The sequence below is a fragment of the Talpa occidentalis genome, unplaced genomic scaffold (assembly GCF_014898055.3).
Source record: "Talpa occidentalis isolate TD23 unplaced genomic scaffold, MPIMG_talOcc4v2.1, whole genome shotgun sequence".
In the NCBI taxonomy this organism is placed as follows: Eukaryota; Metazoa; Chordata; class Mammalia; order Eulipotyphla; family Talpidae; genus Talpa; species Talpa occidentalis.
The window spans coordinates 100,816,765-100,938,660 of NW_026555331.1; the positions used below are offsets into that span (position 1 = coordinate 100,816,765).

A 121,896-nucleotide genomic window follows, 5' to 3' on the forward strand; every position below is an offset into this window, starting at 1 on the left:
TTAGGTAGTGTATGGCAATATTCACTCATTATTTTTACTAAATCAATTACTAATAAATAGCTTTGAACATCAAAGTTAATAGAAGTGAAGTAGTTCACTAATTTATATAACAAGAAAAATTGTATTTGCAATCAGTTACAGCACCTAGCTTAGCTTAGTGCTTTGCATAAATATTTATACTTTCGAATCAAGGTGATTGTAAGATACACTAGGCCTATTTTAACTACTCACTAGGTCCACAGTCAACACTTACATTCATCCAGCAATCTGAGGCAGAACTAAATGCCTTGGACTGAAATCCTTTCATAGAAGGATTCATTGTCATGGTGTCTTTTTTTTTTCTTTAAAAGATCTTGTAATGTGAGCTTTTAAGATGTATTCTCTAAACAACTTCCTATTATGCAATACTGTATTATTAACTATAGCCACCATGCTGTATCTTATATTCCTATAACTTATTTTAAAACTGGAAGTTGGTATCTCTTGACCACCTTCATCTATTTCCCCCATTCCCTATCCCTTACTCCTACTTCTGGCAACCTCCTATCTGTTCTCTCTATGTATGAGCATAGTTCTTTCTGGTGTTTTTCTATTCCACATACAAGTGAGACCATGCAGTATTTGCCTTTCTCTGTTTAATTTATTTAGCTTAATGCCCTAAGAGTCTATCAATGTTGTCTCAAATGGCAGAATTTCCTTGTTTCTTATGACTGAATATGTATACTATATACCACATTTTCTTCATCCATTCATTCATCAGTGGACACTTAGGTTGCTTCCATAGCTTGCTATAAATAATGCTGCAGTGAACATGGGTGTGCATATATCTTTTTGAGTTAGTGTTTTTGTTTTCTTTGGGTAAATTCCCATAAGTGAAATTGCTGAATCAATGAAAGTTCTACTTTTAATTTTATGATAAACCTCTGTACTATCTGAGTATATACTGTCAGAATTGAGTTTAATTCTTTCTGGTACCTGATAATTGTTGGTGTGGTGAGGCCTCTACATTCCCATTGGAAATTGGTCCCAGGGACACCCAAAATGTGATAAACAGGTGACCAGATTGTACTTTTTTCCACTTAAGATTCAGATGAGTTTGGAGCATTAAATGTGTTTGGCACTTTAATTGGAAAAAAATGAACTACTATATTCCAGGGCATGGCCACTTGAATTGTAATATTGTCATCAGGCTGAAGACTGTCACCTTGTGCCTTTCCAATCACATTTAAAAGACTGTTGACCCTTTATGATACACTTTCTAGATCAGATTTTCAACTGAGGTTTAGAGAAAAGGTGAATGGTTGTAGTGTTAGGAGGTGAAGTCCACCCCTGCCCTCCAGCAGTAGAAGTCATTTTCTAGCCTTTTTGTTTAGATAGGAATTTTTTTTTAATATAACATTGAGAAAATCAATGCAATCTACTTACCCAGGAAACCTCACATTTGAAATATTAAAGAAAAGTTAGAAGTTCAAAGGAGAGCACCATTCTTCCAGCTTCTTTCACTTTCATGTTTCAGGTTCTTTTGATAGGGTTTAGGTAATGTGTGAGGATAAATAGATATGTAGAAAATATGGGAATTCCCCACTCCTCTAAGAAAGATCTTTTTGCAGTAAACAGCATTATAATAATAACACAATAGCATGCAATGCTTTTGGGATTTCCTTTTATGTGGGGCAAACAACATTCTAGGAGCTCTAATTCACAAAACAATCCTGTCAGACAGGCATTATTATCTCCATTTTCTAGCTGAGGTATCTCAGGTTCAGAGAGGTTAGTAACACACCTAATACACAGCTAATGAGAAGTGGAAGAGGGAAGAGAATCAAGTCATCTTAATTTTATTATGTTGCTTTGCCTCTTAAAAACAACAAAAAACTTCACAAAGTTTTGCCTTAGCTCAGGATAGATCCAAGTTTTGTGGATCCTAAAGTTTATATAACTCGGGGGCGGTGGGGGTGGGGGTGTGGCGGGAGAAAACTGTAAGAAAAAGAATACAAAATATTTACATTTGTAAATTTTACAAACACAAACACATGTGCACATAGGAACACATGTTGAGGATCCTCCCTGTCATTTGGAAGGGCCCTGGGTCACTGGCACTTAAACTTCACTAAGGTCATAGAAAGTCCATTTCCCCTGGAATTCAACATTTCAGGTTAACTTTACCTGGTAGGAGAGTGAGAAAGGGTGCTTTGTGATGCAAAGGACATTTTGATAGAACCAGATGCCCCATTCCATCCCCAAACATATCATTTCCTGTAGGAATTACAGATGCTACTGAGAATAGGATATGTTAGAGTCCTCAATACATGATGATATTTTTGAAGGGAATGGAAGCAAGAACTTGTCTGTTTTCCTATGAAGCTTAAACAAAACAAAATTGTTCGATGATCTTGGGTCACCTAATTCAAACTAGGTGACAGGAAAGACAGGAAAGAGCAAAAAGATCCCTAAGAGGCAATTTGCCATGAGGACAGGCAAAGCGATCAGTTGGAAAAAGTGAACTTTGAGTCTTTAATGAATCTTGGGATTCATTAATGAGTATGTTGCTGTGTTTTGTGGCTCCTAGAAGTTTATGAGCTTGAGGTTTCCTCAGTCCTTGACTATGACCATGAAAGAACTCAAAGTCACATCTAGGCAAAACAAAACAAAATTTATTTAGAGATAGTACTCCCAGGAAGAGATTGGGTGGACAGAATCTATGGAAGAAGAACCTTGAGGAGTGATGGTGGACTCCTGGTTTAAATGGGATGCAGGGGACTGCTCATTCCAGTCTTTCTGGGATTTACTGCATAGGCACTCCTTGGGTGTTGGTTTATCAATCCAGGCAGGAGTTTCTAAGTCACTCCCCCTTGTCTGCGTTCCAGGGGTATAGTTTTGTTGACCCCAGCAGCATGTTGGGGTAGCGGGGCATTCTGCCTTTCCCACTTTGGTTCTTCTTGCTCTCCTTCAAATTTATCAGCTCTGGCAAGTATTTCCTGGAGTCCTGGATATAGTTGACCCTTTTATTTTCATTAGACATCACCCCCCCTGTTCCAAACTACCTAACAGATATGCCCCTAGCACAGCCATCGAGAAGGCAGTGTCTGTGCTTGAAAGTGGTTAGGTCCCATTTTGTGAGATCCCATTTGAGAACAAATTACACATTTCTCTTCTGTACAATGAGGAACAACCATAACATAGCTAGGATCTGCAATATCCCTGGTGGTCACGGCTTTTCAGTTCACCTTGGGTGAGCATAAAGCAACCCTAAGGTTCAGCTTTAGCAATTGTAGCAATGGTGCAGATGGTCACTGGGCAACGGGAGCATGGCCTGGTCAGGGCATGTCTTCAGACTACTCGAATTTCAGACGGCAGTGCACCAAGTGTCTTAGTCAACACCACATCAGCTGCACATTCTGGAGTTACAATATCAAAATGGCTCTGTGTAATCCTCTGGCCTTGAGAGGATACACTGAGTTTTGTGTTCCCTAAGAAAAAATAATATCTAGGACAAACATCTGGGCATGGATCAACTCTTTTGGTGTTTGCTGGATGTACTTGGGGCGGAAAACTCAAAAAAAGACTCGACTTCCTGCAGTCATGCAAGCCATGCTAAATTGTATAGTAAAAAAGAGTATGACTGGTAAGGGTCATATGAGGACATGTTTTTCCAGGTCACTCTGAGTATTTCTTTGCCTCTGCTGGATCCTTTTCCTCCTTAAGCTAAGAATCAGTAATCTGCCTTTGCTCATTTGTATTCTTTTCTTGGAGACCTCATCCTGCATCATCTATGATTTACTGACATTTTTACATATATATTATCTCAAACTCAATTTGCCTAAAGCCCATCTCAACAAAGAATGCTTGCAAATCAGTGAGAAAAAATTTCAAAAGAAAATGAACAAAGGATATAAATGGGTAATTTACAAAAGGAAAAAAACCATGAATGGCAAATAAACATATGGAAAGATATTTAATATCATTAAGAATATTTAAAATAACACTGAGAAATCCATATTGATAAAGATTTCTAAAACCTAGGATTCCATTTTCATTGTCCAGATGAAAAATTCTTTTTAAAAAAGTGGTCCCTGGGGGCCTGCTGGTGGTGCAAAGGGTTAAGCAGCACACTATGAAGCAATCCGCAGCCTCTACAGCACGAGTTCGATGCCCAGCCAGCCAGGGAGCAACACACATGGCAAAGCAGACCTCTCCTGCCTCGCCTGCTGCTCCCCTCAACAGTGTATTTCAGTCAGTCTGCCTGTTCTTTTCCCACTCTGTCTCTGGTGAATTCTCTCACCCCCCCACCCCTGCTTAATTTCCACATATTTGTGAATGGTCCAATTTTCCTCCTGTTATTGATTTCCCAGCTCTTGTATGCATAAATAAATCTTTTTTAAAAACAATAAAAATTTTAAAAAAATAAGTGGTCCCAATATCTTCAACTTGTTGCCAACTTCCTTTGTCCACCTGGGACTCTTTCTTCAAGGTGAACGATCCCTCCATTTATCAGTCACAAAGAGAATAGAGGAAATATTCTGACATTTAGAAAAGCTAGGAAAACAATATGGATCTAACAAAATCAACAAATTTTATCTAAGTGTTAATTCATTTACTCACTCCTGAGAGTGGCAGGTCTTTCATTCTACTAATATGGTATATCACATTTATTGATTTGCTTATGTCAAACCATCCTGCATCCTGACCGTAAATATCCTTTGACCATGGGTATTGTTCTTTTATTGAATTTAGTTTGATAATATTTTATCGAGAATGTTTTCATTTGTGTTCAGTAGCAAGACTGGCCTCCTGTTTTCTTTTGCAGTGTCCTTATTTGCTTTTGGTTTTAGGATAATGCCAGCTTTATAAAATTAATTGGGGAGTGTATATAACTCTTTTTTTTTTTTTGAAGAGTTTGAGAAGGTCTGGCATTAATTCTTCTTTAATTCTTTGTCAGAATTAACCAGGGAAACCATCTAGTCCTGGACTTTTCTTTGTTAGGAGGTTTTTAATAACTGACACAATCTTCTTACTCAATGGTTTGTTCAGATTTTCTATTTCTTTGTGATTTTGTCTTTATAGATTGCATGTTTCTAGGAATTGATCCATTTCTTCTGTTATTAAATTTGATGGCATAGTAGTCTCTTTGATCCTTTGTATATTTATGGAATTTATTATATCTCCTTTTATTACTGATTTTTTTTTGAGTATTTACTCTTTTTCCTTGAATAGTCTGCTAAAGATCAGGCAATCTTGTTTATTTTTCAAAGAACCACTTTTAGTTTTATTGGTGTTTCCTGATAAGTTTTTCTTGTCTATATTTCATTTATTTGTGCTCTGATCTTTTGTTATTTCCTTCCTTAAACTAATTTAGGTTTATTTTTGGGTTTTTTTCCCCTAGATCCTTGAGAGACGGTGTTTCAAGATATTTCCCTCGTGGTTTCTCTTTTTGACTCAATGGTTGTTCAGGTTTAATTTCCACATATTTGTGAATGGTCCGATTTTCCTTCTGTTATTGATTTCTAGTTTCATACCATTGTGGTTAGAAAAGATACTTGGTATTGATGCTGGTGTGCACTGCTACTGTGATCACAGCTGCTGCTGCTTTTCACCCTGGTAATCACCACGAGTTCTTGTCTCATGAAGCCATAAAAAGGAATTCACAGAGTTGTCAGATAAGTAAGCAGAGAGAAGTAAACTGTGTTTGAGAGAGTAAAGAAAAGTTTATTTAGGAAAAAGGACAAAGAGCAAAGACTCCCAGGGATGAAGTACCCGGGAGTGGCAAGGAAGCCCTGATGGAGTCTTGCTTCGGGAATGTATACTTTCTTTCCCACATTATTCTAACACTCCATCAGTCTCTCTGTGATTGGTTAGTTCTAGATGGTCTCACTTAATCTGCTACTGTACTTGGGATCTTCCTGCATCACATCCCTTATCTTTTAGCATACTTTTATTATCCTTGATCTGGAATGTCTTGTTGCCCCTAGTCCTGGGGTGTTTGACTAGCTCCCTTTGGAATTTGTTGCCCTGATCTCTGGATCTTCCCTATTCCTCTTGTTGCCCTGATCTCTGAAGCTTCTTTAACTCTCCTGAGGTTCCTGCCTGCACTGTCCCTGAAGCTAACTGATTACCCTAACTTGCCCTATGACTCAATTCCCCTCTTCTGCAAATGGAGCCCCTAACTGCTGTTAGAACAAAGGGTGTCAGTCTGATCAGTAACAGCTTCCTGCTGAAAGCAGGCATAGTGGGGAAGCAATCAGGACTCCACTGCAGGGCAATGATTTAAGGGACCTCAGAAAAAGGACAATGGAAGTATCATTCTGGGCTCCATCTGAAGGACCATCTGGAGTTCGTTGGCATCCAGGTGAGAGGAGATGACTCTGGTGAGAGCACTGAGGATGCAGGGCCCAAACAAGAGAACAAGAAAAAAAATTAGTAAGGGAACAAGTAAAGGAGTAACCAGGACAAAAGTTGGTTTTCTACAGAGGCAAAGATTGTTGGTGGCCAGCGAGGCCCTTGTCCTTCCTGTCTTTTGAGGTCATCTATAATACATATGTTTTCCTTTAATACCTCCAAGGTTTTCTTCTACCTCACTACAAGTATTAATACAAAAACAACATATTTCATTTAAGAGGGCACAAATTCCTCTGACTTCAGCTGTCAGCAGGTAAGGGCTCTGCGGGTCTGTATAACTACTGAGGCGAGGGAATTCAGAAAGCTCTGTTCAACCTGTGTAGCATGTTGTACCATAATGGTCAGATTTAACACTGATATTTCCAGAAGTGGAATTGCTGCAAACTAAAAGAAATCACAACCATTAGTCTATCCAAGGCCAGGATATTCTAAATTAGGGTTGTTGTGCCCATGCCCTCCCCAGTTTAAATAGTTAGATATCCAAAGGAAGGCATAATGTTTTCTTAGATCTGAAAGACAAGGATTGTTCAAGAAAAGAGCCTAGATTGGAAATTTTTCCCAAAAAGGACATTTAGGATGGGTTGAGAAAAGTGACATCAGGTACAATAGCTACAATGGTGCAGCGGCCCATCCAGTGTTGAGGGAGGATGATATACAAGTTTCGGCCACAAAGAAAGAAATATCCTGTGTTTTCTAATGAGACAGCAATAGTGGGTCCCTCCGGCCATACCTTTTGAAATGAAGTTTGTATTCCTAGAGAACTGGGGGACACATAAGTATTTGAAATAGTCTCTCCCTCTCTGAGACAGTCTGGGTAAAAATCATCTGCACATGTGGGAGAGGAATGTAATCTATTTAAGTTATGAACCTGCCAGGGGCTATTGCAGAGATAATTACGGGCAACGAGCTGGAGAACACTGAGTTTGGGAAAGGGAAAATAAGTGGGGTCAGACTCCTTGATATAGTCCTCTGCATCCCCCATACCGCCAGTAAGATTCAGCAAGAGTCCCGTATCTGCACCCCATCCAACATACCCCTGGCCAGTACTGGAACTATTGATAGCCAGAAACTGTTCTTCTTGAATGAGCTGGGTGGCACTGAGGCGAGTGAATGAGAAGAATGATATGTTATAAGGATAGTATTCATATGCTGTATCTCCATGTGTACCCTAGTCACGCTGTGTGTTTACAATACCGAGGTTGTGACTGGAATAATTAAATGTAAAAGTATAGTTGCATAGGGTGAGATTTAGCCACCCCAAGTCTTGAGAAGTTGGTCTAGTCAAAGAATTTTGAAAACAAACATGAGTGTAACCGATTAGGTCCATTAAACCCATAGAAGGGGAAACGCTTGAGGCCAGCTATCATTAAGTGTTGAAGGAACTGATTGTGTCTGTTTATGTTGGGAAGTAGTAGTCCCATTGGTGAGATGTATTTTCATCCCATAATTGGAGGCTGATAAATGACTTAGTTCTTCAATAGAAGCTGGTAGGGCCCAGAGGAGACTTCTTTGTACAGCAGGTTCCCCTCCAGCACATACCCAACAGTCACTATAGTTTCCTTCTTTGCTGTAAGGTTTAAGGCTGGAGTTAATGGTTGGCGATCAGACAGGGAAGGAGAGTCAGTCAGTAGAGTCGTCCACAAAGGAGTTAACATTAACAAGCATAGCCTAATCGCCATGACAGGCAGAGAAACCCCACTGAATGAAAGGAGGCAAGATAAAATAAAAGAACTTTTTGGCAAATAGTCCACTCTTGGGAGAGTAACTGAGTATAATCCCAAGGGTGAATAGGAAAATTACAAGATAGATTACAACTGTATATCTCATGCACAGAAACAACATATCTAAGTGAGCACTTTCCTTTGTAGCCGGCTGTCTGAACAGGAGACAAAGGTCCTCTAGCAGCTCACAGGTCCAAGTAGTGGCAAGTAGAGATTTTTCAGCATCCAGAGGCTCCGAGGAGGTGGAATCCCAAGCTTTCACTGCAGTGTGATTTATCCAGGCATCCACTCCTGCCACTTTGACCGACTGAGACCAAGCATTTTCGGAGTGTTTATTATCCTTGAGACAAGCGCAAAAGAACAGTCCAAGGCTGCTGTGTCTCTTATGAGAGTTTTCTTAGATGTGTCTTAAGTACTTCATTAGCTTTTTCCACCTTTCCAGAGGACTGGGGCCTCCAAGCACCATGTAAGTGATAATCTATGCCTAAGGCCTTAGATACCTTTTGAGTGACTACAGCTTTAAAAGCAGGACCTTTGTCACTCTGAAGCCCATGCGGCAGGCCAAATCTAGAACAATTTTGTGTATTAAGTGCAAACCACTTCCTCAACTTGTTCTGTTCGACAAGGAAAAGCTTCTACCCAGCCTGTGAAAGTGTCTACCCAGACAAGGAGATATTGAGTCCTTGATACTTATGCATATGAATGAAATCTAATTGCCAGTCTTCACTTGGGTAACTGCCTGATCTCTGGAGGCCTGGAAGTGTCATCTTCCTATTAAGAGGATTATTTTTGTTGCATGCTTCACATGGCTTAACAACTTCGGTGAGTGTCTTTAGGATATCTCTAACAGTAAATAAAGGTTTAGCCATATAATAAGAGTTTTCAATTCCCACGTGGAAAGTTTGATGCAAGGGTTTAAGGACCTTCCACTGGGCACTGGATGGAAGATGTAATTTATCATCTTTTGTTTGTATCCATGCAGAGGGCAGCATAGTTCCTCCCTGAGACATAGTCTCCTGTAATTCTTCCTGAGTATATTGAGGCACTATATCTTTTGGTGTTCCTGTCCACACTAGGGGAGCCTGGACCTGTATGAAGTCCTTACAGGTGGCTTTCTTTGCCTGGAAATCAGCCTTTTGTTTCCTTCTATAATTTCATCAGATCCTTTTTGATGTCCCCTGCAGTGCATTACCACCACCTCAAGTGGTTTTGCTATTGCCTGCAATAGTTTATTAGTTTCAGTATCATATTTAATTGGGGTTCCCTTTTCTTTCCAGGAATCCCTTTTCTTTCCAGATAGCAGCATGTGCATGGAGAATTAATTTGGAATCCATATAGATATTGATTCTCTGCCCTTGTCCTAGCTTTAGGGCTCTGGTCAAGACTATCAGCTCTACCAATTGGGTCCTGGCATCTAGAAACAATGGCTGGCTTTCAAGAACATCTAGGAGAGTAACAACAGCATACCCAGCGTGGTGCATCCCCTTTTCTACAAATGAATTCCCACCTGCAAACATAGTTAGGTTGGGGATAATAAGGAGTGTCCTTTAAGTCCTCTTGGGCTGAGCAGCTAAAGGTCAGAACCTGCTGACAGTCATGTCCAGGAGCGTCATCAGTGGATTCCAGGAGGAAGACGGCTGGAATTAAGGTTGAGCAGACCCACAACCGGTTTACAGATCCCTCCAAAAGGAGAGATGGATATTTTAATAACTGGCTGTCAGAAAGCCACAGATTTCCTTTAGAGTTTAACAAACCTGATATGTCACGTGGGGTCTGTGTTATCAAATCCCTTCCTGTGGTTAATTTATTGGCCTCAGGTACCAGCAATGCTGCTGCATCAACACCTCTTAGGCAGTATGTCCACCCACAGGCCACTGAATCCAGGTTCTTCACTTAAGCTACAGGCTACTGAGCCCCTCCTTTTGGCTGAATAACTGCTCCGAGTGCCATTCCTGCTTGTACTGTAATAAATAGGTTGAACTGATCTCCAGTAGGCACACTACGAGCTGGTGCCTGTAATGGTGTGGCTTTTAGAATTTTAAAGGCATTAATGGCTTCAGGCTTTTCCGCGGTAGACTCTAGCCACAGTCAGTCAGAAAGTTTAACAATGCCTGAGTAGCTTCAGCACACTGATCCTTGTCTTTGCACACAGAAAGAGGTCATCTACATACTGAAGGACTAAGTCTCCACTTGGAGGAGTAAATCTGTTCAAATCAGAAGCTAACGCTCACCCAAAGAGATGTGGGCTGTCCTGGAACCCCTGAGGTAAGACTGTCCAAGTCAGCTGAGTGCTAGGGTGTGAGGGGTCCTCAAAAGCAAAAAGGAATTGGGAACCTGTAGCTACAGGAACACAGAAAAATGCATCTTTAAGATTTAAGATTTAAGACTGTAGGGCCTCCCTGGTGTCACAAGGGTTTAAGACACAGCACTATGAAGCTATCTGCAGCCACTGCAGCACAAGTTTGATCCCCGGCCTAACAGGGAGCTACCCACATGGTGCAGCAGACCTCTCCTGTCTCACCCACTGCTCCCCTCAGCAGTGTATTTCAGTCAATCTGCCTGTTCTGCTCCCCACTCTGTCTCTGGTGAATCCTCTAACCCCCACATCTCTGGTCTGCACCCCAGCTCTTGTATGCATAAATCAATCTTTAAAAAAAAAAAAAGATTAAAGACTGTAAACCATCCAGCCCCCTCTGGAATTTGGGATAAAAAGGTATATGGATTTGTCCAGATTGACATCTACCTCCACTAGTGGCAGGCACAGCTTAGTTTTCTGATCAACATCCATGTGGATGGAAGCTTGCATTTTTGCTTATGAATCTGGTCTTAGAAGTGGAGTCGGGCTTTCAGGGACCACCAGAAAGCCATGGGAAAATAACACTGAGTCCCAGTCACAACTCAAAGGTTGAGTAAATTATTAGTCATTTGGCTTGCCAGATACGCCACAGGAGGAAAGGGGTCCAGGATTATGCAAGACAGAGTAAGTGGCCACTGGATCTAAAAGGAAGTCAACATTCTGGCCCCCAACATTAAGGACCACCCGGGGCTCCTGTGAGGGTTATAATGGTGACAGGAGCCAGCATCTGCCCCAGGCCCCTTCATGCCTGGTTCAGTTCCTGACCTTGGGGTTCTGGCCCTGGGAGCCTTTGGTCCCGAGGACAGTATTTCCGCCAGTGGTCTCCTTGGCAGATCTGGCAGGGCCCAAGCAGATTTTGTGTCACTTAGCACAGTTCTGCTTGAGGTAACCTTTGTTGCCACAGAAGTAGCAGGTGTTTGAGATCCTTCCCTGTTCCTGACCCCTTCCATGGCCCCTGAGTATCCTCATAAGGCCGTTACAAGGCCTCTGCCTTACATCTGTCTCACTGTTTCTGTTCCTTTTCCCCTCCTGATCTCTGTCATGAAAGACCGAAGCAGCAACACCTAGGAGGTTTTCCAGATTCCATTCAGGGCTAAAGGCCAATTTTTGTAACTTTCTCTGGATATCTGGCGCTGATTGAGTAAAGAATTTAACTTTTAACACTATTTGCCCCTCAGGCGAATCTGGTGTCATATTAGTGTGTTTAACCAATGTCTCCTTCAGTGGTCCATGAAAGCAGAGAGGCTTTCTCTTTCTCTCCATACTCCTTCTGCCAGTTTTGGGTAGTTTAGAGGCTTGGAGTGTGACTTTCTTAACCCAAACAATAAAATGATTTCTTCTCCAAGGGTCCTCTGGGTCCCAACCTGGATCAGAGGGGAACTGCCTGACTTCCAGTAGGGCACTTCCTAAGCTCCTCCCTCACGTTGTCGGGGCATTGCTAGCATACCAGTCATCCCCATATTGTAGGGCCTCCGTAAGAAATTTTTCCTTCTCTCCTCAGGAGAGATTCTGGTTGAGAAGCATTATATCTTTCCATTCCAGATCAAATGACAAGGTTAGGCCCTGAAACACCTCTATATATTTATCTGGATCATCAGAGAACTTCCCAATGTCTGTTTTAATTTGTCTTAAATCCTGTAAAGAAAAGGGAACGTGCACTCTAATGAGTCCCGTCATTCTACCCACCACTGCTTGGAATGGCAAGAAGGAGGCGTAAGATAATGGTTCTCCTTTAATCATTTCTGGGAGATCAAGGGATAATTTGGGCTGAGGAACTGACTTCTGCACCATTAAAGATGGAGGTAAGGCAGAAGACAGGTCCTTGATTTTGTTTTTGTTTTTTTTTTTTAATTTAAAATCCCTGAGTATCGGGCCTCCCCGGTGGCGCAGCGGTTGAGCGCTGGGTTGCGAAGCTGCCCGCAGCCTCTGCAGCGCCGGTTCGATCCCCGGCTGCTCCCCGGCTACCAGAGGAGGGTCCCACATGGCGCGCAGACCTCTCCTGCCGCCCGCTGCTCCCCTCAGCAGTGTACTTCGGTCCTTCTGCCTGCTCTGCTCCCCGCTCTGGCTCTGGTGAATTCTCTCACCCTCCCACGCTTCTGACTGTACCCAGTGTTTGTGTGCATGTATGTATAAATCAATCAATCAATTAAAAAATAAATAAATAAATCTTAAAATAAATAAATAAATAAATAAAATCCCTGAGTATCAAGAAGATGTGGTACATATACACAATGGAATATTACTCAGCAATCAAAAAAGATAAACACATGCAGTTTGCAGCAACATGGATGGAACTGGAAGGGATCATGCTCAGCGAAACAAGCCAGAAAGAAAAAGAAAAATACTGGATGGTCTCACTCATAGCAGGAATCTGGAAAAACCTAAATAAGGCACCAGGAAAAAGAATAACTATAAAAAAAAAAAATCAAAATCAACAAACAACTATGAACCAGAGACACACTATGGGGGGGTGGGCAGCAGGGAATGGAGGAATTGGGGTCAAAATAAGGGAGTTGCAATTATATGGGGAATATAAAAATAAAATTTAAAAAAATACTAAAAATGAAAAAATAATAAAATAAAATAAAATCCCTGAGTATGGAGGACAAGAAGAAACTGTTAACTGGGGTGATGGATGAGGATCCCCAGTAGGTATTAAGCCATATTTACTACACAACTTTTTATTGTGCCAGAGGGCAAAGAAAATCTGTAATTAGGTCAATTCAGACCATTTCCCTTCCTTCTACAAAACAATTCCAACTGATAGATGGTATTATACTTTTTACTTCCCTCAGGTGGCCAGGAATCCCCATCCTTGAAATAATATTGTGGCAAGGATTGCATACAAAAAAAGATAAATCATTTCTTCTTCAAGGATTCAGAATCAAACCGACTCCAATTCTTCAGAATAGAGGAGTGAGGCGTGCCCTTTTATAAGGCTGACGAGGAAGTTCCCATCTGCAAGAACAAATGAAGGCAGGTGTCCAGCACCATCTTCTTTCTACTGGAGGTGTCCCTCCTTCTAACCTTGGAGCTCTAACTGTGGGTGATAGTCTCCTCACATAGAGTCCATTGGAATTAATCACTCCCTTACCAGCATGACCCGAACACAATGAACCTATCTGTCTCCCTCCGAAAAGAAGGTGAGGGGTACCGGAATTTATGGGACCATACCGATGACCCAGACCCAGTCTCTTTACAAAGGGTACCCATTCCAAGCGTCTAACGAGCTTATGGTAAGCCACTCTCTTCATCTGATTAAAGAATCCCTGAACACACCTAAAGGGTAGAGACTGAACACAAGCCACAGACAGAATCCTGGGACCTAATTTCCGATGGTGCCCCTCCATTAGGCCATGAAAATGGTCCTCACGACCAGTGTCTTTGAACATGTAATAACCTAAGGCCTGATTTTTACTCTCCCTCAAATCTCCCATTTGAACAATTCCCGTAAGATAAACAACCATCAGATCACTAAACCATAGGTGTATCTACCTATCTGGACTCAGAGCTTGGGGTAAACCTGTGCAAATCAGAAAGTGTCACAACCCTGTCAAAAATGTAAAATTCAACCTGTTCTGCCCGTGCCCTCTGGTGAGGCTGAAGCAGATACCTGGGGCAAAGTTTTAGGGGATGACCCAAGATCTTTATAAGAACTTCCTGCATCTCCCAACTCATAAACTGACTTGATAAAACCTGAAATAAGTCTGCCCTATAGGTGGAGGGACCAAGAAGGTAAAAGTCCTTTTCTAGATAGTCAGGCCTCCATGACTCTCACCTAGGTGCTGGCCTAGCAGAACTCCTTGTCTGCACCATTAGAACCTCCTGGGTACCCAGGGTTCCAAGGGCCACAGCTTGGTCGTTCTGAGCACCCTTGGAGTCCATATAGAGAAAAGCAGGGAATCAGTGAAAGGAGAATCCTGATATTCCCACTCAGCAAGTGGGGCATCAGGAAGCCTTGTCAACTGAGAAACCTGTCACCCAAGACTTTAAGAATGGTGGTCTCACACTAGCCACTTTTACTGTGCCGATGGGTGCCCATTCATTTTTCAGTCAAATAAAGGACAGAGAGAAAGTTTGTGAAATGTCTACAGCCTGTCTGAAGCCGCACAGGTAACAGAGAAGGAAATTAGTAGCACTGGGAGAGAGAGTGAGGGAAGATGGGGAGGAGAGAAAGAAAAAGAGGAGCTATTTAAATAATCTTAATACGGATCTGAGGCCAAGGTGGGGTTCTGGGTCGGCTCCCGTGTAGTGCTTAGTGAGGAATGACTTTCGCAACTGTCACACTGGGACCATTCATCCTCTACTGGGTCTCGGCTACTCGCCCTCTGCTGAGTGCAGGGGAGGATGGCCGGAGCTGCTGAGAGATCAGCCCCTTATGTGCAGCTCCCGGATGGCCTCTAGGTGATGTGTGTACCTAGCTCTTCAGAGACCGATGTCCTTCATACGACAACCAGACTTTATTTTTTTCACTGGTAGATGGGCTAGTCCCCTTATCTGGTCTAGTTAGCAGTTTATCCTTCCACAGGAGCCTTTAAGGTGGTCCCCCTTTGGTATTTACTGACCATCCTGTGCCCTTTTTGTGGCCTCTGATGGCTCCAAGAAAAAATGTTTAGCAAGAGGAACTTAGGACAAGATTAGAGAAAATTTGTGCCTCTCGGCTCACTTACCTTAAATCTTGCAAGATCTCAGACAATGAGCCCCCAATATGATGGTGGTGTGCACTGTTACTGTGATCACAGCTGCTGCTGCTGCTTTTCACTCCGGAAATCACGAGTTCTTGTCTCATGAAGCCATAAAAAGGAATTCACAGACGTGTCAGGTAAGTAAGCAGAGAGAAGTAAACTGTGTTTGAGAGAGTAAAGAAAAGTTTATTTAGGAAAAAGGACAAAGAGCAAAGATTCCCAGGTATAAATACCTGGGAGGGGCAAAGAAACCCTGATGGAGTCCTGCTTCGGGAATGTATACTTTCTTTCCCTCATTATAACATTCCGTCAATCTCTCTGTGATTGGTTAGTTCTAGGTAGTCTCACTTAATCTGCTACTGTACTTGGGATCTTCCTGCATCACATCCCTTATCTTTTAGCATACTTTTATCATCCTTGATCTGAAATGTCCTGTTGCTCCTAGTCCTGGGGTGTTTGACTAGCTCCCTTCGGAATTTGTTGTCCTGATCTCTGGATCTTCCCTTATTCCTCTTGTTGTCCTTATCTCTGAAGCTTCCTTTACTCTCCTGAGGTTCCTGCCTGCACTGTCCCTGAAACTACCTGATTACCTTAACTTGCCCTATAACTCAGTATGATTTCAATCATTTTAAATTTTCTAAGACTTGTTTTGTCAAGTGTAGCAGCAGGAAAGCCCAGAGCAAGTTTCTACAATCTGAGCAGATGGGTGAAGGAGCATCCTGGAGCCATCAGTGGCTTTTCCAGGCTTTTATTGAGCTTACCAGGTACACGGCAGGCAAGGGTGCCTATGCGCCGGGAGGCTGGCAGACCTCCCAATCCCCCGCAAGTCTTCACTCTTTCTGGGCTCTCTGGCGTTCTCTTGTGGCCTCTGCTTCTCTGCTGGTTCTCTTCCTGACTCTCGCTTGTTCTCCTTCTGGTGGTTCCATTTCTCTGGCATCCCTGTGATGCCGCCCTTATAGGCCCAGTCTCAGTCTAGGTGCACCCACCTACACATGCCCAGACCCCACTCCAGGTACCCCCCATCAGGCATGCATTCAGGACCACAGGGATCCATCATCAATCATACTAGCAGGAGGGAAGAAACGGTGACAATCATTTACCCTACATCAAGTAACATATTTTCCATCCTGCGCTGCAGACCTCTCCTGACTCACCCGCTGCTCCCCTCAGCAGTGTATTTCAGTTAATCCACCTAGTCTGTTCCCCACTCTATCTCTGGTGAATCCTCTCACCCCCCACACCTCTGGCCTGTACCCCAGTTCTTGTATACATAAATAAATAAATATTAAAAAAGATTCTATTTAAAAAAAAAGAAAATGGAATATTAAAGTTTCCTACTGTTATTTTGGTGTTATTTTATTATTATTAATTTTTTTCTTCAGATCTGTTAGATTTGTTTAACATGTTAGATTTTCTAATGTCAGGTACATATGTATTTATGATTGTTATATTCCATGATGACTTGATCTCTTCATCATCATATAATGGCCTTGTTTATCTCTTACAATTTTTGAGTTTACGTCTATTTTGTCTGATGTAAGTATAGCTATCCCTGATTTCTTTTGCATGGAATATTTTTTTCACTTGTATGTAATATCTTTTTCCATCTCTTCATTTTGAATCTATGTCTGTCCTTAAAGCAAAAGCGAGTCTCCTATTGACAGGGTATTATTGGGTCTTGCCTTTAAAAAAAAAAAAACCATATAGCCACTCTGTCTCTTGGATGGAGAATTTAATCTATTTACATTTAGAATAATTATTGACAGATAAGAATAACACACCATCTTATTCATTGTTTTCTGTTTGTTTTCTACTCCTTTATTCCTTTCTTCCTCTCTTGCTATCTTCTTTTGTGAAATGATGGTTTTCCACAGTAGTATGCTTTGATTCCCCCTCTCTGTCTTTTGTGGATCTACTATAGATTGTGTGTGTGTGTATGGTTGCCATGAGACTACATAAAATATCTCTTAGATACAACAGTATATTTTACACTAGCAACCTAATTCAATTGCATATCCCAACTCTACCCCTTTAGTCACCCCTTTTATGTTTTTTTTAAGATTTATTTATGTATTTACACAAGCAGTAGGTACAGTTAGAAGCACAGGAGGGTGAGAGAACTCACCAGAGCAGAGCGGGGAGAAGAACAGGCAGACCGACGAGATACACTGCTGAAGGGAGAGCGGGCGGCAGGAGAGGTCTGCGCGCCATGTGGGTCCCTGGCCCAGCGGCCAGGGATTGAACCAGCGCTGCAGAGGCTGCGGGCAGCTTTGCAACCCAGCGCTCAACAGCTGCGACACCGGGGAGGCCCACCCCTTTTTTGTTTTTAATGTCACAAATTTCTGTCGTACAGTGTCTATTCATTAACAAATTATTTCAGCTATTGTTACTTTTATTACTTTTTACTTTTAACCTTTTTACTAAAGTTAAATGGTAAATGCACCACTATGTTACAGTATTAGAATATTCTGAGCCTGGATATGTACTTACTTTTATGAGTTCATTTTATATTTTCATACCTTTTCATGCTGTTAATTAGCATCTTCAACTTGTAGAATTCCTTTCAGCATTTTTTTTTTTTTGTAAGGCAAGTTTAATGATGATGAATTCTTTTGGTTTTTATCTGGGATGTCTTTTTTTTTTCTTTCTCTCTTTTTTTTCAAGATTTATTTATTTTATGCATACAAGAGCTGGGGCACAGGCCAGAGGTGCGGAGGGTGTGTGTGTGTGTATATGTGTGTGTGTGTGTGTGTGTGTGTGTGTGTGTGTGTGTGTGTGTGTGAGAGAGAGGATTCACCAGAGACAGAGTGGGGAACAGGCAGATTGACTGAAGCACACTGCTGAGGGGAGCAGCGGGCGAAACAGGAGAGGTCTGCTGCACCAAGTGGTTTTCTCCCTGGCCGCAGGGGATTGAACTCATGCTGCAGAGGCTGCGGACTGCCTCAAAGTACGGTGCTCAACCCCTTGTGCCACCAGGGAGGCCCCTGGGAAGTCTTTTTATCTCCTTCATTTTTTGTAAGACTTTGCCAGAAAAAAGGACTCTTGGTTGGATAGCAATTTTTTTCTTTAAGGTCTTTAAATATCATCCCACTGTCTCCTGATCTATAACATTTCTGCTAAGAAGTCATACCTTTAGGGTTGGTAGTTGGAAAATTACTGTGGCCCTTTAGTGATGTCACATTTCCTGACTTTTCATGTTTCTTGATGTGTTGTTTTGCTTTTTTCATATTTGAAGTTGTAATCACCTCCTCCATTCTTGCTGACTTTGGGAAAGGGTTATCTTCTATCAATACTGCTAGGGATTCAAAGGCTTTTTCAGATCTTCTATGACTATGCCTGATTCAAACTTTTTGCTCCCTCTTGTGGCAGAATTCTTAAGCTTGTGCCTTCTCTGTTCTACAAAGAGCCAGAGCTTGTGCTGACAATATCCCTTTTGTTTTCCCAGAGGCAATGCTAAATGCTCAAGTCTGTGGTATCTTCCAGGCTAGCAGATTCAGGTTGACTTTCTGCACATGCTCACATGTCGCCTGCAAAATCTCCATTTTTGAGGCCATCAGGAGTGCACACAGGGAGCTGGTCATGGCCTGGGGGTGTAGATGGGTGAGGCACTGCAGAGCACTGGTGGTACTGTTACAGGGCAAAATCTGTTACAGGGCAGGGAGAAAGGCACCCCAGACCCCGCAAACCTGCCTACCCTAAATGGGTTCTGCCATCCGCTGCATCAACACAAACATATGAGACTTTAATGGGAAGGAACTTTGATACAATTAGGAAACAATACAGGAAAGGCAAAGAATCTAGTTTCTAAATCAAGCACCCAAAGGTTAACTGTCCCCTCGAGGATAAAAGTCCACCCAAGCAGGATTGACCCAGAGCAAGACCCCAAAGCCTGTCACAAGTCTAAAGCATCTTCCAGTGGGGACCCACAGAAAAGGATCAGAAACAACCAGACAAGTCTGGAAGGAAAAGAGCAAAATCAAAATCAAGATAAAAACCACCATTGTCAACTCCGCATGGGTCTCTCACCCACATCTGTGTCACCCAGTCCATGACCAAAAGGCAAGCGCTTTTCTTCACATGTCTCTCAGCCCCATGTGCCTCCCCCACGTCTCCTTCTGGATCTCCCTCCTGTTTCCTTCCTTCCTCAGTCTCCTCTGCAGCCTCTTCTCTCCCTGCTCAGCTCCACCCTCCCTTGGGTGGATCAGGAAACCTGGAAACTCCCCCTTTCCTGGGGACCACCCTATTACAGTACCTGTGCATCAATTGAGAGGATGGAGGACAAAGTATCCCCAGCAACTCATGCGCAGATCTCACAATGGTGTCCATCACACAGTTATTAGGAATCCCATCTTTTTGATACAGTCTCTCTGAGTCTTACCTGTTGTTCTCCCTGTGACTCATCACCCTCCAATCAATGCAGCTAACAATTCAGTACTCTGGGTGGAGCATGAGTGAAATAGGCCTCTTTTGTAGTGTCCACATGACTTGTGCTCATTTACACGCTTTCACTTTCTCCCACAGAAAAATCATGGACCAATGAGGGCTCTTGGTATCTCTATGGATACCAACCATGCTCCTTGATGTAAGTAAAGTCAAATTGTATTTCTTACTCTCTCTAATGCCCTCAATCTTGGATTTATTTTCCTCCAATAGTACTGAAACTTCTCTGTTAGACTCTTAGAGTTCCTCTCATTTGAGTGTAAGTGTCTACATCAGTGTTTTCCGGGAGCTCATGGACCATAGCTGAGAGGCTGGAGCCAGTTAATAGGCCACTTCAGGATCTACAACCACAATGGAGGTCATTTGCCTATTACTCAACCCATAACCCTTCCCAGATGCCTTTGTCTATGGTACTGGTGACAGAACCAAAGCCAAATCAGTATGTAGCTGAGTCCTCATATGTATTGAGATGTTTGGGGTTGATAACTGGAAAAATGATTAGGAGAGTCAATTACCTGAGCACAGGTCTAACTTCTCAGAATGGTTCTACTTGTTTCTAGACTACACAGGGGTTTCATAATCTCCATCTGACAGCTCCCACAAAGGTACTTTTTATCCATGAATGGATGCCAAGTTGCTGGCATTGAGGAGAGGATAAAAGCAAAAGAAGTTTTAATCAACTATCTTGTTGACATAATCCCTAGAACTAACCCCCAGGTTTTTCTTCATGACCATTTATAATCCTTCCTTTTTATCCCTTCCTCTCCCCAACCTCTGACCCAGACAACTATTGATCAGCTTTCTGTCACTACAAATATAATATGCATTCTTTTTTGGTCTCAGCAAAATTATTTTGATATTCGGGGGCCTTCCTGGTGGTGCAAAGGGTTAAGACGCAGCACTATGAAGCTATCTGAAACTATAGCAGCACGAGTTCAATCCCCAGCCAGGCAGGTGACCCACATGGCACAGACCTCTCTTGTCTTGCCCACTGTTCCCCTCAGCAGTGTATTTCAGTGAATCTGCCTCTTCTGCTTCCCACTCTGTCTCTGGCAAATTCTCTCACCACCTCACACCTCTAGCCTGTACTCCAGTTCTTGTATGCATAAATACATAAATCTTTAAAAAATTATTTTGAGGGCCTCCCTGGTGGCGTAGCGATTGAGCGCTGGGTTGCGAGGCTGCCCGCAGCCTCTGCAGTGCCGGTTCGATCCTCAGCTGCCAGGTGAGGGTCCCACATGGTGCGCAGACCTCCCCTGCCACCCGCTGCTTCGTCAGTCTGCCTGACCTGCTCCCTGCTCTGGCTCTGGTGAATTCTCTCACCTTCCCGCGCTCTGACTGTACCCTGTGCTTGTATAAATGGATAAATAAATCTTTAAAAAAATTATTTTGATATTCATCTATGTTTTGCATGTATCAATGCAAAGTATTCCTTTTATGGCCCCATAATATTCCATCATTTGGATATATCAATTTTTTAATCATTTCACCTGTTAACCAGAGGATTGTTTTCAGTTTTTTGTTACAAATAAATCTTCTATAAACATATTTTATAAGTGTCTGTAAGGATATATCCTTTTATTTCTTTTGTGTAGATACCTAAAGAGTAAATGGTTAATTCATCTAGTGAGCATGTTTAACTTTAGGAAAGTGCCAGTTTTCCAAAGTAATAATATATTTTATAATTCCACTGGCAGCATACGAAAGTGCCAGTTCTTCCACATCCTTGCTAGTAGTTTCCATGATCAGCCTTTTTAAGTTTAGACATTCTTTTAGGTATGAAGCAGTATCTTACTGCGACTTTGTGTTTGCCTGATGGCTATTAATTTGGTGATATTTTTCATGTGCTTGTTTCCTATCTATATATATTCTTTGATGAAGTGTCTTCTCAATATTCTGCAAGTTTCCCCCCACCCCGAAACATTTTGTTTCCTTTCTATTGTGTTTCAGGAGTTTTTCAAAATATATTCTGAGATTATATGGAATATAATTTGGTATTATTTTGTTTGCATCTGGATGTCTGTTTCCTTTCCCAAGTTAGGGAGATTCTTGGCTATTTCTTCAAAAAAGGTTTCTATCTCTTTATTTTGCTTTCTTTTCCTCTGGGAACCCTATCATGTATGTGTTATTCCTCTTGAAGTTGTCCCATAAAACACACATTATTTTTAATTTTTAATTTTTTTCCTTTTTGTTGGTTTATTAGGGTGTTTTCTACTACCCTGTGCTCCAGCTCATTGATCCCATCTGCTTCTTCTTCTTATCTGCTGTCGAGCCCCTCTATTGTATCTTTTAGTCCAGCTTCTATTCATAGTTGTTGTTTTTTTAAAAAAAATTTATTTATTTATACAAGCACTGGGTACAGTCAGAAGCACAGAAGGGTGAGAGGATTCACCAGAGCCAGAGAGGGGAACAGAACAGGCAGACTGACAAAATACACTGCTGAGGGGAGCAGCGGGCGCAGCAGGAGAGGTCTGTCATGCCATGTGGGACCCTCGCCGGGGGCCGGGGATTATACCTGCACTGCAGACGCTGCAGGCAGCTTCGTAGTCCAGCGCTCAACTGCTGCACCACCCAGGGGAGGCCCTGGTTCTTTTTTTTAATCATGAAAATGTGTTGGATTTTTTTCAGACATCTTTTCTGCATCTATGACAGTGATGTCATTTTTGTTCTTTATTCTACTACTGTGGCATACTACATTGATTTTTATGTTAAACTTTTGTGGGGGATAGGATATCCTGAACAAACTCAGGTTTTATGGACTCCACCCCCATCCTAGGCCAAAGAGATCCAAGGCACCAAGGACTGCAAATCCCATACTGTCATCACCACCGCAGGGAGGATTACTGGGAACTAAGGGTGGAGTTAAGCAGCCAGGCTTGGTATATAACCAGACATGTGGGCCTTGGGGGTGGTTGGTTTTTTGTCAGCCTTCAGTGTTCTATGGGGTCTCAGTTCAGCGGAACTGGTATGTTGCATTCACCAATCTATATCTCTCTATTTCTCCCCGGGTTATTCCTCTTTTCATTTCCCCTTTTTGTAAATAAACCATCTGTGTGCGCCTTCAGTTGAGTCTTTAAAGTCCTTTTTAAGCACATGGGTAAGGACCCACACTAAGTTAAACCCATTTCACATTTTCACATTGGGGTTGCCCTATAACAAAAGCAACATTGCTTTCCTGGGATAAAACTCACTTGGTCATGGTCTATCACCAGCTAATGATTGAATGGAGATTTCCTCAAATATCTTAGATCACTCATTCTCCCACTCTCTGCTAAGAACATTTATGAATATGTTGGGTATACCTTAATATTCCAGCAAACAACTTACAACTCTGACACACATTCCACCTGCACAGAGCCTCAAAAAGTCAGAAATGAGAGTTTAAGGACTTCTCAGGTTTTTCCTGGCTATGCACATAGCCTAGGGTATACACATAGCCTTCTAGATTACAGAGAATGTGGTGCCATTTCAAAGCTTCCTTTGGCCATCTCATTACCGAATTTTTCCATCTAAGTATTTGGGTTAGCCTTATGCTAGTCCAAACTTGCAGTGCTGCTTCAGACAGCTGCAATATTTAAAAATTGTGACTTACTGGGTTTTGTCAAATGCCCAGTTGTCAGGTCTGTTTGCCCAGAGCAAGCTCTGAGTCAGGTCAAATAACATGTCCTGAGAATGGAGCTTTTCCATAAGCTGCCAGACAGGTCAAATGGTGAATATTCTCTGGGGATGGGGCTTTTAGGAAATTCTTAACCTGTTCTGCCTCCTTCAGGAGCTGCTAGGGTGGTGATTTTCCCAGCTACAATAGTTGTGACAATGTTGATTTTAAAGCTGCACAGAGTTGGGTGGAGAGAGACGGTGTTACAGAGTAGGGAGAGGGGCACCCCAGAACCTCCAAACCTGCCTGCTCTAAATAGGTTCTGCTATCCACTGCATTAAGACAAAACATACAAGACTTTTAATAGAAAGGAACTTTAATACAATTAGTGTGCAAAACAGACAAGACAAAGAATATAGTTTCCAAATCTAGAACCCAAAGTTACCCATCCCTCATAGGTAAAAGTCCAGCCAAACAGGATTAGCCCAAAGCAAGGCCCAAAAGCCTGCCACAAATCTAAAGCATCTTCTGACGGGGACCCATAGACAAGTCTGGAAGGAAAAAACAAAATCAAAATCAAGATAAAAGCTGCCATTGGTAAAAGCTGCTAGTGTGACAATTAAACCTCGCTCTCTACCTCTCTGAGTGCCATCTGATTTCTCTGGGAAATTGGCGTAACACTATTTGTTGGGTTTGGTTTTCACTTTTGTTTTTGTGTTTTATTGCATGCTCTTATACCACAGTGTTTTGGGCCACTTAATAAAAGAAAATTGTCCTCATTTCTAATTTCATTAGGAATAAATTGTTCAATTATCAGAAACCACCTCTAAAATCTCAAATTGTTAACTATCTAAAATAGAAACACATCTGAGAAACCCTGGATTAAAAGTAAAAATATTAAGTGCACAAAAGTATGTGAGTCTTATCCTTTTGTAAAAATGGAGGCTCTGTGCCACTTGCTCTTTCATCTGTGTTATATAGTTTGTCCTCATGAAGAGAAAGCATAATGTTTCAATTATGTAACTAATTTTACCTAAAACATGTTGCTGCATATTCCTATCTAGACCTAGGTGGGAAATTAAGGGAATACATGGAAAGTTTTCAGAATGTAAAATAATGAACAATTTCAAATAATTCTGTAATTAGAAGTGTTACAGGGTAGGGAGAGAGGCACCCAAAACCCCCAAACCTGCCCATCCTAAATAGGTTTTGCCACCCACCACATTATGACAAAACATACTCCAGTATGCAAGATCATTAATGGAAAAGAATTTGAATACAATTAGTGTGCAACAAAGAAAAGAGGAAGAATAAAGTTTCCTATTTAAGCACCCAAAGTTACCCAGCCCCTCATGGGTTAATGTCCAGCCAAACAGGTGAGACAGGGCAAGCTAGGGTTATTAGGCAGTTTTAGGGACAGTGCAGGAGGGGACCTCTGAAGAATTTAGGGAGGCTTCAGAGATAAGGACAACCAAAGAAATATAACCAATTCCATTAGGAAAAACAAACATGCCAGGACCAAGGACAACATTGTTAATGCTGGTCCTGGTTTCCTTCAGGTGATAAAGGGAGGCGGAGATTGGAGAAATGGAGAGTGGTTTAATTTATGGTCACATTAGAAGGGCAGCTGTTTAACTTCAATGCAGGGATGCCCATCCAGAAGACTGGGCCATAAATTTAAAGATACAACAAATGGGGAAAGAGAAAGCTGTTAGATAAGGAATGTGAAGATCCGGCACTCAGTAGCAAATTAAGTGAGACAGACGAGAACTGACCAATCACAAAGAGACTGGTGAAGTTTTAGAATAATGAGGGAAAAAAAGGTATATATTCCCTGAAACACAACTCCACTTTGGCTTCCTTGCTCCTCCCAGGCCTGGTTCCCTGGCCTGGGAGTCCCACTTTATTTCTGTTCTTTTTCTCCTCAATAAACTTTTTCTTTTTCTAAACAAACTGCCTCTTCTCGCTTGCTTGCCTGAGCGTCTGCGAAGTTCCTGCTGAGGCTTCGTGAGACACCAACCCGTGGGGGTCTAGTGGCTGGGGCTCAGCGCTGCCCTGCAGCCTGGAATCCGTTCCTGGCTGGGAGACTAGGCCTGACAATTCCGGTATCACAGGGTTGGCCCAAAGCAGGGCCAGTGAGGCCCAAAAGCCTGCCGCAAGTCTAAGGCAACTCCTGGTGGAGAAAGGGCAAATGGGGCCCAGCATGTCTGGGACAGATGGAGCAAAATCAAGATAAAAGCTGCCATTGTTAACCTCTCCATGGTTCTCTCACCCACATCTGTTTCAACCAGTCCAGGATCAAGAAGCAAGTGCAGCTTCTTCACGTGTCTCTCTGCTACGTGTGCTTTGTCAGGTCTCCTATCTCTCTCCATCCTTCTGTAATAGGGTGGTCCCAGGAAAGGGGGAGGTTCCCTGCCCCACCCAAGGGAGGGTGGAGCTGAGCAGGAGGAGGAGAAGGAGAAGAAGAGACTGAGGAAGAAAAGAAGCAGGATGGAGCCAGGAGACCTGGAGGAGGCGCGTGGAGCCTAGAGACACGTAAAGAAACTGCGCTTGTCTTTTGGTCGTGGACTGGGTGACACAGATGTGGGTGAGACCCGTGGGGAGGTGACAATGGCAGCTTTTATCTTAATGTTGATTTTGCTCTTTTCCTTCTGGGGTTGTCTGATTGTTTCTGACCCTTTGCTGTGGGTTCCCACTGGAAGGTGCTTTAGACTCATGGCAGGCTTTGGGGCCTTGCTCTGGGCCAATCCCATTTGGACGGACTTTTACCCACGAGGGGACGGGTAACTTTGGGTGCTTCACTTAGAAACTAGACTCTTTGCCTTACCTGTATTGTTTCCTAGTTTTATTAAAGTTCCTTCCCATTAAAGTCTCCTATGTTTTGTGTTGATGCGGCGGATGGCAGAACCCATTTAGAATAGGCAGGTTTGTGGGGTTTGGGCTGCCCCTCTCCCTGTCCTATAACACTTCCTCCTTCCTTCTCCAGTCTCCGCTCCAGCTTCTTTTCTTCCCTGCTCAGCTACATACTCTCTTGGGTCCGGGTGGGAATCCAAAACTTTCCCTTTTCCTGGGACCACCCGGTTACAAAAGATTAAATTATGTAGTTACAAAAAGTATTTTTGTGAGTTCTGTGTTTGAGTTTCACATTCCTGTAGCACCTTTGGTGAAGCCTAAGTGAAAATTTCTGGAGTTGACACCTGATCTTACTTGCAAACATTAGGATTAAATCAGCCCAAATAGGTAGGTATTGCACATCAGGAAACACTAACGAGAATTGTGTTCTTGCTTTAATAATCTCAAGCAAATAAATCTTGTCGATTTGAGAGAGGTGTTGGGTTCAGAGAAGAGGGTTATTGTGTTGCCTCTGAAAAAAGTTTTACCAGAGCTCCCCTTTCAGCAACACATGACAAGTTTCTCCAGGAAGCTGAGACATTTAGTTATATCCAAAAGGGCTGGCTTATTATATAAAAAAGGAAAAGGAAAGAAAAGGATGCTTGCACAGACACAAGTGGGCAGAACGTACTGCCTCTGAAAAGGACAGGTTTGTTAAGAAATGCCTACATAGACAAGGGCAGGCAGTCTTAGGAGGAAAGCTGTTGCTCCAGTTTTGCAAAAGGAAAAGATTGGTGAAAAGAAACACGTACAAAGTCACAGGCAGGCAGGAGAGCGGCATTTTGCCAGTACAGAAATTGCATTAATATACAGTTCTTTGGGGGAGGGGTTAATTCCTTTGTGGAATTGTTATCTATCCTTAAATTACATATGGGTGTGACTAGGTTGATTTGTAAGGATTGATGATTCTCTACAATGGCCCTCAATCTCCATAGCCCCACCTCTGCTCTGCTTCCTCTGGATACTTTCTATAGCAGTTGATACTTGCTATCCAGTTGATGCCTAAGGGTTTTTCATTTCTATAGCTGACTTGATGACTATGTTAATCATTTCTACCCTGCCGGGTAAGTAAAGTATCAGGCTTTTCTGCCCTCCCACCATTAGGATTGATGATGGATCCCTGCAGTCCTTGATTGCATGCCTGATGGAGGGCACCTAAAGTAAGGTGTGGGCATACATGGGTGGGTGCACCTAGGCTGAAAGACTGGGCTTATAGGGGCGGCATCACGGGGACACCGGCAGAGATATCAGAACAAGAGAGAGAGCAAGGCCACGAGAGAACGCCTAAGAGCCAAGACAGAATGAAGATTAGCTGCGGGCTGGGAGGCCTGCCAGCCTCCCACCAACACTCCCCTCCCCCCACCCCCTCTGCGTACCTGATAAATCCCAGTAAAAGCCTGCAAACGCTACCGGGGGCTCCAGGACTCCTCCTTTACCCCGTCTGCCCGAACATAGAGATCCTGCCCTATGGCCCTCCTGCCTCTACATACCCCCACCTCCAGTTGCTGGCCTGACTCCTTCATCCTAAATTTTCTACTCAGCCTCCATCACTTCATGTAATGAGCTTGTAACTTGCAGAAGTGACATTCTTTCATCAGTCACTCGCACTGAAGTGGCACCTGTTTCCTTGTGTTATTCATAACACCCATGAAACCCTGCCAACAATTAAGAGTTTACACTGTTTCAGGCTCTGATAGTGCAGACAGAACACCAATTCTGTTTTTAAGGATATAGCTTTAATGAAAAACACTTTAATATGTTCTACTGCCCAATTATCCAAAAGAGATAATTTCACCAAGTGATCTAAGTTTAGAAAATGTGCCTTTGGCAAAGAGAAGGGAGCCCACAACCTTGAACCAGCTGAGCAAAACTAAGCCACCGCTGGGCAACTTCACAGGCAAGACCCCAGGACCCAGTCTTGCTGCTGGGAGCGGCGCTCCGCAGTGACGCCTAAGCTCCGCCCCCCACCCCGCCACAACGGCCACGCCCCCTTGAGCGGAGTGCGCATGCTCTTCTGTGGGGCTGTGATTTGGAGAGGGCGCCGGCGAGCCCGCGACGTCCCCTTCCTGCGAGCTCCTGAGGGGACTGACAGGCCTTGTCCTTCGGCAGTGGTGGCACCGCCGCCGCTGACCCGCCTTGGGAATAGGCGCCGCAGCTTCAGTCCCGGCCGTAGCATTTGGTAAACAGAAGCCCCACAGTGCCCGGAGCTTGCAATCCCTCGCCAGCCCCGGCGAGCCCCGGGCGTGAAGGGAGCTGACGGAGGATGGCAGCCTCCGGGGTGGAGAAGAACAGCAAGAAGAAGACCGAGAAGAAACTTGCTGCTCGCGAAGAAGCTAAATTGTTGGCAGGTTTCATGGGCGTTATGAATAACATGCGGAAACAGGTACCACCTCTGTGGGGGTGCCCGAAGGCAGGGAGTTGGGGGGGGGGGTCCAGGACTCTGGCCTCTCGCTGCCTGGGCGGAAACCGGCACCCCGAGGATGGAGACCAGACCCTCTTCTCCGCTGTACTTGTCCTTCCTTCCATTTTCGCGCGCAAGCGAAGCTGCTGGTAGTAGAGAGTCGCGTTAGACAGTTCTGAACCCCCAGAGTGGCCTCGTCTGCAGATGCTGGTGCTCCTGAGTCACACTCCTGAGGTATTCCTCAAGCATTCGGCGCTGGAGATAGGTTGTGTAACAGCTTTGCCCTAGTTATCTCTTTGTAAGACGAGGATCCCCCCACTGGCGAGCCGTTTTAAGGTGTCGTGAGAGTTGTGCGAAGAAGCCTATTGGCACAATTCTCCCCGAAACCCCCAAAGAGGGGTTGCTGGCCTGAAATCTTAAATGAGGGTCCCCACCCCATCTTTCTTACCCAGGTGGAGCTAGTTGTAGACTAATCTTCCTGGACTTGTTAATTTAGAGCAAAACAGTCAACAGTAAATACCGTGAGGCTTTTAAGGGCATTATGCGCCCCTGTTATTAAGAGGAGCTCTTTGTTCTTTGATATGTGTGGCGCATTAAATGAAAGTCTTCGGCACGTCAGCGAAAGGTGGGTTATGAAGAAATTTTAACGCGAAAGAATAAGGGAGAGGTTTGTTGGTTTGTTGTTGTTTTAATTCCATAACATGCCAACAAACAGAAATCACTGGGTTACTTATTGATTGTGTAAGCTTTCTAGAAAATATTCATCTAAGGCGATTTGTGGCAATATTTTGGTTTTGTCACCGATCCTGTGGGACAAAATCAGGATGTGAACTGCAGAACCTATTTTGCTAATCTAGTGGTTCTGACCAGAATATGAACAGTGTAGGAATTTGAGATTTTTATGAAGATGTTAATTTCTGGTTTCTTTAAGCAAACTGATTGCCTTTTGTTCTTCATCTCCTGGCATGGTGCGTGGATGCAGTAAATAATGCGTGGAAGTATCTTTAAATCTTTTCTGGCCTTTGTGTTCAAGTTGCTGTGACTGTCTGGATTCACTGTTTTATGTAACTTTCCTGTATCTATTTTAATGTAGACATTCATACTCCTTTTTATATTTACACCACCACTGACTTCAACTTACTGGTGCATTTAACTACAGTCATCTTGTAAAACAGAGTAGAACACAGTTTAGCAGTGCTCAGATTTGTTTCCAACAAGCCTCCCATTTTCCCAAATTGGGAGTATAACATGGATCATAACATTGCAAATCTTTGCCTATTCCTTACACAGAACACACCTGGGTTGCAGCAATTTACATGAGGAAGATGGTCTGAGATTGTGTTGGGCTCCAAGGAGTTAAAAATTGATTTATTTGGCAAAGAACATTTTAATAAATAAATGCCTTAAGAGTGAAAAATAAATAAAAATAAAGTGGATTCATAGCCACTTCTTAATCTTAGCTTGAGATTATATTTACATCTAATTTATTTACTGTTAAAACAGATACAATTACTGAAAAGTCAAGATTCTGTTACTGAGTTAGATAGGAAGCACGGATGTTTGGTGAGCAACCAGGGATCTCTTCCACAATGGTTCACTGATCTTAATCTGCCACATTTCCTTTTGTCACTGGCTTTGCATGTTATTCAAAGCATTCTCCAAAGTGCTTTTACAAATATTATGGAAACCTGCATCTTTTGCAAGATGAGCAGTTTTGTTTTGCAGTTGTTTTACATTATATTGTATTATTCGTGAGGAGACTTCGTATGACTGAAAAGGGCTGTTGACAGAAATTGGCAGAAATAGAAGTTGGTCTGAACCAGAGGAGGAATGTTTGAGTGAGAACCAATTTTATGAGTGTTCTTGTTCTTTAGTAAATATTTCTGTGTTATGACTGTTTTTGCTTTCTTATGACCTTATTTCTTTGACGTTCAAAATACACAGTGTTTGAATGACAAAAACCCTTCTATACACACTAAGAAGTATTCCTTTTTTTTTAAAAAAGATTTATTTATTTATGCATACAAGAGCTGGGGTACAGGCCAGAGATGCAGGGGGGTGAGAGGATTCACCAGAGACAGAGTGGGAAACAGAACAGGCAGACGGACTGTTATACGCTGCTGAGGGGAACAGCAGGCAAGACAGGAGAGGTCTGCCTTGCCCTGTGGGTTGCTCCCTGGCCAGGGATCAAACTCGTGCTGCAGAGGCTGCAGAGGCTGCAGAGGCTGCAGATTGCTTCACAGTGCAGTGCTTAACCCCTTGTGCCACCACAGAGGCCCAGAAGTATTCCTATAAGAATTTGAGAACACTGAAATTAGAATACCTGTATTCCTGATCCAGCTCTACCATTAATTAGTTTTGTGATCATCAGTTATGTCATCTCTTGCTACTAGGTATAAGATTGCCAACCCTACAGCATTGTAGCTAATCCTACACTTAGTAGTGAAAGGGGGTTCTGCAGCGCCAGGAGCCTCAGCTTCACATGAAGCCATTCAATCATTTCTAGCCTCTTGTTTTTAAATAAACTTAATGATGAAGTATAGTGTTCATGTGTAGCTCAATGAATTACAAAGTAAATACACTAGTGAGAAGATAAAACATGAGTACACCAGAAGTACTCCCCCCTTATGCTCTTTTCATTCATGACTCCCTCAAAGATAACCATTATTTGAATTTCTGTTGCTGGCGATTTGTTTTACCTGTCCTTAAACTTAGATAAATGGATCAGAGTATGTACTCTTGTGTTTTGGATTCTTAAAAGCAACATCATTTGTGAGATTCATCTATGTGTGTGTAGCTCTAGTTCATCTCATTATATAAAGAATTCCACTGTATGTATATACCACAATGTATATTCTATCATTATGGACATTTAGGTTATTTCCCATTTTGGACGACTTAGTATTACTTTGACTGTTTTGTACGTGTCTTTTGACATGCACAAGCATGGAATTCTAAGATTGGAGTTATTGAGTCATGGGTTATGCTACATTTAGCTTTAATAAATATTGTCATGCAGTTTTCTGTAGTTGTACCAGTTTACTTTGCCCAACTGTGTATGACAGAGGCATTTGCTCTTCATTCTTGTTAATACTTTGTATTGTCAGCCTTTATAATTCTATCCATTTTAAGGGGTATATAGTAGCATCTTATTTAATTAGGTTGAGCACCCTTTTATTCATTTCCCTTTTTGTTTGTGTTTTTGTTACTTGTAACATTATAAAGCCTCAGGCAGGCTTGAGTATAATCACCACTGTGCAGTTATTGATACTGTGTTAATGTAATTCAGGGACCAGCTTGAGGGATAGGCTTTGAGACTTTTATGAGTATCACAACAGTTTAAAATTTCTCATGGTAAATGAATTAAGCTTTTAAATTTCAGTTATGCTTTATGTTAAAACCCTTATTAAAAGTATGTTTAAGAGCCACAAAACTGATATGAGGATTGTGTGCCGGGGAGTCAACTGTGTTCACTACCTAAAATGATGTGGCACCACTCCAGGACTGTTAATTACTACATGTCATAATTCTTAGGGTCTTTTTAATAATCTAAACTTTCTGTATTTAATCCTCAATACTAGAAACACTTCTTGAGCACTTATTCTAGAAACACTTCTTGAGCACTTTACCATTCTGCAAAGTGTTTTTACATGCTTTATTCTCATAGCAACTCCCATTGATAATCTTCTCTCTTCTCTTTTTGTCTATCCATCTTTTGAGGTACCATCTCTTTTTCACTCTTCCCTGTCTTCCCAATGTTTTATTGATCCTCTGTCCTTTTTTCATATCCATCTGTCAAAAAACATTAATTACTGTTTGTTTACCTTCTTTGGACAAGGCTGTTGAGCATAGCTGAAGAATAGTCCATTGTCGGGCAACCTTCTGCTTGGTAAACTTTAACATTGACTGAGCTGTCAAGTACTGGCAAGCAATCCTATTTCCATTTATTCTTAACCATTTTCATCTAACCTGAGTCCCTTCTCTGTATCCTCACTCTCAGCACATGGTCCCTTTTTTGACATCCAAATAAATGTGTTATTAGTTTGAAAGTATTTAGCTTCTAACTTTCCATCACCAAACCTACAAACTTACCTTGACACTCCATTTTTCTCTTAATTTTGCTACCAAAGGAGAAACTGCCTCTTTTTTTAAGGCCAATAATTCCACCTGGGCAAAATTTCACTCCCCCCAGCATCAGTTAATCTTGTCAGAAAAGTTATACTGTTGTTTAGTCCATCTCTGTTGAACATCTCTGCAGGTTTATAGCCATCATTAAGCATGTTTTAACCAGCATTTATATGAACCAACAAACTAAATACCCATTCTTAGACTCAACATTTACTTGTATAAAATGCTGCTTCCCCTTAGTAAAACCAAAAGGTAGGTCGGTTCACTACGTAGCTTGGCTCACTATTTCCCTATCTCAATTTGGCTTTCAAATTCACCCATTCAGAGGAGTACTTACTGAGAAGCCCTATATGGCATTTTGCTAGATTCTGGGGTTGCATTTGGTGAGCAAAACCCAGCAGTCCCTGTCCCTATAAAGTTATAGTAGTAAGGAGAGTGAGACATTAGTCAAGCAATCACACCTTAAAAATGTAAAATGGCAACAGTGGTAGGAATTATTAAGGAGACGAAAATGGTACAAGGAGGGCATATGGATGAGTGATTTGATCATCAGGAAAATTTTCTTAAAGATATAATTGAACTAGGCACTTTTTAGGAAGAACCTCTTAGGTTAGCGGGAACAAAATATGCAGAGGCCTTGAGTCTGATACCTCCTTCCCATAGAATGGGAAATACAAGAGTTTGATTAAAGGCCATGTGACTGAAACACAGTATGTAAGGGGGAGGATGACATATGATGAAACTTGAGGTTGGTAGAGACCTGCCCATGCATAGCCTCATAAATAAAGTTGGGGATTTTGCCTTATTCTGAAACCTTTTTAAGAGAGAGAGTAGGAGAGAGGGAGGGGATGACACTGGGTGGGTATTTTTTTTTTCTTTTGAAAAAAAGTCAGTGGACAATGGAGGAGGGTTATAGATGCTTAAGTGATAGGAGTAGTGTGGTAACTTCACATTTAAGAAGTGTGAACCTATATCCCTAAATCATACACAGTATTGTCAACCAATATTGCCGCAATAAAACAACGATGCAGTTTTTAAAATGTCTACTTTGTATGAATGAGTTAGATCTCAGAGTGTTAGCTGATAGATTAAAGAGGAAGCTCTGGGCCTCCCTGGTGGTGCAAGGGGTTAAGCACCACACTATGAAGCAATCTGCAGTCTCTGCAGCACAAGTTTGATCCTCTGCCAGCCAGGGAGCAACCCACATGGTGGCAACCACATGGTGCAGCAAACCTCTCCTGACTTGCCTGCTGCTCCCCTCAACAGTATACTTTGGTCAGTCTGCCTGTTCTGTTCCCCACTCTGTCTCTGGTGATTCCTCTCCCCCCCCCCCCAATCTCTGGCCTATACCCCAGCTCTTGTATGCATAAATAAATAAATCTTTTATAAACAAACAAACAAACAAACAGGAAGCTCTACAGGAGATTAGTGACTTGGACTAAAGTGGTAGCAACAGTAATAATATCAATGAAGAAAAGATACATTCAAGAAATTAGGAGATAAAATCAATGGGACTTAGTCACAATAACTACCATACATGATTGTGATGACTAAATTAGATAGGCAAATTAACACAAAACAGTACCCGATAATAAATAAATTCATAATAAATGTTGCCATTTTTGTTGTAGTGGTAGTGGTGGTGAATCGGATACTGAGGGATACAAGGTGCCACTTAGAACCTCTAGGGTTCTAGAATGTGGAATAGATGGATGACACTATCCACTAAGAAGAGATACTGGAAAAGTATCAAAGCTTTATAGGAAAGGCTGATAATTTGTATTTGAGATATGCTTAGTTCTTGATGTCCATGAGGCATTGAGGTTTATGATAAGTTGACAGGTTTGCAAAGTTGTGGGTTAGAAGTGTAAACTTGTGAATGATCTGCAGCAAGAAGATAACTTCTTCATTTAAGCTATGGAGACCTGAGTCTAGGATAAAGACTAGGGAATAAACCTTAAAAGATGACCCAAAAAGAAAGGAAAGAATTGGCTGCAAGAGTAGAAAGAAAATGAGACTTTTAAGAAAGAGAAGAATTTGATTCAGTAGGAAGATGGCAACTTTTGAAGCTGATGAGAAGTTAGAGTAAGATTAGAACTAACAATGTCTATAGTTTGTAGTAATACAGAGGAGCTTATTGACTGTGTTGAGAGTTGTTTGATGGGAAGACAGAGATGGAAGCCAAATTAGCATCAGTGGAAGCAGGATATGAGAAAATTGAGACAGCTGTTTTGAGAAATCTTCCCCTGAAGATAGTGAGGCAGTCAAATGGTTGTTTGGTTTTATTTGTTGAGGTGGGAGAGATACAGTATGTTTAAAAGCTAGTGGGAGGAATTCATTTGAAATGTAGAGATTGAAAATATATGTACAGAATATATAATTGATAGATGATTCCTGAGATGAGATCCAAATAAAGATGATTAACTGCCTATCGGAGGAGGAAAGTTCCTCCTTCATAAGAATAGAAGGAGGAAAGAGTACATAGGTAGGCAGCTATGTAGGTAGGTGTGTTTGGAACCAGAAGGAAGAAAACTGTATCCAGAGGATCTTATTTCTTTGAAAAGTAGTTGAGATTATCTGCTAAAATGAAGGAGGAAGATGATAAAGCTGGAGGTTGAAGGAGTCTTTGTGAAGAACAGAAGTGGTATGATGACTGGCAGTGCTTTTTTTCTTTTTTTTTTTAGATTGTCATGAATTTATAATGAATATTGGTCCCTTACCTGACCTTCAAAGCCCTGTCTGCTCTGATTCCAACTTCTTCTATCAGGTCTTACTTCATCTTTCTCTTGGCCATTTTACTCCATGCACTTTTCTTCTATTCAGAGCCTAAAATGTTGTGCCAGTGTCTTTAACTCTTCTTCAACTCATGATTTAGTTTTTACCTTAAATGGCACATCCTCCCTGCATATCCTATGTTATGTCAAGGCCTTAGGTTATATGTACTCTTGACAACGCTCTATTCCTTTCCCTCCTGTTTTTATCATCTTATGAAGGTGGTAATCACTCTTTAAGGTTTCTTTGCTAGTATCTGCTAAAATCTTTGAGGGAGAGACTGTCTGTCTCATTCAGTGCTGTTTTGCAAACATCCACCACACAAGTACTCAAAATACTATTTTTTCTTTTTTTTAAAGATTCATTTATTTATTTATGCATACAAGAGCTGGGGTACAGGCCAGAGATGCAGGGGATGAGAGGATTCACCAGAGACAGAGTGGGGAACAGAACAGGCAGACTGTCTGAAATGCACTGGTGAGGGGAGCAGCAGGTGAGACTGAAGAGGTCTACTTCGCCATATGGGTTTCTCCCTGGCCGGCTGGGGATCGAACTCATGCTGCAGAGACTGGGGACTGCTTCATAGTGTGGTGCTTAACCCCTTGCACCACCAGGGAGGCCCAAGTACTCAAAATACTTAATAGTTGATGTCATGGTATTGTTGATAACATTTAGAGGATGAAGGCAGAGAAAGAAGAAAAGTGGACAGGCTGAAACTCTAGAGAGCAGTAGCGTTTTAAAGGACAGGAAGAAAAGTGTATTGGCAATAAGGAATGGGAGGAAGAAAGCAGGGAATAATGTCACTGAAACCAAGATTTAAGAATATCAGATGTTACAGAGAGGTCAAAAGATTAAATGGCCACTGGGTTTGAAAACTGGTGATTTTAGCAAGTGAAGTTTTAATGAAATGGTGGGAGGGAAAAAAAAGTTTTAGAAGACAAATAAGGGACAGTAGGGTTAGTACATGGAGAAGCACCTACCTCCTATTGGTCCAGGCTTTGCAGGATAGCGTTTATGTTCTGTCCTTAAATTTCAGAAGTATCTAGTGCATACTGCCATTATTACAGTATGTTGCATACTGAATAAATGAGTACAGAGCACATCTTTAGGAAGACATTGCACTAAAATTTCCTGTTTCTGAGAAGAGAGACGAGATTTGGGAGGTAACAGAAACAGGACAATATCAGAGGCCACCATAGCCTTTCCCAGGACAGCGCCTTCATTGCACCTCAGCTCTGACTACTCCCAATCTGCTCCTCTTTCATAATGTCAAATCTTGGGGAGAGAGGATCAAATGGACCTAGTTTTGCTTGACTCATTGTATATGGTAAGGAAAATAGGGTCATGTAGCACAAACATGATCTTGAAAGGACCTGTTCTGTGTATTGAGGCCATTATTCCCTAGGAAAGGGGAATTTAATTCAGGTAGCAACTCAAGTTAGCATCTACCACAAAGACTCATATCCGTGAAATAGATGGTATATTATGTATTTTAGTACGTAATAATGCAAGCATATAATTTAATTACATTCAGTTGAGCTGTCAAAAATGTGGTTGATAAAAGTAATAGTTAAGAATATGCCATCTTGGGGCCTCCCTGGTGGCGCAAGGGGTTAAGACGCAACCTGTGAAGCTATCCGCAGCCACTGCAGCATGAGTTTGATCCCAGGCCTGGGAGGTACCCACATGGTGCAGCAGACCTCTCCTGACTCACCCGCTGCTCCCCTCAGCAGTGTATTTCAGTTGATCTGCCTGTTCTGCTCCCCATTCTGTATCTGGTGAATCCTCTCACCCCCCACACCTCTGGCCTATACCCCAGTTCTTGTATGCATAAATAAATAAATCTTAAAAAAATAGAATATGCCATCTATGCTCATTATCATAAATTTTGTGCTTAAATTACTGGAAAATTGTGAGTCAAGATTAATTGAGTTCTTTCTTACACGTTCTTTCAGAATTACTTAAATACTGGGAGAGTCAAAAGTTACACACATTTTCAACTGTGTGTTGGAGGAGTCAGCACCACTAACCCCTGTGTTCAAAAGCCAACTATACAATTTAAATTGAATCACAAACTATTATTTTACTGTAAGCTTTTATTATAAAAAATATTTAAAAATATTTTGTGTCTTCTGTAAAACTTTGAGTAATGTTTAGCCTTTCATTACTTTGGGAAACAGCATGCTATGATGGAAGTAACTTGGACATTGGAATCAACAGATCTGGATTTGAATCCTGTTTTTTTTTTGTTTGTTTGTTTTATTTGGCCAACTTATCAAAAGTTCTTTATTTGATTAGGTGACCTGATCCATTATTCCTAGATATTTTGAGCCTTTGGTCTTACTTGTATAGGTTACTTTAGTCTTTCATTAACACTAACCACTAGATCTGGCAGTACTAGTGTTGGGCCTCAGACCTGATTATATGCTACTTTACAGCTGTTGAGCTAGTCTGCTTTGGGATGCTGGCAGCAGACTCTGAAGTCATAGACAGACTTGATTACTCACAGCACAGCTTCATTAATGTCAACATGCAGGGGTCAGTTTCCTTGTCCCACAAGTGCTATTTGAGGAACATGTTTATATACACAGCAGGTTTTTGTTAACGCTGAGAAATGAACACTGAACTTAAGGAATCTGCCATTTCTTAACAAGAATAAGCAAGACTGCTCTTTGTATTGAAAAGAAGACATAAGTTCTCTTAAGGTTATTTGCTACCCACACAATCCTGAGGCATGGCAACCAGGGCAGTAAGTGGCAGGGCTTGCATTCTTGGCATTTCCAAGAAGATATGTAAGAACTCAGGGAACCCATGCAGGGCTGTTGCTCCACCCAAAGGGAATCTCCTGAGTTGTAGCCACCTTCTGCCTCCTGGAGAAGAACAGCTTTTTTCCTGATGGTCAGGGTCAGGCATCTAGCCAAATGTACTTACCAGTGGCATGAGGAGACCAAAATGGTCAGGCCACAGTCTTCTAATTCTGTGAAAACCTTACTATGTCACTTGTTTGAACTGTTCTTCTCTTTGGTCCCCAGATTTCTAAACCTACAGACCCCAGAACCCATTTCCAGAAAGACTAGTTGCTGAGATCAGAAACTTAATTTTTGTAACCTACTCATTAAGTGTAGCAGGGATGGGAGCCTCTTGCTCCTTTGGTTGCCAGACTAATTCTGGCTGCCTAGTAAACCATTTTATCTATATAAATTACATGAAATCAGATAATTTAAACATTGATTCTGCTGCTTAAAGAGAAAGTTTGAAAACCACTGATACAAGGCTTTCTCTGAAAGAAGAAAGCTCTCTTTTTTATCATGGATTCTATGAGTTGGATTTGAGCCCAGCCATCTTTTCCTTTCCCTTACAGGACAAATATGCAGATTCTAAGATTTAGATTATTGGGATATGCAGGGATTTGTAGAAAAGCCTACATGGGTTTCTGAAACAAATTTTCCGTTTTCCAACTTTGTTTTACTAGAGAAGCACTGCAGATGGGGGATTATAAGTACTTGCCCACCTGTCAGTAGTGTGTTTTATTATTTCACTTAGCTATTGATCCTTACATAAACCTGCTAAATTGAGAATCTCAGAGGACTGAATCATAGAATTCACACACCAAAGCCCTACCCCAACTCCCAACAGAAATTAGATGAACCACGTAGGTGTAATTTCTTGTTTCCAAGTCTGTTTTGTCTTTTAGGTTTTCTGATTTCTTGCTGACGCAGGGAGTGCTTTGTTCAATTTTTCTCAGTCAAGGTATCATTCATAGCTCTTCAGATTATCAGCAGTGAACCAAATCGCAGCTTAAAGCACTCCATCTAATTCTTTATTAACAACATGAAATCCCCCAAATTTGAGACTTATTAAGGTCCCACCTTTGTGATCTTCCTGTGAATTAAGATTAAAGGAAATTGCATGTTTCTGCTCTCCCTGGTTAGTTGGTTTATTTGTTTTTACTGATCAGTCTCAGTCAGAAGGCATTTGCTTAAATATTTGGGGAGAGTCAGCGTAGCTTCTTCAGCACTGCAACCTGGGCAGCTTCCTTTGGAATAGACTGTTAGTTTAACACCTGCGAAAGCTTAATTTCTCCAATTTCAAGGTGTTAGTATTCAGTGTGTTATGTTTCAGTATGACATTCTGGTTCCCATATGCCAAAGGGTTCCTAGGACTTTTAAGTTCAGCGCAGCATCAAAAAATACAAACAGGTTTTCCATCTCTGTAATAAACACTACAGATGTTGACACATCAGTAACATCCTAACCCACTTTATTGTTTCCCAAAAACACAGAAACTTCAGTATTGGATGGAACAGTTAGTTTTCAAAGAAAATGTTAGAAAAGGGCCTCCCTGGTGGCGCAGCGGTTGAGTGCCGCACTGTGAAGCTGTCCGCAGCCTCTGCCCTGTGGTTTGATCCCTGCTGGCAATCGAGAATCCTACATGGCGAGCAGACCTCTCCTGTCTCATCCGCTGCTCCCCTCAGCAGTGTATTTCGTCAGTCTGCCTGTTCTGTTCCCCACTCTGTCTCTGGTGAATCCTCTCACCCTCCTGCACATCTGGCCTGTACTCTGGTTCTTGTATCAGGGAAAAAAAAAGAAAAAGAAAATGTTAGAAAAGAAATGCTTGGTTTTTGGTTTCGACAAGTTTCCAGTCTGTCAGATGTCTGTAATTTATACTCTTAAAACTAAACTCATCTGAGGGCCTCCCTGGTAGCGCAATGGGTTAAGACACAACCTACAAAGCTATCCACAGCCACTGCAGCACAAGTTCGATCCCCGGCCAGGGAGCTACCCACAAGTAACAGCAGACCTCTCCTGACTTGCCTGCTGCTCCTCTCAGCAATGTAAATCAGTCAGTCCGTCTGTTCTCACACCCACCCCCCCCCACACCTCTGGACTTTACCCCAGTTCTTGTATGCATAAATAAATCTTTAAAAAAAAAACTAAACTCATCTGAGAGACATCACTTATCAAAAGGCTAATGGGGGAAACTATGTTTACCATATATGGAAGGAATTTCACCCTTGAAAAATGATGCTTCTCTGGCATAGGACACGCTTTTTTTCTCTTGGGCAAATATTAGAAATTTGCCACCGTCCCATCCCAGGACAGGTAGGTTCATTGTCTGTTCTCATAGATGAAAAGATAATTTTGGAGCCTTGAGTACATTTTGACAGGCCTTTAATGCTGAATCGGGACAGACCAGCTTTCTCTCTGTTTCTCTGGGTGTCTCCTTCCTGAGTCTCAGAGGATGTTGTGATTATAGCCCCTGGTGAGACAGGTATCTCCATTTGCATATATGCAGCTCTTTAGCTTTAAGAGAATGCTTACAAAATTTCCTAGATCTTTAGGCTTTGAGTGCTGCATATTTAGTTTACTCCTGAATTCTCCCTCCATTTATCTCTTTGGTCCATATCAGTTTCTTTGAATAAATAGCATTTTTTCCCCTGATCTCATCTTTTAAAAAGCAGTTATACCAAAGTGTATCTCCTTTTCCTTTTAAAGCCATTTGGCCTAAATTACCTTTAAGGAAGAAAATTCACCTTTAAGGAAGAAAAATTTCCTGTATTAAGCTGGGTGTCTTCTTTTGCTTTCTTTCGCTTTACCACTTGCCTTATTGTGATTATATATGTGTTTATTTATTTTTTTTAAGATTTATTTATTTATTTATACAAGCACTGGGTACAGTCAGAAGCGCGGGAGGGTGAGAGAATTCACCAGAGCCAGAGCAGGGAGCAGAGCAGGCAGAAGGATCAAAGTACACTGCTGAGGGGAGCAGCGGGCAGCAGGAGAGGTCTGCGCGCCATGCAGGACCCTCCTCCGCTGGCCAGGAGCAGCCGGGGATCGAACAGGCGCTGCAGAGGCTGCGGGCAGCTTCGCAACCCAGCGCTCAACCTCTGTGCCACCGGGGAGGCCCTATATGTGTGTTTAAATCCAAATGCTTTCTTTCTTTTTCTTTTTCTTTTTTTTTTTCTTTTCCTTTTCTTTTCTGAACAAACATGATTCCTGGAGAGAGCGTTTTCATTTTCTCTTAGCTTCTTATTATGGCTCTTCTAGTACCTCAGTCTAAGAAGATTTATACCCAATTAATAAGGGCTCCATTTCCCTTTATCTTTTCAGTGATTTAAATCCACCACCCAACTGTAGTTGAATCTGCAGTCTACTCAGGGAATTATATCCAGGGCCAACTTGAAATCACGCTGGGAGGTATTGACAAGCTACATAAATCCAAAGGTTAGTCATTCCTCAGTCCTCTCCTTGGGATATCAATGAAGAGTAGACTTTGGGACAGCTGATTGCATGCCTCCTACTAATGCCACTACATGTCATTAAAAGCTAGAACCTCATATAACTCTATGGCGCTTACATGAAACCTAGCTGAATTCTGTAGTCCTGGTTGGCAAATATACATAAAGCGAATCAAGTCTTTCCACCAAGAGATGTCTAGAATGTTTGCCTTCCCATCCAAAGGACTTTACCTGGAAAAGTGCATTAAAACATGAAAGCACTAAAGCAGCACCAAAGTTTTCTCTTTCTGCAACCATCCCTGCTATATCTATGCAATGAGTATCTATGCATATGCTGTATCTATGCATATAAATATGCATATGTTTTGAGCGGCCCTCCACCACTGCTTGTTGTGAACAGTTGAGAGGTAGTCACAGGAGGTGGAAATTAATAGTGATAACAAACTGGAGAAACATGACTTTGACCTGAGCATTTAATTGACTTGCTTTTCTTCCGCTCCAGTCTGAGGCAGAGGGACTGGTTAATGGGAACAGTCTTTTGTCACGGGGGCAAGCCTGCCACGTGAACTGTAATCCACTTTGGGGGCAGACTTTGGAACGAAGAATGAGCCAGGAGGCCTGGATGTAGGTGATCCATGACTTACACCATACTCCTGCCCAACCTGTAGTCAGTTCCACAAGTGGGGAAGAGAGTCCATTGTGAGAGAGAAACCTAAAGTTTTCCCTAAATGAGAAACAATTATCCTAACGTAATTTTTCACTTATTCTATCCCAATATCACTTTTTACAGTTATTCACTGTCTCACCACATTTTTCAAATTAATAGACTTAATTTTTAATAGACTTAAATTTTAATAGACATTTTTTAGTTTTACAGAAAAATTGAGCAGAAAGCACAGTTTCCATTTAACCTCCCCTAACCCTCCACACAGTGTTTCCCCTAGTATTAATATCTTACATTAATATGGTATATTTGTTACAACTCAAGCCAATATTGTTATTACTAACCATAGTTTTACCTTAGGGTTCACTCTGCATTGGTAGTTCTGTGGGCTTGGGAAAATGGACAATGTACATTGTATAAAAATGTGCAGACACAGATAGTTCCACTGCTACAGTGTCATACAAAATAATTTCACTGCCCTAACTCCCTGAACTCTTCCTTTTCACCATATTTTTGGAATATATCTTTGTCATATACCAATTCCCATTTATTGCAGATTCCTCACAATTTCTTAGGTTTCTCCACTTAATTCTTTTGTTGGTGCTATGATTTGTTTTTTTTCCCTCATTTGTGTTTCTTTATGTGTTACTACATATAAGTTGGCTAATTGCCGTTCTCATTTTTGTCTGACTGACCTTTACATTATTCTGCAAGTGTTGGGTTGATTATCTTTCATTTCTTACTGATTTGGCTATTATTTTCAGAAGTGTTGAATAATAGTGACAAGGTTATATGCACATTCTCTTGAATGACATTGTCTTTCCTATTACACCATTAAATGTGATGTTGGTGTGGATTTCTGATAAATGACCTTCAATATACAGAAACATCATTTTATTAGTCAGAAAATAAATTTTTATTTATTTATTTTTAAAGATTTATTTATACAAGAACCAGGGTATAGGCCAGATGTGCGGGAGGGTGAGAGGATTCACCAGAGACAGAACAGGAAACAGAACAGGAAGACTGACGAAATACACTGCTGAGGGGAGCAATAGGCGAGACAGGAGAGGTCTGCCTCACCATATGGGCATCTCTGGGCCAGAGAGGATCGAACCGGCACTGCAGAGGCTGCGGACAGCTTCACAGTGCTGCGTTCAACCGCTTACACCACCAGGGAGGCCCAGAAAATAAATTTTTAATTCTATCAGACAACCATTTATTGATGATTTCTACATTACGTTTTTCTTTCATAACTTGTTGAGATGATTAATGACACCCAACAGAATTATTGCTCTTAAACCCTCCTTGCAATTCCTAATATTTGACTAATACCTTGCTAAGTTCAGTTTGCAAATTTTTGGCAGAGATATAAATACGTCCCTAATAGAAGAAAAAAAGCACAAAGAAAATGTGACCAAAACAGCAACTGGCAGTTACAGAAAAAAATAAGACAGTGAGGAAGCGTAATAATTAGTATAAAAAAATAGGTGGCATATGTAAGATGAAGCCAAAGTTATCAGTAATAAATGTGAAGGGTTAAAATAAACCCTACCAAAAATTATCTTGGATGGTAAGAACTTCAGCCTAAGTTACACAAAAATCTACCATTTATGAGAGACTGGAGATTCAAAAGGTAAATGTTACCTGTACAAACATGTAACAATTCTGGGGAAACATAAAGAAATTACGGGGTTTTAAATTTTTTTCCATGTAGGTGTTTTGGGCCTCCCTGGTAGAGTAGGGGTTAAGTCTCAGCACTGTTATGCTGTCACCTCTATAGTCTGAGTTTGATCCCCTGTCCCTTAGCCTTGTATTTCAGTAGATCGGCTTGTTGTGCTCCCCACTCTGTCTCTGGTAAATCCTCTCACCCCCTGCACCTCTGGCCTACACCCCAGTTCTTGTATGCATAAATGAGTATTAAGTAAATCTAAAAAATAAAAGTAGATTTTTTTTTGTTCTGTAAGTTTCTCTTCTGTTTACTGAGGTCTTATAATCTCTCTTATTCTCTAGTCTATCCATTGTCTGTCTCTTCTCACTTTTTTTTCTGTGGATGCACCTCTTTCCAGATGATTGCTAATAGAAGAGACCTTTCTTTTTAGCTCAGTCCCATCTGTTGTCCAAACCTAGCAAGATATTATAGCATAATCAAATATTTTTATCATTTAGATCCAAAAGATTCTTCCCCTTTATCCACTGCCCACACACTGTAACATGCAGCTGGAGATTACTCTTAGGCTAAGTCTTTACTGTACAAAACCTGATTTGTCTGTCTTCAGTTCCTATAATAAGCTCACTCCACTAAACTCCGTTTTGCCATGAATGCCTTGGAAAGGTTTTTTGCTAAATTTGGTTTAGCTCTTTGTTTTCTGAAACTTCCTATCAGTAGTCACAGATGTGTTCCCGGTGAGAATGCTATGTTCTGATTTGCTTGCTATTCTGTCCATTTTTTTCTTTCCCTCCCTCTTTTCCTTTTTTCCTTTCTCCCTTTTCCCTTCTCTCTCTTAAGCAGCTGGATTAGCTCATTTTGGTAGTAACAAAATAGTTAACTTGATTTTGCTACCTGGTATTTTTTGGTGTGGTATGTAGCAAAATCCCCTGAGAGCTAATCCTACTCTGCAATTTTCCCTCAAATAAAAGGAAATTGAAATTTTTCATTAAATACACTCTTGGCATAACAATAACTTGAAGTAATCTGCATATCATTTGCAAGGAATAACCTATACATCTTATGAAAAAAAGCTTCAAATAAGTTATATAAGTAAAATTTTGTTCACCTCTTAGCCCAGTTTGGTGCGCATTACCTTCTTTTGAATTGTTTCTTGTGGAGTAATAAAATACATAGTGATTTATCTATCAGAAACTATTAAAGTTTCAGTAAAATACAAAAATTTGTAACATGCCATACCTTTGAGCTACTAAGCCATTATTTAGACTAGTGGGTGATACTTTTTTTACTCTGAATATATTTTCTTCATGCTCCTAGTGCTTAAGAGAGTGCTGAACATATTGTAAATTCTATATATTTTCTCTGAGCCTAACCTATACATTCTTTAATTAAGACGCTGGAATTTGATTTGACAAAAAGGTAGGTTTTTTGCTTGCAATTCATCTTTAAGGATTCCAGTAAACCTTAATTTATTTCTTTAATATTTCACTTTTCCAGCATTTAGACCTGCCTTCTTTCAGCAACCTAACGAGACACCATTTTGACCTAAGTTTGATATCACAACTTAAAACTTGCTCTCTTCAGCTCCTATCAAAAGTGTGTTTGAGAGAAGTGTTATTTAAGGAAAGTCAGCTTGTCCATATCTGACATGTTCATGTTTAAAGTTAGATCTTAAAGAAGTCTACTTCTTGGGAAATGCCGTATACATTCTATCAAATATGGATAATTGAGAAAAAAAACCAAATGGCTGTGTTTGAAAAACCATCAAGGATATTGCTGCTATGTCATTTCTGTCACCATAGAAATTCACCCTGAGAATTAAAATTTGTGTCAGAAAAACTCTTTTGGTTTCCCTAATCTTTTCTGATTATAAGGATCTTTAATTACTCCACCCCCCCTGCCCCCCACCTTTAGTTTGTATGTTTGCTAAGCTAGGCTCAGTGAACCCCTTGTAATTTCTTTTTTTCTTTATCAGAAAACATTGTGTGATGTGATCCTTATGGTCCAGGAAAGAAAGATACCTGCTCATCGTGTTGTTCTTGCTGCAGCCAGTCATTTTTTTAACTTAATGTTCACAAGTAAGTATTTTAAGGTAAAACATATCATTATTTTTTCTATGAGGATGGGTTTAGGCATGAATGAAAATAGGCCCTTTTCCTAGTTTTTAGAAAAAACAGTAATGATGATGACTGATCAAAAGACAAATGTCCTTTTATTATCTCTAAAGGCCAGATGTCTTTAGGTAGAGTTATAGCTTCTACTGAATGCCTGGGGGTTTTTCCCTTAACCTCAGGTGGAAAAGCAAAAGAACAGTTACATCATATTATGATTTTTTAAGCAAATTTAAATAAAAGTGAAAAATGAGACATAGTATATTATATTAGAAAGAGCCCTAGATTTGGAACTGAAAAACTAAGTCCAATGCTGCTTTCTCATCTTAGTACTGTTTTATGAGCTAAATCAGGTTGTTTAATGGATCTGCCTCAAGTTTTCTCTTTGATATTCTGACTCCTTACTAGGGTTTTAGAGAAAAATGGAGCTTTACAAGCTCTAAGTAACTCTGCATAAAATTACCATTGTTCTCATAAGTTTGTTCTAGTGACCTCAGAGGCATTTTGCCAATAGCAAATGAGTGCTACTAAGTTATTTTAGGAGTTGGGAAATACTAAATCTAGCTTTATATCTTTGTTCACTTGGACTTTTTTTAAGTACAGTAATTCAACAATTAGATTTAAGATTGATTATTTTAATTAAGGCACACTTCAACTGTGAAGAGTTTTGTATTTATTATAAAAATAATGTCCTTTCTGAGATATTTTCTTCCAGAGATATTTGTCCTATTATTCTTTTCCATATTTAACATGGCCCAGAATATTCTTTCAGTTAAAGTTGTGGTAGTACTCATGCCATTTATGTTTCTTCATTTTAGCTAACATGCTTGAATCAAAGTCCTTTGAAGTTGAACTCAAAGATGCTGAGCCTGACATTATTGAACAACTTGTGGAATTTGCTTATACTGCTAGGTAAGTCAAGAAGGCTCATTTCTGTTGTTGAGGAGTAAGATTGGGTTCTGTCATGGCAAAGCATTGTTGTAACTAATGTGCTCCAAATTCTTCATAGTTAAAAATTACAAGGGTGGAGACATTTGAGGATCGTGTGCCATACTAACTCAAGAACTGAGAAGTGGTTTACTTTTTTATTTAACTTTAGGGACTAGTAAGGATATATTCTGTAATAGCATTTCTTAAATAATAAAAAATTATAGGAAACTAATGACACTTTAACTTAATTACAGAATTTCTGTGAATAGCAACAATGTTCAGTCTTTGTTAGATGCAGCAAACCAGTACCAGATTGAACCTGTGAAGAAAATGTGTGTTGATTTTTTGAAAGAACAAGTTGATGCCTCAAATTGTCTTGGTAAGAGATCAGATCTTTTTAAATCTTTAAAGTATAATAAAGAAAAGAAGCATGGTTTTAAGTGTCCTCATTTAATCTTAAAAACATTGTCCACTAGAAATTCTTCTAGCAATAATATTAGAAGGATCTTAGGGGAGATGTATATTACCGTGGGCAGTAAGTCCAGTTAGTTCCGAGTCAATATTTCCAAGATACAAAATAGCTTGAATAAAACATTTTCAGTCTTCATGTATTTGGGACTAGAAGTAAGCATTTCTGGTAGTGGTGTCATAATATATGATAACTTAAACATGAATGTTTACCTTTGTTGAAGCACTTAATTGCCATAGTCTATCACAGATGACGAAACTGAGGTTATATAACTGGCCTTAGGTCACAGAACTAGTATGTGGAGAAGATGGGATTGGAATTCAAATAATCTTATAAACTACTATACCATGCTACCTCATTACATTGTCAAATATGTGAACTGTTTAATACTAGAAACTTAAAAATCCTAGTCTGTAAATTAAGATACTAATTAAACGACATCTGTATGTAGCACTCCACTTTAAATGTAATAATATTTTAAAAAACATACTTACTATTAATAATGTGATTATGTTTGGTGTCAGAAAAAGCAGAGAAAGTTGGTCAGAGTATAATATGCTTTTCAATCTGAGATGATCCTTAGTGGCACATGAATGAATGCATTTGTAATTACATTTTTCTATCCTTGCTTTGATTCAAAGGGTAGGAGGATCAGGGTAAGAGTGCTAGGAAACAGAGAAACACAAAGTGGAATTGAGAATAGAGGGAGAGAACTGAGAATTCAACCAGTGCTAAAAATTTTCACCCAGGGGAGAAATAGGGATGCTGATGACAGGAAGACAAAGGCTAGAGCGAAGGGCTTATGAAGAGAGGCTTGAGAAATTTTGCAAGCTTCCCCTGTTTGTGATTTTGTAGGCTCCTCTCCTACTGGAAGCTCATTACTTTGTCTAGCACACACCCCCGCTGTGAGTGCAGAGAAAAAGATATTGGAAGGCAGATGGGAAGGAAGCAGAAAGAAATCAGAGAGGTGGGGGTGAGGGAGATAAAAGCCAAGTAAAGGTATGAGAATGAAATTGTGCCTGTTATTGTGAAAAGGAATTAGGCAAGTTGGAGCAGGAGGGGAGATAGCTGTGCGGGTGAATATACTGATGATTTTTTTTGAAAAGGTAGCCCTGGGTCTACATAGGTAAGAGATTCCTATATTAAAAAATGAAAGCAAGCCTCTAACCCCATCTACATAAGAAAAACACTCTGGACTGAACCCCTTCACATCCCTGGGCCATAATTTGGAGCTCCATTTGTCAATAAGATTTATAGTCCTGAGATTTAAGTTTATTTCCTCTTATTTAAATAAATCATCCCATAAATTTTTATTATAAAATGGTAATTACTTAAGTTTTTAGAAGATGATGACTTAAGTATATTTTCCTAACTTCCTAGCACTCTAAAGTTCCTATTGGGGTGATTCAACTAAAAAGGGAGTAAGTATAATGTACAAAGCATAGTGTGGAATCTGGAGCAAGTTTATGCTAAACATGTTTCAGACTTTGGGCTTCTGAAACCATGTAGGAGTTATACCTCTGGGTGCTTTCTGCCATCATCGATTACAAAGATGGGAGGAAGGACAGCCTAGCAGCCTGCAAGAGAGCCTGAATCTCTGGCAAAGATAGTTGAGCTAAGTGTAGCCACTCAGTACCCAGGCAGCTTGCTTTCTGTTTAGCATGGCTCTCTCTATGAGCAGATTGAATTCCTGTTTTCAGCATTTGTCAATTCTCTGTTGCTCAAAGCTTCCAATATTTAACTTCTACAAGTGATAAAACAGCCCATGACAGCCGAATTTTTGAAAGTCAGTCTAATTTTCCTGAAATCGTAGTTTATATTGAATGATACTTGGGTTTTTTCAAACCTAATGTTCTATTCTTTTATATTCTTTCTGTGTTTAGGTATAAGTGTGCTAGCAGAGTGTCTGGACTGTCCTGAATTGAAAGCAACTGCAGATGACTTTATCCATCAGCATTTTACTGAAGTTTACAAAACTGATGAATTTCTACAACTTGATGTTAAGCGAGTCACACATCTTCTCAACCAGGATACTCTGACTGTGAGAGCTGAGGATCAGGTGACTAAATTACATTCTTGTATTTTTCCTATAAAAATGTCATTAATTTTTTCTACCTCATGTTTGGATGCAGTGCAAAGAAAAGAATCATATTAGGATAGAATGTGTTCTTTGTATTCCAAAGTCTGTTTCATAGGCAGAGTAATTCTTGAGTGTTTATAGGGTATTTGAGAGATAGGCCACGTGGTAAAGCTAAAGCCATTGGGTACTCTGGTAGGCAAAACAATGCCTTCATGTCTGAATCCTTTAAATATGTTATAAGGCAAATGGGACTTTAAGGATGTGGTTAAGTTGAGGATCTTGGGATGAGATTATTCTGGTGTGCCCTGCATATTCATAAGTGTCTTTAAATGTGGAAGAAAGAAACAGAAGCATCAGTGTCAGAAACATACAGTGTGAGAAAGACTTACTTGACTTGACCAGCCAGGGCTGTCTTAGAAGATGGAGGAAGGGGCCACCAGCCAAGGATTGCCTGTTGCTGTTAGATATTGGAAAAGGAAAGGAGATGGTTTCTCTAAAGCCTTCAGTCAATCTGCTGACATATTGAATTTAGCTAACTGTCACCCATTTTGGATTCTCACCTCCAAAACTGTCAGGTAAATTGTCAGAGGTAGAAGTCTAGTGGGGGTAGAGGGACACTTTGATATGCAGACATTCACTTAACCCCTATTCACAGTCACACATCCTTTTCTATATTATAATCCACTAAGTTTGTGATGATTTGTTATACTAACAATAGGAAACTATTAAAGGTAGTGTAAGATTGTAGGCTCTGAGTTACTTTTGTTATAAAGATAAAAGATTTGCAATGAATCATGTTCTTTTGCCCAGCCAATATTCTTCATGGCCCAGAGTATCAGTTTGCAAACTGGTAGGTCAGAACTAAAGGAACTGACTAGGCAAAAACAAAACAAAACAAAACAAAAAACCTCACTTCCCATGGTCAAAACTAATAGGCTTATATGCAGTATGGAAAAGGAAGAAAAAGTAACGTTAGACTGAAGAAATCTGATGAACACTACTTACAGGTTAACATTATCCTTGAAAAATGCACGTTGATTAACGTGCACCTTATATATAATGTAGTGAGATTGACATGTCATCTCTGTGGTCTTCCTCCCTAAAACTATCACCTTTGTCTGATCTTGAGTAAAACATCAGACAAACCCGAATTGAGGGACATTTTACAGAACTCAAAACCTTCAACACAAACATGCAAAGGGTCATCAAAAACAAAAAAATATTAAGAAAGTGTAATAGTTTAGAAGAGCCTAAGGTGACAAAATGACTAAATATAATGTAGTAGCTCTACAGGATTGTGGGACAGAAAAGAATATTAGGTAATTAGTTAATAATAATGTGTCTGTATTAGTTTCTATCCTGCTAATGTAACATCTCAACAATTGTGTGCAGGGTGCATGGGAACTCTGCACTATCTTTGCAACTTTCCTATAAATCTAAAACTATTCTTAAAATAAGCATCTAAAAAATAGACCAGGTCCCACAGAAAACTAACTCCTAAGAATAAGAATTTAGGCCTTATTAACACCAACAGAAAATTAATTTAACTAGCTCAAATATGTGTATAGATGTGTATGCAAAGGAAGTATAATGGGTTTTTTTTCAGTGTGTTTAGACTAATGGTTTATAAATCTAATTATGTTAATAAAGTTGGACTTGTTTGGTATAGCTAAATGGTATGATACTATTTTGGAAGATATTTTTATATTTGTATAGAAATTATACTATAATTTTTTAAAGATTTATTTATGCATGCAGAACTGGGGTGTAGGCCAGAGGTGTGGGGGTAAGAGGATTTACCAAAGACAGAATGGGAAGCGGAACAGGCAGATGTACTGAAATACACTGCTGAGAGGAGCAGTGAGCCCAACAGGAGTGGTCTGCTGTGCCATATTGGTTAGTTCCCTGGCCAGGGATCTAACTCATGCCGCAGTGGCTGGCAATAGCTTCATAGTGCCACCAAGGAGGCCCTATAATTTATTTTTTTAATATGGTATTTTTATATCTTAAAGTTTCTGCAAAGTAGGTAAGTCTATTCATAATTCAGGAATATTAAGTCTTTTATCTCCTGAAAAGGAAACTATTGTTTTTAAAAAAATAACAAATTCCACATTCTTCCTGTCATTACATTATATAATAGTAATTAGATTTAAAAAAATACTACCTAGGGCCTCCCCGGTGGCGCAGCGGTTGAGCGCTGGGTTGCGAAGCTGCCCGCGGCCTCTGCGGCGCCGGTTCGATCCCCGGCTGTTCCCAGGCCACCGGAGGAGGATCCCACATGGTGCGCAGACCTCTCCTGCCACCCGCTGCTCCCCTCAGCAGTGTACTTCAGTCCTTCTGCCTGCTCTGCTCCCCACTGTGGCTCTGGTGAATTCTCTCACCCTCCCGCGCTTCTGACTGTACCCAGTGCATGTATAAACAAAAACAAACAAACAAATATAATTAATAAATAAATAAACATGCCTCTATTTAAAAAAAAAAAAAAAATACTACCTACAAGAATCAGCAGAGCAGTATATTTACTATTCTAAAGTATAACCAAGTGTTGGGGGGTAGGTGAATTAAAGTAGATATCTGAATAAAATATTAAGAATATGTGACTTCATGATATTTGCCCCTTCAGTGAGAAAGTAAATAAATATCAGTAATTGGAAATACTGCTGCCATCTAAAGTTGCTCTGCTGTTTTTTTTCTCCCTTAGGTTTATGATGCTGCGGTCAGGTGGTTGAAATATGATGAACCTAATCGCCAGCCATTTATGGTTGATATACTTGCTAAAGTCAGGTTTCCTCTTATATCAAAGAATTTTTTAAGTAAAACAGTACAAGCTGAACCACTTATTCAAGACAATCCTGAATGCCTTAAGATGGTGATAAGTAAGTTGCCTTAATATCCATTTATAACCTTGTCTTATAACCTGCTTCTCTTGGCTTAAAACTCTTTAGAATGGATCAGACTCAATAGCCAGGGAGAAACATTCAAGACTTTGCTCTTCCAGATAATTAATACATTGAGGTTCTCTGCTCATCAATTGAGGTTCTCCGGTGTAGGCATGTATGTGATAGAAGGTAAAAATTACTTATCTTTTTCTCCTTTTGTATATATGGTAGCTTTCTTGTACTTTATTTCTAGTGTTTTCTTTTTTATTTTATTTAGGTAAATAGTATACTATACTGTAATTAAATTTTATTTCCTAAACAGCTTTTTTTTATGGGGGGTGGGGAGGCCTGAAGCTAATAATTGACACATTTCTTTTTCATTTACTTGTTTTTCGTAACTTATAGGTTAAGCCCCAACCCTTAATACCGCTGTAAAAAATGCCACTTAATAAAATTATGTATACATTAAACTATCTGTTGCGCCTTTTTTTTGTATTTCATAGAAATATCTTCTTAGAACTTTCTTTCTGACTATTCATTAGGAACGATTTGCTCTCTTGGCCTCAGATACAGTTTTTGTCCTAGAATTTCCTATCTCTGCTATCCCAGTATGTCCTTTCACTACTCTGTTATGTTGATCTCCTCTACTCCTAGACCCAGGTCTTCCCCTTTCTTAATTTTCACTTTTTAATGGAAAACATCCCCTGAAAGTTTCCTGAGAAAGAGTATGTGATCAGTAAATATTTGGAGACTTGACAAGTCTCATGTCTTTATATTACCACAAAATTGTTGAAGAATAGTTAAATTGATCATAGAATTATCTTGAAAATATTTTTTAGTTAGAATTTTAAAGGCATTGCCCTATTATTTACTAGTATCCAATGTTTGGGAAATCTGATCCTTTGATTTACTTTATTCCTCACTGAAAGCATTTAAGATCTGTTTTTAATTTCTGAAGTTTTCAGTTTGCAATACCATAGCTCGATGTGCATCGTTTTAAAAATAAATTTTGTTAGGCACTCTCTGTCTTTTCAGAAATAGATTTCTCAGTTCTCTGTTATTGGTATTGTGATTCTCTAACAATGAGTCTCTAATCTTTTCTTGTCTCTCATTATCCATTTTACCTCTTGATTCAGTCTTCTAGGAGATAGCCTTAATTTTTCTTTTAACACCTATTTTATCTATTATTTTTAAATTTTGTTAACTTTTACATAGTCTCTAATTACTTATTTCATGGCTATAATATCATTCTACAGTAGTCTATAATAATGCCTTTGAAGTTTTCTTACATTGTCTGCATTTTCTGTATTACCTTTGATTTTTTTCCATTTTTGTTGTTTGAAAGCTTTTCTTAATGTTTGATTTCATCTGTGAATCATTTATAAAAGTAAATTACTTTTTTTTTAAAGATTTGTTTTTATTTTTACAAGAACAGGGGTACAGGCCAGAGGCATGGGAGGGTAAGAGGATTCACCAGAGACAGAGCGGGGAGCAGAACAGGCAGACGGACCGAAGACACTGCTGAGGGGAGCAGCAGGCGAGACAGGAGAGGTCTGCTGTGCCATTTGGGAATCTCCCTGGCCAGCCGGGAATCTAACCCACTGCGCCACCAGAAAGGCCCAAAAGTAAATTACTATTAAACCAATAGATAAGGTTTATGTGTGAAAGGGCTTCTCAGGTCTTGAGGCTGAACTGTAGGGTAATCAAAGTAGCTAGACATTTTACTTGGAAACTCCCAAATGTCAGTATTTATAAATATTTTATTTTCCCAGGTAGTTAGGTAGAGGCACTGGAGAAACTGGGTGACATTTTGATATGTAGGCTTTGACTTAATCCCAGTTGTCAATTTTACTCACTTGTCTATGTTATTCCCTAGGTCTGGAACATCTGTAGTGTAGTATCTATGAAGACCAGTTCTCCAGTCTTTTACCATGGAGAAGGCAGAGCAGGTGCTTGACTCTGCAGTCAGAAAAGGAAAGCTGGTAGTTCAACTGTTGCTTATTCAGAATTTTAGTGTTTTCTTATCTCACTCCCACTTTCTTGGGTATTTTCTGTCTGCAATTATGAGTCTTTCCAGGCTTCTGCAGGGTAATTTGCAGTCTCATTGGTGTCTCTTCAACAACTATTTAGGTTTAGCTTTCTACTAGCTGGCCTCATTAACTGTGTATCAGGATTACAGATCTTCAAATACTGTCAAAGGTAGAGATTGTATTTGCTTCCTTGTAGCATGGGGATGGCTTTCAAGAGGAAAGGACTTTAAAACAGCACATCTAGTCTCACATTTTTATATTGTTAAATCTTGTGATAAATAGCAGTCTTGTCTGTTTCTTACTTTAACACGAACATACATTTAGTTCTCACTAAGAGGCATGGACCTAGTTGGGTATAAGTATTGGGTACAATGTATGTGTGATTGGAGTGAATGGAAGTTGGCTATAATTTAAAAAGTGCTTTTGTTTTCCTAAAATTTACATAAACTTATTTCTAGTAGACACTTATAAAAATTATTGCTTTTTTCTGAGAGTTTGAGGATTTGGGCAATTATGCTGTAGTGTTATTTTAATTTTTAGTATGTGTATTAAAGCTGTACAAAAAGGTATAAAGAATAATAATATAAACACTCATGAACTCATCTAGCACTTAAGAAGTTGATACAAAAAAGAAGTATGCAATGTACCACTCTCTACTATTTTTTTTAAAGATTTATTTTTATTTATTTATACATAGAAGAACTGGGTGTAGGCCAGAGGTGTGGGGGGTGAGAAGATTCACTGGAGACAAAGTGGGGAGCAGAACAGGCAGGTCTACTGAAATACACTACTGAGGGGAGCAGCAGGTGAGACAGGAGAGGTCTGCTGCACCATATGTAGGTTAGCTCCCTGCCCGGGTATCAAACTCATGCTGCAGTGGCTGGTGATAGCTTGATAGTGCTGAGACTTTAACCCCTGTGCCACCAGGGAGGCTCTGTCAATTTGTCTTATTTCTCTATTATCCATATAAGAATGAAATCATCCAGTATTTGTTCTCTTGATGTATTTCACTTAGCATAATCCCCTCCAATTCCATCTGTGTTGTCACAAATGGAAAGATAACATCTTTTTAAATAACTGAGTAGTATTCCATTGTGGATATCCACCACATCCTCCTGATGCATTCAACTCTTTGGTCACTTAGGTTGTTTCCATATCTTGACTATTGTAAATAGTGCTGCAATGAACATAAGAGTGCAAATATCCCTTTGAGTTATTGTTTTTGTATTCTTCAGGTAGATACCTAGAGTGGAATTGCTGGGTCATATGGCAGATCCCTTTCTAATCTTTTGAGGAACTACTGTATTTTTTTCCATAGGAACTGGAACAGTATACATTTCCACCAATTGTGCAAGGGGTTCCCTTTTTCTCTATACCCTTGCCAGCACGTGTTGTTTCTGGTCTTTTGCTATAGGTCATTCTCATGGGTGTGAGGTGGGATCTCATGGTTTTGATTTGCATTTCTTGATGGTAAGTGATGATAAACACCAGGGAGGCCCATTTTCTTTGTCTTTTTTTTTAAGTAAGGAAATTGGGTTGTTCTAAAATTCCTTGACTAATCATAAGCAGCTGAGATTCTTCAGGCTTTGGAGACAAGGCAAGAACTAAATGCAGGGAAGAAGACCTCCAACCTCCTTTCTTTAAATGGTCAGTTAACCTTCTTTTCATCTGATTCAGTGCTGCCTTTGGGGGGAGGGGGACGGTGAACTAGAAAAATATTAAAGTAAAAAATTTAATAACTAAAATATAATGAGTTATAAAATAAAACTGAAGAACACAGTCACCTCCAAGGACTATGATAGGGTGGTCCCCAGGAAAAGGGAAAGTTCCAGGTTCCCTATCCCACCCAGGGCGGGTGGAGCTGAGCAGGGAAGAGAAGCTGGAGAGGAGACTGGGGAAGGAAGGAAGAAAGATGGAGAACAAAAAGGAGACCTGGAGGAGGCTCATGGAGCAGAGAAACATGTGAAGAAGCTGCACTTGCTTCTTGGTCCTGGACTGGTTGAAACAGATGAGGGTGAGAGACCCGTGGGAAGGTTAACAATGACAGCATTGATCCTGATTTTGATTTGCTCTTTTCCTTCCAGACTTGTCTGGCTATTTCTGATCTTTTTCTATGGGTTCCCACCAGAAGGTGCCTTAGGCTTTCCGGCCTCAGAGGCCCTGCTATGGGCCAATCCTGTTTGGCTGGACATTTACCCATGAGGGGACGGGTGACTTGGGTGATTGATTTGAAAACTATATTCTTCCCCTTTTCTGTATTGCACACTAATTGTATTAAAGTTCCTTTCCATTGAAAGTCTTACTCGCTAAAGTATGTTTTGTCTTGATGTGTCGAATAACAAAACCTATTTAGGGAAGGCATGTTTGGGGGTTTTGGGCTCCCCTCTCCCTGTTCTGTAACAGTACCAGATCAAGTTTTTATTCAGAATTTACAAATGACAATAGCTAAGCTCAAAGGATTGATTCCCATAGGGGTAAGCCAAAGGAGCACCTCAGAAAGATGCCAGAGTGTTGTCCCTAGCCCTATCCTCATGGAGAAAAAGCTTATCTGTGAAGGAGCCACAGCTCAAAGTCAGCCACTATTACCCTGTTTCCTGTTGCCTGGCAACTCTTCCCTCTTCTCTCTTGCCTTCCTGCTCCTTATTTTTTCTTGCTGATAGTATTATGTTCAAGATTCCAGCTTACCTGTGGCCTGTGTGGTGTTCTAAAGCAAACCCCAGAGTTTCTGATTTGGAAGATCTGGGATAGTTTGCAATAATTGGGATTTCTAACAAATTTTTAGGTGTTGCTGCTCGGGGAACCACTGTCTTAGACCTAGTTTTGAGAAGATGAGGGACAAGGAAAGCAAATGACACTCCACAGGCTAGAGCCAGCCTTGAGCTAAAAAAAAGTATGTAACAAGAACCATAAGTAGCCTACGAAACCTAAAATATTCACTATCTGACTATATAAAAAAAATTGCTGACCCCTGCCCTAGAGCCGTGGCTGCTATTGCTGAAGTTTCTAGCTATTCTAATGCAGAGTGCTTGTACTCAAACTGAAATGGAAAGAAATGCTAAGTAATTGATACCTATTTTCATTCACTCAAAAACTGTTCTCCAAACCTGGTATTTTTTCTATCCCTCTTTATAAAGACCCAAGGCATTTTGAGAATTATTTTACTTTTGGATCAATGTACTACACATCATATACAATTCAAAAACGTATGAAAGGGTAGATAGTAAATAGTATCTCTTTCTGCTACCCCTGTTCTTAATTCTTCATCTCCTTATGCTGGAGGTTACTGTTGTTACCTTGTACATCTTTCCAGAGGTAGTCTTGAGTCTGCACACACTCACTCACTTATATACAAATTTTAAAAATACAAATGGTATTACATTCTATGTACTGTTCTACATCTTGCTTTGTTTTTCATTCCACATTATTTCTTAGAGATTATTCTGCATGTCCATATTACCCTTCCTCATTCTTCCTAACAGCCATATGGAATACCGTTTGTATGGATGTGCCATAATTGTATGCACATACCATGCTTTTTGACCACTTTCCTGACTATGAACTTTAGGTCGATAAATTGCTGACAGGGGAATTACTTTTAAAGGTGTGTGCATTTGTAATTTTTGTGGATCACACTCTATTGCCCTCCAGATAGTTTGTGCCCATCCACATAATAGGAGTCCCTGCTTCCTATACCTTTATCATACCCTCTGTTCCAGACAGTTTGATCCGTCTATCTGATGAAGAAGTATGATTTTAACTACTATTTCTGTAATGAGAGCAATTAAGCATCTTTTAAGATTTGTTGGTAGTTCTTTTTTCTGTGAACTGAGTTCAGATACTTAATCTAATTTTCTGTTAGATTGCTGATCTTAAACTCATTAATTACTAGGGTATCGTTTGTATTTGTCTTTTATGTAATTTATAGATGTCTTAGACTGCCATTGTCTTTTCATCTTACCATGCAATAATTTACCTTAAAATTTTATGTAGTTAACTCTGAATTTCTTTTCATGGCTTCTGTGTTTTTTATCTCCTCTAAAGCTGCCCAATCTAGACCTACTTTTTTAAAAAAAAACTTTTCTATTTTTCTTTTTGTACATTTATAAGATTTTTTTCATACTTCAATATTCTGTTAATCTGGAATTTGCTTTAGAGTAAAATACATGATGCATGTACTTTTTTTTTCCTCCATATCATCTAAAACAGTTTAAAACAGTTTTAAAAGTTTCTTATTGTTTGAATAGCCATTTACAAAACTAAGAAATTGCTGAAGGTGAAGGATTTTTTTTTTCATATAAACTGCTTATTTATTAGCATTGGTATTGTGAGATAAATGGTTTCCAGTAAACATTGCTGAGCTGCAAGAAGGTGACAGAAGAAGGTAGGATTCACACAAATGAATGAGTGTGGGTGGGGTGGTTCTCATTCCACTCATTCCTACCATAAGCCCACTTGTAAGAGAAGCCCTGGATCAGGCTAATGGTCATGTAGAACATTCTTTTGGTCTGCATGGCCACCCAGATCAAAGGTTCATGGCATAGGCTGTATACATAGAACTTCTAGATCAAAAAGGGGGCAGTGAAACTGATGAAAAAACTGGGCGTACCTGGCAACCTCCACAACTATCTTCTCTTCCTTGGTACTCCTATTCATATCAACAAAGCTCTCATTGAACTTAATGCACAGTTCAACATTTTCATCCATAGAGAGACTCCTACAGGAGGCCTTTTCCTTCTTTCAAGGCCTCTGGCTACCAGAAAGTTTCTTGGCAAGCACCATACCAGGCAAGGGGTAGTCACACAGATTAACAAGACTGGAGAGAGTGTGGTCTTCACTCTTTACCATACTTACATGTGTTTGTACACAGACACATGTAGAAGTTGCCTACTTGCCTATGAGGCTAAATACTCTGGTAGCCAATATTCTGCCACTGTGCCTGCCCTCCCCTGTCTGCCATGGCCGCCCTTTATGCCCCAGCTGCCCGTGACCAGAAGAAAAAGGGGTCATTCTTAGATCACAATAGTTGTAAATCCTTGTTGCATTTGAGGATCAATGCTAAGGCTACACAACTAAAGGTTTTATGTACATCTGAATTACTTTGGGATTTTGTTAAATCTGTAGGTTCTGAGTTTGTAGATCTAAGGTAGCTTCTGGAATGTGGTATTTCTAACAAGCTCCTATATGTTGAAGCTGCTTGTCTTTGAGCCACATTTCAAAGTGACAATACCAGTGCCTAAGCCCTACACCATATATTTTGATTTAATTGATCTGTGGTGGGACCTAGGTATAGTTTCACAACTTTCCTGGTGATTCTAATCTACAGTTAACATTGAGAACTGCTGAGTTAAGAGGTCTAAACTAATAATGACTATTTTGGTAGCTTTGGCTTGAAGAATCAGATAATAATTCAGTGATATGTAGTAAGTAGGTGTGGCAATCTTAGAATGGTGGTGATTGCTGAGAAAAATAAATTGATCAGGACTTGGTCCCTTGTACTTTTGCCTCTCTCCCTCATTCTTTCCTTGAATGCTACAGAGGGATAATAGGAAAAAGCTACAGAAATAGACCCCCCTATATCCTTTTCAAGCATTAAAATGCCTGAAGTTTTTGAAGAGTTGCCATGCATTTCTCTACAGGTGGAATGCGCTATCATCTGCTGTCTCCAGAGGATAGAGAAGAACTGGTAGAAGGCACAAGGCCTAGAAGAAAGAAACATGACTACCGCATAGCCCTATTTGGAGGCTCCCAACCACAGTCTTGTAGATATTTTAACCCAAAGGTAACTAATCTTTTTTTTTTTTAAGGCACTGAGGACATAGATACTCACCTATGATCAATAGTAAGAACTCGTGCCTTTTAGAGATGTTACAGTTTATGGTGTTCTTTCATATATGAAATAACAGTTATCATCTTTATTTTATACATGAAGAAATTCAGGTTTAGATTTCATATGTTTCCATATTGCACTTGAGTACTACACAGTAACCACTGTCAAAGAAAATGGAAAGCTAATTATCCTGTCTTATTTTTATTAGCAACTCCTTGCCTTCATTGCCACTTCTTGCTTTCCTTAGGGATCATTTTCAATGAAAATCTGCTTTTGGAGATAGATGTGTTTTCTCTCTTTAGTGATTATGTTTAGTATAAAGTCATCTAGAAAATTTGGAAAACCTTGAAAACCACTAAGAAAAGAGATAAAATTTTAATCCTACCATCATTTCCAGTTTGCCAGTTTTAATTTGTATAAATATTATACAGATTGAGCCAGTAGAGCCTGAGTCATTGGCCTAGAAGAACAATTTTTAAAAAATAACTTATTAGTTGTTGCTTGTCTACTTGTATTTCTTCCCCTTGTTTCTTAGGCCTGTATTTTTTGCCTATGGAAGGGATAATACCATATTTTTCTGGTACAATATATATTGCTGAGGCAGAGCAAATGTAACCGTCCTAAAAGATAGCACCCCAAACTTGCAAGGTGATATCCATAAATGGTATTGACTCTTAAGTATATAATGATCTACTTCATCATTTTATCAGCTCATTTTTATTTGATGATAGATACTTGATGAGTCCAGAGCATCCTATTGTCACCATGATACTTGTCTGATATTTGTGAAGTGGGTACTTGAAAGCATGCTCTGTAGTACTTTAGTGGTGATATACAAGGAATTTTTAATAACACACATGGTGGAGATGTAAAATGTGCAAAAGACAGGAAGAGCCAATCCAAATCCTCAAGAAGTAGCAATTCCAATGTGGGTAGAGTATTGCCCCTTCAGCAGTGGAGTGGTCCAAGTGTAGTTAACCTCGTATTAGGTAATTAACTGGTTTTCTGAAGAGAAGGTAACAAATCAAGGGCTTAGGCTTAGTCAATATTGCTGATAGAGTACACACTGGCTAGTAGTGGATAGTCACTTGGACCCTGTGAACAGGATGTCCATTAGGACTTATATAACCACTGCCTTATGCAGCCTTTATCACTTCCGCTGTAGTCTTTAATAAACCCACTGAAGAAGCATCAGATTGTGGAAGGAACATATAGCTGGAATCCTGTCTACATGATTATTGGGAAACTTTCCTGCAGTTATAACCACTCTGATAAAAATGTATGTAAGACATGAGAATGTGTCCTTTCTGAAGGCCCATCTACATTATCTTTCCTCAAGTCAGCAATCTTTTAGGCTTATTTCAATTATACATCCATCTGGATAAACCATCACCTACTGTCTAAAAATGGACAAGAATTGACTTTAGGCTTTTCTTAGAATTCTGCCAAATCAGTATGTATTGGGGGGGGGTGCGGGTTTGTGTGAGAGGGTTCACCAGAGACAGTAGGGAACAGAATAGACACATTGACTGAAATACACTGCTGAGTGGAGCAGCAGGCAAGACAGGAGAGGTCTGCTGCGCCATGTAGCTTAGCTCCCTGACCAGGGATTGAACTTGTGCTGTAGTGGCTGCAGTAGCTTCATAGTGCTGAGACTTAACCCCTTGCACCAAGGGGAGGCCCTTGGGTAAGAGTTTTGATTAGCCTATACCACTGTGCTTTAGGTACCTCGATAAACCAGTCTTATGTTATATACCACATTATATGTTGAAAGCATGTTAGATCTGTCATGAGGTAGGTCAGGTAATATTATTTAAGATGAGTTAATGATATAGTCACCTAGTTTCCCTTGGTATTAGACATTTGCTATCTTATAGAATCTAGAGGCTAGCCAAGAACTATACTGAAAAAATGATACCTGCTGAAAGTAGTTTGGCCTTGCTCTAGCCCCCCAGAGGCATGTTCTGTAGTCATATTAGCACATTTCTCAAGCTGTATGCAGCATTCTAGTCAGCATCCTAGTACAGCAATATCACAGGGTAGGGCTGCGCAGCCTAACCATGTACTACTGTAGAGTGCCCCATTTAGAAAGCTTTTCATGCTCCAAGTTTTACTTGCAGTTAGCAGTTTTTTGATTTAGCCAATAAAAGTGTAAAGGCAGGACACATGTCATTTTTAAGAGATGCTAAGGCCAGGGCCTCCCCGGTGGCGCAGCGGTTGAGCGCTGGGTTGCAAAGCTGCCCGCAGCCTCTGCAGCGCCATTTCGATCCCCGGCTGCTCCCCGGCCACCGGAAGAGGGTCCCACATGGTGCGCAGACCTCTCCTGCCGCCCACTGCTCCCCTCAGCAGTGTACTTTGGTCCTTCTGCCTGCTCTGCTCCCCGCTCTGGCTCTGGTGAATTCTCTCACCCTCCTGCGCTTCTGACTGCACCCAGTGCTTGTATAAATAAATTAAATAAATAAATAAAAAATTTAAAAAATTAAAAAAAAAAAAGAGATGCTAAGGCCAGCAAGTTGTTCTTCATTTCTGAGGGGTAATAACGTGCTATAGATTAGAGCTCAGCAGACTTTTTATATAAATGACCAGGTAGTATTTTCAGCTTTTTAGGCTAAGCAGTCAGCCATACTGCTCACTCTGGAGCTACAGCAGGACAGCCATAAACAAGTGGGCATGACTGTGTTTCAGTAAAACTTTATTTATAAAAACACGTAGTGGCTGAATTTCATCTGCAGGACAGTAGTTTGCCAGTCTTTATTTTAGACCCGTGGACAGCTATAGACTTTAAAGTGACTGACACTGTACTCAGGATAATTTCTCTCATCCTGTCAAGCATTTGTCGTACCAACACACACAGGATTCTTTCCATTTCTTGTTCTCCAAACTGTTTAAGTATTATGTAATGTCAATGTCAGAGACCACCTTGTGGAATAAACCAGGGTTCCTGCAACTTAAATTATGGCATAAGCTAGAGAGTCAAGAGACCCTCAATATCAGGCCATGGAATTTTTTTCTTTTCACTGCCAGTTGAAAAGAAATTGTCTCTAATAAGCTGGATAGACATTAACAAAAATACACATTAACCGAAGTGTTGGCTATCGATATATGCCAACTTGTAGTGGTAGTTTTAATTTGGTGGCAAAAGAAGATCACACTGACCCTGCTGCAAAAAATAGTCACCAGTCTCAGTAACGCAAAGCTTCATGGCCTATTTTGGTAAAGGAGATATGCAATTGCTTTCTTACTGTAAGGTTTTCTCCTTTATCAGAAAGTAGAATGTTTCTATTTGGTATGATTTGGTAGATTAGTGGGGGCAATGGGTGTCAGTGTCTGGGAACATTATTACCATTATTTACATGGAAAAATTTTTGAGTATTCTCAGACCCCCCTCAAAAAAAAATCACCAACCAAATCATACCAAATAGGAAAGTTCTACTTTCAGAATAGCAGGGGAAACCTATACTCAAGTTAAGAGTTAATATGAATGTTGAGTTAAGATGTTAATACCTAATACTATGCTATATTAACATGTACTAACACTATAATAATTAATACCATAACTCAGAGAGTAAATTATTTGTGACCAGAGGTCAAAAACACTCCCAAAGAGGGAGAATCTAGTTAGATTGGTTAATCACCATCACATTTGGACTATAGGGCTTCTCTCAATTCCTATATCTATCTCTAATCCATTCCTCTATCTTCAGAATATAGGCTATTTTTTTTTTTTTTTTTTTTTACTAAAAGCATCTTACTTCTTAATGAGAAAGACTGGGTGTGTGGCAGTTACCACAAAGCTTCATGGCCTTTGCAATACAATCACATAAACTCATAAACTTAGAAGGTTGATACACCCACATCTCTATTTCATACCAGGTAAAACCTAAGGCTATTGATTTAATTTTAAATAGTTATTTAATTTTCAGTGGTTATTTAATTTTAAATAGTGTTTTTAAATTTGGGGCCTCCCTGGTGGCGTAGGCAGTTGAACGCCACACTGTGAAACTGTCCGCAGCCTCTGCAGCACGGGTTCAATCTGAGAATACCACATGGCAAAGCAGACCTCCCCTGTCTCACCCGCTGCTCCCCTCAGCAGTGTATTTCGTCAGTCTGCCTGTTCTGTTCCCCGCTCTGTCTCTGGTGAATCCTCTCACCCTCCCACGCATCTGGCATGTACCCCGGTTCTTGTATAAATAAATAAATCTTTAAAAAAAAAAAACTTTAAATTTTTCAGGATCCCTTTAAGTCAAGAGCAGGAAAAATGAAAGTGATAAACGTACTTTTTGTTTGTTTTTATTTAGATTACAATGGTTTTCAACAGTGGATGTGGTCCAGAGACATAGGATCATACTTTCACAGATGCATGTCACCACACCACACCCACCACCAAGGTACCCATAGTTCTCCACCATATAAATATACAGTTTTTTTCCATGCAAAAACTAAAATCAAAAACTTTCAGGTTTTGATAATAATCACATCCCTCTTCTTTCCCAAAGCCTAAGTATCATGTTGACATTGACAGTTAAAAAGCAATTTAAACTAAAGTATGGTAAAAAAATATTTTACCTTAATCTAGGTGACTGTTTTATTTCTAATTTATTTGCTTATTTTTAATTGAAGTAATATTTGAATACCCCTAACTAGTATCACACCATAGTGCACTCAACACCAAATCACCCATCGTCCACTAAGTGACTATTTTGACATAGAGAGAGGCAAGAAGAATCCTGATTTCATTTAAGAGGCAGTGAGCATTTTTATAGAATAAGGCAAATGTAAAATGTCTCTTAGCATTTTGGTTTTGGTTGGTAGTTCTAACACTTACCTTAATTTTTTTTTTAATTGAACAGTTGAAAAGCGATACATTTTCTACAGCCTGGAAATGAAACTGTAACTTCAGAATTCTCATTTGATGTCTTCTCTGCTCATATGAGTGGCCCAGACTTAATTGCTCTCTTGTGTACTTAATGACATATTTTTAGACTTCCAGTGGAAAAATTCAAGTAATTAAAAAAAATTACCAATAAAAAAAATCCCTCTTCCATCAATTATCTTTTGTTAGCTGGAAATAACAGTATTAGCATCCCATTACAATATTCATTATTCTATTTAAGTAAACTACTTAATAAGAGCTGTTTTGTTTTCAAATTCTTGAACTTCATATTTTCAGAAAAGTTAAAATGGTTGTACGTATCATTAGCTAGGACCCCATTTGTGTATGTAAATATCAGCCAAAATGATATTTTTACTGAACTGACCTTCAAAGGGCACAATTCAAGCAGAATCCCTTAATGAAATTATCCAGAAATAATCCTATGAACTGTTATCTTTATATATTCCTTAGATATTGCTGGTAGAGACAAATATTTGTATTAATTGCTGACTAAAAAAAACATAGGAAAGTCTTAATTTTTTGTCTTGAGTGTTGACAGGAAAGAAATCTTGGCTTGGTATATTGAATTGAAATGATACTGTTCTTTTGTTATAGTCTTTCTATAAAGTTTACAGAGCCTCCCCTTCTCTCCATACATGGTTTTAAAGTTTATGAGTGCTTAGTAATTGCTAAGAGAGTTATCTGTATTAGGTGCTCTATTCTCTTAGTATTGGTGTTCTCAAATTGTGAGATGGGAATGTCTTACGATATCAATGCTAAATAAAAGTTCATTGAGCAGTTTTTATTTGGACTTCATGTGTCAGTGAAATAATAAGCTTGGGGGGCTTAGAAGTTTGTAAAGGTCTTCACATATCACTTTCATAGAGTGGAGAAAAAGGAAACTGTTGCAGAGAAAGAGGGATTCCGCATATTGCATGCCAAAAATAAACAAGGAGTAATACCAGGAGGGTGAGGGCCAGAGCCTGTACATTACTGTATAGAGCTTGTAAAAGAAGACAGAAAACCATATGATACCAGACTACTTGGAACCATCAAGTTCAGAAGGTTTGCCCTGAGCACATTTTCTTATTCACAATACTGAAGCAGACTCATCACTAGGCACAGTAACTGACCAAATGTGGGTACTTAAGTTTGTGAGGATGAAACAAACCAGTATAATTTTATACAGCATTTCACAAGCAATTTTGTCAGTTGCTTTTATAGGTCTGGAATTAAATATAGATGGAACCTAAATCAAAAGAAATATAGTTATCTTCAACTCAGGACACATTTTCCTGTTGGAAATATTGTTTATTAAAGTTATCATAGTGCTTTTCCCAAAAATATCATAACTGCCTGCCCTCTTAAACACACCTTCACTGACTAAGGAGGCAGTCCCATTCTGTCACCAGAATGGAAAATGGCGATTATACATTGCATATGATTTTAAAAGACAGATACATAAAGAAGTATGAATCTTAAGGGGAAATAGTGTTACATTAAAAAAATTAACAAGGCTGTTTAATAAGAGTATATCAATAGTGTTTGCCACAGGCAAGAAAATGGTGTTAGAGCAAGGCACTGAAGTGAAAGGGTGAGCACTACTAAATGATCAAAAAATCTATAGAGATGAAATATCCAAAATGGGCAGCAGTCATCCCAGGTGGTTTGGACCTATAGCTCTGACCTTGTTAGATGTTAGTGTAGGTAGTCATGAGTATCCCTTAAGCTTCCTCACTGGTCTGTATAATAGGCACTGAGTGGTAAAAAATCAGTGTCCTTTGTAGCTTGTGCACAGTAAGTATTCCTCATGTCTTACTGTTTGCAGGTAGTTCGATTAGACAAGTATTAACATTCATGCAGAAGAGATTAGAACACAGCCTACTCAGAGCACATAGCCCAGCGCTCAGCCTTCCTAGAATGTCTTCCAACTTTTAAGAATATTGAGTCTCCATCTTTATTTTCAAGCACCTCCATAACAGTTCTCAAATCAACTTTACAGCCCTTTCAGCCCCACATAGGCGCCTGTTTCCTTTTGTGCCAAGTCACTGCATCTGCAGGAAACCCTAGTGAAAATATCAGCAACCATCAAAGGGATGACAGCAAACTCCGTAAGCTACCACCTTTTGTAATTACCATAAATTAACCAAACAGTCCCATAAAAAGACTCAGCTGTGTAGGTATTTGAGGGCTGAAAACAAGAAGAAATAAGGAAACTAGGAATAGCATTCTGTGGTGGTGTTTTAAGAGACTCTGGTCATCCTAGAAGCAGCTGGAGGGTAGTGGACCCATGAACCTGGAGCTAGAGGGAGAAGAGCTAGGCTGACAGTAACCAACAAAGGAGATAAATGATCACCCTGTCACCTATACCATGTCACCTGAAAATTGCTGCTAAACTATTTTTGGTAAATGTTTGTATAATAAACCAGAGGTATGGTAATATCCTAGAAGCATGAAATCATTTTTAGATAAGGTTTGGTATGGATTATTTTCTTTAAAAATAGAAATCATAATCAGGTATAAGAGATAATTACCCTTAGCTGTTGCAAACAAAAGAACACATTTTGTGACAGCATATTGTAGTGTTAGCCCAAATTAATGTTTTGGTGATATTTTGGCTTATATTACCAGTTCAACTAGAATTTTAAATCTGTGAGTTGGCCAGTGGCAGGAGATATGAAAGACATATATATTGTGGTTCTGTCCTCAAATTCAAAGTGCTTGAGGTATGCACAGACACATGAAGCAGTTAAAGAACGTGGATGCTGAAGTGGTGGGACATGACTTTGAATATAACCAGTTAAGTGCCCTGATATAGGATATGCAGTGATGGCCGTGGTGGAATGAAAAGAAGAGGTCTGCCCTTGGTTGGATTGATCCAAGGAAGCATTGAATCCTAAGTGTGAATAGGTTTTTCAGCTTGATAAGTACAGTTATTAAATTTTTTCATAAAATGTTTCATTAGTCTCATTTAACTGAATTGAATCCAACTTAAGTTTGTACTTTACCAAAAGAATTAGACATAATATAGAGACCTGAAGGACTAAGTCATTGGTTTTTTTGTCTTTTGTAAGAGCTTTTTGTTCTTTTTTATAGGAAAGCAACTGTTTTGTTTTTTTTTAAAGAATTATTTATTTTTATGCAAGAATTGGGGTACAGGCCAGAGATGCGGGGGGTGAGAGGATTCACCAGAGACAGAGAGGGAAATAGAACTGGCAGTCAGACCGAAGTACACTGCTGAGGGGAGCAGCGGACGAGACAGGAGAGGTCTGTCCCACCATGTGGGTTTCTCCTTGGCCGGCCAGGAATCGAACTCATACTGCAGTGGCTGCGGATTGCTTCATAGGTTGCATCTTAACCCCTGCGCCACCAGGGAGGCCCAAAAGCAACTGTTTTGTAGAAAGAGCATTTCCAGTCTAGGTATGTGACTTATGCAAGTCAGTGTTAATCTTTCTAAATTTCATTTTTTGCTCTAAAAGCAAAAGTTGAAATCTTTTCAGGTTTGCGTGAATATAAGTTATATTCATCAGTTCTTTGATCTTAATTCCCTCTCTGTTTTGTCTTCCCCTTCCTCTTCCTTAACTCTTATAAAACTTTTGGCCATATGTATTATCTCCTGTACTCTGCACATGGGAGCACAGAGTATATGTCTAATTGGTAAGAAGATTTTTATTAAATAAGTATTTATTGCACTTGGAGTTGAGATAATCCTTCAAAGTGTAATATGCCTTGTTGTGCCAAGATTAAACATTACAAGTCAAAGTTCATTTAAAGACAAATCTTGTGTTGAGATCATCTGCAGGCTGTAAGCATAGGGATACTTCCCTAGTAGTTCATTTGTTTTCTACTCAAAGGACAAGGACTTTTATGGAACCTGATATCCATGTCAGATTTTACCTTTGCACTGACTTCCGTTTTTTTCTGAGTGCTTAGGGTTTGAGTTTTGTTTTTTGGTGGCATGATTTTAGTTTGAGAGTAGAGGAGAAGAACATTTTGTAACTTTATAAAGCAACGGTGATTCCTAATTAGTAATTGCTTTTGAGCTGGTTTCTGGCCTCACTTTACATCCCATGCTTATTTTAACTAATCGTTAACAGTTGGGAAATGCCTATTTATATATTTGTTATTCCTAATTTTATTTAGCAGCTAACAACAACACAATCTTTTCCCCTACCCTGACTAAGGAAGCCTTCTTTTCTAACTAGAATGCTATATTTGTTGAAGAACACAAGTTACAATAGTATTTTCTCCTAATGGCTGATTAAATCCCTTTATAGACTTTAGGTTATTAATATGTTTGCAGTAATATTTGTGTAACTTTTTAAAATGTATTTCTTTAAAAATGGATGAAGTCTGTACAATTACTTGGCATGATCAAGTGTTTATTTCTATAAAATTAGAAACCTTAATAAATGTGCTATTTGAAGGAAGACAAAGACTGTTTATTAGTTTTAATTTCAAGTTTCTCTTCAAACACTTACCACTATTATAGGCATCTGCTGTGACAAGCAGTTGATTTCCTTGTATCATACTTTGGTACCTTTTGCCTGGTTGTCATGCTTACTTTTTCTGCACATATACTCATTGTAGAAAATTCAAATCTGAAAAAATATAAAGAAGGAAACCAAATCATAAAGACAATCATCAATAGTTAGTGAACATCATTCCAGTCCTCTTAGGTTACACATATGACATTGTGCCATATATCCTATTTTTACAAACCTTCCTTTTACTTACAGTGTTTTCTTATCATGATATTTTTATGTCAGTGAAAATAATCACCCTCTTGAAGGTCAATAGAGAGGATTCCATCATAAGGATATGCCATAATTTAATACCTGTCTTCATGCACATTGGTTCTATTTCAAGTTTTACCCTGTTAAACTAGTCCCACGGTGAAACACCCTCAAATATGCCAACTTTGTATACTGTTCAACTTTTTTTAGAGTAAATTCCTAGAGGAACAGTAAGAAATAAAAATGAAAATTATTTAGATTTACTCAGGAAAGAAAGAAAAGCCTGGCCCCTAAATCCAGGTATTGTTTGCTGGTTGGCCATAGGTCTCCCTGTTCCTCAGAGGTACAACTACCACAGGACCAGGAGCCATATTGAAAAGATGCACACTGCAGTCAGTATAATGTAATGTAAGGACGGCACTGCAGCGACAAATTGCTCAAAGTAGGAGCCAAGTGCAGAATCTACAGTAATCTGACCTTTGTCAGAAATGAAGTTGCCTCAGTTGGATGAGGTACAGCTTTTTACAAACCTAACCTAGCACCCAATAAAAACATTCCTTTCAATATTCAATTGGCCCTGGGGGAAAGACTTGGGGAAAATCTTTATGATCACAAAAACTGGTTTTAGTGGTTGAGTTTTGTGTTTATAAGTGGTAAGATATGGAGGCTTTATTGGACCGCAGTGGCCATCCTGCCAAGCTCCTGATTTTTTTTTAAAGATTTACTTATTTATGCATACAGGAACTGGGATGTAGGTCAAAGGGGGGGTGAGGGGGTGGAGAGAGGATTCACCAGAGACAGAATGGAGCAGAATGGGCAGATCTACTGAAATACACTGCTGAGGGGAGCAGCTGGCGAGACAGGAGAGGTCTGCTATGCCATGTGTGCTAGGTGCCTAGCCAGGGATCAAACTGATGTTGCAGTGACTGGCCACAGCTTGATAGCACTGTGTCTTTAACCCCTACACCACCAGGGAGGCCCCCTCCCTCCTTATTTTGTAGATAAAGCTGTTGATGCCCTTCAATGTCAAGTGTCCAGTCACTTCACTAGAATTACATCAAGAACAAGAATGACCCAAATTGCTCCACTCCTAGTTCAGTATTCTTTCCAGTAGGTCATTTAAGATGTTTAGAGAAGCAGGGAAGTATAGGGATTAAGAGCACAGCTTTAAAGTTGGAAAGATTTAGGGCCTCCCCGGTGGCGCAGCAGTTGAGCGCTGGGTTGCGAAGCTGCCCGCAGCATCTGCAGCGCCAGTTTGATCCCCGGCTGCTCCTCGGCCACCAGAGGAGGGTCCCACATGGCACGCGGACCCCTCCTGCCACCCGCTGCTCCCCTCAGCAGTGTGCTTCGGTCTTTCTGCCTGTTCTGCTCCCCGCTCTGGCTCTGGTGAATTCTCTCACCCTCCCGCGCTTCTGACTGTACCCAGTGCTTGCATAAATAAATAAATAAATCTTAAAAAAAAAAAGTTGGGAAGATTTAGGTTTAAATCTTGAATTCACTGCTTTTTATGACCTTTGATATGATATTTAACATCTCCAAGCTTTAGTTTTCTTTTCTATAAAATTAGGATATTACCTCATAGGATTCTTGACCTCAAAAAAGCAATGAACTAGTAAAACCACAAACAGGAATTATTCAGAAAACAATAGAAGAAACCGGTAGAGAGAGAATAGTTTGTCGTAGCCACATGCACGTCTCTTTTCCTTCCATTCCCACTGATCTGTATAACCTCTGTATAATGCCCACAGTTATACCAAAGAAGGAAGCAGTAGAATACTAGGTACTTTGGGTCCTGCAGTTTGTTGATCTGTATATGCATGGACCTCTCATCCTCCAAACCTCATTTAAACAAGGTTCTGAATACTAATGCCTTCCCTAATTTGACTTGGTTTCCTTGCAAAGCAATCTGAAATAAGGTTCTCAAGTCTTAAAAATAGACTTTCATTTTAGATTTTGGTTGTCTTCATTATTAAAATCTGCATCTGTACTGTTTCTATTCTTTGAGAATCTGTGTGCTTTCAAAATACATATTATATAAAATCAATCCTTACTCAAGGAAAATAAAAGACTGATATTTTTACCTGAAGACATTTAGAAAAATTATAACAGCCCCTCATCTCAAGAAGTACTTCCCTCGTGTAGCATTGCACTGAGCTGAAAAATCACACAAGGAATCTATGACAAAGTACCAAATCATCAAGTCCAGACTTAAGTGTGGTAGGGATTCAGAAAAAGAAAATTGGGGAAGCTTACAAATAAGAAAGGAGTTTTAAGCTTGAAGTAAGTCTAGAATGTGGTGTACCATAGCAGAGGTGAAAAAGAGTAGGATCTAGGATGACAGGATTTTATGTATGGGTGTTTCTACATGTGTATTTGTGGATACATATATGGTTGATATGTCAAAACTTAAATCCTTTACCACTGTCTTTTCTAGGCTTTCCAGTTTTCCCATCTTCATTTCATCTCAACAGCTGAGCTTTGAACCCTGCATGGAATACATAGTCAATAAAATTTAACTAAATTAAATTGTTTTAGGGCCACAATTCCCTGCCCACACACATAAACCTCTCCATCTGTAACTATTCATGCATCTTACTGCTATCTGAAAGCTGCATGTTCCTTTCACTTGTCTTGTAGTCTAGGAGTGCAAGGAGCCATAGCCCTTCCTTCACCTGCACACCCCAGGTTGCAAGTGTCCCACCAGTAGGGTAAGGCCTGGTACTCTTGTCCCCTGAACTGACAAGCCTGACTTTCATCTTTTTTCTCTTCTGTCCTTGCTTTCTCAACTATACACATTATCTTCTAGACAGAAAAATAAGTTGTTGAAAGAAAAACAAAGTACCTTGTCAGCACTCTATTTGAATGAGGCATAGATTAGGGGAATTAGGTTTCCCAGAGAGGTCTACCCATACACATACTTGGAAAAAAGAGATCATAAGCATCCCTCCCCCTTAGTATGTACAACTAGTGTCAGATGTGTTCAAACTCAGATGTATTTAACACCTGACAAGTGCATTTAATGACCCCAAATGTAAAACATTAAATTTTAACTGAAATGTAGTCTATTTTATATTCCAAGTAGAAATTCTTACAAAGACCATTGCACTTATCTGCCTAGAAGATAAACTGTTAAGATATTATGTATTCTAAGTATCACACTTTTTTATCTAACATGTATAATGACCATTAAGCATATTTGGAGACTTGGCAAAGATTTGAAAACTTGATTTCTAGAGAAATTGGAGCCTACATTGCAAGTAAATAGAAACATACCTATTTCTCTGTCACACACACTGTACATACCTGTGGGCTTATATTAATAGTTCCAAGAAAACAGTTTATTTTCATTTTTAAATCTGAAGCATAACCAGGTCCTACTTAACAGGTATATAAGAACACTCACTCCCCACCCAAACCCCTGACTAGTATTAGAAAGTTAGAACTATTCTGTTACCAAACTCTTTTTTTTTTTTTAAAGGTTATTACTCTTTTATTGAGCAAGACAGGAACAGAGCACGTGCACTCACTGTGCGCTGGAGCATGTGGAAAGCAACTAAAAGAAAGAAATGAGTTAGAGCCATTTAGTTCAAAAAATGCCCAAACGTAAGTCTCTTAGGTGTGTCTTGCAGCCAATGCATTTAGGGGACTCCACTAGGGGTGTTACCCATCTTAAGTTTTAGGAGTTCTGCTGGGGGGCGGTCAGCGTAGCCCGGCCTGTCACATGGTCTTCCAAGCACTCTGGCAGCTAGACTTCACTGGGGTGATCGAGCCCAGCCAGGGGACAGAGTACACCCGGAAAGAGCAGAGTGATTTCCTCAGGTTCTGCTGGTCATGGAAGGGACAATTGTCCAAGTTGGACTGGGACTTGGTGCTCGTGTTCTACCCATCTCCACGTCCAAGTAGTTCAAGCCGGCCACGACCTGCTTGCGCTTGCGCATCACATTGAGTGCAGGGCTGTGGAACGCATCTTTCTTCCCCTTGCACTCGCTGACTGCGAAGTTCAGCGCGCGCGGCACACTGCGCGCCCTCCTCGTGAACGTCATCGTCCATCGGGCGGTGCACCAGGAGCAGCGACTTGCCAGGGCTCGCGCAGGCCCCGGGACTCACGGTCAGGGCCAGGGCGGCCAGTAGGAGCAGCGGGGAGCGCAGAGGGCTGGCCATGGTCTGCTCCGCTGTGGACTGGCGCTGGAGCCGGCAGAGAGGCTGCAGCGCTTTTATTCCCAGCCACCACCCTGGGGCCTCCCGGCCCGGGTTCCTCCAAACTCTTTTAGTATTTCATTCTTTGGAACCTCATCTCTTAGTATAAAATGTTTAAGCTCATTTGGCTAAAATAAAACGTATATTGTTTACTTTTTGAATCCTGTTCCACATGGGCAGTTACTTCTTATTTGAAAAGTGACAGGTCACAAAGATCATTTAAAAGTGTGTATGACCAGGGCCTCCCTGGTGGTACAGGGATTAAAGTCTCAGCGCTATCAAGCTATCACCAGCCACTGTGACCTGAATTCAGTCCCCAGCCAGGGAGATGACCCACATGGCGCAGCAGATCTCTCCTGTCTTGCCTGCTGCTCCCCTCAGCAGTGTATTTCTGTAGATCCGCCTGTTTTTTCAGTAGATCCGCCTGTTCTGCTCCCCAACTCTCTGGTGAATCCTCTCATCCCCCCCTGCACCTACACCCTAGTTCTTGCATGCATGCATAAATAAAAATAAATATTTTTTAAAAAACTACTTATTTTAGGGCCTCCCTTGGTGGCGCAGTGGTTGAGCACCGGGCTGCGAAGCTGCCCGCAGACTCTGCGGCGCTGGTTCAATTCCCAGCCACCGGCGAGGGGCCCACTTGGCGTGCAGATCTCTCCTGCCACCCAATGCTCCCCTCAGCAGTGTATTTCGGCAGTTTGCCTGTTCCCCGCTCTGGCTCTGGTGAATGCTCTCACCCTCCCCCGTTTCTGACTGTACACAGTGCTTGTATAAATAAATAAATAAATCTTTAAAAAAAGGAAAAAGAAATTTCAGCAGAAATCTTTAAAAAAAAGCTACTTATTTTATACTTTTATTATTATCCTCAGTAACAGAAGGAATAGAAAACTGAGAGATGGTGATATGAATGTATTAGCATTTATTTTAGAGCCAGAAAAGACCCAAAGCTGTAACTGTCTTCCTTTTGACCTCTGCCTCAACTAATCAACAATCTGACACAAGATTAAATTGAATTGTCTCAAGCCAAACGTTTTCATATGTACTCTAGTAAATTAACAAACTCTTTTTGGTTTATCAGAAACTAGCACATATTACAGGTCTGGCTTAAGAGTATTGTTTCAGTAGACAGTTTTTTGTTTTGTTTGGTTTTGGTTTTTTGTGCGGTACCCTTGCCGGTGGCTGGGGAACGAACCGGCGCTGCAGAGGCTGCGGGCAGCCTCGCAGCCCAGCTCTCAACCGCTGCGCCACCAGGGGAGGCCCTCAGTGGACAGTATTTCAACCTCACGCTACAGTGTCTCATAAACCTTGGGCAACCCCAGTGCTTCTGACGCTATATCTTTTGGATTCAAGCAGTACATACGGTAGCCATTTTAAGAATAATTATGGAGAAAGTGTGTTAAATACTGACTTTATAAATAACGAGGGAAATCTATAGCCCCATAAAATGGTTTTTAAGCTTGCAGACATACAAAATTAATATAAATTGCTGGAAAAACAAGAATGGGAAATATTAAAGAAATGCATCTTTAACATAAAACATGTGCTTTCTAATACATTCATAAATATTTCAGAGCTTTACAGGCTTGAATTCTCCAGTAACAGTCTTCATTAGCTATTTTAAATGCAGTCTAACCAGTAATCCAACCAGATATGGGGTACACACTTTCTGTTTTTAAGAAAGGTGGAAATAATTCATGATATTGCTACCACCAAAGATGTGACACTTTGACTCTTACCACATCACCTAGTTTTTTAAAAAAAACTTCTAAATGTGTTTGCAAAAATAGATTGGTATAAAATAAAATGTCACCCAACTTCCAAACATCTCAGACATAGCAATTTGCTACAAAATTTTCACTGTGAACCAGCCTTAACTAAAAATCAAAAGTGAACACAGTTGTTTCTGTAATTCAAAACTGAAACAAATAAGGTGGGCATTGGTAATTTAAGTCTTAATTTTTTATTAGAAGAACTATACCCAAATTACCCCATCATAATCTAAACACAAACTTTAATTAATCGAAAATATACATAAATCATATATGCATATTTCAAATGCTCAAAAGTGAAAAAAAATTAAAAACTGCTTGTAAATATTTCTAACCCTTTTGGGGATTATACTCATAGTCTAGTGAAGATTATAAACTAGAATAATCATATTGGGATTCCTAATTTTTTTAAAAAAGATTTATTTATGCACACAAGAGCTGGGGTGTAGGCCAGAGGTATGAGGGCAGGGGTGAAAGGATTCACCAGAGACAAAGTGGGGAACAGAACAGGTGGGTTGACTGAAATACACTGCTAAGGGTCGCAGCGGGTGAGACAGGAGAGGTCTGCTGCACCATGTGGGTTAGCTCCCTGGCCAGGGATCAAAGTCATGCTGCAGTGGCTGCCAATAGCTTCATAGTGTTGAGACTTAACCACTTGTGCCACCAGGGAGGCCCCATTGGGGTTCCTAATTTTTAAAGCACATATCTGGGTAAATAGCTTGAATAGAAAACAACCTATCACATAAGTAAAATTCAATGTTCAGCACTTTGGAACACTCTTCATCTTTGTATCACCAAATTAAGGTTATACAGCTTATTTTTCTTTTTGTTTTTCCTTCAGTTGAGATGAATGAAGCAATTTGATTTGCTAGATTTATAACTTTGACAGTCTGAAACTTAGGCCAGTCTGGAAATAGTGTTGGCTTTGTAGATTTACGTTCTTTCTTTTTTTTTTTTTGAAAATGATTTAATCTTTGAAATGTGTTTTGAATTTTAGTGCTACAAGTTTTTTGTTGTTTTTTTTTTTTTTAAGATTTATTTATTTATTTATACAAGCACTGGGTGCAGTCAGAAGCGCGGGAGGGTGAGAGAATTCACCAGGGCCAGAGCGAAGAGCAGAGCAGGCAGACTGATGAAATACACTGCTGAGGGGAGCAGCGGGTGGCAGGAGGGGTCTGCGCACCATGTGGGACCCTCACCCTGGGGGCCGGAGTTCGAACCGGCGCTGCAGAGGCTGCAGGAAGCTTTGCAACCCAGTGCTCAACCGCTGCGCCACGGGGGAGGCCCAGATTTACATTCTTTCATTGTATCTTCTCTCAGACGTGATAAAATATTTGATCCAAGTAGAGAGTTGCTGTTAAGTGCTGACCTTTCTTGCAGCTAAAGTAGAATTATGAGACTTACTTCAGTAGCTTGTATATTGTTGCTCATCTATTTAATCATTAATGGAATTTCTTTCACACTTGAGAAATCTTCAAATGCTTTAGTGAGTATTACTTTGGTGGCAATGTAGTAGCCATTGACCATGTTGCAAAATTCTAAACTTTAATATGTGTTTTGAAAAGGGAGAGGAATTAAATAATGGAGGTTTTTTAGGCTTTTGGGTCTGAGGATTTAATGTTTTTTTTAAAGTTCTAGGATATATTAATTTTTATGAAAGGTTAAATTAAAAATGTTAAAATGCCATTGCTTACCATCAGTTCCAAATAACTGGAAAGCTCTACAGGTAAGATGCTACTACTTCATAGGTAGATATATGCCTCAATGATCCTTTTACTAGCAAGAACAATACTCAGTGTTTTTCTAAAACGAAGATTATGTTTCTCAATTTTATGTGCATAATACTGTACTTCACTGTTGCTACTAACTTTGATAGTAAGTTAACACATTCTTATATGTTGTGTTGACTATATTTTTTCTTCTTTCTTTCAATTACATTTTTCCATTACTGAAAGCTTCCTGTCCTTGTTGCAGGACTATAGCTGGACTGACATCCGCTGTCCCTTTGAAAAACGAAGAGATGCAGCATGTGTGTTTTGGGATAACGTTGTATACATTTTAGGAGGCTCTCAGCTTTTCCCCATAAAACGAATGGACTGCTATAATGTTGTGAAGGATAGCTGGTATTCCAAATTGGGCCCTCCAACACCTCGAGATAGCCTTGCTGCTTGTGCTGCAGAAGGCAAAATTTATACCTCTGGAGGTTCTGAAGTCGGTAAGAACTTATTCAGTATTTTTGCTTGGGGGAGGTACTTTAAAGCTAAGTATCTTGGCTTTCCTATTTAAATAAACAGTTGGTTTTTTGTCCAGATGCTTTTTGACATAATATAAATGCATATCTGTCACATTTTAGAGCCTATTTTCCTAAATGTTTACCTTACTCCTTTATAAATCATTAATTTACAAGAGTTTTAACTTCCTAGATTATGTTAATTATTTTTTTTTGTTATGACAAAGACTTTGTTGATCTCATCTGAATTTTAGTTCTAGATTAGTTGTTTTAAATATATAATATTTTTTACCTTAAAGATTTCAGAGCTTGCCTTACTTAGATTCTATAAGACCTCTTTACTCCAAGCTTTTTTCCATTCAAGCTTTTAAAATCAATATTATCTTTGCTGTCTTTGTATCACAAAAACATAAAAATGATCTTCATTTACTTCATTAACTTTTTAATGTAATGACTAATAGTGATATTTTATGCTTTTTAAAAAAATATTTATTTTTATTTATTTATGCATACAAGTGCTGGGGTGTAGGCCAGAGGTGCAGGGGGTTGGGTGGTGAGAGAATTCACCAGAGACAGAGTAGGGAGAAAAACAGGCAGACCTACTGAAACACACTGCTGAGGGTAGCAGCAGGTGAGACAGGAGAGGTCTGCTGTGCCATGTGGGTTAGCTCCTTAAGCTCCTGAGACTTAACCCTTTGTGCCACCAGGGAGGCACTATTTTATGCTTATTGATCAGAATGGGTGAGGGTGTTGGTGTAAAAACCTTTCTCACTGATGGATAATTTGTTTGTGTCCAGTAGAGGTCTTTTTCTAAATGAATATTTTTTTTGTGCAGACTAAACACATGATAGCTTTTACAGGCTTTCATCTTTTCAAATAATTTCTTTAGCTAAATAATAGGTTTATAAAGAAAACTAGGAGGCCCAAGTAAATAAATCTAAGGTACTGAATTTAAATGTTAACCTAGTCATTTTATTTTCTTTGATGATTTTTATATTAGTCCAAAGAATGTTTTACTTTTGGTCAGCATATTTATTTGTTTTAAATGTTTGTACATCCCCTCAACTAGATATCAAATCAATATAAATAATATACATAATTTTCTAAATGTGACTATCTAAAAGCATTCTTGACAGAATGTTATAATACACCATAAACAAATACAGTAAAATACAAAGGGAATAGAAAGCTATCACTCTGTGGTATGGTAGATAACATCATTTCTTGATCATTTTCTCCACTAAGTCAGTTTTTTCACTTAGTCATTTTAATGCATCTACTATACATCTGTGTATTTATTCCTAGTCTCAACCAACTGAATATGCCAAATCAAAAATGTTTAAAACGTCAAAGAAGTTTCTGTTAGTCATGACCATTGTTTCTTCTGTTTGCTATTCTCCCATCTTTGCCTTTTATAGGCCTTGGTGCATTTAAGAACTATTTAAGATTGTTTTGTTGTGATTTTGTTTTTAAATCATTTGGTATTAGCAAAGTACAGAAGAATAGGAAATGAGAAATAGTTTGGTAAACCTCTACCTTCTTTTTCCTTGGGAGGAAAAAAAGTACTTGATTTTTAATATTGTCATTTCTAAGCTCTTATTAAGTTCCTATGGTATGCAGAAGTCATAAATTACAATTAGTATATAGCTTTTACTCTTAAGATGTGTCATAAAAATGCATCAGAACCATATAGTGATATCTTGAGGGTATACCCAAGAATGGACCAACTTGACTTTGGAACTTAACCCACACAACCACTGAAAGTGGTCAGGAAGTATGGTATTATTAGTGCTATAGTGGCTGATAAAGAACATTAAATAAGCCCTCAAATGTTATCAGATAGTAGTTTTCATATTTTAAGGTATGGATTTACCATCTATAAATAGCTGTGCTTTCCCACTTTACATAAACATCTGAAATGTAGATAATACCATTCATGCACAGCTGGACTTGAAAGACATATGTATTATTTTTTTTAAACCAAACCAATTTATTTTTCTGATGTTCATTTACCAATAAACGATTCTAACAAATCCTTTTAAAAATACTTTACACGATCTATACAAAGTTAGCTTTTTCTTAACCTACTTGTACATTTTCCTGTTGTCCATAGAGTATAGAAATGATTAGAAAACTTAAGTTCTTTCCAACCTTTACTTAATGACCCATACAACAGTCATCAGCCCATTCTAAACACACATACACTAAGCCTGATGGACCCCTTTTCTTTTACAGGAAACTCTGCTCTATATTTATTTGAGTGCTATGATACAAGAACTGAAAGCTGGCACACAAAACCCAGCATGCTGACTCAGCGCTGCAGCCATGGAATGGTGGAAGCCAATGGCCTGATCTATGTTTGTGGTGGAAGTTTAGGAAACAATGTTTCTGGGCGAGTTCTGAATTCCTGTGAAGTTTATGATCCTGCCACAGAAACGTACGTATCAATTTAAAACATTTCACAGTTCCTCTCATTCTAGAAACTCAGTGGAAAGCTTATGTCAAACAGATCTGTTTAAAACAAACAGATTTGTTTTATGTACTGCAGATGTACATACTCTTTTGAATGTGCTATGGTCAGGGGCATGTTTATAAACTGGCTTGGCCTTATACCCTCTGTGAGCCCCCTCTCTTTCTGCTCATGCTTCTGCAAGGAATACCTTTGGATGAGATAAGTTTGGCTAATTCATCAAATTCATAAAAAAAATTTCTTTCTGCTTGAGAGGTCAGAAAATGTAGAAGAGGGGAAAACTACTTTCAACTGAAACTGCAAATCCTGGGGTATGTCACTGTTCATGGATCCTCACCCATGCACTTAAAACTGCAAGACATGACTCAAGCTCAAGATGCAACAACAATGGTGTTTATCATCAAAGGGGGAATTGGAGAAAAGGAAAGAGCGTCTAAGGCCACTTATGGCCTGCTGTCCTACCCAAGATAGTGTTCACAGTGTCCAGTAGTCCAAATCAAAAACTTCTTGTGCAAGATGGTTTTGACCCTTCAAGAGCCTGGAGCTGGTGACATGCCAATAAGCAATGGGCCAAGATCCAACTCACAGTGGTTGCTGCAGATGATCCCAAGTGGTGATCCCAGAGGCTGGACTGAGTAGTGCTAGACACTCAACCAGACAGTGCCAGAAGCAACAGCAATTAGGAGGGGGTGCCAGAGAATTAGAAGTGGTGGACATCTCTCAGAGATGGCCAGGCACATGTCAGCAGTGCAGCCGCAGGTGACAGTGCCAGAGGACCAGGTACCAGTGTTACAGCTCTTAGAGATGCCAGGCATAAGCTAACAGCAGACTGCTCTTTTAGAGGTGGTGCCAGGGGACCAGGCACCAGTGTACAACTCTTTGAAAGACACTGGGCATCGATCAGTGGTGCCAGTCAGCAAGTGATGACAGAGGCAGAAGCAGCAGTCATGCTGCAGTTTTAAGTGGAAATCTCAGATATAAAAGTCCCAGACATCCACAGAGGTCATTAAAGGTCTTTCCAGAAGAGGGTCTGGGCAAGTCTGTCTCAAATACCCTGAAACCTTGGCTTATATCCCCTTCAGGGCACCAACCTTTCAGGTCCAATTGGTTCATTTACAATTCCAGCACATTATTCAAAACCCCACCAGACTGTCCAAATCCAACCTATGCTGAGGCCAGGTAGTCTTGCTGAGGCCATGGGCCCTGCTGTGGAACCAAGGCAGGGGCTACCAGGAAATTGAAGCATGAGCTGCTGTCACCAATAGAGCCAAGAGGCTGGCTGAAAGGCATCGTGCTGAGCACGGAAGCCCTGGTTCACCACTGGCTTTTCTCTCCCCATGGCTTGTGCTGAGTCGGGGCAAGTTTTGCCACCTCTGAAGCTCTGTGGGCTCCTCTGACATAATTAGTAGTAAATTTGCCTTTAATTAGACATGATCCATTAGTTTATGGCATTAATTAATCATACCCATAGGAATACGGTATTTTTTGAGTTTGTGCTTATTATAATAGTATGTTTAGATTCACATTTATCAAATAAAATTATTAAATCAATTGCGAAGTAAATTACTGCTTCTACAAAGGCAAAATGCTAAGTAAATAAATAAGTGGTCAGTCAGTATTTCTGACCTTACAATTAATGGAACTACCAGTGTAATCAAAAGAAATGTGCTGGGCCTCCCCAGTGGCGCAGCGGGTTAAGCACAGCACTGTGAAGCTGTCTGCAACCTCTGCAGTGTCGGTTTCATCCTGGCCCGCCGGCGAGGGTCCCACATGGCCCAGCAGACCTCTCCTGTCGGGCCCCCTTCTCCCCTCAGCAGTGTATTTCGGTCATCTGCCTTTTCTGCTCCCCGCTCTGTCTCTGGTGAATCCTCTCACCCCCCATGCCTCTGGCCTATACCCAGCTCTTGTATAAAAATAAATAAATCTTTACCAAAAAAAAAAAGAAAGAAAGAAAAAGAAATGTGCTAATCAGTGGGAGATGTAGCAAGTACAGTGACGTTTAAGTAAGGAGGAAATGAACACAAATGATACTACAAAAAGATCTTCTGTTGCTACTCAGAAACCCCAATACTCAGACGCCTGATAAGAAAAGTCACTATTTATGAAGAGTCGACGGGATGGCGGAAGTGGAGCAGAAGAAGCAGCGGACCTTCCGCAAGTTCACCTACGGCGGTGTGGACCTCGACCAGCTGCTGGAAATGTCCTACGAGCAGCTGAAGCAGCTGTACAGCTCCCGGCAGCGGCGGCGTCTGAACCCAGGCTTACATAGGAAGCAGCATTCTCTGCTGAAGCGCTTGCGCAAGGCCAAGAAGGAGGCACCACCCATGGAGAAGCCAGAGGTGGTGAAGACATAATTGCGGGACATGATCATCCTGCCTGAGATGGTGGGCATCATGGTGGGCGTCTACAATGGCAAGACCTTCAATCAGGTGGAGATTAAGCCTGAGATGACTGGCCACTACCTGGGCGAATTCTCCATCACCTACAAGCCTGTCAAACACGGCCGGCCAGGCATTGGGGCCACCCACTCCTCCCGCTTCATCCCCCTCAAATAGCCTGCATGACCAGTAAAGGCACAGACTTCTCTTTAAAAAAAAAAAAAGAAAAGAAAAGAAAGAAAAGTCACTAACTCATTCGGAAAAATTGTTCTTCTTTTACCAGAACAATTATTGGGCAAATATGAAAACTTAAATGTTATGTCAAGAGCTGCACCAGAATGCTTGTGTTCTATATTTAGGAAATATTGCCAGACTGTGCAACAAAGACACCTTCTGTTCCTGTTGCTGCTTTTTTAAAATTAAGAGATGAGGGCCTCCCTGGTGGCACAACGGTTGAGCGCTGGGTTGCGAAGCTGCCCGTGGTCTCTGCAGCGCCGGTTCCATCCCCGGCTGCTCCCCGGCCACCAGAGTAGGGTCCCACATGGCGCGCAGACCTCTCGGCCGCCCGCTGCTCCCCTCAGCAGTGTACTTCGGTCCTTCTGCCTGCTCTGCTCCCCGCTCTGGCTCTGGTGAATTCGCTCACCCTCTTGCACTTCTGACTGTACCTAGTGCTTGTATAAATAAATAAAAAATAAATAAATCTTTAAAAATAAATAAATAAATGAAAAAGAAATTAAGAGATGAGAATTTAATTATAAAATACTATCAGTTCTAAGCATTTAAGCCTACCACCTATTTGTAAAGGGTTTAAAGACACATAACCAAAAACAACTTTCCCAAACAAAACTGTAGTTTCAATAGTTCTTTTCTCATTTTTTTAAAGATTTATTTATAATTTATGCATACAAGAGCTGGGGTACAGGCCAGAGATGCAGGGGGTGAGAGGACTCACAAGAGACACAGTGGGGAACAGAACAGACAGACTGACTGAAATACACTGCTGAGGGGAGCAGTAAGTGAGACAACAGAGGTCTGCTGCGCCATGTGGGTTTCTGCCTGGCCAGCCAGGGATGGAACTCATGCTGCAGAGGCTGTGGATTGCCTCATAGTGCAGTGCTTAACCCCTTGCACCACCAGGGAGGCCCCCTTTTCTCATTTTTTTGCTTAACTGGTTAGGAATAGCAGTAAAAGCAACTTACCATGAAACTAATCTTTTGCTGAAGTGTTAAGACTAGGAAATCTTATGAAAGGATCAAAATTACTGCTCACTATATTTCAAACACCTTTGTACTTTGCCAGGGTACATAGCACTATCCCTCTCTTCATCCTGTCATCTGTCTACCTCAGCTTCTCCCAAACCACGCAAAGGTGGGGGGCCAGGGGGTCCTATAAACCCTCCTATAGAAAAATATTATAGAATACTATTCAAAATACTATACTATCATCTCATCCACCCTTCTGCCTAATTATTTTTTATTCTGAAAAAAATCTTTTAAAATAGAACCTATAACCATATAACTGCCAGGCATCTAATTTTTGAGATCTTTATTCAGATGATATTAGCAAAGGAATTCTGTAACTTCAATATTTTTTAAGACTAGATAAATATATTCGGTTTGGGGAAATAATTCAAAACATACAAATTAACATTTCTCTTGTTTTGTATTGAGCTTATGCATTAAATTTGAAAGTGAAGAGCTAGCATTAATAAAGTATCCAACCCTCAAAATGGAAAATAAGTTGTATACTGCTGTGATTTCCCAATATGTAATTTATACATTCAAGCCTTTTTTCGAAGAATGTTTCTTCCCAGTTTTGAAAATTTTTCTTAGGTCATTTTGGAATTTTTTTAGTTGGAAGAAACTAAGAAATTAAGCCTATGGAAATATAAAACACTACATGACATACACCTCAGCAACATCTTTAAAGACTCGTCACCCAAAGCAGTGATAGGGAAGGCAAAGAAAAACAGCTGGGACTACATCAAATTAAAGAGCTTCTGTACAGCAAAAGAGACAGTAACCAAAACAAAGAGACACCTCACTGACTGGGAGGAAATTTTTGCACACAACACTAATGATAAAGGACTGATCACAAAAATCTACAAAGAGCTGACGAGACTCAACAAAAACAAAGTAAATAATCCAGTCAAAATTTGGGCAGACGAGCTAAAAAGGAACTTCTGTAAAGAGGAAATGCAAGTGGCCAACAGGCATATGAAAAAATGTTCAGCATCACTTAGGGGAAATGCAAATCAAAACTACAATGAGATACCATCTTGCACCAGTGAGAATGGCACATATTAAAAAAAACTAGCTACAACAAATGTTGGCCAGGATGTGGAGAAAAAAGAACTCTCCGGTACTGCTGGTGGGAGTGCAAACTGGTCCAACCACTATGGAAAACTGTGTGAAGATTTCTCAACCTGCTAATGATGGAGCTTCCATATTATCCAGCAATTCCACTCCTAGGTATTTACCCAAAGGACACAGAATCATTAATTCAAAAGGGCACCTGCATCCCTATGTTTATAGCAGCACTATTTACAATAGCTAAGCTATGTAAACAACAAATGCCCAAAAATAGACTGGATCAAGAAGATGTGGTACATATACACAATGGAATATTACTCAGCAATCAAAAAAGATAAGCTCATGCAATTTGCAGCAACATGGATGGAGCTGGAAGGGATCATGCTCAGTGAAATAAGCTAGAAAGAAAAAGAAAAATACCAGATGGTCTCACTCATAGCAGGAATTTAGAAAACCTAAATAAGGGACCAGGAAAAAGACTAATTATAATAAAGTAAAAATCAAAATCAACAAGCAACTATAAACCAGAGACACACTACGGGGGCAGGGGGGGAGGGGGCAGGAGGGATTAGGGTCAAAATAAGGGGTGTGGAAATTGTATGGTGATAATATAACCAAGATGAAAATGCATACATTGTGCAAAAATGAAAAATGATGTAAAAGATATAGAAAAGAAAAGAAATTAAGCCTATGGAAAATAATATATATAGTGTGAGCGGTGAGGACTTTTAGCCTCCTATCACTAAATTTCAGGATGGAGAAAACAGACCTCGCTCATATTCTATATGTGAATTACAGAGGAAGGAAGTGTGTTTGGTGAAACTTCTTAATTCTAAACCTTTAGGAGACTTAGCAATGCATAAGAACATGGTCTTCTCTATATCCTGGATGTATTCGGAGATGAAAGGGATATGTAAATTGAATTTTTCCAAGTCAACTACAAGTTTAATGTTGTTGGATAGCTTACTCTGTAAAACTCACTGCACAGGGGCCTCCCTGGTCACGCAGCGGTTGAGCGCTGGGTTGCGAAACTGCCCACAGCCTCTGAGGCGCTGGTTCGATCCCTGGCTGCTCCCCGGCCACCGGAGGAGGGTCCCACATGGCGCGCAGACCTCTCCTGCCGCCCGCTGCTCCCCTCAGCAGTGTACTTCGGTCCTTCTGCCTGCTCTGCTCCCTGCTCTGGCTCTGGTGGATTCTCTCACCCTCCCACGCTTCTGACTGTACCCAGTGCTTGTATAAATAAATAAATAAATCTTTTTAAAAAAAAAAAAAACTCACTGCACAGAGAGGCAGTGGAGGCCTAGTACTGGTTCTCACTTCCAAGCTGTGTGCTAGTCTTCTCTCTTGTGTGTCTACATTTTGAAAAGTTAAATCTTTCAAATTGTTTAAAGAAAGAAATACAAATAACCATATTAGAGAATTACACTTATGCCACATTCTACTTTTGTTGTTGTTTGGGGTCTTCTGGTATATTAGCTGTTAGGAGCACCAGCCTGTAGCCAGTACTATCATTTGCATGGGTGTGTAGCAGAAGAAGGGATTGAATCTTACAGAGAAAAAGAAACAGTGGTCCGTGTACACGTGTATGATGCTTCTACCTGTGAATTAGTTGAAGACCCTTCAACACTTGTGTACACCTGTATGCTCAATTTCACTTTACAGTGGTGACTGTAAACATAATATGCAAATACTTTATTAAACTTGACCAATTGATTGTACTTTTGCTACTAGAGCTGCCTAAATTTCTAAGTGTAGATTTGATGATGGCTCTGTGACTAGTAACAGATAGTGCTAGAAGTGCTAGATAGTGCTGTTGATTGCTAGAAGCCCATGATAACTCTGTGCTTTACTTACTCATGCATAAATATTAATTAAAACCACAGCATTAGTGTTTCATATTGACTTAATACCTTCCCCTTCTTTTTTATTGCCATTTACAAATTATTGTTTACTACAGGAAATGGTTTTCTTCCAAAGATATGTTATTAGTTTCCAGGTATCCTCTATTTCTTATATCCTATCATAGTTGAAAGTACCCAAGTACTTTTTTTTTTTTTCTACATAATTTATTGTGAGATGATCAATGTCAATAAAACATTAATTTTGGTCATTTGCTTCATGTCTTCTTGACTGATTCTTCATTTTCCTTCCAAAATGTCAAATGCCACACTTTTGAGGAGATGAAGAATTTTTAAACACCATAGTTGAAGATTAGAACTTTCATTGGCAGGCAATTACCTCATTACATGCAGTTGTTTTCCCACTGTGTTTCAGTCATCTTCGTTGACAAGATTTATTACAAACATTCATCCTCAAAACTCATGTCTCGGCTGTACCTCTAAGAGCTCGGCGACGGGGCCGCCCGCCGCGCCGCCCTCGCCGCATGGCCAGCCCCAAGTACTTTTATAGGTACCCAAAACTACTGTTAAATTTTGTTTTCTTGCCTTCCAGTCACTGTATGTGTGTGGATATAAGTGAGTGGTAAATAAGCACTGAAGTAGGATAACAGACCTTTCTTATAAACCAGTAGAACAGTCATTAGCGTCCCATGAACAAGTACACTAAAAAAAATTTTTTTCAGGTGGACTGAGCTGTGCCCAATGATTGAGGCCAGGAAGAATCATGGACTGGTATTTGTAAAAGACAAGATATTTGCTGTGGGTGGTCAGAATGGTTTAGGTATGTAATGTTAATTCATTGTTCAATTTACCAGTGAGTTTGTTAGACTTTCTTATCATGTTTAATATTTCTTAAACTCTTAATACAAGCATTTATCACATATATCATTACCTATTTTTATGTTCATAGGAACTATACGAACATGGCAGTACTTTTAACATCTGAAGGTAGGAAATAGCTACAAGTCATAGTGACTATTTCAGATAGCCCCCTATAAATGGTATCACACTAGTTTAGGAACTATGGAGTGACAGAAATATTGGAATTTTATAAAAACTTTTAAAATACTTGTTTCAGGATTTTTTCTCAGAATCTGAATGAAGTATCACATGATGATATCACTATTTCATAAATGAATAAATTTGACATTTTATTTTCTTTAGTAATATTGTCTAGAGAATCTTAAATAATCTTAAATAATCATACATAATCTTTATGTATGGCCTCCCTGGTGGCGCAAGGAGTTAAGTATCAGCACAATGAAGCTATCGGCAGCAAAAGTTCAATCCCCAGCCAGGAAGCTAACCCACGTGGCACAGCAGAACTCTCCTATCTCACCTGCTGCTCCCCTCAGCAGTGTATTTCAGTCAATCCACCTATTCTGTTCCCCATTCTGTCTCTGATGAATTCTCTCACCCCTCACACTTCTGGCCTACACCTCAGCTATTGTATGCATAAATAAATAAATCATTTAAAAAAATTGCTTTATCTGAACTGAATCTATGTAGTCCTCAAACTTCACTCTAGTTAGTACCTTTAAGCATTACTTAAATGTAACAGAGAAATAACTTCTTTCCCCTTCTGTGTTCTTATTCATCGATGTATTCCATAAAATGCTGAAAGATATATGGCAGAAGGAGAAATGACATGATTAATTCTAATCAAAATTAATTAACAGGAAAATATATTGATTCATTTACTTTTTTCCCCCAAATAAAGAGTATTTTTAATTCTGTAGAATAAATATAAATATTAATGATTCTAAAACAATTAAATTTTATTGTGTTAAAGTAAGAAGAATTTACATGGTAGACATTTTTGCATGTTTGAAAATTTTCTTAATAAAATGTTAGGAAAAATATAGAGAAATATTGCTGTTAGAGATCTTGTTAATAGAATTGTTCATGTTGTTATAATCTTTTGAAGGTGGTCTGGACAATGTGGAGTATTATGACATTAAATTAAATGAATGGAAGATGGTCTCACCAATGCCATGGAAGGGTGTAACAGTGAAGTGTGCAGCAGTTGGCTCTATAGTTTATGTCTTGGCTGGTTTTCAAGGTGTGGGTCGATTAGGACACATCCTTGAATATAATACTGAAACAGACAAATGGATCGCCAACTCCAAAGTCCGAGCTTTTCCAGTAACAAGCTGTTTGATCTGTGTTGTTGATACTTGTGGAGCAAATGAAGAGACCCTTGAAACATGAAAAGTGAGTATACTTCGAAGATTCATCAGAGACTCAAAAATATAGCCACCAGTGCTTTGTTCCAAGAGTTTGTTTAAAAATTTTAGTTTGATCTTTTGTTTTTTGGAAGGAAGTTTCAAGTAAAATAAGAAATAGATGTTTCTTTTATATGGATTTCCTTATTTAATTTGAAGTAATGTGAAGACCTTATTTCACCCAGCCACATAACCAAAAATATATCTATCAAGACTTGAAAAATTATAAGCATTTGGTGAAAATATGAATTATTGAATGAATTTCACATTTCTAACTATGATTATGGCAGAGTGGGGGACTGGCTCATCAGCAAAGGAGCCTCACCTTAGCTCTAGATTCTATTTTTCATATATCATAGAAGTGCTTTGTAGTTAGGTCTGTTTGTTTCTGCTCAGTCAAGAACCAAGAAATATTATGAATTGTTAGTCAAAACAGGCAGCTCTGATAGAGCAACTTTAGTCTCACATAATTTTGCTTGTTTTAATTGTATTGCATTTAGTACCAAATATATTCCATTTTAAAAGAGAACCAGAGTGAGTCAAAGCATATACAGGCTCTCTCACAAAACTTCATAAAAACATTTTGGGACTTAAAAATATTCTCTATTCCTCATGAAATATAGTCAATCCAACTAAATATATTCTCCATCTTTTTAATATAAAATGTCAGGCTTAGCACCCATTATTATTGTTTTATCCAGTGACTAAAAAGTAATTATGCCTTTTCAGTCCACTGATAAATAAAATCCAATCATAATAAGGACAATGAACTAGCAACAGATAAAACTATAGTAAATTTCTAGGTAACTAGCACACTTATATAATATCAATATTGACTTTGAACTTCTTATGAATTAAAAAGTACATAATTTCCTTTCCTTAGCAGGATGTATCAGAGATACTTGGCCCAGGTGTCTCTAATAGTTATGTAATAATTTGGTATAAATATATGCCATCTTGTATTTGTTGCTTTTATGTGGTCAATAAATCTTTTACAAATCCATCTATTCATTTCTTTCCTACTAATGTTTTCCCCTTTTACAGTAAGGAGTGTATGGAATGAGCTATGTAAAGCTGTCATTTATCTGATATTATTAAATATTTTTAACTTAAAGTAGCCTTCTAAGTTTTATTCATTTTAAATGTATTAAGTAATGTTTTTTTAATTTGTGAAGCAATGTTCTATTTTAATTTTTGTCTTTATGTAAGGGATATAACATTAAACCCTAAAAATGTTTAAATGAAAACACTTACAAAAAGCATATAGGTATATTTATATTTATGTGGGAATTTGTGTACATAACAATTATATTGATATATAATTATATTGAGATATAATTCACATACCATACAATTCACCCATTGATATAGTGAATTAGTATACTCAGAATTGTGCAATCACCACCACAATTTTGGCACATTTTTGTCACCACAAAAGAAATCCCATGCTCCTTAACAATCACTCCCCATTTTCACCCTGTATTACTTTCCTAAGGCTCTGATAGCAAGTTATCACAAACTTGGTGACTTAAAACAACAGAACTTTATCTTTTTTGTAGTTCAGGAGACCAGAAGTCCTAAATCAAGGCATTGGCAGAGCTGCTTCTTTCTGGAAGCTCTGAAGCAGAAACTGCCAGGCTGCTCCCCTATCTCCTGGTGGTTGCTAGTAATCCTTGGCATTCTTTGCTTGTAACTGCATCAGTCCAATCACTGCGTCTGTCTTCACACGGGCCTTCCCTGTGTGCCCCTCTTTGTTTTTTCATGGTTTGTAAGGATAGCAATCATTGGATTTAACCCAATCAGGTATGGCCTCATCTTAACTAATTACATCTGCAAAGACCCTGTTTCTAAATAAGATTACATTCTGCAGTTCTAAGTGGATATGAATTTTGATGGGGAGTTGGGGACATTATTCAACCCAGTTACATCCCTCAACCACGTAGCCCTAGGCAATCATCACTCTGTCTCTAGATTTGCCTATGCTGAACATTTTTTAAAAGATTTATTTTTATTTATTTACACATACAAGAACTGGGGTCTAGGCCAGAGGTACAGGGAGCGAGAGGATTCGCCAAAGACAGAGTGTGGAGCTGTGGAAAGGTGACGGAAAAGGAAAAGGTGATTATTGTAGGATTTGAGAGGAAGGTGGAGCTTGGTAAAATTTAAATGAAGTAGTTTTGACAGGCTCAAAGCAAAGAAGAACTATGAGTACAGTTATCAACATATTTGAACTGAGAGGTGGATGGAGGGTCATGTTTCCTTGAAAACTACAAAGTTAAGAAACTAGCTAATGTGTTTTTTATGAAGCCATGGTCTGAAGCACTGCTCCTGGGTAGAAATCAAGGCTGCTTCTGGATGGCAAGTGATTTAGATCCAGGCACAAGGGGGATGTTTCATTCTTACTGACATAACTGTAACAGGGTGGTCCCCAGGAAAGGGGGAAGTTCCAGGTTCCCTGCCCCACCCAAGGGAGGGTGGAGCTGAGCAGGAAGAGGAGAAGCTGCAGAAGAGACTGAGGAAGGAAGCAGGATGGAGCCAGGAGACCTGGAACTTCCCCCTTAGATATGGTGGAATAAAAATTAAAAGGGGGGATTGTAACAGGGTGGTCCCCAGGAAAGGGGGAAGTTCCAGGTTCCCTGCCCCACCCAAGGGAGGGTGGAGCTGAGCAGGAAGAGGAGAAGCTGCAGAAGAGACTGAGGAAGGAAGCAGGATGGAGCCAGGAGACCTGGAGGAGGCGCTTGGAGCCTAGAGACACGTGAAGAAACTGCGCTTGTCTTTTGGTCGTGGACTGGGTGACACAGATGTGGGTGAGACCCGTAGGAGGTGACAATGGCAGCTTTTATCTTGATGTTGATTTTGCTCTTTTCCTTCCGGGCTTGTCCGGTTGTTTGTGACCCTTTTCTGTGGGTCCCCACTGGAAGATGCTTTAGACTTGTAGCAGGCTTTGGGGCCTTGTTCTGGGCCGATCCCATATGGATGGACTTTTACCCACGAGGGGACGGGTAACTTTGGGTGCTTCATTTAGAAACTAAATTCTTTGCCTTACCTGTATTGTTTCCTAGTTTTATTAAAGTTCCTTTTCATTAAAGTCTCCTATGTTTTGTGTTGATGCGGCGGATGGCAGAACCCATTTAGAATAGGCAGGTTTGCGGGGTTTTGGGCTGCCCCTCTCCCTGTCCTATAACATAACTTCAAATAGCAACATTTATGTGGACTTCAAACAAAAGTTTCTCATTGTGTAAGCATACAGTAATCATTCAAATATGGGGCTTGTTCTGATACGTTTCCGTTTCGTTCCGTTCTAAAAAGAAATACTGTTTCCTATAAACATTAACAGGAGTTTTTATCTGGTATCCATCCTGATGAATTGGCTAGATGGATCTTTCAATTTCTCTGCAGTTATAAACTAAAAGTATGAATCGTCCTATCAAGCTATCAAGCCACAGCTAATCTTTCTCTCAAGGCCTAGGTGAAGTTCTGTTGTTTCTTGATCCCCTTCCCTCCATTTTGGATCGTAAGCCGCCTTTGATATCCGACGCCCCACACCACGATCAAATCCCTCTCTTTTTCCTTCAAACTATTCAAGCAACCCGCCATCTTAGGCCTACTCAGCGAGAGCGGGCAGTCAGTTCTTCTCAAATCCTATTGGGTAAAATCCACGCCTCTCAGCACCTGGGGGCGGGACAACAGGGAAAAGGCCTTTTCCGGGCGCGAAGAGATGACGTCACGTAGCGGCCCGAGCCCTAGGGTGGTTAAGTGCTCTCCGTTTGCCTAGAGTGTTGAGTGAAGACCGCTCCGTCCGCGTTACCATCGCGATGACCATTTGTCAGTACTTCCTCCAAGGCCGGTGCCGCTTTGGAGACCGGTGCTGGAACGAACATCCCGGCGCCAGGGGTGCGGGCGGGGGACGGCAGCAGCAACCCTCAGGTGAGGTTCCTCTCCATCCTCCTCCAGCCCCACCGAGAAAGGGCTGGCCTCGGGGTCCGGCGGGCGGGGAACGGGCCCCCAGACCTGGGCCTGAGGCTCGGCGCAGCGCCGCGGCGCACCGGTAACGGGACGCGGATGTGCTGATGTGCCCCCCACCCTCGCCGGTCCCGCCCTTGGAGCTGGCACGCAGTTTCTCTCCTAAGATTTATCTGCCCACTGGTCCCCGGTCGGTGTTTGTTGAGCAGGGGAGGTCAGAGATTTGGCCTTGCGTGCTAATACCAACCACAATTAAGTCAGAAGTACGTATCTCAGCTATCTTGTCCCTGAGTGGCTGTGGTTCGGCAATTGGTGTATTTCGACCAGACTCTTCCTTGCTTTACTGCGCTTCTGGGTACTTGTTTTATGTTTTTGTTTCTCCCTTCATACCCTGCACATAATTTGCCAAACTTTTTTTTGAAGGCGAGGCTGGCAACTGAGGCCAGTCAGACCTCCTAACTAGAGAAATCGCAAACTCCTTTGAAAACCTAGTAAAAGCTACAGAGCCATACCTAGACTTGCGCGTAAAGAGGGGAGGGTAGGACGCCCAGTTAAGAACTCTCGTCGTGAGGGAAAAGGAAGGAGTATAGAGGACCACTTTGACCTCTCCGGGCCTGTCTTTGTCGAAGCATTTGGAATCTCTCACTAGACCACTTGTGGATGATGCACACGGGCTACCTTCAAGGAGAGGAGCAATCAGTCAGAAAGCCATTGTAACGCAAGGTTGTTAAAGGTCAGAGGAACAGATTTGATTTTCTTAGGATTGGAATTTAGTCCCTGACAGTATCAGAAGATGCTGTTCCCCAACTCACACCCACAAGCTCTTGCTTAGGGCTATTCATCTGACCCTTAAACATTGTGTTCAGTGTGGTTTCATGTGTGATACCTCCTCTTGGAGACAGCCCTTTTACATCGCCCACAATTGGTCTAGTGAAATATTCCAAACCAAAACTTAGGACTCAGGGTCTAATAAGTGTGATTGTATTAACAGGAACAACAGGCGGTAATATTTCATTCTGTGGAGACTTACTGTAAATGTATTAAGTAATTGTTGAATGGATAGATTGATAGATGAAAAAATAAGATCTGTCAAGTAAATATTCATATTTAGCTCACCCCCAAAAATGAATGCTTCTGAAATTAATAAATATGAAAGCCAAAGCAACACATTTAAAAGGTGAAATAAACCTCTTCAGTTGTGTCATCCCCCAGAGGATTTGGAAAGTTAGAAAAAAAATAACATTACCACCTACTCGAGGGATCTCTTCCAGCAATGTGCTCTCATTTCTCTTTGGTTTTATTAAGTTATTTTAGATTTGGGAAATGAATTTGACAAAAGAGTATAGTTCCCATCACTCTAGTTTTTAATATATGTAAATGCATATCTCCCAATGTAGTCAGAAACACGGTGAATTATTTTGTTCCCCAACTAGGAAGCGATAAAATTTTGTAAAATATAGGGACAAAGAGGAAAGAGTCCTGTTGGTTCATTTTGATATTTATGAAATATTAGAAATTTACTTATAGAAGGAGGAATTCAATGCACTTATTCGCATGTGGTTATCTCTGTAATTTCCCCATGAAAGATAAATAAGTAGTTTTTTGTTTTACTTTAATCAGAGGAAAGACTGAGTCAGATAGATTTAAGTATATTCAAGGGTAGAGAGTAGAATCTTATCTTTTATATTCAACAAGCGCTTTAATACATTGTCCATTTTTCAGATGCGTTGAGTCATTATGTAATGTGTGCACATAATAAGACAACATATAATGAAATTTCTAGAGATTTAAAAGATGAGTTGAGAGTGAAATTGCTGGGGTATTTTATTTTATTTTATTATTTTTATTTTAGGTAGTAACAGACGTGGATGGAATACCACCAACCAGAGGTATTCCAGTGTCATCCAGCCATCCAGTTTCTCCAAGTCCTCACCATGGGGGGGCAGCAGAGATCAAGAAAAGTCATCTTTCAGTTCCTTCGATTCTGGAACTTCAACTGGCAGAAATTCAGGATTTGGATTATCTCAGAACCCATTTGCATCTCTTAGCTCTGATGAGCAGAAAGGTGAAAAGAAGCTTTTGTAAGTGAAAGCCTTCAGAAAAATGACTACCCATTTGCTTTTTTTCAAAAGCACCTACAATACTTTCCTTAAAAAAGAAGTAATACATTATTAAAAACTCAAAATTTAAAAAAAAAAATCACCAATGATCCTGTCACTTATAATCACTGTTTTGCATATATCACATTAGATACTGTTTCACTTAAAATACATCATCTCACCATAACAATACAGTGCAAAATATGAGGTAACGTAAAGCAATTTTTGATCTTGGAAGTCACTTTATACCACCTTATAGGTTTTTTTCTAAAACTTAACTCAGATAACCCACTGAAATTGATTTCCTTCATTATTTTGGTATAGCTTCATGGCATTTCTTGAGAACATTTGTAGTAGAATTTAATACTGTTGCCAAAGCAGTGCCTAGCTACCTGTAACTGTCTCAATTCCCAATTCCCAGGACAGAACTTAAATATTCTAATTAACCTCTTACTTCCTTTGACTAAATTAAAACAATGATGACCATTTTGAGACGTGTAACATAGGTGGATGATTTTTTTTTTAAAAAGTGAAAGTACAGGGCCTCCCTAGTGGTGAAGGGGTTAAAGTCTCCACACTATCAAGCTATCACCAACCACTGCAACATGAGTTCGATCCTCAGTCAGGGAGCTAACCCATATGGTGCAGCAGACCTGTTTTGTCTGCTGCTCCACTCAGCAGAGTATATATCAGTAGATCGGCTTGTTCTGTTCCCCACTCTGTCTCTGGTGAATCGTCTCACCCCTGCACCTCTGACCTATACCCCAGTTCTTGTATGCATAAATAAATAAATCTTTAAAAAATAAATAAATAAATGTTTATGATGATGAACATAAAGATCAAGAAAGATTAAAGTTAGTATTGTGAATTTCATATATTTAGTTCTTTAAAGTATGTATGGTATGTGTATGGTATAGTTATAACTTGATAAATGTATTGGTTAGTGGTTCAGTATATTTGAAAATCAAATTTATAAACATCCTATGATAATATTTTTTATCATAGTTCATATTTCTGAGCTTTTGCATTAAAGAACATTCTTTAGCAAATATGGGACAATTCTAAAATTATATATTCACTATGATGTAAAATTTCAGTGATTGAGAATTATAAATAATAAATTTTAGCAGCGGATAAAAAATGTCCTTTGTTTTTTTTTTTTTTCCAGAGAAGGAATTGTAAGAGATATGGAAGTTTGGGAATCATCAGGACAGTGGATGTTTTCGGTTTATTGTCCAGTGGAAAAGAAACCTAATATTTCAGGTATCTAAGACACTGTATGTTTTTAAAATGGGCTTTAAAAATGTTATTTTTCTAAAACTAAAACCATGCTAAAGGAAGAAATTACAGTTGGAGTTTGGATATTTTTTAAAATATCCAATTATTCTAGCACCACTTCATAATTTAGAGATTGAGGTTAGAAGATTTTGTTCTTTTAAGATATGTGATTCTCTTGAAAAAATTATAAAATCAGGATACACCACCATTCCATTTCTGTAAGTCCAGGAAGAAATTTTTTTCTTGGTTCCCTGCATGTACAACTTCAAAACCTTTTAACTGCCCTCAGTGAAGAGAAGAGTCACATCCTACCTGCCATTAGCATTAGTGCCTTAGCTGCCTGATTCTGTTCTGTGTTTCTTTCCTTTCTTACCTTTTAAGAAGAGGTTTTGTTTGTTTTGGGTTTTTTTTTCAAGATTTATTTATTTATGCACACAAGAACTAGGGTGTAGGCCAGAGGTACGGGGTGTGAGAGAATTCACCAAACATAGAGTGGGGAGCAGAATAAGTGTATCCAGTGAAATATACTATTGAAGGGAGCAGTAGGTGAGACAGGAGAGTTCTGTTGCGCCATGTGGGTCAGCTCCCCGGCTGGAGATCAAACTATGTGGCTGGCAATAGCTTGATAGCACTGTGTCTTTAACCCTTGTGCTACCAGGGAGGCCCACCTAAGAATAGTTACTTTTCACAAGGCATGTTGAGACCTTCCCTGGAGGTAGTTTTGAAGGTAGGGAACTTTATCTCCTTAACTTGGCTTAACATTGCATAGCATTCTAGCATTAGAACTAGACTACTCCTTTCCTTCCCATTTTCTTTTGTCCATTGTCCCTAACGTCTTTCTGAGCTGAAACCTAGTCCACCATGCTTTTCCATGCTCACTCGGTGTTCCTGGGTCTCCTTTGCAGTCCCTCAGAACCCTCAGATTTATACCTGCTCATGCTTTGTGAGCATTTGTGTCACCCACGCCTTAGTTGTTCATCCATTCATTCAGTCACCAAGTATTTATTGAATTTCTTCCTTGTACCCAGCCCTATTCTGAATTTAGGGGACAGACTGAGGAGCAAGACAGACAAGATCCCTCCCTTATGAAACTTATATTCTTTAGAGAGGGAGACAATAACTAATATAAATGAAATAATTTCACATAATGACATTTTATGTAAAGGAAGTAAAGAAAGAAGTAATATACCTGTTTTTAATCAGTTCAAAATTGTACTTAATGCCCATTGCCCTAAAGCATGTGTTCTTAAAATGTGGAATGTGGATCCCTAAGTAGGGTTGCCAGGGAATTTGTGGGACATCCAATTAAATTTAAATTTCAGACTAGGGCCTCCCTGGTGTCCTAGGGGTTAAGTCTCAGCGCTCCCACTGCTACGGGTGAGTTTGATCCCCAGCCAGGGAGCTAACCCACATGGTACAGCAGATCTCTCCTATCTCACCCATTGCTCCCCTCAGCAATATATTTCAGTAAATCTGCCTGCTCTGCTCCCCATTCTGCTCTGGCGAATCCTCCCCCCCAACCCCCAACACCTCTGACCTACACCCCAGTTCTTCTATGCAAAAATAAAAATAATCTGATTAACAAAGAATAATACTTTTAATATGTATGTCTCATGTAACATTTTGGACACATACTAAAAAAGTATCTGTTATGTTTGAAACTCAGATTTAATGGGGCATCCTGTATTATTTGCTAAATCTGGCGACTTGTTTTCTCGAGATCTTCTGGAGGCTATCAAGTTCAGTTGTTTTTATAATATATTAATTGCATTTTCAATTTGTTGATATTCACACTATTGGTGCAAAAGCATTAATGAGTAAAACTGCTTATATGTTAGCATTAATGAGTAAAACTGCTTTTATGTTAGTATTTAGTTGCCTCAAGGCAGAGGCAACTAAATACTAGTACACTAGCGTAATCGCAATTAAAAGGAAATTAATGCCATTTTTACTTAAAGGAAAAGTTATCCTTTTCCAATTATGTATCTGAGAACAGGTTTTCTTCATACACTTCAGTCATGCAATATATTGAACCAATACAAGGCAGAAGTATATGTAAGGGCAGAAGTATATGTAAGAAACCAAAATTCTTCTATTAAGTCAAATAAGAGATTTACTAAAATAAAACAATGCCATTCATCTCACTAACTTTTTTGTTTTGGAAATAGTGTTTTCATTTTCATTGATAAATATTGGTTTCTTAGTTATAAATGAATTAATATTTTCTATATTTATATCAGTTTTCATTTCAAATATAGTAAAGATTGACATGTGACTTGATGTAACCAAAAGTTCTTTGGGACTTGATGATTTTTAAGAATGTAACAGGTCCTAAAACCAAAAAGTTCAAGAACCACTGTTCTTGGGATCCATTAGAGAGGTAACTTTTCCTGTATAGTTAGAATGATTCTACTTTTGTACCACCTTTGAGAAATTGAGAAAATAGTCACTCAATTCATTTTTTGTGACTTGTAGTTCAGATAAGGAACTCCAGTTGAGCCTTGCTGGAATGAATGGACAGTAACTAAGGGACATTGTTCCTTTAGATAGAGTGGTTATCTGTACTTAGGAGATAACCCTGAATTTAGAAAAGATATCAGTTGGGGAAAACATTCCTGACAATGGCAAGTGCAAGGGCCTTGACATGAACAAGTTTGCAGACATGAACTTATTTGCAGACTAGTAAGACCTGAATCACTAAGGGAGAGTAAATGAAGGAAAAGTAGTGATATGATATAAGGCCAGAGTGGCAGCCAGAGACCAGATCATACGGGGCCTATTTGACTGGGCAGTCATGAGAGCTTTAAGTAAAGAAGGGATATAACCTGATTTGAAAAAGCTTTTTCCAGCTGTTGTGTGAAAAGAAATGATCTGTTGGGGGAACAAAATTGAAGCAGGGAAGTGAGTTAGGTGTCCACTGTTAAATAGTAGGTTAGAATTACTATTAGTGGAAACAGAATCGATCAAATTCAGGTTCTGTTTTGGAGCTGGAACTAACAAGATGCTAATTGATTGCATAAGGGGAAAGAAAAATACAAGGTGATTTCTAGCGTTTTGGGCTTAAGCAGTTTTAAAAAATGGTAAAGACAGTTCTTAGAGGCAATCCAGAATTCTGGATTGTTTTGTTTATTTATTTTGATTACTTTGTCACTGACTTTGTATAATTTTGAGAGGATTACTTCACATCTCCATATATGCACAAGGTTGTTATTTGAATGTTTAGTTTTCTTCACTTTGAGATAGGTTCCTCGGAGTTACTGATGATCTGGGTTACAAGTAATTCTCTGTAGAAAATATTCTAGACTTTTTTTTTTCCTTAAGTTTTCCAAATTATAAAAGTTACAGCTATTGTTATAGACATGATAGAGAATACAGAAATATGTAAATAAAATAAAGGTTACCTGAAACATTTTGGTATATTTTTATTAAAATACATACACACAAACATTTCTTGTTCATATATATATATATTAAAAAAAATTAACATTGCTATTAATTGTGTGTTGTTTGTCTCTAATACTAAAATTACTGGAATAAATATCCTTATACATAATACCCTTTGTTTATACGTCTTATTATTTCATGAGGTTAAATCCTAGAAATTGCATTAAGGTCAATGTGAACATTTGTGAACATTTTTAAGACATTTGATGCTTATGGTCATTTTTCCTCACAGAAAAGTAACTTTTTAAGTTCCTTGATGACAAATAAGGAGAACGTTCATTTCACCACATCCTTATTAATGTGTCAACCATGTTTAATTTTGTCAGTCTGATAAGTAAAGCATTTTCACTATTTTAAGTTGTATTTTTAAATAGACCTTTTGAATCTCATTCATTTATATAGTGGCTATTTGAATTATTTTGTTAATTGCCTATTGATTATCTTTGCCTATGTTGACTTATTTTCCTTACATTTAAATTAGCTCTTCTTGGCCTCCCTGGTGGCGCAGCGGGTTGAGCACAGCGCTTAGAAGCTGTCCACAGCCTCTGCAGCACAGGTTCAATTACCAGCCGGCCAGGGAGAGACCCACATGGCGCAGCAGACCTCTCCTGTCTTGCCCGCTGCTCCCCTCAGCAGTGTATTTCAGTCAGTCTACCTGTCTGCTCCCCACTCTCTCTGGTGAATCCTTTCCCCGCATTTCTGTCCTGTACCCCAGTTCTTGTATAAATAAAAATAAAACTTTAATAAATAAATAAATAAATAAATAAGCTCTTCTCCTGTCATATACATGGCACTTATTGTTTCTTCAGTTTACCATCTGCATTTTAATTTTGCCTATTGTAGTTTTTGACATAAAGAATTTTTTTGAGGCAGAAGTTTGTAGTCAGCTCTTCCTTTTTCTTTTCTTATTCCTTCTGCTCCATTTATCTTTAGAGTTATCCCCATTCAAAGATCAAATAGCCAACTATATTTTATTCTAATTTTATACTTTATTAAGCATTAAATAAAGAGTAGGCTTTGGATTTTTCCATATGATTATAAAATTTTTCTAATGATCAACATGAGCATATTTTCTTTTCTAGCACCTCTAGCTTTACTATTCTATCATCAAACGTATTGGTATTTATTTTAAAGATTCCAATTGATTCCTCACTTCAGGTTTTACAGACATTTCACCAGAGGAGTTGAGGCTTGAGTACCATAACTTCTTAACCAGCAATAACTTACAGAGTTATGTAAGTTTGTTTCCTATTCATCTACCTCAGATTAGCTGTTAATTGCTGTTGTCTTTTTGATGTGACTTGTTTAGAAAGTGGATAAGGTGTATAATTTTTTTCAGGAAAAGGTTATTTTATAAATTTCTTTGAAATTCATTGGTTATCTGAAATGGTGATAATGTATTTTAACTGCAGTAACTAAGAATGTCATTTTTTTATTACAAATTAACCAGCAGCAATCCCAGAAGTCAAACCCTTTCATCATTTGACAAACAATTATGAGGTATCTCGTAGGTGCAGCTACCATGATGAATGCCAGTAAATAAAGTTAAGTAAGATGCAGTCTGTTACACAGTTTAACATCCTTACATATCAAATACCAAAAAAATTCAAAAGCTGGGCTTGAGTAAATTGAATACCTAAAGGAAATGACATAAACTGTGTTTTCTGTGTCGCAGCCATGATCATGTATTTCAGCTAGTATTCATGTTCACCTCCCATCCAAATGCAACTCTTTGCTGCCAGGTACTTGTGATTCTTCACCAGGTGATATCAGGAGCTGGAGAACAGGATGAGACTACAGCTGAAATATCTTTGGCTAATAGGATCGGGTCAATGCAAATTTTACAATAGGCCATGAAAATGTTTTATAAACTTTTTGTAATTTTGGCAAATAAAGATGTGAAGTTGTTGTGGAGAGATTAAATTAAGCACTCAGTATTATTATTGTTCTTCTCTCATCAGCTGAATTCTGTCCAACAATTAATAGATCAGTGGAGGAAAAGGATAAATGAACTGAAAAGTCTAAATACATCAACTAATATATCTTTGGTGAGTATTGGAGAGTTTTCTGCAGGGATGTATCTTCTCTATAGCTTTTTTCCAGAGAATCTCATTTTGGATATGGAAATCAAAGCAACATTCTCTGTCAAGAATTTTGACACAGGGCTACCCCGGTGGCGCAGCAGGTTGAGCGCAGCGCTCTGAGGCTGTCCGCAGCCTCTGCAGCACGGGTTCGATTCCCAGCCAGCAAGGGGGATACTCACGTGGTACGGCAGACCTCTCTTGTCCCTCCCCCTGCTCCCCTCAGCAGTGTTTTCAGCCCGTCTGCCTGTTCTCCTCCCTGCTCTGTCTCTGGTGAATTCTCTCACCCTCTCGCACCGCTGGCCTGTTCCCCAGGTCTTGTACAAATAGATAAATCTTTAAAAAAAAAAAAAAAAAAGAATTTTGACACACTCTCAAGAATTGTATCATCATTTAGAGTTAAGGACCTAGAATTGTTTTCTCTCTGGTCCTTAGTCAGAAAGGCACAGATAATTAAACTTTTCTAAAACTAGTTTTTAGGGTAAGATTTTTTACTTTGGTATAGTACTAGCTTTGGAAGTTTGACATGAATATTCCAGGTTATTATCAACATTTACAAAGAAATTGCTTTGAAAAATGATATAAATGCACATTTAGACTGCTGTAAACTTTCATGACTGCAGGATTCTTACCACATGTTCCTTTCCTTACGCAGCAATGCCTTTAGGAGATATACCCACTCATCTCAAAAGATACCAACTGTAGCATACTCATTATTGCTGTGTGTTAGTATTTCTCTACCCCTATAAAACGTTCTTAAGAACCTTTTTTTAAAATAAGATATTTGCATTTAGAATTTAACATTTCCATATTTCCAGGCAGTTTGTTTCTACTTTCTAACAAACAATGTAAGAGTAGTATCTGCTTAAACTTAGTGAATGACAGTCCCAGCACCCCACTACCTTCTTATATATGTGCTTCCCAGTAACTGGACATGTATGCAAAGCTCCTTTTTCTCACTCTTCAGTTGTTATACTGCAATTTGAATTTAGTAGGACTTCTTGGGAATATTCTGTCCCTAGGTGAAAAATGGTACAACATCATCTTTGCTGAGAGCTTTTGTAAAAGAGATAACAGTCCAAAAAATTTCCCTCGTGGTTGGAAGTTCCTAGTTTCCTAGGACCCTCCATAGGTGAGACAGACAACCATAACTGGCTTAGTTATTCATTCATTATACTTTTTTTTTTTTTAAAGATTTATTTATTTTTTTATTTTTACAAGCACTGGGTACAGTCAGAAGCGCGGGAGGGTGAGAGAATTCACCAGAGCCAGAGTGGGGAGCAGAGCAGGCAGAAGGACCGAAGTACACTGCTGAGGGGAGCAGCGGGCGGCAGGAGAGGTCTGCGCGCCATGGGGGACCCTCCTCCGGTGGCCGGGGAACAGCCGGGGATCGAACCGGCACTGCAGAGGCTGCGGGCAGCTTCGCAACCCAGCGCTCAACCGCTGCACCACCGGGGAGGCCCTCATTCATTATACTTTTAACCCATTCTACAGACATTATTAATAAAGTTTGTTTAACCATTTACCTATTGAATATTACATAATGAGGAGAAGAAGCTAGGCCCCCAAAAGTACATACTCTATGATTCCATTTATCTAGAAAAGATAAACCTCATGTATTGTGATAGAAAACAAATGAGCCGTTTGTTGTGGCCAGAGGGTTGACTGGAAGAGGACATAGAAAACTTTTAGAGTGCAAATGTTCTAAATCTTGATTGTGGTTATGGTTTTTTGTTTTTTTTTTTAAGATTTATTTATTTATGCATACAAGATCTGGGATAAGGCCATAGATGCGGGGGGTGAGAGGATTCACCAGAGACAGAGTGGGGAACAGAAGAGGCAGATTGACTGAAGTACACTGTTGAGGGGAGTAGTGGGCGAGTCAGGATAGGTGTGCTGTGCCATGTGGGTTGCTCCCTGGCCAGCCAGGGATCGAACTCGTGCTGCAGAGGCTGAGGATTGCCTCATAGTGCAGTGCTTAACTCCTTGCGCCACCAGGGAGACCGTGGTTGTAGTTTTAAGCTTGTCAAAGCTCATTAAAATATATACATAAAACAGGTATGTTTTATTATTTGTAAACGAAACCTCAGTAAAAGAAAAAAATTTTTTAGTACTATTAAGGCTTTCAAATGAGAAAATATGTATCTGCTTGGGTTGATCATGAAAGACGTCTTGAAGGGAAGAAGTAAGTGAAAAATCCTGGGAAACAGATTTAGATTTCAGCAAGCAGGAATGAAAAGCATAAAGTATTTTCAGGGAAATAAACAGATTTTAGTGGTAAGATTTTAATAAAGTAATTGTAAGTCAACTTTAATTCAAGCATCAGAGTTGTGGGCATATTCATACTTTGGGTGTTTTTCCATTTTAAGCATTTAACTTAACTTTTTTTTTTAAAGATTTATTTATTGGGCCTCCCCGGTGACGCAGCGGTTGAGCACTGCCCGCGGCCTCTGCGGCACCGGTTCGATCCCCAGCTGCTCCCCCGCCACCAGAGGAGGGTCCCACTTGGCGCGCAGACCTCTCCTGCCACCCGCTGCCCCCCTCAGCAGTGTACTTCGGTCCTTCTGCCTGCTCTGCTCCCCACTCTAGCTTTGGTGAATTCTCTCACCCTCCCGCGCTTCTGACTGTACCCAGTGCATGTATAAACAAACAAACAAACAAATAAATACAACATGCTGCTATAAAATAAATAAATAAAAATTTATTTATTTATGCATATAAGAACTAGGGTACAAGCCAGAGGTGGGGCAGGGGGTGGTGAGAGGATTCACCAGAGGCAAAGCGGGGAACAGAACAGGCAGATTGACTGAAATACTCTGTCTGCTCAGGAGAGCAGTGGGCAAGTCAGGAGAGATCTGCTGTGTCATGTGGGTAGCTCCCTGGCCAGAGATCAAACTCGTGCTGCAGTGGCTGCGGATAGCTTCATAGTTAGGTAGCTTCATGGGTTGTGTCTTAACCCCTTGTGCCACCAGGGAGGCCCTAACTTTACATTTTTAAACAGATATCATAAAAGTTGAATTTAACTGGAAGGTATATAGAATAGGTATTGAGAATTACTCATAAGCATGTTATCATTTGCGTTCTTTTTTAATAGCTCTCTGATGTGAAGGTTGGAGTAAATCAAGCGGCACCTTCATTTGGATTTGGCAGTGGGCAGACAACAACATTTGGGTCACCAGGTACGCAATAAAATAATTTAGAACTTCACTAATTTAGAAAAGTAGGATTTTGTAGGTTTCAAGTCATAAAACCTGAAAACATGTTAATTGCCATTTTTTGTTTTTTATTGACATAACACCAGTTATATAGATTTATGTTATATAGGTTTCGTATGTACAGCATTGTAAATCAACAGCATATGCTACATTTAATTTGCCACCAAAAATATCATTTTCATCCTTAACCATACTCTTGACTCTTTACACTGTTTGTTCAGTCCTATCTGTCCCCAGACCTTCTGAGAGTCACTAGTTTGTTTTATAATGTTTGGTTTTCTTTTATTTTGTTTGTTCGTTAGTTTTGTTTCTTTATCTTCCACATGATAGTAAATTTTTACAGTGTTTGTCTTTCTCCATTTGGAATATTTCACTAACTAATACCCTCTAGTTCCATCCATGTTATAGCAAATGGCAGGACTCATCTTTTTCATATAGCTGATGAACATGGAAATGCACCTTGCTCTTGAAATTAGTGTTTTCATGTTCTTTGTGTAAGTACTTAGAAGACAGATAACTGGATCATAAGGAACTTCTATTTTTAAATTTTTGAGGACTCTCCATATCATTTTCCATAATGACTGTGTTAAGTGCCATTTTATTTTTTTTTAATGAATATTAAGGGTTTTTTTATTATTATTCATTTATTTATTTATACAAGCACTGGATACAGTCAGAAGCACGGGAGGGTGAGAGAATTCACCAGAGCCAGAGCTGGGAGCAGAGCAGGCAGAAGGACCGAAGTACACTGCTGAGGGGAGCAGCAGGCGGCGGGAGAGGTCTGCGCGCCATGTGGGACCCTCGTCCAGTGGCCGGGGAGCAGCCGGGGATCGAACCGGCGCTGCAGAGGCCGCGGGCAGCTTCATAACCCAGTGCTCAACCGCTGCGCCACCGGGGAGGCCCTTAAGTGCCATTTTAAATCACCTTTATAAATTCTACCGGCTTCCATTATGAAGCTTTGAAGAATTTGAGTCATAAAGCATTTGTGAAATAGGACTGGACATTTTTTTGGAAAGACTTTAGTTTTTCAGAAGTTTCATAGGTATACCTAGCTATTGTTGCAGCACATTTGAAAACTTTGTCATTGTGCTATAACAGCATAGTATTGTCCTCAAATGAGAGGTCTGGTGAGACTGAGGATTAGGGAATGGGGGTGAGAGTGTGGGAGCCAAAAGTGAAAGTCCACTCCCTAATCCCTGAGTTTTCTCAAAGCTATCTTCTTGAGTGAAGATAAATCACGAAGGAAGTGCAATCAGTGTAGCAGAAAGACAGGACAATGGGGTTTAGTGTATTCATTCTAACTTTTCTTTTTCAGTCTTCTTCCTCCTAATAAACTTCTCAACATCCACACATGGCAGAATAAGAAAACGGGGAATAATATGACTGTATTTTCAACTATAATGGGTTCTTTTTTCTTTTTCTGGTGTTTATAGGTTTTCCAGTGAATAACAGAAGTGATAATGCTCAGAATTTTAGTTTTAAAACAAGCTCTGGATTTGGCAGTACCCCTTCTGGAAGCCCTTCTGTGTTTGGGAGTACACCAGCATTTGGAGCTGTACCCTCTACCAGTTCTGCCATCACTACTTCTGCTACAACTTTTGGATTTGGGAAAGCTGAAACCACATCTGCTGCTTCATTTTCATTTAAAAACCCTGCAGCTTCCAGTTTTGGATCAACTGGATTTTCAGGATTTCCACCTCCCATGGCGTCAGGTCCTGCTGGCGCTCCAGTGGCTCCAGTCTTTGGAAGCAGCAGTTCTACAGCTGGTTTTGGTAGTCCAAACTCACATTCTCACACTGCTTTTTCCAAGTCACCCAATGGCGCCTTTGGAAATAGTGGCATATCCACCTCGCTCCCAGGCTCACTTGGCAGTACCACAACAGATAATGTATTATTCACACCTAAGGATCAGCTGTCAGCAGAAGAACTAGAACAATTTCAATCCAAGAAATTTACACTAGGAAAAATTCCATTAAAGCCACCACCTATGGAACTTCTAAACATTTAAAATGGCAATTTAAATACCAAAAAGAACAGCTTTTAAATTTATTTTGAGTGATTCATATAAAACAGCAGATGTATACATGTATACATATACACACACATATGTGTATATATATATTTATAAAGAATATAAGCTTTCAGTAATCTTAGGGGTTTTGAAATTTAACTTTTTTCCCCTTGAGCTAATTTAAGTAAAACACTCAGCAAGAGATTTTTTTTTTTGCCATAATTATGAATGGAACTGAAAAAAACTCAATGTGCACTGAATAAATTGCATTTCTCATTCTACGTTACTTAACTGGCTTACCCTTTAAACATTTTTTTTAGAAGGAGATAATTTTTAGAACATTTAGGGGGGAAATGCTTAAATACTTAGCCCACTTACCAAATAAATCTGAGTAGCATGATTTTCCTTCTTGTTAAAGACTCTCTTAAAGAAAGAAATAATAGTTTTTGATATAGAGGGTGACAATTTTTATTTTGGGGACCAAGGAAGCATTTTTATGAACTCATTTTGTTCCCCTGTTGATTTTGATAGTCTCATGGGTAACCACATGAGTTCTCTTTAACAATTTTAAGCTAATACTATCTTGGCCTAGTTTTCGTATAATTTATTTCTCATATTATCTTAACAAGTAGATGAATTTTAAGGATAGAAATTGTGATTTCATATGAATAAATATTTATATAAATAAATATATAATGGGATCAGAATCAACTATTTCTAGAACTTCAGTTAGACTTCTCAGACATGTTTGGATGTCAGATTGAGGGAAAAAGATCTTGTGTATTTTATATATGGATGATCCAGGAAGCAAAGTCCTGTCATGGATTCAGGCATATGTGTTAGAGCCATGCTTCTTTCTCAGGCCTCAAAAATAACACAGCTAGTACTGCCAGATCATCTAGCTAACATAGTTCTGCTATTCAGCTGATTTTTTTTTAAGTGAAAGTAAAACCTTACATAAAAATAATCCAAATGATTTCAGTGTATTTGAAAAGGATTCAGTTCGAAGTATTATATGTCTTTGAATTACAAAGTTCTGGAATCCCAGCATTTGGGAATGTGTACTCAAGGAGTATGCATTTGAAAACATTTGGGGTTTAGAGATGTTCAATAGACCATAAATTTTTGCTTTCTTAAGCTCTAAAAGACTTTCCAATGTTGATTCAACTTATGACTGACTCCTAGATGTTCCTACCTGTATGGAAATAACCCTGGTTACTTGTAGATTTGTTGCAGGCTTACCAGATGGTGGCACATGTTCTTGCTGTCTATAGGGTAACTGATAAACACCTAGATATAATGGGATACATCAGTATAACTATAGCATAACCACCAAAAGTACAGGTACAGAATGATATGAATGATATATCATTTAAAGTACAAAATGTAAAACACTGTATCATATAGAAACATAGTAAAAGAATAACAGCATGAGAATAATAAGCATTCAGTCTCCCCTTTATCAAAAAGAAAAAGTCAGGCAAAGCATTACTGGAATTACCTATTAATTCAGAAGCTACTCAACTCAGGAACATTTACGTAATTCAGTAGAGAAAACATCACTGTGTAAGAAAAAGCTTGCTTCATTAAAAGTTCCCTGATGATATGGACTCACCAAATGCAAATGCAAGATTAGGAATTCAGTCCTACAAGACCCCCTTAAGTAGGTTTGGAAGCAGGCTCTGAAGGATCTGGGAAGTCCCAAAAAAAGTATCAAAAATAATATGTACACAGGACCTGCGAAGAATACATACAAATGCTACAAAGTAGTTAACAGTCCTGAGGGGCCATCAGCCTGTGGTAACTTCCAGAGAAAATGAATTTTTTTTTAAAGTTTTGAAAGGGAAGTGAAATCAGTGGGAAGGAGAAATACCCAAAATAGCCAGAAGAAAATCTAGAGATAAACCTAGCCTGGGAAGATTACATTAACTTTATAAAAGAGTCTGAGAAACCTTATCTCTTCAAGGAATCTTTACTAAATGGGTAAACTTGGGCAGGTTAACTTTTCTAATCTTACCTGAAGAATAGGTAATATCCACCACCCACTGATTATGTGAATCAATAATGTAATGTATTTAGCAGAGAAATTATACTCAGTAATTCCATTATTGAGCAAAACTGCTTATTCAATATAAAGAGTTCAGATAAAAATACATAAAATAAAAATTGTATTCCACTTCCCCAGAAACATTGTATTTAACATTCTTGTATATGGTTCACGTGTTTTTATTCTTTTTATACATTCTAATAGTTTTCAGTGGTAATCATGATTTTGCACCTTGTCACTTAACAGAGTCTCTTGAACCTTCAATGTCAGCACATAGATTAACTGTTTTTTAAAGGTCATATGGTAGCCATTGTTTATTAATTCATTTAACCATGTCCCTGGTTGTGGGCCAACAACCCTTCAGCAAGACATCCTGGAGCATACATGTATATTGTAGAATGTCTTACTGAAGACCTTTGCGTATATATACATATATATGTAAATATATCTTTACACCATTGTTGAATTTTTGTAAGAAGTAAGAAACACTGAGTTGAAGTAAGAAGTGTTTTGATTTTACTAAATTGCTCTTTGAAATGTCAGTTTATGCCCTCTTGTAAAAACAGGAGACACCATTTATGTGTCAAAGGAGAGTAGATAATGATTTGGTTGTAATTGAATATATACAGTGGATAATGATTTTGTTGTAGGCAACATGAGGACAGGGGGCTTGATCAGCAATGGTCATTAAGCTCCTACCAGGGAGTCCCCTGGAGTAGAACCACATGGAAGTTTTGGATCTTGTGCATTTTCCTCCCCTCAAAATAGCTGGAGAAAAAGGATTCCCAACTGCTCCAATATGTTACTACTCTGCAGACCAGAAATTATGTTTACCAGTATTGAATGTCCAAATCCACCATTGACCATAAGGATGGATCTCATCAAAGCAGAAAGAAAACAAAAAACATTGGCAGAAAGTCGAACCTTAGGCAGCTCACTAATGAGGATGGAGTGGAGAAAGATGGAGCTAAGAAACAGCTCCAGCTTTCTAACTGACCAAGCAGTTTCTAACATACCAAACCTGAATCTGTCATCTTGAAGATATGGAACTGCAACACCTCTGCATCCCCCTCCTCTCAGCTCCGGCATAGCCAACCTAAGCCCTGGGAGGCCATCTCCTGTGACCAGCACATCTGCGGAGCCCAGAGTGCCCTGCACTTGTTCCCACCTGCCGCAGACAGGACAGCAGATGAAGTTCTCTGCCATTAACGAAGACCCAGAGTCTAAATGAATATGCAGTGGGGGAAGCTGGGGAGAGTGCCATCAAAGCAGCTCTGCCTTTCACTCCTGCAGCCCAAGCTTTTATTAAAGATATGAACAAAGGAACAAGAAAATAGCACATAATTGTGTTTTTGCTTGTACAGATTAATAAGTTACTGCTGAAAACAAGTTTTCCTGGTTGGTAGGAAAAATGCGCACAAGCCAGCACGTCATCGGAGAACAGGAGTCAATTCTGGGAAGAAGTTCTGTTTGCAGAACTTCCGTCCTGGAACCTGGAATGCAGAGTAAACAGGTATTCTCCAAAAACTCCAGCTCCCTTTAGGGCAGCAGGCTCCCAACACCCACATAGCTATTCCATACCCTCTTTTCAGTCTTCTAATTGTCCTTCTGAAGGAATGACCTCTACTCACTTCGCAGAGAAATTAGAAGCCATTGGAAGACACTGGTCTTTTTCTTTTGCACTCCAGCGCCAGCCCTCCACACACACTATGTGACACCACCCATTATCCCTCTCCCCCTGCATCACCTGGTCTCCCTCTTCACCAAATCGCTCACAAAGATCACATGTGCTGTAGCATCTCCCTGCTAAGGGGAAAACAAGTGCAGGCTCTTGACCTAGTCTTCCCAAAACACTACTCTACCCTACCTGTTCCCTCTGAAACAGCCATGCTTCTCTAAATGTTTCATTTGATCGCTCTTTTCTCCCACCTAGTCTTGCCCCTCTCCTCAATCCATTTCAATTTGTCTTCTGGTCCCCATTCCACTGAAAGAGCCCTTACTCAAGCCCTTACTCAAGTCTCAAGGGAGGCCAATCAGGCCTCCCTTCAGGATCCCTTTTCATACTGGCAACCTTCCTTCAACAGCTCCAAAGCCAACATCTTATTAGAAACAGTGAAGAAAAAAGTCTCCCCCGCATTCTTGATCAGTGATAGAAAACAGATTTTTCTGTTCTAACCAAATGCTGATACAAATTTCTGCCTCATTCTTTTTAACAGTTGCATTGTATTCCATTGCATGACTATATCATAATTTATTTAACTTCTCCTTTGCTGATGGCATTTGGGTGTTTTGTTTTTAGCAATTGAATAACAATTCCACAATGCACTTTTTGGGATCTTGTCCACACACATACACTCACACAAACACAGTTCTTTCCTCAACATCAGCAAACACATAACTGCTGAATTGTGCTTTTCATGATTTTAAGGAACTTACCAACACGTCACATTGTGTATTCCTGTGACCACTGTGAAGAAAAGGAGAGGGGAAAGGCTATGGTGTCTAGATTTTTTCTTCATTGTCTTCAGGTCACCAAATAGAGCCCAACTGTTAGTAAGATAGGCTCTTTGAAGCTCCCGCTAAAATTAAAAAATCTTCAATTTTCTATGCAAGTCCCAATTGCCTGGTAGTCTCTGTTTCCAAAGCATATGTATTGGTAGACCATGGAAATTTCCAACTCTCTTTTTGTGATTGTCTGAGGTTTGCAATGACCCAAAACAGAGGTAAAGATGCTAACACAAGCCTCCAACCCCCATCCCCCTAAGAGGGACCATGGTTCCCAGACTGACCACCTGACTTCTCAGCCCTTGCTTTGACTTTGTAGTGAATGGCCTTAACCTGTCCCATAATACCCATATTGTGCCTGCCATTGCCTGCAGCTAGGAATCTGCACTTCTGGCTAATGTAACACAATATCTCTCAGAAGTATATTGTGCCCTTTCTGCTTCTGATGCCTCATTTTAATAACTTTACAAACTTTTCTGGGCTAATCTCAGTTTTAAAGCCCTAGAACTGAGATCTAACACAGTATAGGTCACCCCTTCATACCTGACTATACTTCCCTATCCTGTTATGTGCTAATAATTAATCTTTCTCTTCCTTGACCTTACAGAAAATTTATTTTTCGAATATTTTTTTCTCTTTTGTCTTCATATACTCAGAGGTACCTTTGCTCCTGTTCTCCCTCCCCCTACTGATGGAGGATAAGGACAGAAAAGTTGGAAAGGAGGTGCCACAAGACCAGAAACCTGGCTCACACAATGCCAGGAGCTGGAGATGGGGCTAGAGGTGATTAACATAATCATTAAACCAGCTTTAGGGACTAAAAATCCTTAGACGCCTAGGCACAGACCCAAGCAAAGAGTCAGACTGCTGTTAGTGTCATAGGGCGCAGACCAGAGGTAAATTATGATATGGAGATTGAGGGCCATTGTAGAGTCTCTGGTCCCTTTCAATTCTACATAGTTATCTAAAATTAACAGCAAACAGGCCGCTCCACAAAAGAATGAGCCACTCCAGAAGAGAAGAAGACAATAGCAGTGCAATCTCTGCACTGGCAAGGGGTGGCAGAAAACAACAGGTAGAAACCCTATTTTATTTTTTAAGATTTATTTTGTTTATTTATGCATACAAGAAATGGGGTACAGGCCAGAGGTGCAGGGGTGAGAGGATTCACCAGAGAGAGTGGGAAGCAGAACAGATGGATTGACTGAAATACACTGCTGAGGGGAGCAGCAAGTTAGACAGGAGAACTCTGCTGCACCATGTGGGTTAGCTCTCTGGATGGGGATCAAACTCCTGCTGCAGGTAGCTTCATAATGCTGAAACTTAACCCTTTGTACCACCAGGGAGGTGCAAAGAAAAAAAAGCAAAGAATGAAAATGATCTTTTTTTAGCCCCCTTTGAAGGGACCCCTGCCCCTCTCCATCCATATTCTCAACCCCATGGGAATTCCCAGTGAAACTCATCATCCTCTTTAGAATGTAGTTCCCCTCACACCACAAAGTTTGCAGGTATTTCATAAAGAAAGCTGTTACTGGCATTTGACAAACTGAAGGAAAAGGTACTTTTTACAAAGTATTAAAAGAACCTATTATAGCTGCCACCATTGTTGATAAAGGATTTTTTTTTACATTTTTTTGCAAGGGGTGTTTATAAAGGATTATTGAAAACACTGCATTAGTAAATATTTCTTTTAAAGGCTCAATTTTACCAGAAGAAACCTAGAAACAGAAACAAAATTGGTGTAACAGTTATAGTTCCCACCTGATTATTTTTGTTTCCAAAGCCTAATTCTTTTTACACCTACATACATCAATTATTCTGATCCAATGAAAGTAGTGCTTTGTCTTAGCATAGCTCCATTTCCTATTTACTCGCAAGATTTAGAAGAGCTCAAAAGTCAAGTTATTAACTTGAAATAAAATCTCTTGAAGTAAAATAATTAATGCTTGAAGCTGAAGAAAAACCAACTGACCTATGTCCATTGCCTAGTTAAGAAAGTGGAATCAACATTCAACTGTTTGCTGATTTTGATTTAAAGGACTGATTTAAAGGGTTCTCTAATCCCCAAACCCCATTATAATCAATACCCTATGAGACCCAGGATAGTTTCTTCTTTGGTGTGTCCCAGAGTGTGGCACATCTACCACTGGAAGTGTGTGAGATGACTTTAGGAGGTATGGAACATTTTTTTTTTTTGCAACAGTTTTCCCTTACAGGTGTGTATCTTCCCCTCTCCCATTTTTTAAGTGTTCAAATTACACCACTTTGCTCTTACAAAACATGTCCATTAGTGCCTCTTTTTAATAGCTGAAAGAGATTCGAAGAGGATCTTCATTTTTATAACAGAGCAAAAATTACACTCAACATTTGTTTTGCAGCAGAAATTCTGGAGGTGGTGCACAAGCATGGTCTCATCAAGGTCCTTCCCTGGGAACTACATATTACAGGGCAAGTATCATATTCCTGCTTTTGTGCTGTACTGTGTTATATTTGTTATATCTTGTGTTATATTTGTGTGATTTGGTGTGATTTGATAGGTTATATTTTGGGTCTGGAACTGCTGAAAGATTTTCCTTACAAATCAGTAATTACTTATTTCATGCCATGTCAGCTTATGAAAGGTTCATGGAAAATATCCACTTTCAGATAGCAGGGGGAACCTGAATTTATTTTATAGTAGATTACTTTTCCATAAATAGATTACAATAGATTATTTCTTCTCAATTAAAAAATAGGTAGCATGGGCCTCCCCGGTGGCGCAGCGGTTGAGCGCTGGGTTGCGAAGCTGCTCGCGGCCTCTGCGACGCCGGTTCGATCCCCGGCTGCTCCCCGGCCACAGGAGGAGGGTCCCACATGGCGCGCAGACCTCTCCTGCCGCCCGCTGCTCCCCTCAGCAGTGTACTTCGGTCCTTCTGCCTGCTCTGCTCCCCGTTCTGGCTCTGGTGAATTCTCTCACCCTCCCACGCTTCTGACTGTACCCAGTGCTTGTATAGATAAATAAATAAATCTAAAAAAAAAAAAAAAAAAGTTTGAAAAAAAAAAAAAGAAATAAAAAAAAAAATAGGTAGCATATCAAACTCCTAATTTCATGGGCATATCAAACTCCTAATTTCTTATAGCTTAGGATGAGATTAAAATACAACTTGTGGATTTTTTGCAAAGAGCTGATGAGACTTAACAACAACAAAGAAAATAATCCAGTCAAAAAATGGGCAGAAGAGCTAAAAAGAAACTTCTCTGAAGAGGAAATGCGAATGGCCAACAGGCATATGAAAAAATGTCCAACATCACTTGTCATCAGGGAAATACAAATCAAAACTACCATGAGAGGGCCTCCCCGGTGGCGCAGCGGTTGAGTGCTGGGTTGTGAGGCTGCCCGCAGCCTCTGCAGCTCCAGTTCGATCCCCGGCTGCTCCCCGGACACCGGAAGAGGGTCCCACATGGCGCGCGGACCTCTCCTGCCGCCCGCTGCTCCCCTCGGCAGTGTACTTCGGTCCTTCTGCCTGCTCTGCTCCCCGCTCTGGCTCTGGTGAGTTCTCTCACCCTCCCGCGCTTCTGACTGTACCCAGTGCTTGCATAAATAAATAAATAAATAAATAAATCTTTAAAAAAAAAAAAAAAAAACTACCATGAGATACCATCTTACACCAGTGAGAATGGCACATATTAAAAAAACTAGCAACAACAAATGTTGGCGAGGGTGTGGAGAAAAAGGAACTCTCCTGCACTGTTGGTGGGAGTGCAAACTGGTCCAACCACTATGGAGAGCTGTGTGGAGATTTCTGGGCCTACTAAACATAGAGCTTCCATATGATCCAGCAATTCCACTCCTAGGTATTTACCCAAAGGACACAGAAACATCAATTCCAAAGAACACCTGCACCCCTATGTTTATAGCAGCACTATTTACAATAGCTAAGCTTTGGAAACAGCCCAAATGCCCAAAAATAGATGATTGGATCAAGAAGATGTGGTACATATATACCATGGAATATTACTCAGCATTCAAAAAAGATAAACACATGCAATTTGCAGCAACATGGATGGCGCTGGAAGGGATCATGCTCAGCGAAATAAGCCAAAAAGAAAAAGAAAAATACCGGATGGTCTCACTCATAGCAGGAATCTAGAATACTTAAATAAGGGACCAGGAAAATGAATAACTATAAGAAAGTGAAAATCAAAATCAACAAAAAACTATGAACCAGAGACACTTTTTGGGGGCGGGGGTGGGAGGGGAGGGATTGGGGTCAGAATGGGGGGGCTGCAATTGTATGGGGAATATAAAAATAAAATTTATTATTTAAAAAAAAAATAAAATACAACTTGTGGATTCAAAGATAAATAATAAAAAATATATAATAGAACATACACAGATGACAAAACCATGAAGGATGATACAATGACTGATGTGGAAAGGACCCTACTCGCTCGCTCGCTCTCACACCTAAAACATTGTCATGATTAACAATGGAAAGCCTGGCTCATGTCCTTCTTTCTTCCCGTAGTATTTCCAGTAATCCACCACAGGCAAAGCAAGTTAACCTAGTGGCTGGGCTTCCTGGGCTCTCTTATTTCCTGCAGAACTGATGCAGCAAGGCAGAACCCACCTGCTGGCTAACAGCACAACGTTTGGGGACCAGACAAGGGGTTTAGGCATTTGTCCAGTGGCCAGTGAGTTGATTTGAATTTGTTTTACTTTTAAGAAAGAGGAAGAAAGTGGCAGTGATCTCCTCCCCAGCTCCAGGGCAGCTGACTCCATGTCATGGGACTTACTGGCCTGGAGACATTTCAACACCAGACTCAAGACTCTGCAGAGTAAATCTCATGACTGTGGACTGCCTCAGTCACTGCTGTGCCAGAATGTTCTTATGAATAATACTGCTTAAGTGAGTAGGTCTTGAGATATTTTTATCTTTTAAGGAGATTTTATGGGAAGAGGGTGCTTGCTCTCACAGGATTTGATTGGTTGTAATAATTGTCATTTATTTATCAAGTCATAACTTTTCCCCAGAAAGGATGTGAGATGACTTGCAAAAATACACACAGTAAGATAAAACTATAGACAAAAGAATGAAGAAACTGGTCGGGGGCGGGGGGGAGGGGAGGCAAAAAAAAATAAATAAAGGGCAGGGAAGATAAAATGGAGCTAAGAATGAGGCTGTCACCAAAACAAATGCAATCCAGCTCTGCGCTTGGTGGCTGTGGTGGCAGATGGCTTTCAGTTTCCCAGTAACAAGACAGTGAAGGCAACAGTGCATTACTTGGCACATGGTGACCCTAGCATTCTAGAGAACACAAGCAACTGATCGGGAATTGGTTAACCATTCCACACACTGAGATCAGAAAGAAGTTTCTCTTGTACATGTGCCACCTTCAACAGAGTCCTCAATAATCCCCTAGAAGGGCCTCCCCGGTGGCGCAGCGGTTGAGCACTGGGTTGCGAAGCTGCCCGCAGCCTCTGCGGCGCCGGTTCGATCCCCGGCTCCTCCCCGGCCACCGGAGGAGGGTCCCACATGGCGCGCAGACCTCTCCTGCCGCCCGCTGCTCCCCTCAGCAGTGGACTTCGGTCCTTCTGCCTGCTCTGCTCCCCGCTCTGGCTCTGGTGAATTCTCTCACCCTCCCGCGCTTCTGACTGTACCCAGTGCATGTATAAACAAAACAAACAAACAAACAAATAAATAAATAAAATAAAACATGCCTCTATAAAAAAAAAATAATAATAATCCCCTAGAATGCCCCACAGTGGCTGCACGAGACTGTTTTATACCATGTCCTTAAGCAGGGGTGGGGTGGGGCTTGGGGTGGGTGGGCTGCTCACCAAAGCAAGTGTCAGAAACCAAATCTACAGGGAACCAAAAGTGTCCTTTGGGGACACATCTCAATTGGTTAGCTTCACCCCTGGGTGGGTTTTGCAGAACATAGTAAGGTGGTCACACTGTACCTGCAAAAACTATCATCTCTAAACAAGCTCTGCAAACCCTTCACCATCAGTCAGTTCAGGGGTGCCTGCCCTGCTACACCTGGGGGCATGATGCCAGACTGCAGGGCTGCAGGGCCGCCACTGTGCATGTGAAATTGCAGAGCTGCAGCAGGAGCAGGTTCTGGCTACATCATTTGTGGGTCAAGTGTAAAATGAAAATGCAGGGTCTCTTGCTCAAAATTGAGAATTTCCAGGTGGCAACAGCAGAGTCTTAAAGCAACCACAGAACCCCTCTAAAGGTGGGACCCTCTGGCACTGCACTTGTGGTACACTTGGGAAGCTGGCCCCCGGCAGGCTAAATCTCCCGAAAACTGAAGAACCTGGTGGGGACCCAAACCCGAAGAGAAGGCCACTCCTATATGCTGCCAACCCCCAGATGAGAAATAGGGCTCATTCCTTCAAGGTCTATGAATTTATTATTTTTTTGAATAGAGGCATGTTTTATTTATTTATTTGTTTTGTTTTGTTTGTTTTGTTTATACATGCACTGGGTACAGTCAGAAGCGTGGGAGGGTGAGAGAATTCACCAGAGCCAGAGCGGGGAGCAGAGCAGGCAGAAGGACCGAAGTCCACTGCTGAGGGGAGCAGCGGGCGGCAGGAGAGGTCTGCACGCCATATGGGACCCTCCTCCGGTGGCCGGGGAGCAGCCGGGATCAAACCGGGGCCACAGAGGCCGCGGGCAGCTTCGCAACCCAGCGCTCAACCGCTGCGCCACCGGGGAGGCCCAAGGTCTATGAATTTAGACATGAATCTCAAACCACAAGCTCAGGTATGGAAGAAATATTACTTGTTTTCATTAACAAATTACATTCCATTGCAAGGCTGACAAATAAGTAGACAAATACCACAAAGAACAACCTTAGCCCTTTCCAGAGTTTCTGGATAGAAAGTTTCAATATTTGAGTTTCCCAAATGATTCTCCACAGGAATTTCCTGCAGAAAATATTGCTTGTAAAAGAAAGTGACATGTATCTCCACATATCTTAACAGAATATTTCAAAGAAAGCTGAAGAAGGAAGGTAGGTCTCTGAGGGAAAGACAGGAGCTAGTGAGAGCTCCCTGCCTAAGTTGGAGGCTGCCCCTGTAACCCCAGGCCCTAATGGATGGTGTAGGCCAGGCAGCAAATCCAACTGTGCATCCTGAGCTGGATGTTACCAGGTCTCAGAGCTTAGAGCACTTAACAAGGTGTCAAGAGCAGGAACCACGAAAGAACAACTATTCATTCACTAACTGTATATTTATTGCACACTTCCTGTGTCAGGCACTGTACTAGGGGCTGGGAATAGAGTCGCAAACAAAACAAACTCAAATTCCAGCTCTTATGAATCTGATTCAATACTTGTGAGTGACAATTTTCTTAAATGATAAGTACTATTTAAATAAAAGCAAGGAAGAAGTAGATTCTGCTGCAGGGTGGGTGTATTGTTATTCTAAATAGGGGACCTTTGGGCAAAAACACAAAAGAGGCCACTGAACAGGAACAGCCTGTGCAGGAACAGCCAGTGCATGGCCTCCAGGTCAGGGAGTGCCTGGGACTTGACCAGAGTGAAGCAGGGAGGACAGGAAGGCAGCAGGGCCTCAGCAGGGAGGACTCTATCAGCCATGGGTGAGACTTTGACGTTTATTTGGAATGAAATGGAAAGTCTTTTAAAGAATTTGAGTTTGATCCTTACTTTTAACAGAACCACCCTGCCTGTTATGTTGAGAACAGATGTTGGAAAAGCAGTTAGAAGGTGAATGCATAATCCAGCTGAGAGCTAAAGGTGGGAGGTATGCAGCTATGTGTTAGTACTGAGTAGTGGTAATGTTGAGAATTGGTAAGAATCTGGATTACTTTTTTAAATGTGTTTTCTTACAATGTTGTTAATTTTTAGACAGTACTTGATTTCTCCCCTCGGGTGTAGTCCCCATAACTCTCCCACAACTATGGCACCCGTGATCCATCACCACAGTCCTGTGTGCTCTTCCCACCCCTGTTTTGACTCTTCTTCTTTCCCCAAACCTGCTTTATGTCTCAGATCTATGGTCAGCTTGTTTGTAAGTTTTGTCTTTTTCCTGACCCTTTTTCAGTTTCTCAATATTCCTCATATAAGTAAAACTAGATTCTGAATGTATTTTTAAATATCAGTTATATTTAGATAATATTTACATACCATACAACTCACTGATTTGAAGAACATAATTCAGTGGTTTTTATTTTTTTTAAAGATTTACTTATTTATGCATACAAGAACTGGGGCACAGGCTAGAGGTGCAGGGGTGAAAGGATTCACCAGAGACAGAGTGGGGAGCACAACAGGCAGATCTACTGAAATACACTGCTAAAGGGAGCAGTGGGCGAGACGGGAGAGGTCTGCTGCAGCACATGGGTAGCTCCCTGGCCAGGGATCGAACTTGTGCTGCAGTGGCTGCGGATAGCTTCATAGTACTGTGCTTAACCCCTTGTGCCACCAGGGAGGCCTTCAGAGGTTTTTATTAGTCAATGAGTTGTGTGATCATCACTGCAGTCAATTTTAGGATTTCTTATATCCCAAGAAGAAACCCCATGCCTATCACTTATAGGAGGAATGTAGGGAAACCAAATAAGGGATCAGGAAAAAAATTATAATAAATAAAAAAACAAAATTAACAGACAACTATAAATCAGACATTCTGCAAGGGCCTTATATATATATATATATATATTTATGTAAAGTAGAAAAAATATATATATATATAAACCCCATTCTCATTAGCAATTCTCTTCAGTTCCCCCAGCTCTAGGTCACCACTGACCTACTTTCCATCTGTAAGGATCATCTATTTGTGGATATTTCATATAAATATAATCAGGTATAGTCAGTCTGGATGTATTTTGAAGATAGAACAACATAATAGTATGATGTTATAATTGTTCTATTTTATTATTAATTATTGTTGCTAATCTCGAGTAATTTCTAAATTAAACTTTATCATATATTTGTATATAACAAAATACATAGACTATATAGAGTTCAGTATCATTCCCCAGTTTCATGTATCCACTGGGATACTTAGAATGTATCCCCCATGGAGAAGGGACTACAACATTTTCCTTTTTTTTTAATTGTACCCATCGTAGAGGGTATGAACAAGGTATAAAATGACATCTCATCATGGTTTTGACTTACATTTCCCCAATGATTAAAGATGTTGAGCATCTTTCATGTGCTTGTAAGCCATTTGTAAATCCTCTTTATAAATGTTTATTCCAGTCACAGGTAACTTTTGAACATAGTGTTTTGACTGTGTACCTTCAAACTAAAGATGAAAATAACTATAAACACATATTGAAGTCTAATTAGTAGGTTTGTGTTTCCTATAGGGATAGCAATTTTGAAACTACCCTCTGAATTTTCTAGGATTAAGCAAATCAGTAATTATATTGAGGATAATGGGAGAGAGGTTTCTTGCTCTTAAAGAATGGAGTTACAAAGATGGAAAAGAGTAAGATTAGCATTATCCTGCAGCTTTGCAGTAGGATTGATAGAGAAATGGATTTAGGTATTTGTGAAGATTTTATGTATATGTGTGTGTGTACAAGACATATATATATACACATACATACTAAATTTTTGTCCACTGATAGATCTTCCCATTGAGAGGTGAGAGAATTTGCAAGCCATGACATGCAGCAGCAACTAGCACACTTAGCACCAAGTTCTCAATTTCTTTTCTTTTTAGTTTTTTTTTTTTTTTTTAATTTTTGAATAAAAGAACTGGGTGTAGGTCAGAGGTGCTGGGGATGAGAGGATTCACCAGAGATAGAGTGGGGAGCAGAACAGGCAGATTGACTGAAATACACTGCTGAAGGGAGCAGCGGGCAAGTCAGGAGAGGTCTACTGTACCATGAGGGTAGCTCCCTGGCCAGCCGGGGGATC

General features: G+C 39.8%; 2 protein-coding genes and 2 pseudogenes across 3 annotated transcripts; 3 read left to right on the top strand and 1 right to left on the bottom strand.

Annotated features, from left to right (window-relative positions):
* The first annotated feature begins 28,112 nt into the window (after positions 1–28,112).
* On the top strand, positions 28,113–90,485 carry KLHL7 (kelch like family member 7). 2 transcript variants are annotated; one of them, XM_037509064.1, is made up of 11 exons: positions 28,113–28,468; positions 45,933–46,035; positions 46,887–46,980; positions 47,253–47,377; positions 49,351–49,526; positions 52,249–52,423; positions 60,093–60,235; positions 77,833–78,073; positions 80,324–80,525; positions 87,830–87,927; positions 89,074–90,485. In XM_037509064.1, exons 1-11 carry the CDS (start codon positions 28,349–28,351, stop codon positions 89,355–89,357), a joined length of 1,761 nt encoding a protein of 586 aa, XP_037364961.1. In that variant the 5' UTR covers positions 28,113–28,348; the 3' UTR covers positions 89,358–90,485. The 2 variants fall into 2 exon arrangements, with proteins under 2 accessions (XP_037364961.1, XP_037364970.1); XM_037509073.2 differs by lacking the exon at positions 28,113–28,468 and adding an exon at positions 41,524–41,610.
* Positions 73,610–74,053, bottom strand: LOC119257359 (cystatin-C-like; annotated as a pseudogene).
* On the top strand, positions 82,619–83,163 carry LOC119243348 (40S ribosomal protein S15-like; annotated as a pseudogene).
* Positions 90,486–93,072: 2,587 nt separating the features above from the next.
* NUP42 (nucleoporin 42) lies at positions 93,073–110,865 on the top strand. The gene is made up of 7 exons (XM_037509101.2): positions 93,073–93,298; positions 95,187–95,415; positions 96,602–96,696; positions 101,314–101,390; positions 102,117–102,203; positions 105,331–105,415; positions 106,885–110,865. Exons 1-7 carry the CDS (start codon positions 93,187–93,189, stop codon positions 107,457–107,459), a joined length of 1,260 nt encoding a protein of 419 aa, XP_037364998.1. The 5' UTR covers positions 93,073–93,186; the 3' UTR covers positions 107,460–110,865.
* Positions 110,866–121,896: the final 11,031 nt, after the last annotated feature.

Coding starts and splice junctions, on each gene's coding strand:
- KLHL7 (XM_037509064.1), top strand. CDS start 28,349: ATGGCAGCCTCCGGGGTGGAGAAGAACAGCAAGAAGAAGACCGAGAAG. Junction 52,424..60,092: donor ATGCCTTAAGATGGTGATAA/GTAAGTTGCCTT, acceptor ATTTCTCTACAG/GTGGAATGCGCTATCATCTG. Junction 87,928..89,073: donor GGGTGGTCAGAATGGTTTAG/GTATGTAATGTT, acceptor AATCTTTTGAAG/GTGGTCTGGACAATGTGGAG.
- NUP42 (XM_037509101.2), top strand. CDS start 93,187: ATGACCATTTGTCAGTACTTCCTCCAAGGCCGGTGCCGCTTTGGAGAC. Junction 93,299..95,186: donor ACGGCAGCAGCAACCCTCAG/GTGAGGTTCCTC, acceptor TTTTTATTTTAG/GTAGTAACAGACGTGGATGG. Junction 96,697..101,313: donor AAAGAAACCTAATATTTCAG/GTATCTAAGACA, acceptor TCCTCACTTCAG/GTTTTACAGACATTTCACCA.